Source organism: Chionomys nivalis, chromosome 7, assembly GCF_950005125.1.
Source record: "Chionomys nivalis chromosome 7, mChiNiv1.1, whole genome shotgun sequence".
Classification (NCBI taxonomy): Eukaryota; Metazoa; Chordata; class Mammalia; order Rodentia; family Cricetidae; genus Chionomys; species Chionomys nivalis.
The window spans coordinates 43,547,073-43,654,759 of NC_080092.1; the positions used below are offsets into that span (position 1 = coordinate 43,547,073).

At 41.3% G+C, this 107,687-nt stretch overlaps 1 protein-coding gene and 1 pseudogene across 1 annotated transcript; one reads left to right on the forward strand and one right to left on the reverse strand.

Moving 5' to 3' along the window:
- Positions 1–11,575: 11,575 nt before the first annotated feature.
- Ulk2 (unc-51 like autophagy activating kinase 2) lies at positions 11,576–88,932 on the reverse strand. The gene is made up of 27 exons (XM_057774347.1): positions 88,362–88,932; positions 87,174–87,266; positions 85,332–85,373; positions 75,952–75,984; positions 75,017–75,053; positions 71,255–71,428; positions 70,561–70,634; positions 67,855–67,956; positions 66,593–66,651; positions 65,090–65,172; positions 64,145–64,192; positions 62,332–62,420; positions 56,962–57,133; positions 48,150–48,210; positions 45,737–45,874; positions 42,095–42,240; positions 37,694–37,774; positions 35,085–35,371; positions 34,446–34,633; positions 33,326–33,429; positions 23,893–24,042; positions 23,156–23,364; positions 18,764–18,942; positions 17,857–17,975; positions 17,420–17,577; positions 15,808–15,943; positions 11,576–13,734 (listed from the first exon to the last, which is right to left on the reverse strand). Exons 1-27 carry the CDS (start codon positions 88,449–88,451, stop codon positions 13,676–13,678), a joined length of 3,111 nt encoding a protein of 1,036 aa, XP_057630330.1. The 5' UTR covers positions 88,452–88,932; the 3' UTR covers positions 11,576–13,675.
- LOC130878582 (NADH dehydrogenase [ubiquinone] 1 beta subcomplex subunit 8, mitochondrial-like) lies at positions 76,377–81,284 on the forward strand (annotated as a pseudogene).
- Positions 88,933–107,687: the final 18,755 nt, after the last annotated feature.

Consider the following 107,687-nt stretch of genomic DNA (forward strand, 5'->3'; position numbering starts at 1 on the left):
GGCACGATTGAGCATCCTTTGGATATATACCAAAAGTGGTAATATTGGGTCTAGAAAAAGGTTGTTTCCTAATTTTCTGAGAAATCGCCATACTGACATCCAAAGGGGTTGTACCAACTTGCATTCCCACCAGAAATGCAGAAGTGTTCCCTTTTCCCACAACCTCTCCAGCACAAGTTGTCATCAGTGTTTTTGATCTTGGCCATTCTTTCAGGTGTAAGATGGAATCTCAGAGTTGTTTTGATTTGCATTTCTCTGATGACTAAGGATGTTGAACATTTCCTTAAGTGTCTTTCAGTCATTTTAGATTCCTCTGTTGAGAGTTCTCTGTTTAGGTCTGTACTCCATTTTTTTTTTATTGGATTATGTGATCTTTTAGTGTCCAATTTCTTGAGTTCTTTGTATATTTTGGAGATCAGACCTCTCCTCTGTCTGATGTGGAGTTAGTGAAGATCTTTTCCCATTCTGTAGGCTGTCATTTTGTCTTGTTGACTGTGTCCTTTGCTTTACAGAAGCTTTTTAGTTTCAGGAGGTCCTATTTATCAGTGTCTGTGCTGCTGGAGTTATATTTAGGAAGTGGTTCCCTGTGCCAGTGTGTTCAAGTGTACTTCCCACTTTCTCTTCTATGAGGTTCAGTGTGGCTGGCTTTATGTTAAGGTCTTTGATCCATTTGGATTTGAGTTTTATGCATGGTGATAGATATGATCTATTTTCATTTTTCTACATGTTGATGTTGGGTCCAGGGGCGTCGCACAAAGATGAGAACACCACTAAGTCTAATAAACCAGAAGCAAACTTTATTCCAGAAACCAGATCCTAGGAAAACCGAAACAAACTTAAAAATAAAAAATAAAAAAACACCGCAGGGCACAGAAGCTTATCAGCTAGCTGAGACCACAGCCAGAGATGGTGTTTGTTAGTCTGTGGCAAAAGGCCTGTTTCTGAACCCACTTTTTATAGTAGGGTACCAAGCAGTAGCTCTGAACAAATGAATTTTTTAATATTTATTTATTTATTATGTATACAATATTCTGTTGTGTGTCTGCCTGCAGGCCAGAAGAGAGCATCAGATCTCATTTCAGATGGTTGTGAGCCACCATGTGGTTGCTGGGAATTGAACTCAGGACCTTTGGAAGAGCAGGCAATGCTCTTAACCACTGAACCATCTCTCCAGCCCCCTGAACAGATGAATTTTTACGATCTTGCCCTGACCTGTGGGTCAGTCAATGGAGACCCTCAAGAGGGGAGTGAGTTCTAGTAATACCAGAAGGCTAATAAATTAGAATTAACTGGTTCTTAGGCTGAGAACTTAGGAGTTAGCAGAAAGCTTTTTATACTATCTCAAGGTAAAACTCAGATACTGACTGTCTGATATTACTAGCAGTCCCTTTTCTGACTAATTGCTAAAGACATCTGTTCTCTTGCAATTACTGACTTTCGCTGTAATCTCCGCTGAAACATATTTCAGGACAGCTGCCTAGTCACCCGCTGACGTTGGAGCTCACTCTAGAGAGCTTGGGGTCCACTTTTCACACAGCCCTGCTGACCACATGGAGAGTCCGAGTTTGCAAACCTGTGTAAGAATAAAGGCTCTTGGCTTTTACATACAGGATTTGGTCTCCTAGTTGGTTTTGGGGAGACTCTGTGATCTGGGCATAACAGGAGCATTTTCCATGTTGGATTTTGGGATTGGGGGCTCAGTCTGTATTTAGACAATGATAGGATAAATAGCCCTACCCAAACCTCTCTAAGCCTCAAGAGAATAGATTCTTTGTCTCTTTTGCTAATCACTGCTTCACAGTACCCAGAAATGCCAGACACACATATTTTGCCAATATAAAAAAAACAAAGAAAATGGATAGCTTATTCTCAGCCAAACGTGAGTTACTATGACACAGGAACAGGGATTCATATTGCCCTCACTAACATGGATGTAGAAAGAGTTTCATGATGTTTTTATAGTTGCAGAACAAAGGAAAGTCATAAATCCAAGCATTTACCAGGCAAATTGTAATGGCGAGATCACCAGGTAAGCAGGTGACAGCTGAGAGGAGAGCTCTGTGCTCTTGTAGGGTCGCAGATGGCTGTCTGATGACATTCTTACCTTTCGGCTTGAGGAAGCAGAGTTTAGTGCATTCCAGAGGTTTTCCCTGGTAGTTACAAGGGTGTTGTGAAGGAGACTCAATAAAGCCCAAGATGATTTCCTTCTGGTTTTCCAGCATTCCAGCTCTCCACAGTCATGAAATTCTGATTGGTATTATTTGATTGGAAGCGTCACCTCAGACCCCTGGCACCCCTTGATACAAAATGTCTGGATTGTTTGCCTGGGGGCTTCACCCCAACTCCTGGCATAAGGTTCAAACTCCAACTCCAAGAAAGCCTGCCAAATGGTGAACCCTCCCCAGGGAGGGAAAAGAAAGCCCACCAAATAGTAACCCCCTCCAGGGAAGGTCAGGACTACTCCCACAGGCTATTTAAACTACCCCCCAGAGAATGTACACGTGGTCTCCGGGTTCCCCCCGCTGTCTCCCCTTTTTCTCTCCGGTAGCTGTTTCGGCTTTCCTCCCACCTCTCCATATTTTCCTGGGATCACCCAGGAGCACAGGCACCAATTAAACCTGGGTATCTCTTAATTCAGTCTGATTTGGTCTGCTTGGGATTATTTGCATCTACAGAGAGGTTTGTTGGCAAGAAAATACTTAACAGGTATCAACCTTGTAGACTCCTTAACATATCTGGGTCTTTCTCTGAGCACTTCAGTTCACAGAGCTAAAATGCCAAGTGCATGCCCTATTCTCCACGGAAAATTACAGACTTTATATTTGCACGACACAAGGCCCATATTCCTGGAAAGTAAAAGAAATTCAGCTCTCATAAACCAGTCCACGGGGCTGGAGAGATGGCTCAGAGGTTAAGAGCATTGCCTGCTCTTCCAAAGGTCCTGAGTTCAACCCAGCAACCACATGGTGGCTCACAACCATCTGTAATGGGGTCTGGTGCCCTCTTCTGGCCTGCAGGCATACACACAGATGGAATATTGGAAACATAATAAATAAATAAATAAATAAATAAATAAATAAATAAATAAATATTTTTTGTTGTTTTTTTTTTTAAAATAAACCAGTCCAAGCTGGTTCCTGCCCACCAGTGCTTCCAGGATCCCCAATGAGAGAAATCATTCCTCCTAGTTGCCCTCTGCACACACACAGCTAGACACCATCTTTGGTGTACCACTCCTCTTTCTACTTTTCCTCTTCAGAAGACTAGAAATCGTTGGTAGGCTGATGTCAAGTTTCTCAGCATCAGCTGGTGTGGACCAGAGCAGGCATCCATCCTAATGGGTTACCCCATAACAACAGCCCTAGCCACCAGCAAGCTGCACCTGTTGAGAGACCTTCAGTAACAGTCACCCAGTCAAACCAGGGGACACTGGAAAGCTAAGTATTATTCTTTGGATGAAGGAACCAAGTTTGGGAAACGATTGGGAATACTTCATTTCCCAGGAATGGGTAAAGAGCAAGAAAGGCTCAAGATGCGCTGGGCTGTACCTCATCAGTAGAGCACTTTGTCTGTGGTGAACACCTTTAGTCCCAGCACTTGGGAGGCAGAGGCAGGAGGATCTCTGTGAGTTCGAGACCAGCCTGGTCTACAAGAGCTAGTTCCAGGACAGGCTCCAAAGCTACAGAGAAACCCTGTCTCAGAAAAGAAAAGAAAAGAAAAGAAAAGAAAAGAAAAGAAAAGAAAAGGCCTTGACTTCTCTCAGAGAGAAGGGACAGCCAGACAGCTGGGATGGGAAAGATTCTCCTTTAAACATTGTTGAAATGCAAACACAGGATTATTTCTGTCATATGATAAAGCCTAGACCGTCACTTTCCTGAGCTTCCTTCGCTGAAAGCTGGTTACTAATGAAGGAGCTGTGTAGAATGGGGTTGACTTGCACTGAGGTGGTCAGGCAAGGGTCTAGGCAAGTAGCCTTCATCTTTGCTGTGACTGTCTTGCCCACCAGGGAGGAAAACAGGGCTTCTGATTTTCTCCAGTGGAGGCAGAAGGGGAGATGGTGGCAGGGGGAGAACCATCAGAGGCCCAGGCCAACTCACCAATCAAGGGAGTCACATTGGTTTTACTGTATGTGCATGAGTGTTTGCTTGCGTGCATTTATGTGTACCACATGCATAGCTGATGCTGTGGAGGTCAGAAGAAGGGGCTGGATTCCCTCAAACTGGAGTTACCGATGGTTATGACCCACCACCACATGGGTACTGAGCACCAAACCCTGGTCCTATGAAAGAGCATCAGGTACATTTAACTGCTCTCCAACCCCTTGTTTTATGAGTTTACACACACATGTATGCATAGATTACATTTATTTGTTTTTTGGGTGGGAGCCTCAATATGTATGCATGGGACACATGAATGCCGCAGCATGCAATGTGAAGGACCGAGGACAGCTTGTGAGAGTCTGCCCACACAGATTCACACTATGTCCCTAGGCTGGTCTCAAACTACAGTACTCCTGCCTCGGCTGCCTGGTATGAGAGCCAAAGTTACTTTGTAAGTTTTTATTCCTATGAACTTTGGCTCTATGAAACAAACAAACAAACAAACAAACGCCCCTAATCTGCAAGCCCCTTGCCCAAGGACAGACAGTTCCTGAAATGCTGGAGGCCGTTGTTTATGAGAGAAAACAAGTCACTGTTTTCACTCCCCTAAACAAGTTTGTTTGACCCATCTGCACCAGATGTGCTTGATCACATATGGGCGGGAAATATGTCAGGATGTACACTTGCCCCTGATTGGATGTAGGCAGGAGGTATGCAGGCAGGGAGTACTTCAGGATGTATGCTTGCCTCTGATTGGACCTTGTGGGAAATGTGGTGAATTACGGGTTTAGCTTCTTAAGCCCCTTCAAAACATGACTCGGGATCATTTTCTGGGAAATTGGAGATGGACCTGGTTAGAGACCATCAACCTATCTAACATTTAATCAAAGCTGGCTTCAAATTTGACTTTAAACTGTGGTAGTGGTCTTATTCTCAACCAATTGGATTAATACTGGGTATTCATTTTCAAAAAGCTAAACAAGAAAGAAAAATAATTAAATGATATTTGCCTTATCCCAGGTAGAGAGGTAGTAATCACACTTGGTGCTTCTGGAGTGATGGATTACTGGTTGTGCCACCACACCCACCTATCTTCCTCCCTCTCTGTTTAAAGAATCGTGTGTATGTCTGTATGAGCATGATATGTTTGTGTAGGTGCAGAGTCTCAAAGAGGGGGTCAGAACCTTTGTAACTGGAGTTACAGTTATGAGCCACTTGATGTCGGGGCTCAGCTACCCTTTAAAACTTTTGTGCTTGCAGTCCTGTGGATGGAAGTATCATGATGTGGTCATTGTTGCTCCACAGTGTGTGTGTTTGTGTGTGTGTGTACACATGCCTGGTGAAGATGGCCTTGTAAATCTAGGAGAGGGCTCTACCACTGAGCTACATCCCTAAGTGTAGGATAGGCTGAGTTCAGCAGAGATTGTAATCATGGATTGATGGCTCATGAGACTGGAGCCAAGTGTAAGGATGAGGATTCTGATAGGTTTGCAGAAGGTGCTGTGCTGCAACTGGGAGTCATATTCTGAGAGTGTCTGTTCTCGAGCTTTTCCAAGGATGGGGAGGGAGTGGATATTGGAGGAGGATCAGCTCCCACACATTGTTTAGAGTTTCCCAGACACAGCAAGGCTCTCCTTCAAACTGAGCCTTTGGACTTCTGGTCCATTCCCGTCACATACACAAATTTGTGACCACATCTGCAGAATAGCTAGCCCTCTGCTGTGCAGGTGGTTTCTCTCCTGAGTTTGCCCATAAATGACTCACTCAGCTTGCCATCCACTGTGGGATTTCTTACACAGTGAGAAAGCCCATGTTTCTGCTACCCTGAAACCTTCAAAAATATTCAGTAGCCTGACTATAACATTACATTTTGTGGGTAATTAATGCAACATTTCTGATTTTTTAAAAATATTTATGTATACAATGTTCTGTCTGCATGTATGCTTGCAGGCCAGAAGAGGGCGCCAGATCTCATTACAGGTGGTGGTGAGTAACCATGTAGTTGCTGGGAATTGAACTCAGGACCTCTGGAAGAACAGTCAGTGCTTTTAACTGCTGAGCCATCTCTCCAGCCTAACATTTCTGATTTTTGATTCTACAGCTTTTATAAAAGGTAAAGAATTAATTAAAAATTATGAGGTTTCAAAATAAGTGAATTTATATATAGTATTTACAGCCTGGGAATATAACTCAGGTTAGGCTGCTGGCTTAGCATGGGTAAGGCCCCCCAAATAAAACTCAGTGAGGCCGGAGGTGGAGAGATGGCTCAGTGGTTAAGAGGACTTTTTTTTTTTTTTTTTTTTTCGAGACAGGGTTTCTCTGTAGCTTTTTGGTTCCTGTCCTGGAACTAGCTCTTCTAGACCAGGCTGGCCTCAAACTCACAGAGATCCGCCTGCCTCTGCCTCCGGAGTGCTGGGATTAAAGGCGTGCGCCACCACCGCCCGGCTTTAAGAGGCCTTTTTAAACAGTCACAAATCTGAGCCTGAGCCTAGTGCCAAAAGCACTTTGCCAGAAATGTGGGCCTGAAGAGGGATTTCCATGTGGAGAAGCTGCTGGGGCCAATGCAGAGACTGAAAGGAGGCCTCCATTCAGGTCTGGGCTGCCTCAACAGCCAGTACTGTGGAAGACAATAAACATACACTAACTGGTCGGGATCGGCTGAGTTCAGCTGCACTAACAAATAAGTCCCAGTGTGTTGGTTCGCTGTGTACTAGTCAGCTTTCTGCTTCTGTGACAAGATAACCTAAAGGAAGAAGGATGTATTCTGGCTCATGGTTTCAGAGATTCCAGTCCATGGTCTCAGGGCTTGTGGTGAAGCAGTCATAACTAGAGTATGTGGTGGAACAAAGTTACTTACATCATGGTGGCTGGAAAGAAAGAAGGGCCGTACCTACATCCCAATGACCTAACTTCCTCCCACCTGTCCCCAACAGCACCATCAGCTAGGGGCCAAATTCAACACATGAGCCTTTGGGGGACACTTGTATCCAAATCATAACATACATCACTACCACCAACAAAAAACTTCATGCCACCTGTGTTTTATGGGTCGCTTCCCAGCCAAAGTCTGAGGATGGTTCTGTAAAGGGGAAAGGAGTCACACAGGCTAGGGCTGTGGGAAGTGAAGGCAGGAGGTTGCTGAAGACTTATAAACCTGCTAAATGTTACTGTACATTATTCCAGTAGATTTCAGGGACAATTAAGGTCAGCCGCCCCTGGTCCTGGTCTTCACCACCTCTCAGCCAGAAGGGGCCTCATTAACCAGCCAGTCAGAATGTGTTTGGCTGAGGGTTTCTGCACAGCCAATGAGTTGCCTCTGAAGATGTCTGTTTTGAGCTAGAGGCTGGGAGAGGAAATCAGAACCCCCAAAACTGGAGTTACAAGACTATTGTGAACCCAAGCCCTCTACAAGAGCAGTGAGTGCTCTTAATTGCTGAACTATCACTCTAACCTTAGTTCTCTATAAAAATTAGTGTGTGTGTGCATACACACACACACATTTTAAAAAATGATGTGAATCAGCCAGGCGGTGGTGATGCATGCCTTTAATCCCAGCACTGGGGGAAGGGGAGGGAGGCAGGTAAATCTCTGTGAGTTTGAGGCCAGCCTGGTCTACAATGCAAGTTTCAGGAGAGCCAGGGCTGTTACATAGAGAAACCCTGTCTCAAAAAACAACAATGAAAAATGCTGTAAATCAGTGTGTGTAAATGACATACGTGGGTGCACACACTTCTGTTTGCACATATAGGGGCCAAAAGAATGTTGGGTATCCTCTGTCTATTCCTCTGAAGCAGGGTTTCTCTATGAACCTGAGGCCTGCATTTTCCTGGCTGGGCTGGAAGCCAGCAAGCTCTAGTAATCCTATCTTTTCCCCCTTTTAGAGCCAGAGTTACAAGCTTATATAGGATGCCCACCTTGTTCTGTGGGTGCTGGGATCTGAACCCTGGCTCTCAGTAAGTGATCCTAACTGCTTGACCATCTCTCCAGCCCCAAGCAGTTCTCTATTTTGGTTGGTGTTATCTGGAGTTATAGGAGCTCTTCTTTACTGTAATGCACATGCGCTTCCTACAATGCACACTAACATTTCAGGTTATATTTACAGTATGACAGGGTCTGGCTGAATTTTGCATATGGATATCCATTATTCCCAATAATATTTGGGCAAACTAATTTTTTTCTGGTTCTTTAATGTGCAATGTGTTCTGTTTCGAAGAGTTTTGACTTGTCAAACTCAAATGGCCACAATGTTCATCTCTAGTTTTGTAAATTGGACTTTATCTTATTGATCTTAGATATCTACCCTTGAGCTAGCACCATTCTTTGGATTGTAAACTGTGGTTTTGAAATGTTGCGGGTCATCAGGGAACAAATGAAATAACAAATGTTAGATTGATACACACTTTTCATTAAAGGAGTCAAATGGCTTAAAGGACAACATAAAGAATGCCCAAAGCCAAGCCCTGGTGGGTAAGTTGTAGAAAGGTAGCTTTTTTTGTTTTTTGCAATAATGAGACCTCTCCAGCAGCTAACTGGACATAATGCATGTGGCTTCACTGAGCCCTAAATCTAGGCTTTGCTTCAAACAAATACAAAATCAAGTTATTTTTTACCCTGTCCTAAAACAAAACAAACTATCATAAAAGAGCTTCTGAGTAATCACAACACAGGTATCAGAATTCTCACCTGTGCCAGGTGGTGCTCAAATGACTGCAGTGCAATTTCAGTCACTCCTCCTTCAACCCTAGAGGGGTTAAACTCTTCCCATACTTGGCAAATTGAGAGATTTACGATAGATGCCCAAGGACACACAGCTGAACACAACAGAGCTAGTTTGTGACCAGGTGGACCCCTAAGTTAAGCTGCAGAGACCCTGGAGGAGATGCAGAATAGAGTTTTCAATAGATAATGTTTAAGTTAACATCTACCCATGGTGCGAGTACAGGACTGTTTTAGATGCAGCATACTGCATGGGGCAGGGCCTGGAAGGGGTGCTCACGTAGCTCATCTTGGAGAGGCTGGGCAACTTCACATAGCTCAACAGTCTCCAGGACAGCCCAGCCCACGGAACTCCTGGGAAATCTGCTAATACTTGTTCAGCAACAATGGTCTTCATAAAACTTTAAAATTGAACCAAGGAAAAGCAAAGCAAAGCCCACAGCTGGAGAGACAGTTGTGGTTAAATACTGCTCTTGCAGAGGACCCATCCAGGTTTGGTTCTCAGTACTCACATGGTGGCTCACAACAGCCCATACCTCCAGTTCCAGAGAATCATTACCCTCTTTTGGTCTCCAGGGGCATCAGACATACATGCAGTGTACATACATACATACATGCAGGTAAAACACTCATAGGGATAAACCTTAAGAACAACAAACAAGCCGGGCGATGGTGGCGCTCACCTTTAATCCCAGCACTTGGGAGGCAGAGGCAGGCAGATCTTTGTGAGTTCGAGACCAGCCTGGTCTACAGAGCTAGTTCCAGGACAGGCTCCAAAGCTACAGAAAAACCCTGTCTCGAAAAACCAAAAAAACCAACCAACAAACAAACAAACAAACAACAACAAACAAAACCAACCCACAAAACGCCTACAGACAATTCCACTTGCTACCCACACTATTCTCTTTCAGCACCATAGCAGCCTGGTCTCCTGTGCAGTTTGACCAAGTGCTGTATGGTCACCCTGGCAGCGAGGTCAGTCTTTTTTTTTTTTAATATTTATTTATTTGTTTATTATGTATACAGTATTCTTCTTGCAGGCCTCATTACAGGTGGTTGTGACCCACCATGTGGTTGCTGGGAATTGAACTCAGGACCTTTGGAAGAGCAGGCAATGCTCTTAACCGCTGAGCCATCTCTCCAGCCCAGAGGTCAGAGTCTTGTTGCTTTTTCCTCTTGATCCTTTGCCAGTTTGGTTTCATCTCTTGTACAAATGCTGTCATTTTAATCATGGATTATCATACATCTTCTATAGGCACTGCTTTATAAATTTATTTTTTATTTTTGAGATAGGTTCTCTCTACCATGTAGCTTTGGCTGTCTTGGAACTCATCCTGTAGACCAGCCTGGCCTCAAATGCACAGAGATCCACCTGCCTCTGCCTCCCCATTGCTGGGATTAAAGGTGGGCACCACACACCCGGCTGCACTGTATTTTTAGGGCCATCATTTTGGGTCCAATTTCCTGATTTATTTGACAAAAATGCTGCCTTGACCTTTTGATTCTTCACTCAAAGATAATGTTCTCACCAGGTCTTTGTAAAGCATGAAAGGGACTTGGGAAGGACTTAGTAGTCTGCACAGCTGCTGATTCAATGATTCAGAACCCACAAAGCTAAATGCCATCTAGAGCTGGGTCAGTATGAGAGACTGGACAGTAACGGCACCCTGCCAAGTTACTGTCCTACAGAAATACCAATTAGGATGGCTCACAAAGACTACAAGGAAGGGCAATTAAAAGTGAAATTTGTGCTCCTCCTCAGGGTTTTTTAATATTTGAGTCCACATGCTCATGCCTAATTTGCCCCAATTCAGGTTCCTCTTCCTTGTTCTTACAGATTGAGACAGGGCATCCATAATCACAGTACTTCCTGGTTCTTATGCTGGACTGTAGAACAGCATCTCTTGTGAGAACTGGGGGGAGGGGCACTATGTTATGGAAAATAAGTCATTCATTCATTCATTCATTGAATGTTCTCAAACAAAATAATGAAACTGGGTATCAGCAGTTTTAAGCACAATATCCCCAAGAAAGAGATGCTACTTCACAGGACCAGCTGGGTAGAGGAGGAAGCAGCAAAGGGATGAGTTGGAAGGAGGGATGCCATCCTGTCTGACCTGAAGTGCTTCAGGAAGTGGACACCAAGCACCTTCTCCATTCAGAGGGAGGTATAGGGACCTAGACATGTCAGATGCATCATTCTGAGGGACCTGTTCTATGCCCTCATCTCTTCTTCATTCAACTCAACTTTCTCCTTTTCATCCCTAGAGAGTGAAGTGTCAACTAACAAGAGCTTCTTCACAAGCTCCTATACCTCATTTGTGAGGCCAGCACTCTCTTCTAGCAGAAGAGCACATGGGGGCTGCAGGAAATCATTATGTCAAGAACAGGTCTTCAATAGATGACAGTTAAAGAAAATTCACATAGCAAGAAAGGCCAAGCCGGGCGGTGGTGGCGCACGCCTTTAATCCCAGCACTCGGGAGGCAGAGGCAGGCGGATCTCTGTGAGTTCGAGACCAGCCTGGTCTACAAGAGCTAGTTCCAGGACAGGCTCCAAAACCACAGAGAAACCCTGTCTCGAAAAACCAAAAAAAAAAAAAAAAAAAAAAGAAAGGCCAATCAGCAAGTTCCCTGATAATTCCTCTACGTATATCTGCATGGCAAATAATTCTCCAGGTTATGACTTGAATACTGGTGCTGACCCATGAATTTGTGAACTTGTCTATTTCCATTTTATGAAATACAGATATGAAATAAAATACAGAAACATAAAACATTTATTTATTATTGCTATAATCAAGGCAAAAATCTTTTTAAACAATTAGCCTTGATAACGGTAGTATAATCAAAACCATTACTCGTGAGTTTACAGTTTGTTCTCCACTGTGAGACTCTGCTGCTTTATACACAGCATCTACAAGACCTCTGACGTGAGTAGAGCTTGAGTTACAGTGCGTTTCAACATTTACAGTTCCTGACTTCACACCAACTTTACCCTCTCTCAATCTTTTTATATTGTGGTTTCAAAAAGTGGCATAAGAGGCCAACTAAATCTACTTACTTGGAAAATCAACTGAGATAACATGGTAATTAAGAGAACATGAAAGAATTCAGTGTAAAATCTAAAAAATTATCTCAAACAGTTATCACTAATATAAGGAGGGGGTATAGTCTGTTTTCAGGAGCCTGCATGACAGCCACCAAGAGTCTTAAATCCTGGAGCAGGACAAAGGCCATTAATGACCAAGTTTCCAACCTACTCACTAAAGAAGCATTTGGCTTGACAAGTCACTTAATATCAACCCAACTATAACCTAAAAACACTGTCAGTTTTATTTAACCTTAATATACATTTGTACAAGCAATTTAAAAAAGGCTATTACACAATGATTCAGTGAGTTTTACCTAGTTTGGAGAATAATGCATGCAGTTACAAATGAGAGGTAGAAACACTGTAGTAAAGACCTAAAAATACAAACATCTTATAAATAAATGTTCAAATTAACTTCTGGAATTTCACACAGATAAATAATGTAAAAATTACACTACTTTGTCCACCAAGTAAATGGAAACCACGCTGTCTCTGTTAAGTGCGATGCCCAAGAGCTTCTGCGCAGCTATCAGAGTACAGGTCATTATGTGAAGGGTTGAATGAAAGTGTTAAGACGGGTGAATGCTTTATTCAAGTATTCAAGCAGATAAGTAAAAGAAACCAAACAATATACAGCACAGGAACCGTTCTTGGAGAGATGTTAATTCACTGTGAAGCTATTTGGTGACCTGTCAGGACTAACACTGAAAAGTGCACATTAGTTTGGAGAGAGCTGCCCAGTTTTCTAAGGAAAACAAACCTCACTTCCTACTAATTTCATGTAGAAACGCCACATCACTAACAAGCCCTTATTCATCACTTTGATTTGGCCCTATTAAAATTCTCAAGAGTATCTCTTGATTCATGATAGCTTTCTAATACTGCCCAAATAAACTTAGCCTTTAATAAACCTACGGTCACAGGTATCAATGCACATTCTGCATGCACAACAAAAAAATGCAATAACCAGCAACTCAAAATACCACTGAGAAGATCTGTTGGTGAAGATTACAGGTGAGAAAAATGCAAAGGTTCACATGAATGCAAGTTTTGACCATTTAAAACTTCAATGGAGTATACACATGAATTCTGAAAAGAGCCTATGTATGTAATCAAGTAAAATATTCTAAACAAGTCCATTGTGCCTCAGTTAGTTTTAAATTGCAAAATTCAATACACAGTTATTTTAATAAATTAGTGCAATATGAAAGATTTTGGAAGATTAACTTATGTCCATATTAGATCAACTTGAAGATGTCACAATTCATCCAAGAGTCACCTTTTGCTTCTTCTTAAAACACTTCCTTCTGAGCTGTTTAAAGATGCATGCTCAGATTCAGACAAACTTACCCCAAATCTCAAACTGTCTGGATGAGCTGTAGACTCTTTGCTTGTATATGCCTTAACAAAGCATGGAATTTCATATATTACTCAGAGTCGAGTAAAGTGTCACTCACTTTCTTTCCTGTTTAATTATCCACAAGAATAATTGTACTTATGATTCTAGTTCTAAGGTACATTTATTTGCCAGGTTCAATGTGTGGATACTCTTTTGCTTCTGCTTCTATAAAGAAAAAGGAAAGGGGGAGTGACTTCTCCAATAAGGCAGGTTTTCTACAAACATGTAGTTTTATAATGTTTTTCCTTCTTAAGTTGCTGCTTGTTCTTTGGTAGTCACCACGGTTTCTTGGGTGGGTGACAGAACCAAACTATAATCCCAAACATGCCACCTCATGTTCCCATGCTGGTCCACAGACAAGTCTGCTGCTCATACAGCTCCAGAGCTACTGCAGAGTGCTGACAATCTTCTTTCAATACTACATTTATCTAGAAATAAAATTTAAAATTATATTAACAAAAAAAACTATTTGTGTTTTCTAACTAAGGGACAGAGGAACTAGGGGAATTACAGCTCTCCCACCATGTCCCGCTGCTCTGTCTTTGCCCCAGAGTTAACAGAATGAACACACTTTCTTTTCTCTGTTCAGCAACAATTCAGATAAGACCTGTAGTTTAATGCTTCAGGGGTAAAATTGGGACTAAGATACCGTTAAGAAAAGATTCAGATCTAACAACTCACTTGCTTTGAGGTGTAAGTGACATTGGGACTGCTGTCCTCTTTTATTAAACTGTGTATGACCACATACACAAGAACAGCTGCTCCTCATACACCAGATACTAGGGAAGTATGTATCATACTGGTACCCTGTCACTCTATGTTCTCTTAGTTTTATCAAATCTGTAGTACAGAGATCTTTATAACATTCTTTGGTCTCTAAGCCTAGAAATTTTAAAAGAGTTCTACTAAGTAATAAACATCTTCCTACATTCTTAAACAGGAACTTGAAAGCAATATAATGTAATGAAAAGATCTGAAGAATAAAAGTAATCTGTATTTTGTTTGTTTATTTATTTATTTTTGGTTTTTCAAGACAAGGTTTCTCTGTGTAGCTTTGGTGCCTGTCCTGGAACTTTTTTTTTTTTTTTTTTTTTAAATTTTCAAGACAGGGTTTCTCCGTAGCCTTTTGGTTCTGGTCCTGGAACTAGCTCTTGTAGAACAGGCTGGCCTCGAACTCACAGAGATCCGCCTGCCTCTGCCTCCCGAGTGCTGGGATTAAAGGTGTGCACCACCAATGCCTGGCATAATCTATATTTTATATGCAGCCTCTCTAATCCTTACAGCATAAGGTTAACACTCTTCTCAACTTTTTAGAGAAAAGATACTGAGACCACAAAAAGATTAATAATTTGTTTAAGGGGGGCTGGAGAGATGGCTCAGTGGTTAAGAGCATTGCCTGCTCTTCCAAAGGTCCTGAGTTCAATTCCCAGCAACCACATGGTGGCTCACAACCATCCGTAATGAGATCTGGTGCCCTCTTCTGGCCTGCAGGCATACACGCAGACCGGATATTGTATACATAACAAATAAATATTTAAAAAAAAAAAATAATTTGTTTAAGGTTTTAAAGTCAAGATTCAGCTCAAGAATGTGATCCCAAACTTACAACTTAGAGGACAAACTACAATTAGTTAAATTCAGTGTTCTTCTTTACCCACAAAGTCACGTTCTAAGACCCTCAATTTATGCCTGAGATTATAAATAGTATCAAATTCTATCTACAAGCATAGCACTATCAATACATTATACCTCGTAACCACTGTGACTAAATGACCAATAGGTATAGAGAACAAACACAGCAAGTATATACAGGATATACTGGACAAGGGGGTGCATGGGTCATGTCCCAGGTAGCCGAGGACAACTCAGAGAACAATGCAAAATGTGGATGAGGAAGAAGAAGAGAGGCAAGGGGAAACAATAGAAACAAATTTTGTTTGAAAAAACCCATAATGAAGGCTGGAAAGAAGGCTCAATAGTTAAGAGCACTTGCTGCTCTTCCAGAGGACTGGATTCAAGTCCCAGATCCACTAACCGCTCACAACTCTCTATAACTCCAGATTCAGGGGATCTGATACCTTTTCTTAAGCCTCCAAAGGCACCAGGCATGCATGTGGTACACTTACACATACATATAGGCAAACACCCAAGCACATGAAATAAAAAAAAATAATAAAATATTTAAATGCCATAATGATACTCAATTATTTAAAAACTAAACAAAAAGACTTAAAAACAAACAAACTAGGAACCAGGCAGTGGTGACAACACATTTAATACCAACACTTAGGAGACGAGTTCAAGGCCAGTTTGGTCTACAAAGCAAGTTCCACTACAGCCTGGGCTATACAGAGAAACCCTGTCTCAAAAAACACAAACAAACAAAAACATTTATGGCGTTTTATTTCTGAATTTTTTCATTGGATAGTTTTGAGCCCAGCTGTAGAAAGCTGGACTGGAGATGAGGGAGCACTACTGTGCACTACTGTACAGCGACTTACATTTATGCACATTTTCAACATCAGTAGGGTCCTGCAGGATCTTAGTTAGGCCTTCCAGAAGAAGGGCTGCCTTGTGGTATCGATATACAATGTCTTCAGTCTGCTGAAACATCTCATCCAGGGCTGCAGACTGAACCTGGAACCAGTAAACAAAATGAGAAGATTTGCAGCTCCAAAGTATATAAGTCCTTATGAACAGTGCAGCTTAAAAATATTAAAATCAATATATTTTGATGAAAGGAAGAAAGACTCTGTAATGTTATGGTTAAATCCAGAAAGGAAAGAAGCAATATAATTCCTAGCATAAAATTCTTAATGTAGTATAGTGTTATATACTACCTGCCATTCCACATTCCAATCAATAGTCTAGAGCAATAGGACATATTCTTGTCAGCTTACATTCCAAAGTTATTCAGCCGGGCAGTGGTGGCGCACGCCTTTAATCCCAGCACTTGGGAGGCAGAGGCAGGCGGATCTCTGTGAGTTCGAGACCAGCCTGGTCTACAAGAGCTAGTTCCAGGACAGGCTCCAAAACCACAGAGAAACCCTGTCTCGAAAAACCAAAAAAAAAAAAAGAAAAGAAAAACAAAAAAAACAAACAAACAAAACAACAACAACAAAGTTATTTCATAAAACTATTTTTTAGCTATTAAGGTAAATCTAAGGGTATAGCAATAGTACAACTGTAATTTCTCTAAATGGGAGAGATCTATTATGTTAAACAGGTAAAATAACATTAGTTCATAAATTTTCTTTTCTTTTTTTTTTTTTTTTTTTTGGTTTTTTGAGACAGGGTTTCTCTGTGGTTTTGGAGCCTGTCCTGGAACTAGCTCTTGTAGACCAGGCTGGTCTCGAACTCACAGAGATCCGCCTGCCTCTGCCTCCCAAGTGCTGGGATTAAAGGCGTGCGCCACCACCGCACTTTTTCTAAGTTTTACAGAGCCAGAATTTCTCAATTAGCAGAAAAATGCTAAACATTAATCCAAATTTTAGATAAAACTGTAAAAGGATGAGAACATGCCTATGTAAATGAAGTTTAAAAGAAAATACAGTAAAACTTATCAAGTGTAACAACTGAGATTATGGACTATAGTAATTTTATTAGATAAGTTACACTACACTTGGGAGGTAGAGGCAGGCAGATCTTTGTAAGTTCAAGGCCAGCCTGATCTACAAGAGCTAGTTCCAGGACAGGTTCCAAAGTTACAGAGAAACCCTGTCTTGCAAAAAGTTACACTATATTAAGTACTCAAATGTCAGTTAAATCTAATTACTTCACTAGGTAATCACAACACTTGGGACTTGAGAAAGTGTAGGATATAAACTCTTAAAGGGCAGATCATTGTAAACAGGTGTTTAATAGCCTTGAAAAGGTTACCATTGGCGGGCGGTGGTGGTGCACGCCTTTAATCCCACCTCTCGGGAGGCAGAGACAGGCGGATCTTTGTGAGTTCGAGACCAGCCTGGTCTACAGAGCTAGTTCCAGGACAGGCTCCGTAGCTACAGAGAAACCCTGTCTCGAAAAACCAAAAATAAATAAATAAAGAAAGAAAGAAAGAAAGAAAGAAAGAAAGAAAGAAAGAAAGAAAGAAAGAAAGAAAGGAAAGGTTACCATTTCCACAGCACAATTGTAGATGAGTTTCTCTGCAGTCACACTGTTGATTTCATCAATAAATCTCTGTTTATCAGAGAAGAAGCGATTCAGCTTTTCTGTAAGTTTCTTGCACATGGTGATGCAGAATTTATATCGTTCATTCAGATTTTTAACAACTGAAACAAAGTTGAAATTGGAATTTGTTTTAATATCCTTCCAGAAATAATAGTGACATGTACCTTTCCTGCTTTTGGAAAGAAAGTGACACTACGTGGCCACCAAAGGAAAAGACAAAGTCAGGTTCTCCGATCTTTCAGTATGAAAAGACAGATCAAGTACTTCTGACCTTTCTGTATCAAGTAAAGAATTAGAAACAAAAGATCAGCAGAGACTGACTTGGGACAAGGCACGACACAAAGGTCCTTGGATCCATAGACTATGGTCTGCTCCCTCACCTTGTTTCACAGCTGTGGATGGGCTCAGCTTCCCGGACTTGATCTGAGCTTTGGCGAGATGCAGGGAGGCTGCCAGCAGCTGTGCTGCTTTCATGTATAACACCAGCTGCTCCACCCGCCTGCACCGCAAGACAGGAGCAGAGAATTATCCTGGGAACTGACCACAAGATTCAGCATGCTAAATATCAGGCCACAGAGGACTTCATCCTCAACTCTCTCCCCTGCATGCCCCAGACAAGATTTTTCCCATGTATCCCTGGCAGGTGTCAAATTTATTAACCCTCCTGTCTCAGTATCCCAAGTGCTGCATGTGTGATACCTGGCCCCACCTTGACTCATTTAATTTTTTTAAAGACCTCTTATGAGGTTTCTTCCTTTTTTTAAAAAAAAAAAGATTTATTTTATTTATTATGTATACAATGCTCTGTCAGCATGTTTGCCTGAACGCCAGAAGAGGGCACCAGATTTCATTACAGACAGTTTTGAGCCACTATGTGGTTGCTGGGAATTGAACTCAGGATCTCTTGAAGAGCAGTCAATGCTCTTAACCTCTGAGTCATCTCTCCAGCTCCCGTCTTGACTTTTCAATATACATTTAACTCCTAAATGGAGAAGAATTAGTAAGGAGAAAGATATGTGAGCTTTGAATATTACAGGAACACTGAAACAAAAATCCGTATGACCTCCTTGGTCATCAGGTATCTTCAGTTGTAAATTTTCAGAGAAAGGTGATATCAAGGTCACATAATAAATTTTTGTAACATCTCAAACAATTAAACAACTTAGATTTCCTTTCAGCTTTTTAAAATGAGACATGATTTTTTATAATACATAACAATGCTTACATTTAAATACACGTTTATAAGAAGTGTAAATAAACTGGAAATGAATGACAGGAGGCACCTACCCCCAATCTTTGCTTAGCTGGCTGATCTGGTCCACTACTACACTCTCCTGAATCTGGTACAAGGACACAGCAGATGTGCACAGCTCAGAGTTCCCACCCCTCACTGCTGTTAGGTCCAGCACACATTCAGTAAACATTAGCATCACGTTCAGATGGCGTAAGGTGTCTGTGTGTTCTCGCTGCAAAGGCAAGGTGTTTTATAACATTTTACATTAAGGATTTAAATGTATTGTATATACAAGGTTTTCCCATACTTATGAACGTTGGAATGATCAAAGAAAACCAGTGTTTTTAAATTTTAGAGAGCTGTTAGAAAATAAATACAAATCAAACTAAATATTATATGCAGATATGTCTGCATTTATTATAGCATCCACATAAGTAGGCTACAAAGGTTGCTGTGCTTTATCCAGAAAAATAAAACCAAACTAAACCAAAACCTGAATAATTGAATCAATATGTGTAAAACAAAGACATGACAAAATAGGCATCAGGAGTATAACGGTAGGATATACTACTGTTATATGGTTACGAACACTGACTGCTCTTGCAGAGGACAGGGCTTCAATTTCTAGCACCCACATGGTGGCTCATAAACACTTGTAACCCCAAATCCAGGTGATCTGATACCCTCTCCTGACCACCATGACAACAGGCACACAAATGGTGCATAGATACAATGCAGGCAAAACGTCCAAATACTGTATATGTGGTGTGTGTATATACATACACTTTTTTTTTCTTTTGAGACAGGATTTCTCTGCTTAGCCTTGGCTCTCCTGGAACTTGCTCTGTAGACCAGGCTGGCCTTGAACTCACAGAGATTCACTTGATTTGCCTCCTGAGTGCTGGGATTAAAGGTGTGTGCCACCACTGCCCAAGGAAAATATTTTTTTTGTTTTTTTGTTTTTTAAGACAGAGTTTCTCTGTGTATTCCTGGCTGTCGTGGAACTCACTCTGTAAGATCAAGCTGCCCTCGAACTCATAGAGACCCAAATGTCTCTGACTCCTGAGTGCTGGGATTAAAGGAATGTACCACCACTGCCAGAGGAATATAAATTTTTAAAAATTTAAAAATTACAAAGATAGGTTTGGAGAGATGCTCAGCAGGTAGAAGCACTTGCCATGCAAGCTTGAAATTCTGAGTTAATCTCTAGAACCCATCTGTAATATCAGAACTGCTATAGTGAGATGGGAGGTGAAGAAGAGGAAATCATCCAGAAACCCACGGGCTAGCTATTGGAGCACACACTGCAACACAAACAGGGGAGATCTTGCTTCAGCAGAGTCCCAGAACCAACTCCCCAAAATTGTTCTCTGACCCCATTCGGCGTAAGTGTGGCACCTATGCTCTCATAAATTAAAATATTACAAGGACACTCTTAACACTAAATTAAACTTTTTTCCTTTTTCTTTTTTTCTCTTTTTCTGAGACAGGGTCTTGCTGTGTAAACAGGCTAGTCTATAATTCTACCCTTCGGCTTCGCCCTCTGAACAGCTGCAATTACAGCTGTTGCCAACAAGTGCTATATATTTTACAGTTCAGTGAGTTTTAAGTCTGGGGTGGTTTTTAGTTGAGAGTGATTCACAATAAAGCTCTGATTTTCAGATGAGAGCATGAGAGACATTCTAAAGGATGTCCTTTCAAGGCAATTTCAAAATTCAATTCTAAAATTTTCTTCTTTAATTATAAATGAATTAAAAAATTCCAAATAAGATTAAACATTTATTTAAATTGTATGTGTGTTAGTATTCGTGTCTTTCCTTTATCAGTCTCCACTTGTTCTCAAAAAATTATTTGTATTTATTTGTGTGTGTGTGTACGCATGTGAATGCATGTGTGTGTATGCATTGTATGGGCATACTTGTGCAGGAATATGATAGGTGATGATGTCAGGTGTCCTCCACCACTCCCTGTGTATTGTATTCTTTTGAGGTAGAGTCTTCCCCTGAACTTGGGGCTCCTATTTTTTCATCAGGGCTGGACACCAGCAAGCTTCAGTGATTTCTCTGTCCTTGACCCCTAAGAAACTGTGGAGTTACAGGTGGGTGGAGACACCTGGCTTGTTACCTGGGTGCTAGATTCCAAATTCTATTCCTCAAGAATGTGTAGTAAGCGTTCTAAATCACTGAGTGTTCTCCCCATCCCATACCTTATGTTTTGTGACAGTTTCCCCTTAAATGTGAAACTGTGATTCAGATAGACTGTCTGGCAATAAGCTTCTGTAATCCACTCCCTTCAGGGCTGTGGTTATAGCCATGCCATGTCTGTTATGATCTGCTGGCCTGGTTTGTCACCTGTGTGCACTGTCTCTTTAAGAGACAAGCCAGCCCACCCCAAACTGCCAAGGGAAGCAGATATCTGCCTCCTCCAGCCTGAAGGGGTAACTTCTGCACTCTCCCCCCCCCCCACTTTTCCTTTTTTCCCCCATAACCCACTAAATAAACTCTATACCCAAACTCTCTCTCCATGATGTTATCTGTCTCCCACCTTCCAAGGTGACCTGCCAAGGCCTCAGGGGACTGGCCATGGCCTTGGGTCACCTGCTACTCCTTGTGGGGCCGGCCTTCCCCTGTCCCCACTTATATCTTTTTTTTTTTTTTTTTTTTTTTTTTTTTTTTTTGGTTTTTTGAGACAGGGTTTCTCTGTGGTTTTGGAGCCTGTCCTGGAACTAGCTCTTGTAGACCAGGCTGGTCTTGAACTCACAGAGATCCGCCTGACTCTGCCTCCCGAGTGCTGGGATTAAAGGCGTGCGCCACCACCGCCCGGCCCCCCCACTTATATCTTAAAAAAAAAAGAAAAAAAAAACCCACAAACCCCCACTACTATATCTTGAAAAAAGAATAACAATGTCTGTCTTTTTTTTTTCTTTTTTGGATTTTTCTTTTTTTTTTTTTTTTTTTGGTTTTTTTTTTTTTTTTTGGTTTTTCGAGACAGGGTTTCTCTGTTGTTTTGGAGCCTGTCCTGGAACTAGCTCTGTAGACCAGGCTGGTCTTGAACTCACAGAGATCCGCCTGCCTCTGCCTCCCAAGTGCGGGGATTAAAGGCGTGCGCCACCATCACCCGGCTCTTTTTTGGATTTTTCGAGACAGGGTTTCTCTGTAGCTTTTTGGTTCCTGTCCTGGAACTAGCTCTTGTAGACGAGGCTGGCCTTGAACTCACAGAGATCCGCCTGCCTCTGCCTCCCAAGTGCTGGGATTAAAGGTGTGCGCCACCACCGCCCGGCCTGTCTGTCTTTTTTTTATGTGGGTTCTGGGACCCACTTTCAGGTTCCTGTACATGTGCAGTAAGCACTTTACTGAGTCACTTCCCCAGATCCCCAAGTTTTTCTCAAACAGAAGAACAAAGCACTAGAATTTCCAAATGTCTCTCAGTTTTGTGACAGCATATTAGACTATATTCACCAATACATAGAGTGTTGTCCTTAAGTTGGAGTGAGGAACTGAGAGGTACAACTCCAAAATCATAAAATGATCTCTGGTTCTAGATTTGTGCTCAGCTTAGGACAGATGGCATACACTGTGGTTTTTCCTGTAGAACCGGATCCCCAGAGGGAAAGTACTGATCTATGAGTGTAGCATCTAGTCTGCTTAAGCAGAAATATTTCTGTGTTAATGACTAACCTGGTAGTATGGCTTGTTACTACTATTATTGACATAGAGTTTTACTATGCAGCTCAGGTTGACCTCAAACTCAAAACACTTCTGCCTCAGCTTCTAAGAGCTAGAATTAGGGTATGTGCCACCATGTTGGCGTAATTATTATATAACTTTATAATTTAGTATTTTTATTAATTTTTTAAGAAGTTCATGCAATGTACTTTGACCATATTAACTACCTAATTCTCTCCCTAACTCCTCCCAGATATATTATGACCTCCTTACCTTCTAATCTTCAAGTCCACATTTTTTAATAACCCACCAAGTTCAATTTGTGCTGCCTATATACTTATGGGTGTGGGCCATCCACTGGTGCTACAGAGGCCACATCCTTAAAGGAAACTGCCTCTCCCTCTCGGAAGCCAAACTGTCCACAGGTTGGCATTTTAAATCTATGTTTAGATGCTTTTTACCTAATGAAGGAAAGAAAGTACTGAGGATAAAACATTACGTTTCTAGGGAAAATCTTTTAAGTTCCTACAGATAGAGTTGGGCATGGGTGGTTCACAACTGTAATCTCAGCAATGGTGACTTCAAGGTCAGCCTCCCCTACACAGTTTTGGGGCATCCAGGGCTATATAGTAAGGCCCTGTCTCAAGCAAACAAACAAAACAAAACAAAAAAGGTATTTTGAGATTTCAGAAATATTTGATATAATTTGTTCTTTCATCATTGTTAGAACACCATATCAGATCAACAATATATTCACACACCCTGCAATCTCTTCCCTACCTCCATCAGTGTCTCCTCTGGTAGTTCAGGGGCTTCAAAGGTGATGAGACCCTCTAGGCTGGGTGGTGAAGCACCATAAGGCACATATCTTAGGCTGGGAGCTGCCTCTGCTCCTGGTGGGGAAGAGCCCAAGCCCGGCCCAGGTGGGGAGCCCACACACACACGGCCACTTGCAGAGCACAAGGAGCCTCCTGAGCTGCTGGACCCCACTGCAAAAAAATAACACATGTAGCACATGTCCAAAGTAGTCAGAAGGGGCTTTCATACTAACTTCTCATTTACTGAACATAACCTATTCAAGTGACAAAGAAAATATTTAAAGAAAATCCCCAGGCTCCTCATTCTATTTGAATATATGAACATGGTCTCTTTATGTATATACATACATGTATGCCTACCCACCAGAAGAAGGCACCAGGTCTCAGAGATGGCTGTGAGTCACCATGTAGTTGCTGGGAATTGAATTCAGGACCTCTGGAAGAGCATCCAGTGCTCTTAACTTCTGAGCCCTCGCCAGTCTCCCATATAGTATATAGCATATAGTAAAGTATGGTATAGTATATATTAATTTTACTTTTCATGTTGCTTCATTTACTTCTGACATATAACTCTTTAAGGAGGGTAAACAGCTGCAATCACTTTACTGGAACAGAAATCAAAGCCTAGAGAAGTAAAGTGATTTGTCTGATTTCACACATCAGAACAGTCAAGAAATGCACTAGAACACTGCTCCTTACCTGAGGTGGTTCTTGTTCGAAGGACCATGTGAGTACAAGTAGGGGCTGTGGCACTGTGTGGAGGAGACCCCACAGTGAAGAGGACAGCTCTGGCACTTGCTGCTGTTCCTGCTGGCAATGCCAGCATAACACTACAGGCTCCTGCAGGAGCTAAAACAAAAAGTTGGTCAGATATTAGATTACATTCAGAGTATCCTATATGGAACTAAGGAAACTTATGCTTTTATATTAATTTTAATGTTTTTCTTTTTTTTTTTTTTTTTTTTTGGTTTTTCGAGACAGGGTTTCTCTGTGGTTTTGGAGCCTGTCCTGGAACTAGCTCTTGTAGACCAGGCTGGCCTCGAACTCACAGAGATCCGCCTGCTTCTGCCTCCCGAGTGCTGGGATTAAAGGCGTGCGCCACCACCGCCCGGCTTAATGTTTATTTTTATTATTTTAAATTATGTGTATGTGTGTGATGGAGAGTATATGCAAGTGGGTACAGGTATCCACTAAGGCTAAGCATCAGATCCCCTTGGAGTTGGAGTTACAGGCAGTTGTGAGTCGCCTAATTTGGATGCTTGGAGGCAAACTCATATCCAATGCAAGAGCAGTAAGTCCTTTAACTGATGAGCCACCTCTCCAGGCTTGTTTAATATTAATTCTAAAATTCTAACACTAATTCCAAAATGATCATTCAATATATATTTCCAGTAAGAATATTTTAAGGGTCATCAAACTGGGTCAGCATGAGAAATTGCCCTCAAAGCTGATGACCTGAATTTGACTCCTAAGATCCTGAAGGTAGAACAACTGCCTCTGGCAAGTTGTCCTCTGACTTCCACATGCATGCAATGACATGTGCATGCCTACATACATATATACACATGCAAAATTAAAAGCTTAATGTAATTAAAAAGAGTTGGGTGTGGTAGGTCACATTTATTTATTTGGTTTTTCAAGACAGGGTTTCTCTGTGTAGCCTTCTCTGGCCCGGAATTTACTCTGTAGAGCAAGCTGACCTCAAATTTGGAGATCCACCTGCCTCTGCTTCCTAAATGCTGGGATTAAAGGTGTGTGCCACCACCACCTAGCTGGTAGGTCATATTTTTAATTCCAGCACTTGGGAGGCAGAGGCAGACAGATCTCTAGGAGTTTGAAGAGCCTGGTCTACATTGTGAATTCCAGGCAGACAGGGCTACATAGTAAATTAAAAAAATCTGTAGCCCGGCAGTGGTGGTGCACACCTTTAATCCCAGCACTCGGAAGACAGAGGCAGGCAGATCTCTGAGTTTGAGGCCAGCCTGGTCTACAAGAGCTAGTTCCAGGACAGTCAGGACTATTACACAGAGAAACCCTGTCTCAAAAAAAATCTGTAAGAAAAGAAATTTAGAGTAATATCACTACCTCTTTGAATCTTCACACCAAAGCCTAGTATTCAAAGTTTTAGATAGTTACAAAATATCTAAACTACAAGTTAAATCTGTTATATCGTTAGAAGAATTAGACACTGAGAACTACAAATAAAAACACAAAGGGAAGGGGCTGTAGAAATGGTTTAGTAGTTGGGCGGTGGTGGTGCACACCTTTAATCCCAGCACTTAGGAGGCAGAGGCAGAGGCAGAGGCAGAGGCAGAGGCAGGCAGATCTCTGTGAGTTCAAGGACAGCCTGATCTATAAACGCTAGTTTCAGGACAGGCTCCAAAGCTACAGAGAAACCCTGTCTCGAAAAACAAACAAACAAAAAAATAAAACAAACAAAACAAAACAAAAACCAACTACAAAAAAGAAATGGCTCAGTGGTTAAGAGCACGGGCTGCTCTTCCAGAGGACATGGGTTCAGTTCCTAGTACCCAGCCAGGTGGTGGTGGCGCATGTCTTTAATCCCAGCATTTGGGAGGAAGAGGCAGAGATTAATTTCTGTGAGTTTGAGACTAGCCTGGTCTACAGAGTCAATTCCAGGACAGCCAGACTACAAAGAGAGACCATATCTTGAAAAACAAAACAAAAATCAGTTCCTAGCACCCACATGGCAGCTTACAAGCATCTGTAAATCCAGTTCTGAGGGATATGGCGCACTCACACAGACACACATGCACGCAAAACAACACAACTCAAATGGGAAACACCCAAGTTTAAACAAGGTGTGTCTATGCCTTTAGACTAGACATTCCGTTCTATCAGGGGGGGGGGGGTGTTGATAACAACAGGCACTAGTCAGGCTGGGGCTGGTGGGTTGATTTCGGATTAAATGAAGGGTAGCTGAAAAGTTCCCCCATCCACCAAAGCATGCAGAACCAGCAAGATTAGTTCAGAGCCTCTTCACAGCCAGACATTTAAAAATTATTATCTTTATGGGACCAAACAATAAAATATTTACATATAAATCATAAATATCAAAGAATAGATCTTAAACTGAGGGAATAGCTAGATAAGTACTGTCATTTTGCTTGCTTTCAAATGTCCATATATTTCTTTTTTGAAGTTATTTAAGTGTAGGTGTATTCTGCTCAAACTTATGTATGTGCATTGCACATGTGCGTGGTACTCAAAGAAACCTGAAGAGGTGCTGGATGCCCTGTTCCCAGAGTTATGAATAGTTTTGAGCCCCCAGGTAGGTACTGGGGACTGACCTGGGTTCCTGTATGAACAAGAAACACTCAACTACTGAGCCACCTCTCCAGCCCCTATAAATCATTAATTTTGAAAGACTAGGAAAGAGCTCAATGATATGTATATGTGTATATATGTGTGTATATATATAACATATATTAATATATTACCTGGTATGACAAGGCTGTAGGTTCAATTCCTAACACTACAATCTGGTCTACACAATAAGTTCCAGGCCAGTCGGAGCTACACAGTAAAACACTGTCCTGGTGGGGAAGCTGAACAATATGTTACTAGTCTCCCATTAATTTTAGTGCCAAGCGACACCTCTAACTGAAGATGCCTAAGAAATGAACGCCATTCAATGTCAGCCACTGCTTTATGTTGCCATCTTTCCTTATTCTGCATCTTAAGCTGCAAGGTTAACTATTTCTAAGAAAGTAACTAAAAAGACATGGCACACAGCTTACTAATCAGAAGCTTTCTGTCGTGATTTACAGAGCACAGAACATGCAATAACTTTAGATAATACCGGAGTGTGCATCATCTGACACAACCTCCTAATCCTGTTCCTTAACTAGAATTGGAACCATGCATCATCTGCAAGAAAATAACATGTTTATTACCGAGCCTGGCCTAGAAAAGCATGGCTTGGTTATGACTACAAGGGTGTTATAATGAAGAGGTGGTGAGACTTGGAAACTGACATCATTTCCTGATCACTGCACTCTGAATTTTTTCCTTCCCGATATGAACAGTAATTGTACTGAGTTTCCTAAGGTGTAGATTTAAAAAATATTTTATTCCATGACTGTGTGCCTAATTGTATACACGAACATATAGGAACTGCTGGAGGTCAGAAGGAGTTACTGGAAGTCCTGGAACTGGAGTTACTGACAGTTGTGAGGGTCCAGTGATGATGGTGTGCCAAAGGCCAGAGGCCTTGAACCAGACCAGTGACTCACTGCAATGAACATTTCTGGGCACTGCTGAATGACAAAAGGGTTTACTGCATGACACACCGCAGCTCCCAGTACCACTAGGAGGAATGAAGAGAAGTTGGAGAGGCAGGAAAGACAGGAGTGAGGTAGGTTTTTTGTTTGTTTGTATTATTTTAGTTAATTTGGGGGGATTTCTTGGGGCGCTGAAGGGGTGAGGTGGATATTGAGATTCTGGGAGGTGAGCAAGATTGGGGTACATGTGAAATTCCCAAAGACTCAATAAAGAATTGTGTTATTAAAAACTTTTTTATATAGAAAACTCTTCAGAAATGAATCAAAGAGTTGGGCTATTGCCTTATCTACATAAAAATAAAAAGAGTAAATCTTTGACCTGAGGTTATACTGATATACTTCTTATTGGAGAAATGGGTCAGTGGGTAGAGCACTTGCTATACTATTCTGAGTTTGGATCCTTAGAACTCACATGAAGCTGAGCATGCCTGTTATTCCAATGCTTCTACGGTGAGTGGGAGGTGGAATCACGAGAATCCCTGGAAACTCATGGCCTAGTTGGCCTAGCACAGTCAGCACTGAATGAGACTATCTCAAACATGGAGAAGGTGAAGAATGGCACTGAGGGTGTCCTGACTCAAACACACAGTGTTACATGTATGCCTCTACTTTTACACACAGATTGTTAAAAGCTTTTTCTTTCTTTGTTTGTTGGTTTTTTGAGATGGTTCCTGTGTAATTCGGCCTATCCTGGAATTACTTCTGTAGATCAAACTGGTCTTGAACTCAAGATATCTGCCTGCCTCTGCCTCCTTAGTGCTGGGATTAAAAGTGTGCACCACTACTCCCTGGCACAGATTTTTTTAAAAAAAAAAACAAGATAAAAGAAATATTCCTAAATAAATAAAAACTTAAAAGAGCTTGAGACTACCAGATTTGATATTCTGACAAGAAATACCAAGGAAAAGTTCTTCAAGTCTTAAGTAACTGGCCCCAGAAAGTAATCCATATAGGTGAGGGGGAAATAAAAGTCCATTAAATAAAGGTAAATATGTAATCATTAAAAAGTGTGATTACACCCTCCTTCTCCTTTCTCAAATGATTTGAAAAGTAACTTTGTAAAAATAACATGCATGGAGCTAGAGAGATGCCTCAGCAGTTAAGGGCATTTGCTGCTCTTGCAGAGAACCTGAGTTTGGTTTCCAAAACTCACATGGTGACTCACGACCATTTGTATCCCATGTGCAACATGCACAAACATGGTGCACATAAATACATGAAGGTAAAACATTCATATACACAAAACAAAATAAATCTAAAAGAAGAATAACATAATTCTGTTGTTGTAATTTATTTCCTAATAACATAATACAGATGAGAACAAAGCTGTATCTGAGTAAAAAAATAACATTAGATGGAAACTCAAATCCACAGAAGCAACTAAAAACAACCAAAAATGGTAAATAAGAAAATAATGTACTGAAATATTAATGTAAATTACCTTTTTACTAACTCAGCTTTTTTTTGGGGGGGGGCAGGTGGTGCTTCCTACGTGCTGAGGTTTTTTCTTTTTTTTTCCTTTTTTTAATTGATATTTATTAAGCTCTACATTTTTCTCTTCTCCTCTCCCCCCTTCAACCTTCACCCAAGTTCCCCATGCTCCCAATTTATTCAGATCTTGTCTTTTTTTTTTTTTTTTTTTGGTTTTTCGAGACAGGGTTTCTCTGTGGTTTTGGAGCCTGTCCTGGAACTAGCTCTGTAGACCAGGCTGGTCTCGAACTCACAGAGATCCGCCTGCCTCTGCCTCCCAAGTGCTGGGATTAAAGGCGTGCGCCACCACCGCCTGGCGAGATCTTGTCTTTTTATACTTCCCATGTTGATTATATCTATGTAAGTCTCTCTTAGCATCCGTATTGTTGTCTAAGTTCTCTGGGATTGTGGTTTGTAGGCTGGCTTTCTTTGCTTTATGCTTAAAAATCACCTATGAGTGAGTACATGTGATAATTGTCTTTCTGTGTCTGGGTTACCTCACTCAAAATAATGTTTTCTAGCTCCATTTTCCTGCAAAATTCAAGCTGTTTTTATTTTTTCTGCTGTGTAGTATTCCATTGTGTAAATATACCACTTTTTTATTATTATTATTATTCATTCTTCAGTCGAGGGGCATTTAGGTTGTTTCCAGGTTCTGGCTATGGCAAACAAAGTTGCTATGAACATGGTTGAGCATATGTCCTTGTGGCACAATTGAGCATCCTTTGGATATATACCCAAAAGTGGTATTACTGGGTCTTGAGGAAGGTTGTTCCCGAATTTTCTGAGAAATCGCCACACTGACATCCAAGGGTTGTACCAGCTTGCATTCCCACCAGCAGTGTAGAAGTGTTCCCTTTTCCCCACAACCTCTCCAGCATAAGTTGTCATCAGTGTTTTTGATCTTGGCCATTCTTACAGGTATAAGATGGAATCTCAGAGTTGTTTTGATTTGCATTTCTCTGATGACTAAGGATGTTGAACATTTCCTTAAGTGTCCTTCAGCCATTTTAGATTCCTCTGTTGAGAGTTCTCTGTTTAGGTCTGTACTCCATTTTTTTTTTTATTGGATTATGTGTTCCTTTGGTGTCCAATTTCTTGAGTTCTTTGTATATTTTGGAGATCAGACCTCTGTCTGATGTGGGGTTAGTGAAGATCTTTTTCTCATTCTGTAGGCTGTCGTTTTGTCTTGCTGACCGTGTCCTTTGCTTTACAGAAGCTTTTCCGTTTCAGGAGGTCCCGTTTATTGATTGTTTCTCTCAGTGTCTGTGCTGCTGGGGTTATATTTAGGAAATGGTTCCCTGTGCCAATGCATTCAAGTGTACTTCCCACTTTCTCTTCTATAAGGTTTAGTGTGGCTGGTTTTGAGGTCTTTGATCCATTTGGACTTGAGTTTTGTGCATGGTGATAGATATGGGTCTATTTTCATTCTTCTACATGTTGATATCCAGTTATGCCAGCACCACTTGTTAAATATGCTTTCTTTTTTCCATTTGATATTTTTTGCTTCTTTATTAAATATCAGGTGTTCGAAGATGTATGGATTGATATCCGGGTCTTCTATTCAGTTCCATTGGTCCTCCTGTCTGTTCTTATGCCAGTACCAGGCTGTTTTCAGTACTGTAGCTCTGTAGTAGAGTTTGAAGTCGGATTGTGATGCCTCCAGAAGTTCTTTTATTGCACAGGATTGTTTTGGCTATTCCTGGGTTTTTTGCTTTTCCAAATGAAGTTGAGTACTGTTCTGTCAAGGTCTTTGAAGAATTTTGCTTGGATTTTTATAATATTTAAAAATTATAATTTAAAATATTTTATTATTTCCAATTATGTGTATATCTGTCTGTGCACATGACAAGAGCCCCAGAAGGTCAGAAAATACCTTGAATCTGGAGTTATAGGTGGTTGTCAGGCCTCAAGGGGGTGCTGGGAACTAAACATCTTTAAGTCCAGTTCCAGAGGCTCTAACACATTCTTCTGGCCTCTACGGGCACCTGGCAAAGGTGGTACACATACATACACACAAGCAAACACTCATATTCATAAAAATAAAATCTAAAAAAAATCATATTTTCTTATATGTGTAGAGTAACAATGATAGCACTAAGAAGGAAATGGAAATTAGTGCTTAAGAAGAGTCATTTTTTGTTAATTTTTTCCATTTATTTTATATACCATCCACAGTTACCCTTCCTTCCTCTCTTCCTACTGCCTCCTCCTACCTCCTATCTATCCCCATCCACTCCTTCTATATTCAGAAAGGGGCAGGCCTCCCAGGGGAGTCAACATTTCATATTACATTGAGGCAGGACTATGCTCCATCCCCTGCATCAAGACTTGGTGAGGCCAGGCAGTGGTGGCGCATGCCTTTAATCCCAGCACTTGGGAGGCAGAGGCAGGTGGATCTCTGGGAGTTCGAGGCCAGCCTGGTCTACAAGAGCTAGTTCCGGGACAGGCACCAAAGCTACAGAGAAACCCTGTCTCGGAAAAAAAAAAAAGTGTATTTTTCTCGGGAGGCAGAGGCAGGTGGATCTCTGTGAGTTCGAGACCAGCCTGGTCTACAGAACTAGTTCCAGGACAGGCTCCAAAGCCACAGAGAAACCCTGTCTCAAAAAACCAAAAAATATCCCTGCATGGGGAATAGATTCCAAGAAGCCAGGGACAGATCCTGGTCCCACTGCTGGGGACCCCCACAAACAGACCAAGTTACACATTGTTATCCACATGCAGAAGGACTAGGTTGGTCCCATGTAGGCTCCCTAGCTGTTGGTACAGAGTCCATAAGCTCCTGATCATGATCTTGACCCCCCTCCTTGCTTGTACAATCCCCGAGAGGAGTAATATTTCTATACGTTACTAGAATCAAATTAGTGTAAATTTCAAGTTGATGGTGAAAATATATGGTAAGTCCTCAGGCAATCATTAAAAACTAAACAGTTAAAAACACCATTAAGGGAGTCAAAATGTGACATGAAACTAATCACAAGAAAGCAGCAGAGATGGAACAAGGCAGAGTGTAGCGGCGCACATGCAATCCCAGAACTCCAGAGGCAGAGGCCAGAGAATAACCACAAATTTGAGGCCACTCTGGCCTATCTAGTGAGTTGTAGGCCAGGCAGGTTGCATAGTGACAGTCTGTCTCAAAAAAAAAAATTCAATATCCAACTTTATACATCTACACAGGACATGTTCTAGTGCCAAAGACATTCTTAAAAGGAAAAAGACAACATAACAACTATTGTGAGATTCCACGGTCCTTCTCTTCAGAAACTGTATAGCAAGATCAGAATGAAGTGACATATTAACGCCTATGGTCTTTAGGAGTTGTTCTCTTCAGACTAGAGAACAAATCAAATGAGGTAATTTGTTGGCCCAGATATTTTTTAAATTTTTTTATGGTTTATTTAACTTTATGTGCATTGGTGTGAAGGTGTCAGATTCACTGGAACTGAATTTTCAGACAGTTGTGAGCTGCCATGTGGGTGCTGGGAATTGAACCAGAGTCCTTGGGAAGAACAGTCAGTGCTCTTAATCGCTGAGCCATCTCTCCAGCCCAGCCCAGATATTTTTTTAGGATGTAATAAAGACAATAGGGAGCTGGGCATGGTAGCTGGGCATGGTGGCACATGCCTTTAATTTTAGTACATTCAGGAGACAAAGGCCAAGTGGATCTCTGAGTTCTAGGCCAGCATCATCTATGTAGTGAATTTCAGGACAGCCAGGGCTATGAAAAGAGACCCTGTCTCAAAGAAACAAAACAAAACAAACCCAAACAAAAAAAACCTAGAGAAAACAAGATTATGATAGACTGCAAAATGTGGGTATATATAATATTTAGGGATGCCTAGAATACATTCCAGAAATTTTAATTGCAAACAACCTTGGGGTAAGGATATGAAATCTCGCTGGTGGTTTTTCTGTTTGTTTTTTATTTTCTTATTTTTGTATAAACAGTTCAGATAATCTCAAAAGGAGTGGTCAATATATATAAATTCTGGAACAACTCTGAAAGGTCCAGGGGCCTTAGTAACTGTATCTTTCTGGGATTCAGCTGCTATTTAAAGAAAACAAAAAAGTTTGGGAGTATTGTGTTTAGGCTAACTTCAGCCAGGACAATCCTACCAACAATAACATTTTGGTCACAAATCTTCCAATCATAGAGTATTGCTCATCAAGCTACTGGTAAGATTTGTTTGGATGGGTATTGAAAAGGCAAATAAGATGAAAGAATGACCTCTACACCTATATAAAAATATGTATTTGTGTTGTTTTAAACCATCAAGCTTGTGACACTTTGTTATAAAGTAATAAATTATGCATATGCTAACAAATTACCTGTTGACAAATTAAGAACATTTTCTTACCTATATCCATTGGTCGTTCTGTATTTAAACTATCCGTGCTGCCCTGGTGTCCACCTAATGGCACCTTTACTTGCTGGTCTGATAACTTCCCAGTACTGACAGATCTAAAAAGAACAGTGATGTGAATAATAGGAAAGCACCTTTTTTTTTTTTTAAATTTATTTATTTATTTATTATGTGTACAATATTCTGTCTGTGTGTATGCCTGCTGGCCAGAAGAGGGCACCAGACCTCATAACAGATGGTTGTGAGCCACCATGTGGTTGCTGGGATTTGAACTCAGGACCTTTGGAAGAGCAGACAGTGCTCTTAAACACTGAGCCATCTCTCCAGCCCAAGGAAAGCACCTTTTAAAAACTGATAAAGAATACTTTGGCCGGGCGGTGGTGACGCACGCCTTTAATCTCAGCACTTGGGAGGCAGAGGTAGGCGGATCTCTGTGAGTTCGAGGCCAGCCTGGTCTACAAAGGGAGTTCCAGGACAGGCTCCAAAGCTACAGAGAAACCCGAAAAACCAAAAAAAAAAAAAAAAAAAAAAAGAATACTTTGGCATATAGACTGACTTCTCTAACAAAAATAAAAGAAATGGTTTACTCAAGAAACTCAGGAAGAGCTCTGTACTGGGGTATCAACTTGATATAAACTAGAGTCATCAGACAGGAAGGAGCCCCATTTGAGGAAATGCTTCCATGAGATCCAGCTGTAGGAGATTTTCCCAATTAGTAATCAAAGGAGGTAGAGATCAGCATAGGGGCTTTCCCTATGCTGGTGGTCCTGGGTTCTATAAGAAAGCAGTCTGAGCAAGCCATGGGGAATAAGCCAGTAAGCAGCACCCTCTATGGCCTCTGCATCAGTTCCTGCCTCTAGGATTCTGCCCTGTTTGAGTTCCTGTCCTTTCTTGCCAACCCTAAGATGGCTCCCTTAGTTAGGATATATAATTCGCTGCAGTGATGGACAGTAATATGGAAGTGTAAGCCAAATAAACCCTTTTCTCCCCAACTAATTCCAAATGTATATGGTACATATTATTAATCACATGGCATAAAACACCTACTAATGTATCTAATTGCTTTTACAACAGAATACACTGATTTATGAATTAGTTTTCATTAGTCTCTTACCTGCCAAATACTGCCTTGCTCTGTAGCTCAGATCGTTGCCTCTCACTTCCTTGGACTAAGAGGCAATGGGTACATGCACGAGGGTCATTTCCATCTTTGGACTGGCTTTCAACAGGCCCATGACGAGTAACCAAGGCTAAGAGGTTAGAAGATGCTTGTGTTTTAGGGATTTTGAAAGGAGCTGTAGTCTAAAGAAACATATAAAAGCTAGTTAATATGATGTACAAAATGTTCAGAACCAACAGGATATATGGTATACTGGACATGAGTATAGATTTGGGACTTAGATGTGGATTCAAATACTGGCTTTATATTTATGAGTGATGTGTTATATGATATTTATAATATGGGTTGTTCCTTTAAGCTCTCTCTTTTTTTTTTTTTTTTTTTTTTGGTTTTTCGAGACAGGGTTTCTCTGTGGTTTTGGAGCCTGTCCTGGAACTAGCTCTGTAGACCAGGCTGGTCTCAAACTCACAGAGATCCGCCTGCCTCTGCCTCCCAAGTGCTGGGATTAAAGGCGTGCGCCACCACCGCCCGGCCCTCCTTTAAGCTCTTTAAGGACCAACTTCCTTTTCTGAAAGGAAAGCACTCATCCCAGTGACCATTCACTGCAATTATAACTAAGCTTAAGAAACACACCTTAGTAGGAGAACCAATGATTGTTGGTAAAGGAGTTTTAAAGAACCAGTCAGAACTCCGTGGAGAGGACCCCATGTGCTTGGTGGGAGAGGTTCCAAGGCTGCCAGGCCGACTAGGCTGAGGTGAGTAACTATACCCAGCTCCTGCATGCGATGGGCACACGGGGTCAGAGTGCTGTTTTCTGAGCTTCTGCTTGTTCTGATAGATATCAGTGAGGGTGGGGGCGCTCTGTAGTCTAGCACCCAGCAAGAGTGATTGTGGTGACTGGGTCTGTGGCACTGGAGAACCTATCAACAAAATGAAGGCAACATTAAAACCTGCAGAGAAGTGCACAGATAAAATACAGGAACTGAAAAAGGCAATTCACATGTGTCCAAGGACAGTGAGTGTCTCATGGAGTGCATGTGGAGGCCAGAGAACAACCTCAGGTGTGGGCCCTTGCCCTCCATGCTGATTGAGACATACACCTAGGAGACTAGGCATCCCTTTTCCACATAAATCATGTTGTTGTCCAGCAAAGATCACTAATACTTAAGTTCCACTAAGACACTCTCTGGAGTTTCTTGCAAACCAAATTATTACTAATAACATTAAGAGTATGCAAGTATCCCCAGTATCCAATCTGACACCAAACCAGGTTTGGTGGTACACATTTGCTGTCCCATAGTCAGGAGGCTAAAGTAGGAGGATCTCAAGCTTAAAGCCATCCTGGTACTATATAACAAGACCCTGTCTCAAACAAATAAAAAAAAACCAATTAAATAACAAAACCTCCAACAATTACAACAACATAAAAAATATCAATTGGAGGCTGAGCATGATGGTGCATGCTTTTAATCCTAGTACTCTGTGAGTTTGAGGTCAGCCTAGTCTACAGTGAGAATCAAGACAGCCTGCACTAAATAGAGAAACCCTGTTCTTTAAAAAAATAAAACAAAACAAAACAACAACAACAAAATAAACAGCCTGGTGGTGGTGGCGCACGCCTTTAATCCCAGTACTCGGGAGGCAGAGGCAGGCGGATCTCTGTGAGTTCGAGGCCAGCCTGGTCTACAAGAGCTAGTTCCAGGACAGGCTCCAAAGGTACAAAGAAACCCTGTCTCAAAATAAATAAATAAATAAATAAACAAACAAAAACAATTATAGTTTTGCTACTGACCATTCCTGCTTGCTCTCATTCCAAACCGGACATTTATTATTAAGAACATTACTCTACTTTAAAAAAATTATATATTTTATGTATGAGTGTTCTATCTGCAAATACACCTTCATGCCAGAAAAGGGCATCAGATACTAACTCAGAACCACTGGAGGAGCAGACGGTGCTCTAAACCAGAGACATCTCACCAGCCCCTCATTATTCTATTTTTTTATAAAAATAAGCTTAAATAAATAGAAAAGTAAAATTTGTAGTAAATGTCATAATCAGGGAAATTTATTTAAACTTTCCTTTAAAGAAAATTAAAAAATTAAATAAAATGAGTGAAAAATTTAATAATATGGGATTTCTTTAATTATTCAACCCATTACATGTTCACACAGTAAATGTGACTTATAAAAAGTGTGATTTACATGTACCTTTCTAGGAATATGCATTATCTAATACAACAATAGAAACACATACACATATATATATTTTTTTCATTGGGGTCAAACAGTAATTTATTTAGTTTGCTAAAAGGGATTACAGTTAGTAAGATCAGAAGAATATAGGAAAGGTCTCCTTCAGACTAAATATACTTTTGAAATGTTCTGTAGCCATTCGTTTATATGAGAATGTCCACAAAAAGAAGTCCTAGACAAAAAAATTGGCTTCAAATCCAACAGCTGTATTAGTTTTGTAGAAATTAGCATGTAATTGGCCTACTAACAGAAAACAATGAAGTTAAATGCTTATAACAATATTTAGAAAAGGAGTATATTGTAAGTAAAGACCCCAGAAATCTACATCTAAGGACTGATTGATCTTGTCAGGTATTGTGGGCTGTTTACACACTTACACACACACACACACACACACACACACACACACACATTTTTTTGGTTTTTCGAGACAGGGTTTCTCTGTAGCTTTGGAGCCTGTCCTGGAACTCCCTTTGTAGACCAGGCTGGCCTCGAACTCACAGAGATCCACCTGCCTCTGCCTCCCAAGTGCTGGGATTAAAGGCGTGCGCCACCACCGCCCGGCTTACACATATATTTTTTAAAGTTTCTTCTTCGCTCCTTCCTTTTTTTGAGACAGTCTTAATAGCCCATGCTGGCCTCTAACTTGCTATTTAACTGAGGATGTCCTTGAACTTCTAATAACACAGAGTTCTGGGATTACAGGCATGGCTTTATATGGTGCTGAGGACAGAACCTAAGGTTTTGTACATGCTAGGCAAATACTTCATCAACTGAGCTACATACCCAGCCCCTTAGTTTCTTAAGGTTAATTATAAAGAAATCTTATGGTCACAAGGAGATACTAGATATATGACATATTAGAAACATTAGACAAAAATTCTAAAAAACAGTATAGGATAAAGAATATTTCATAGCAATTCTGTTCTTTGAATAAGACTGGAAAGTATAACTCAAATTGACTCATAATAAATATATTTTCCTACCTGAGGAGTGTCTACTCCTGGCTTCATGGCCCTGAGGATGCCCACAACAGCACTGACTAAACTGTTCAGGAATGGTACCAACTAGAAATGAAACAAAGAAGAAGAATTTTCATTTTAAACAATAAAGGATAGAAATGGCAACACACACACCAACTGCTTAATCTGTAGCAGTTTACATAATTCTAACTGTAAAAGATTTAATATATCTAATCAGTGTTTAATATATCTAAAAGGTGTCAGGATGGGTAAGATTTAAAAGTATTACATAACCATAAAACAAATAAATGCCCCCAAAAGGTACGTCGTCGTAGCGTAAGTACCAGAATTTGGATAAATGTGGGGCTTGTGGAGTTGCAGGCTCCAGCTGCAGTCCTTACATATCACACTGGTGCTGAGGTCAGGTTCCTGACATTTAGGTCTGTTGAACAGGTCATCTCAGGGCTATTCTTGTAGTCTGGACAAAATTTTTTAGGCTTTGCTATAGTCTGAGACTCTTCTTTCCTGATTTTTTTTCCTCCTCTCCCAGGTGTCAAATCTGTACTTTGGTCTAAAGTATTCGCTGCTTCCTCTTGACCTTTCCCTTAGCCTTTACAGGTGGTTCTCCAAGCAATTTACTGGATATACAATACCTTCTCTTCATCTATCTTACTATGAACACAAACTGCCAGGAGCAAGAAGTTTCAGGGTGTTTACACAGACGTAAGACATGTCTACAACAGGAAAGGGCTCTGTCCAAGTAGTAAGGCAATGAGTGCTTTCAGATTTTTTTCCAGTTTATTTATTATGTATAAAGTGCTCTGTCTGCATGTATGCCTGTAGGCCAGAAGAGGGTGCCAGATCTCATTATAGATGGTTGTGAGCTACCATGTGGGGCTTGGAATTGAACTCAGGACCTCTGGAAGAGCAGCCAGTGCTCTTAACCTCTGAGCCATTTCTTTCAGCTTTAAAGATAAGATTTGGTGGCACAGGGACCACTTCCTAAATATAACCCCAGCAGCACAGACACTGAGAGAAACAATCAATAAATGGGACCTCCTGAAACGGAAAAGCTTCTGTAAAGCAAAGGACAGGGTCAACAAGACCAAACGGCAGCCTACAGAATGAGAAAAATATCTTCACTAACCCCACATCAGACAGAGGTCTGATCTCCAAAATATACAAAGAACTCAAGAAATTGGACACCAAAAGAACACATAATCTAATAAAAAATTGAGTACAGACCTAAACAGAGAACTCTCAACAGAGGAATCTAAAATGGCTGAAGGACACTTAAGGAAATGTTCAACATCCTTAGTCATCAGAGAAATGCAAATCAAAACAACTCTGAGAATCCATCTTACACCTGAAAAAGAATGGCCAAGATCAAAAACACTGATGACAACTTATGCTGGAGAGGTTGTGGGGAAAAGAGAACACTTCTGCATTGCTGGTGGGAATGCAAGCTGGTATAACCCCTTTGGATGTCAGTGTGGCGATTTCTCAGAAAATTCGGAAACAACCTTCCTCAAGACCCAGTAATACTACTTTTGGGTATATATCCAAAGGATGCTCAATCGTGCCACAAGGACATGTGCTCAACTATGTTCATAGCAGCTGTGTTTGTCATAGCCAGAACCTGGAATCAACCTAAATGCCCCTCGATTGAAGAATGGATAAGGAAAAGTGGTACATTTACATAACAGAGTACTACACAGCAGAAAAAAATAACATTTTGAATTTTGCAGGAAAATGGATGGAGCTAGAAAACATTATTTTGAGTGAGGTAACCCAGACACAGAAAGACAATTATCACATGTACTCACTCATAGGTGGTTTTTAAACATAAAGCAAAGAAAGCCAGCCTACAAACCACAATCCCAGAGAATTTAGACAACAATGCGGAAGCTAAGAGAGACTTACAGAGATATAATCAACATGGGAAGTAGAAAGTATAAAAAGACAAGATCTCCTGAGTAAATTGGGAGCATGGGGACCTTGGGTGAAGGTTGAAGGGGGAAGGGGAGAAGACAAAAATGTAGAGCTCAATAAATATCAGTAAAAAAATTAATAAATAATTTAAAAAATGGTAAGGTTTGGATCTGTCTCTGCAGACCACAGCATGTTCTAGTGGCACCTATAAGAGTGAAACGAGGCCAAGATTTGGTTTGATTTTTTTTTTTAACTAAAAACAGAATGGATGATGAGGCTCTTAAATTTTTTTGTTTTTTGTGGTGCATGAAAGTTAATTCTGGCTGTCTTCTATCACTCTTTTCTTTGTCTTTTGAGACATGGTCTCTTATTGAACCTGGGGCTCACTGGCTGGCCAACTTGCCCTGCCTTCCCCCAGGGCTGGGGTTACGGAAGCACACTGCTTTTACATGGATTCAGATTCAGACCTTCATGCTTACATGAAAAGCACTTTACTCACTGAACCATCTTCTCAGTCCCTAAACTTAAAAACAGGGTCAGTGAGTATCTGGATTCTGACTACAGATGACCACATACCATCCTGGTATTCTGAGCAGGAGATACTACAGACCTAGGTACTTTGGCCTTCCTTACATATTCTTTTTTTTTTTTTTTGGTTTTTCGAGACAGGGTTTCTCTGTGGCTTTGGAGCCTGTCCTGGAACTAGCTCTTGTAGACCAGGCTGGTCTCGAACTCACAGAGATCCGCCTGCCTCTGCCTCCCGAGTGCTGGGATTAAAGGCGTGTGCCACCATCGCCCGGCCCTTCCTTACATATTCTGACTTCAGAAATGTGTTTCTTTCTTTCTTTTTTGAGATAGGGTTTCACTGTAGTTTTAGAGCCTATCCTGGAACTAGCTCTTGTAGACCAGGCTAGCCTTGAACTCACAGAGATCCATCTGCCTCTGCCTCCTGAGTGCTGGGATTAAAGGTGTGCGCCACCATGCCCGGCCTCAGAAATGTGTTTCTTAATTTCACTTAAAATGTAGTTTATTTTTCTGTTTGTTGTAGTTTCTGGTATTTTCTTTGTTTTAGGCTTTCTTAAACAACTACCAAGGGAAAGTAGAAGGATCTGTAACAAAGCTGCTGACGTATTACCACCTGGGCCATAAAGCTTTTGGTCAATGTGATCCAGGACTGTTGTATTTTAACTAGTTTTCGCTCATTTGAGTGTTAAATCGGAAAACATCTGATATCTTTCTATCTGTTGCTTTTATTGGTTAATTAATAAAGAAACTGCTTGGCCTCTGATAGGGTAAAATTTAGATAGGCGGAGTAGACAGAACAGAATGCTGGGAGAAAGAAGCCGAGTCAGTGAGTGGCCATGATTCGCCCACCAGACACAGACACAGGTTAAGATCTCCCTGGTAAGCCACCAGATCGTGGTGCTACATAGATTATTAGAAATGGGTTAATCTAGATATGAGAGCTAGCCAGTAAGAGGCTAGAGCTAATGGGCCAAACAGTGTTTAAAAAAATACAGTTTCCGTGTAATTATTTCGGGGCATAAACTAGCCATGTGGGCGGCTGGGTGCTAGGGACGCAGCCCTGCCGCTCATATTACAACAATTTGCTGGGCGGTGGTGGCGCTCGCCTTTAATCCCAGCACTTGGGAGGCAGAGGCAGGCGGATCTCTGTGAGTTCGAGACCAGCCTGGTCTACAAGAGCTAGTTCCAGGACAGGCTCCAAAACCACAGAGAAACCCTGTCTCGGGAAAAAAAAAAAAAAAAAAACATATTACAACAATTTAATCCATGGCTTAGGCTAACCAGAAGATGAGGATATTTTTGAGATAAAAGATAAATTTATATTTCCAACTGTCATCATACCGATTATAGAGATTTTTTTCCTTTTCTCTGTGTGTCTCTCTTGATCACTCTTTCTCCTTATTCTTCCAGGCACAGTCTCTCAATCAGATCCAGTAGTTACCTGCTTGCTAGGGAGAAGCAGGGGGGAATTTCCTTCGTCTGCCTTATAAGTCTGATATTACAGGTAGGTCACCAAAACTACCCAGCATTTTTGTGGGTTCTGGAGGTCGGAACTCCAGTATGCAGGCTCACCTGACAAGCACTTTAACTGCTGAGCCATCCCCCAGGTTCCAATGCAGAGATTGTTTATTTATTTACTTGCTTATATTATTTATCTATTTATTTATTTTGATTTTTCAGGATAGAGTTTCACTGTATAGCCTTGGCTGTCCTGGGACTTCAAAGTCACAAAGATCCACCTGCCTCTGCCTCCTGAGTGCTGGAATTAAAGGTATGCATCACACGGTCTGGCCAATACAGAGATTTTTAAGATGAAGTCGGGAGTAGGATACAGTACAAAGGTTAGAGTATGTCCTATAATCAGCTTAAAAGCACTCTTATCATGACTCCATATTCCTTGAGAGTGTGCACTATCCAATTTATTACACGGAAAATCAGTTAAAGATGATTGCATTCAATTTTCCTCACCCAAAGGGGATGGCGAGTAAGGCCTGGAAGAGCCAGTCGAGAGTCTTCGTCCTCCTGTCTGCACTGTGTCTGCTGGTACAGGAGAGCAGGACCCGACCCGGAGGAAGCCCATGGGGCTGGTGTTAGACCTTCGTACCACTGCAGATCTGAAAAGAAAAAAGAGAATTATTTCCTATCTGATAGGACCCAGAACGGAACTTTATTTCTGACAACTTTCAACAGCACTCCATGTAGAATAGTTTTTAAACATATAACACATAATGGTTACAAGGAACAAAAATAAAAAATGTAAAATGAACCAGGTGTGATGGTACATGCCTTTAATTCTAAAACTTGGGAGGCTGAGGCATGTGTAATGAGTTCCATGACAGCCTGGTCTACATAGTGAGTTTCAGGACTACATGACAAGATCTGGTCTCCAGGGGAAAAAAAAAGTAATAGTAAAATGATAAAGTTTCCTCTCTATTCTTCCACCTAATCCTTCATGCTTCTCCACTATTCTTAGTTTCTGGTGTATCCTTCCAGAGTTCACTAATGCCCTGAATTCATAACATTACTATCAGCTTTTAACCACTGAGTAATACGTGACATATTAACCACTGTCAATCTGACTCAGGTCCAGTTTCTTTTATCTTCTGAAAAACTACTTAGTTTCCAGACAGCTTTTATTAACTTCTATAGATTGTTACTTATTATATATAAACAAATTTTTTAAATTAAAAAATAATGAACATAATATGTTTAACCTAAGATTACAAAAGTTAAATATATTTTCCAAGAAAGTATTTTAAAGGGAAGCATGGTATTTTACACTTCTGAAAAATCTCTAATACCCTGCTTAATAGAAGACATTTGGATTTTTATAATTGTTTCTGCAATCAAATTGTTATTCACTATTTTATTTTGGATGAAGTATATGAAGAAGACAAATTTACACAGGTATGTCCTAAAAAAGCAAAAATATTTTGGTAGCCTTTTCAAGATAACAGTGATATTCTTCTTTGATACTAAGCAAGCAGTGATATCTAAAGAGTTAGCCACAATGTGAAACTATCTATGAATATTGTGCTCTAACATTCAAGTTCATTCTTCTGAAAAGTATTGGCTCTTTGAATAAATTTGTGCACCATTTTTAACACAATTTGGACAACATTGTTTCACTGACTATGCAGATAACCCAAATATCGACATATTACACAACAAGGGCCACATTCGTACCAAAATGTCACTACTATGGAGCTGAAAAGATAGCTCAGTGGTTTAGTGCATTGTTTGCTCTTGCTGAGGACAGGAGTTCAAGTATAAGCACCCACATGGTAGCTCACAACCGTCTGTACTCCAGTTGTAGGGGACCCAACACCTTCACTCTTGCCTGACCTCCAAGGATATCTAGGCACATAAGTGGGGTACAAACATACTTGTAGGCATAACATTCACACGCATAAAAATAAACCTAAAAAAGGTTACCATCAATCATACAGAAATATCAGAGCAAAAACTAACAATACCTGTCAGCATTACAGTGGTGAGTATGTTTTCCAGAGGTCTGGTTTTGTTTGAAAACTCATTATTGTTTTTATCCTCATTGTTTTCTTCCAAGTAGAAAAACTTAGTTCATTTCTGACAAAATGGCTGCTCTACTCCCATACCATAGTTTGTCATTCTTTAAAATAAAGAGCGCTCAGTGAAAAGGGGGCTAGTTTAGCTGGCAGTCCAATCATGCAATGTTTAACCTAAGGCAAGTAAGTATCTAATATACTACAAATGTGCTTTATTAGCATACTGGGTAGCCTACCAACCCTAGGGTTGTGATTTTTCAAAGACTAGCTTTAGCTGAGTTGTTGAGGACATCCTTCATATGTGGTTGTAAGGATCACAAAGACTAACACTACACTCACAAGTCATTACCTTATTCATGTTAGGACATAAGCAGTTTTGTTCATTTTTGCTTTCTTCACCATTAATGCATACACCAACACACTTAGAAGAGCAAACTATATTCTAGGCTTATTATCAAGCAGTTTTTTGACTATGAGCTCTATGAAGAGATCTAAAGACAACACTCTTTGTTTTTGGAGACAGGGTTTCTTTGTGTAACAGCCCTAGCTGTTCTGAAACTCACTTTGTAGACCAGGCTGGCCTTGAACTCACAGAGATCTGACTGCCTCTGCCTCCTGATTGCTGGGATTAAGGGCCTGTACCATCACTGCCTGGATAAAAAAAAATCACACTTTTTTCATTTTATATTAAACTTGGAAACTTTGTTGTGTCAGACTTAGCTTCCTTACTAATTTGGAATAGAATGTGCATAGCTTTCTATTGTCATAGATGGACTACAATAAATCAGCATGGAAACACTGGTGGACACAGCTTATTTGTCACCTTTTGGTATTGTAACAATAAGCTATGTCATATACAAAGACTGTTTATGGAGAATATGTATCTGACTATGTACACATACATTAATAACAAGTTGCCAGAATTACAGTGTTATTTCCTCCTTCCATGCTAACCTGATTTCTCTGAGATTTAGACCTCTATAGGGTGCAATGATTTTCGTTTTGTCAGAATCCTGATTACATGCACACTTCTGCTGTGAGGAGTAGGAATTCTTCCATCATCTTTGTTTTCTAGAAATTTAGTGACATCTGTCACTATGGAACATTTTATTATTTTACGTGGAGTTAGTCTTTTTACTATTACCTTCGGGGGTGTGTGTGGTATCAGATGTAGAACAAGTACACAGACATAAAAAAACTGGCTGAGATTGAAGGTCTTCTTTCCTACTTATTCTCTCTTTTGAGACAGAGAGTTCACTGTACCCCAGAGTAGCTTCAGATTGTTAAGCTTCCTGCTTTGGTCTCTCATGTGATGGGATTACAGTCATGAGCCAACACACCAGAAATACTATTTATTAAACAAGTTCTTTCTTTTTTCTGGTTTTATTTTGAGATAGGGTATCACTGTGTAGCCCTGGCTGGCCTGGAGCCTACTATGGAGCCCAGGCTGGCCTTGAACTCAGAGTTCCATTTGCCTCTTTCTTTTTCCAGGGTTAAAAGGTGTGTGCCACCAAAACTGGCTGGTTTTTGTTGTTGTTGGTTTTGTGGGTTTTTAAAAATTTTTTTTAATTGATTTTATTGAGATCTACATTTTTCTCTGCTCCCCTCCCTGCCTCTCCCCTCCCCTTCAACCTTTCCCATGGTCCCATGCTCCCAACTTACTCAGGAGAGCTTGTCTTTTTCTACTTCCCATGTAGATTAGACCCATGTATGTCTCTCTCTTGGGGTCCTCATTGTTGTCTATGGTTTTGTGTTTTGAGACAAGAGCTCATATAGCTTGGGATGGCCTTGAAATTACTATAGTTAGGGCAGCTTTGAATTTCTGAACTTCTGCTTTCACCTCTCAAAGGCTAGGGTTACAGGAATGCACCATCTTGCCTGGTTTATACAGTGTTTGGGATTGAATGAAGGATTGAATTGTGAATGGTGGTGGGTAAACATTCTGTAACTGAGATACATTACCAGCCCAAGTTCTTTCTCAGTAATTATATTCTTAGCAAATACATGTGTGTAGTGTTTGAGTCTCAATAACAACAACAAAACCTATTAAAAAAAAATAAAAAGAAAAAAGACACTGGCTTACCTTGGAGAACCATGTGGATTTGTGCCAGAGCTGGCAGTGGATATAAGATTCTGCTCTATGCGCTGATAATTCCTTACTTGAGTAGGAACTGGAATTGGAGCTGTTTCACTGTGAGGTGACACAGTAGGTTGATACTGCCTGCCACCATAATTTAAGAAAGAAAGAGTAGTCAGACTAATTTTCTTTCAGTTGACCTATTAGCTATATTTAGAGAAAATTCTAGAAAGATAAGCGATCACTTTTAAATGTGAATAAGAAATATCCTGTTTTAAAAAACATATGTACCCAGAACTCACATCTGTCAAGAACACTCCTACACTCCTGACAGCCTGGTGGTGGTGGTGGTGCACGCCTTTAATCCCAGAACTCAGGAGGCCTGGTCAACAAGTTCCAGGACTGCCAGGGCTACCTACACAGAGAAACCCTGTCTTGGAAGAAAAAGAGTGGAGGGGGGAGAAAGAGGTAAACTCCCAGGAAATGGGGGAAATCAGCTGCAACACCTGTCACTGTACTGAGCACCAGGGCTAATCAGGCTGCATAACAAGAAGAATATACTCAACTTACTGCACTACAAGCTTTGACATAGTTAAGAATAGAATTTATGGATTTGTTATCATAATTGAAATTTGTTTTAATGGGTTTAGTGACACAGGCCTGTAATCCTAGACTAAACAAGATGTCTAGTTCAAGGTCTGCCTGGGTAAAGTAGAAACTGTCTTGAAATGAAACCCAGAAAACAAGCTAGGAATACAGCTCAGGGGCACAGAACTAACCTAGCATGTGCAAGGCTCCAGATTTAATCTCCAGCACTGCAAATATATACATAAACACAAAGTTGTGGGGACCCGAAAATGTGAGCCTATTTCCACGTTGACCAAAGGTCCGAGAGTTCAAACTTAACTCTAGTCCTTCAAAGTTATTATGTTACCTCGAATAAAGGTCCCACCTAGACTTAGAACAGAGAGTTCTGCTCTCTTAAGGTTGTTGTCAACAGGTGTGGTGAATAGCCAGACCTTGCATTTCAGGAATAGATGAAAGTCTGAGGATCCAACTAAGTTCCAGTTCCCTTAAGGAGGTAACTTTGGATTCCACACAGGGAGTGGTTTGCCTACAGAATGTTTTAGTGTGAGGGTGACTTGTTCTAGCAACACAATGTTTAACTATGAATGTAGCCCACAACCTTCAAATGGTATGTTCATTTCCTTATATAGTGTAAATGTAGTTTTTTGTCTTACCTTTTGGGTTCAGGGGTATTTTAAGCAGTTGGAAATTAAAGCAGGTGAATTTTCAGTAATCATTGGAATTCCCTCCTGATATAATCCTATATGTTTCTCTGTTTTATTATTTTCATTTGTGTCTTCATATTATTCTTATTTATTTATTTAGGATTTTTGAGACAGGGTTTCTCTGTAGTTTTTTGGTGCCTGTCCTGGAACTAACTCTTGTAAGACCAGGTCTGCCTCGAACTCACAAACATCCACCTGCCTCTGCCTCCCATAGTGCTGGGATTAAAGGCGTGAGCCACCACCACCTGAGCTGCGTCTTCATGTTTTTTATTATATTTCTAAATCCCCATGCCTCTATCCTGGCAAGAGGTATTTTTTGTCGAGGTTGGTTCCTGACATAAAGTAAAAGTATTATTTTTTTTCTTTTAAAAAAGAAATTGTAAGCTTTTCCTAGTAGTGCAAGCCCGTTCAAGAGACTAAGATAGGAGAACTGCAAATTCAAGGTCAGTTTGGGGCTTCTGTGAGTTCAAGGTCAGCCTAGGCAATTTAGCAAAATGCTATCTCAAAATAAGAAAAAAAGGTAATGGATTGTATACACAATTCCATAGGAATGCTTAGGTAGTGTGTCTGAGGTGCTAGGTTCAACCCCCATACTCAAAACAAATGAATAGAAAGAAAACCAAAAAAACCCAAAATAGTATGTATGCATGTTAAACACATAAATGTATAAATGTGTAAATTCTGAAACAAAAAGTAAATCAAGAACAAAATTTAATAAAGTCACAAAAATAACAAAATATGAAAAATATTTTTTTAAATGTGAACTTCTAGGGCTGGAGAGAGTGGTTAAGAGCACTGACTGCTCTTCCAGAGGTCCTGAGTTCAATTCCCAGCAACCACATGGTGACTCACAACCACCTATAATAAGATCTGGTGCCCTCTTCTGGCCTACAGGCAGGATACTGCCTAAATAAATAAAATCTTTTTTTTTTAAAAAAGTGAGCTTCTGATCACCCTGCCTCCATCTCCCAAGTGCTAGGATTACAATGGTGTACCATGCCATAGTACTTATTTACATGGTCCTGCAGTGGTACCTAGGGTTCTGTGCAAGCTAGAAAAGCATTCCACCAACTGAACACATTCCCCGGGCCCAAAATATAAAAACTCTTCTGTAAAATATATAATACCCTGCACACATGAAGAATTCATTTGAAGCACGTCTGGCAGCAGTCCCCATCGGCACATCATCTGAAGAGAAAGAAAGAGTCAATTCCGTTATATTACATGCTTTAAAGAATGGAAATCTCTTCCAACATGATGATTTAGAAATAATCTGAATACAACACGAACTTATCCATTTTTTTGTTGGATTTTTTTTTGGGGGGCTGTCATTTGTTTTAGCTTCTTGATGCATAGTCTCTCTACATCTGACTGTCCATGAACTCATTATGTAGACCCTCAATAAGTAAACCTACAACCTTCTTTGTTTATTTTGAAAATAGGGTCTCACTTTGTAGACCACGTTGGCCTCAATTTACCACTTCTGTTTCCCAAGTGCTTGAATGAAGGGAATGTGACATCACTGCTTGGCTTTCTGGTCTTGGTCTTCTTTATGGTTTTTGACAGATTCACCCCTCAAAGTTATAAGAACTAATTTCTCTTGATGAATGTGAACTGCAGGCCTGGGAAAGACAGTCCTGTCCGGGTGTTTCTAGGCTGTGGCTGGGCACCACCCAGCATAGCCCATGACCTTTTTTTGAACTAAAGTTCTGTAGTTGTGCTATGTTTATGTATTTCTTCACTATTCCTTTCCTAGGCTTGTGTAATTTTGTGTGTTTGTGTGTGGTGTAATATCTGTATGTTGTGTGTGTTGTGCCTATTTGTTGTTGAGATGTGTCTCACCATGTTGCCCAGACCAATCTGAAAGTCACAGACTCAAGGATCCTTCCCACATCATGATCTGTGCTGCCTTTCCTTCCAGTTGTATCTGGGATTCAGGTATGCATCACCATGCTGAACTTGCTTCTACAGTCTTGGCTTTTTGAGACAGATTCTCTTGATGGCTTAGTGACTTTTACCACACAGTTTTGCATAAACTATATACATTACATTATACCAGAACTGGTTATAAAACAAAGTGTGGCTCAACAGAATACTGGAGTGCCCATCCTCTTGTGTAACACCTCTGTGAGATTTTGAAAGCTTGTGAATAAGACATTGTTCTTTTGAATACAGCAGCAGATACCATAGGCTATCTTCATCTTCTCATCTATCTTTTATATACATCAGTTCCACACAGTTCAGAACTCAGGCCCTAACACTGCTATACTCCATCACAGCATCCTATGTCATTCCATGTGATATTGAATAACAGTTGACCAAATAAATATTTCTTAAATAAACCACGCTGATAACTTATACTCAAAAAGAAAGGAGAATTACAAAAATTCCTGTGAATGATCCTGATAAGAAACTGAGCACTGCATTTATTTGGCACATTTTGGGTCCAGCTCAGATGAATTTATAACCTAGACGTCAAAGAACTTCTAAAATATAGTGAAATAATGTCAGGTAGTGATAGGAGGTCTAGAGAAACTAAATGAAGGCAATGAACAAAGAGTAATGGAGCAAGACAGGTACCTACTTAAAGCCACAAACAGACCCTGTGAGTAAGGAAACTGGAAGAGGCAGGAATGTACACCCGAGCCTAGAAAGACAGCTCAGCAATTAAGAACATCTACTATTCTTCCAGAGGACACAACGTGGTTCCCACCCATACATCAGGAAGCTTACAACCGTTTGTTAAACTAGATCCAGGGGACCCGATACTCTGGGATGGCCTCCTCAGGCACTGCATTCATGTGCATAACCTTCTCCCACATACACAAATAATTAAAAACTAAAATCTAAACAAAAATATATATGTTTCATAAATATACTTTGTTTTTTGTTTGTTTTGTATTTTCGAGACAGGGTCTCTCCTTAGCTCTGGGGCCTGTCCTGAAACTAGCTCTTGTAGACCAGGTTGGCCTCGAACTCACAGATATCTGCCTGCCTCTGCCTCCCAAGTGCTGGGATTAAAGGCATGCGCCACCACCGCCTGGCAATATACTTTGTTTTTTGTTTTGAGTTTGAAACGATGTAATTATAAAACAAAATTAAATAAAAAAATAGTAATCCCTAGAATCCAAAAGTATATATCAACTTGGCAACTTAACCACAGAGTGGGAAGATATTTCAAATGACTTTAGGCCTGGGTAATTTGTATATCCCTAAAGACAAAAACCTCCAAAAGAGATCTCCAATAGCTTTTAGTAATTATATTTAAGTTCTATTTATATTATACTATTTATATTATAATATATATTATTTATATTATATCATATTATGATCCCATACTAGTACTTTGAAACCCCAAAGACAGAAGGAGACAAGTAAGAACCTGTACTTACACAGGCAAGGAGAAGAGAAAAGCTTACTACCAGAGAAATGTTCAAGTCAGGACTGGTTTTGGTGCCATATTCTTTTATTTACCATCCCCTTACCGACACACACATGCACATACACACACGCAGGAAGGTAGAAAAAACCTCTTGAAAATATGCCTCAAAAAAAGGGAAAAAGAACAAGAAAGAAACTGAGGGAGGAAGGGAGAAAGGGAGGAAGAGAAGAAAGTATATTAGAAAGATGATGGGTAAGATTAGGCTCTTTTTCATCTACTTGACCCAAGGAAATAGAATGGTAAATCTATTCTAAATTTATAAATCTATAAATCACTATACATCACAGAACCCTAAAAAGGCTTCAAATAACCAGCAATACCAGATACCTAAACCTTTCAAAGTGGGACTAAAGACAGATTATATAAAAGTCTGTTTTAAAAAAGACAGGCTGGCTCAGCTGGTAAGGACGCTTGCACCAAGCCTGAGGACCTGAGTTCAATCCCCAGGACCCACATAGAAGGAGAGAACTGAATTCTTCAAGTTGTCCTCCAATCGTTACAAATACATATACATATATAAATACAATAAAAAACTTAAAGCAGAGCGTGACGGCACACACTTTAATTCAGCACTTGGGAGGCTGAGGCAAACAGATCTCTGAGTTTGAGGCCAGTCCAGTCTACAAAGCTAGTTCTAGGACAGACAGAGCTACACAGAGAAACCCTGTCTGGGAAAAAAAAAGACAAAAATTAAAGTTAGAACATAGTAAACAATAGCATATTAGGTTTTTGATAAATGACCAGATTATAACTGTTTATGCTATGGAGAAAAAGATGTTACTGTGAGAATATGGTTATGTTTCATTATGATAACCATATTACTAGGTATTCTTACTATAAAAAAATATCCTATACCTTAAATATAACCACAGAATTTGTTTTAAAATATACAGAGGAAAAAGCAGATATAGAAGCCTTCTCCAATTTACTATAGGCAGCAATGCTCATCCACAACTAAGCTCAAGACTAGATATAAGTACTTGAGACAGAATCAAACTGGTCCCTGTACTACAGAATGCCACAGAGAATTAAAGGTAAGAGTACTACAGCTCAAATGACTGACAAAGTAAGTTATTAAGTGAAATTTTACACTAACTCTTGAAACTACAGGCATTCATTATACACTAAAATACTATCAGGATTATATTCTTTAGGCAGAAGACCATGTCAGAGTAGTCTTCCCCAAAGGAAACAGTCCAATGAAATGCTACAGCCATATATACCACCCAGTAGAGACAGTGAGGTAAGACACAACTTTCTTTTTTCTTCTCTTTCTCTCCTTTTTTCCCTTCCTTTCTTCCTTCCTTATGTGTGTGTTTTGTGTTTTTTAAATTTTTATACATATTTATGTATTTATTTATATAGTCTCATTATATAGCTCTGGTTGTCCTAGAACTCATTAGGTAGACCAGGCTGGCCTTGAACTCAAGAGATCTGACTGCCTTTGCCTCCCAAGTATTGGGATTAAAGGTGTGTATCACTATGCCTGGCTAAAACACAGTTTTCAAGCTTCCAGTGTGGGTACACCTTTAATCCCAGCACTTGGCAGATAGAAGCAGTCAGATCTCTGAGTTTGAGACCAGCCTGGTCTACAAAAGCAAATTCCAGGAGAGCCAGGGCTACACAGAGAAATTCTATCTTGAAAAACAAAACAAAACGAAATCTTAATTGGCTTTATTTTCTACTGTAGAATTAGTAAACGCTTTTGCTTTGTTCTATGAAACAGGGTAATTGTTCCATAGACTAAATAGTCGAGGCTGGTTTTAGAGTCAGAAAGGACTAGAGAAGGAAAAACAAAACAAGGAGCCATGGGTTAAGGACAAATCATATTCCTTGTAAGGTTTGGACAGAGTGACAGACCATAGGAAGTAATAACTAATTCCTTAGCATTGGGTTATTTCCTATAACTCTTTCTGTGAAAAGATTAAGGAAAGTGAGCTTAATTATGATGGCTGTCATCTCTGTAACTGTAATACTTGTGATTTCATGTGAAACTTCAGTGTAACGACTTCATTTTGATACCCTGAGCCCTAGTCCACAGGTTAGTTAGTGTAAAGCAATGACTTCCTATAAATTTATACTTTTCTGCTGAGTTCTTAATTTGCCAGATTTTCAATTATAGGAGCTCTTATTTTACACTGCAATATTTTGTTTCTTTACACTCATGACTAAGGGGATTTATGAAGTTGAAGAGGTGTCTCAATGGTTAAGAGCACTGGCCACTCTTGCAGAGGCCCGGGTTCTGTCTCTAGCTCTCACACAGCCACAGCCATTCATAACTCCAGCTCTAAGTGGTCTGGTTCCCTTCCCTTGCTCTTTAAAAATAAACCTTTAAAAATACAGAGAATTTTTTTTTTTTTTTTTTGGTTTTTTGAGACAGGATTTCTCTGTGGTTTTGGAGCCTGTCCTGGAACTAGCTCTTGTAGACCAGGCTGGTCTCAAACTCACAGAGATCCGCCTGCCTCTGCCTCCCAAGTGCTGGGATTAAAGAAATACAGAGAATTTAACTGGGGCTGGAGAGATGGCTCAACAGTTAAAGAGAGCCTTCCTAAGGACCCTAGTTTAGTTCCCAGCACCTGCATGGCAATCCACAACTGTCTGTAACTCTAGTACCAGGGGATCTGATGTTCTCATACAGACATATGTGCAGACAAAACATCAATTCATGAAATAAAAATAAATAAATCATTTAAAAAAATAATAGAGAATTTAAAGTGTTCAAAAGGAATTAAAGGTGTGTGCCACCACGACTAGCTCACATCAATTAAGACTTTTTAAACTAGGCCTGCTGCTAAGCCTGATGACTAAAAGGAGGAAGGAGATGACTCCTGAGGGTTGTCTTCTGACCTCCAGGCATGCAGGCACACACACTAAATAATAATTATCAGATTCTTTCATTTATTTGATCTATAAATAAATTGCAAAAGAATTTTTTAAAGAAAAGATTGTAAATTGGGGAGTACAAGAGAAATTAGAGGTACAGTCTCTTGACACAGATATAGCATGAATAATAAAAACCCAGAGACAGATGCTGGGGTTCAACCCAAAAACCAGAAAAGTAAAGCAGCCAAGTCACTAGAGAAGTATCTCTTCCATGGCTGGGTGACCACAGACTAAACTAAGCCTCTCCCTCCCCTCCCATCTTATATTTCCTCTAGTGCTGGGATGAAAGGTGAGAATCCCTAGTACTGGGATTAAAAGTGTGGGGCACCATCACTTGGATTTGTTTCTGCATTGATCTTGTGTAGCCCAGGGTAACCTTGAATTCACAGAGATCTGTCTGCTGCTTATCTCTGAAATCCTGGGATTAAAGGTGTGGGCCACCACTGCCTGACCTCTGGTGGTTTAGCTTTGCCCTTCTGATCTTTAGGCAAGCTTTATTTATTAAAACATTAGTATCACTATACACAGAGACAAATTCTGCACTCATATTTTATAAGGTACCCACTTCGAAGAAATTCTGGTATCTGTACACAGACATGTTGTCAGAATTCAGTCTGATAAGCCAATGGTATTGGGGTGACCTATAATACATCTTACTTGTGGTTTTGAGCCTAGTCTTTAATGGCTGAGCCATCTCTCCAGCCTGACCTTTAATGCATTTTAAATACTGAAATTTCAGAAATAACTTATTGTAAATCAGTAGAGAAATGGGCAAACTGAGCTTTAGTTGTCTTGTAAAACTGAAGCATTAAAATGAACTAGTCACATGACTACTCATGCATTCAGATGCATAACAAAAATAGAACAAAAAATATAGAAACAAACACTGTAGAACATTTATTTCAACAAAAGAGAGAGAGAGAGAGAGAGAGAGAGAGAGAGAGAGACCATGTTTTATATGGGTTCAGGTACAAAGGATCAAAACATCTACAGGAAGAATACATAACCTGAGGACTGAGAGGAACGAGACTTTAGATGTACTGGTAGTATTTGCCTATCTTTAGAAAAGTACTTCAAATAAATACAGCAAATCCTAACATGCAGAAGCAGCATGTTACAGTGGTGACTTGAGTTTCTGCTGTACTATTTTGTTTGAAATATTTCTTTTTTTTTTTTTTTTCCGAGACAGGGTTTATCTGTAGCTTTGGAGCCTGTCCTGGAATTAGCTCTTGTAGACCAGGCTAGCCTTGAATTCATAGAGATCTGCCCGCCTCAGCCTCCTGCTCTGGGATTAAAGGCATGAGCCACCACTGACTAGCTTGAAATATTTCTTTTAATAAAGAAAGCAAGTTACTGTACTACAGGATGATATTTAAAGGTAATCCTAGTTTTCACAGCATTGATTCTAAACTGCACACTTGCTGTGGTCCATGTTTTCCTCTCTTTGTTCACGCTGGGGATTATGATCTTGCAAACAAACAAGCAAGGACAATGCTGAGAAGAAGCACACAGTTACTAAGTGGGTGCTTAGTAACTTAAGCAACTACACAGACCTAATGCAGATCTCTTCTGCACACAGGAAGTACCAAATCTCGACTTCCCCTGATCCTAATCCCTGCACAACCACATCATGGGTCTCTACCTTGTCAACATTTCTGCCTAATTTCTCTTTTCTATGGGTTTTCTGGCACTCTTCACCATTCTAATCAGTCCTGGCTAAGTTTATTTAATCTGGACTCTCTGCTGAAGAGTCTTCTAAAGCTAAGTATGGTGGTACATACCCATTATAATCCCAAGACTCAAGAGGCAGACACAGGGAGATTGCAAGTCTGTTGTCAGCATGGGGAAAATCCTGTCTCTTAAACAAACAACTGACTTTTAGATTTTTTCCCCTCAAATTGATTCCTCCTTTACTTCATCTCTTTAAAGATACTTGCTCATCTGGGGACCTCTCCCTGGACACCTGCGAGCCCCTCTAGAGTCAAGTCTCTTGCCAACCCTAAGATGGCTCCCTTAGTTAGGATATATACTTCGCTGCTCCCGTATCCATCCTTCCTATATCCCAACCATCCCATTCCCCCAAGCTCCTCCCATCCTCCCCTTCTCATGTTTCTCACCCCATTTCCCCTTAGCCCCATGCCACCTCACCCACAAGTTTCCAGTTTTTTTTTTTTTTTTTTGGTTTATTTCGAGACAGGGTTTCTCTGTAGCTTTTTGGTTCCTGTCCTGGAACTAGCTCTTGTAGACCAGGCTGGCCTCGAACTCACAGAGATCCACCTGCCTCTGCCTCCCAAGTGCTGGGATTAAAGGCGTGCGCCACCACCGCCCGGCAAGTTTCCAGTTTTTGCCCGGCAATCTTGTCTACTTCCCCTATCCAGGCGGATGACTGTATGTTTTTCTCTGGGTTCACTTTCTTATTTAGCTTCTCTAGGATCACAAATTATATGCTCAATGTCCTTTATTTATGGCTAGAAACCAATTATGAGTGAGTACATCCCGGGAACCTGAAATGACCCTATCCTATACTGATGAATATCTTGCCTATCACCTTAGAACCTTCATCTGGTGATGGATCGAGATAGAGACAGAGACCCAATTTGGAGCAACGGTCTGAGCTCTTAAGGTCCAAATGAGGAGCAGAAGGAGGGAGAACATGAGCAAGGAAGTCAGGACCATAAGGGGTGTACCCACCCACTGTGACAGTGGAACTGATCTATTGGGAGCCCACCAAGGCCAGCTGGACTGGGACTGAATAAGCATGGGTTGAAACTGGACTCTCTGAACATGGCGGACAATGATGGCTGATGAGAAGCCAAGGACATTGGCACTAGGTTTCTTTTTTTTTTTTTTTTTTTGGTTTTTTTTTTGTTGTTGTTGTTTTTTTTTCGAGACAGGGTTTCTCTGTGGTTTTGGAGCCTGTCCTGGAACTAGCTCTTTGTAGACCAGGCTGGTCTCGAACTCACAGAGATCCGCCTGCCTCTGCCTCCCAAGTGCTGGGATTAAAGGCGTGCGCCACCACCGCCCGGCTTGGCACTAGGTTTCGATCCTAATACATGAACTGGCTTTGTGGGAGCTTAGCCTGTTTGGACGCTCACCTTCCTGGACCTAGATAGAAGTGGGAGGACCTTGGTCTTCCCGCAGGGCAGGGACTTTGGACTGCTCTTCAGTAACAAGAGGGAAGGGGAATGGAGTGGGGGAAGGAGAAGAGGAGTGGGGATAGGGGGAGGGGAGTGGGGGGAGGGGGCAATATGTGGGAGGAGGGGGAGGGAAATGGGAAACAGGGAGCAGGTAGAAATTTTAATTTAAAAAGAATAAAAATAAATAAAAAAAGATACTTGCTCATTCTGCTTGCTTCTCTCTCTCTGTTTGCATGTAAACATAATTTGAGATCATTTCTTTAAACATTTTCATTACCTTCAGAATTAAAAAATACTATCTTACAGAAAATCAATCACTAAGCATATTTTAGAAAAGTAGGTATATAATTCCGAGAATTCAAAACAACTAAATAAATGCTCATTTGTAAAGGTGCCCTACACAACAAGTTTAAATATAGAGGTTTAAATTTAGTAAATAAAAAAAATATAATGTGTACAAGTAGAAAAGATTCTCACATGAGTGGTCTGACGAGATGTTGTGTGGAACCAAAACAAAGTCATCCGTGTCACAAGAAGAGTTCTTGCTACTATTACTGGCAGAATCTTTGGACACCTGTAGATAGTTGGGAGGACCCAATGGTGGGGAGGATAAGTTTTCTTCCTGAATATGCTGCATATCTGGAAGGGACTAAAATTAACAACATAAAATTAAAACTGTCCTAATCATCAAATGCAAGTCAGAATAGCCTGAAGAGTACTGCTTTTGTAAAAATGGTAATAAACTTCCATCTAAGATTTCACACAAAAAAAAAAATCTTTTCAGAAATCTTTCTTTTAGAAAAGCAGTTTAAAATGTTTGCAGAAAGACTTCCAAAACATTATTCTAAAAATGATCCTTAAAAACACAGCATTTATCACATGTAAATATTAAACTTGCTTGGAGCTTTAGAGAAACTGACTTCTCGGTCACTGCAATTTCCCCAGTCCCAGATCATGGCCTTGCAAATCAGACACTATTTAACTATTTACTTAACAGCTACACATAAAATGTCTAGTGACTTTGGACATAAAAAGTTCTAGACATATTAAAGAAAACATTGTACACAGAAAAGTAAAAGACCATATTATGAAAAAGAACAGACATATAAACATGTGTAATGTCTGTTAGACTACAAGTTTACACTCAAAGAAAGATTTAGATAACCTAACATGGGTGTTTTCTTTTTATTTTCTATTTTATTTTTTTAAGGAGGAGGTGGATTGTCTGTGGGAGATAGGACAAGAAAGGAAGAGAAGTATATAATTACATTTAAATGACTTAGGCATAAGTCATATCTTTAGGCATTTGCCAAGTTTAAAGACTCTGGTGATAACTCTACTGAAATGCCTTGATTGTACAATGGTTCTAAATCAATTTTATAACTTGTGCTGAGTCTCTACGGTTCCTGTATTCAAAGAAGGAAAAAACAAACAGCAACAACAAAATTCTACATCATGTTCTTTAAACCCAAGCCTTAAATATCACTTCTGTTGAGACTTTGAATTAACAGTTGGAATGAAATGAGTCTGAAAGCACTTTACCACACGTTTGTATGTGTTTATGTGTGTACATCTGGGCATGTGTGAAGTTGTGTGTGCAAGTGCACATGTATCAAGAGATCAAAGGTCAAACTCTGATATTGTTCTCCAAAAGCCATTCATCAATGGTCCTGGAACTATATAGACCAGGTTGGCCTTGAGCATACAGAAATTTACCTGTCTCTGCTTCACAAGTGCTAGGATTAAAAAAAGCATGTACCATTGGCTCTGGCCCTGATCTTACTCTTTAAGAAAAAATTTACTTATTTTGATTTATGTGTATGTGCCACAGAGGCCAGAAGAGGGTGTCAGATCTTTTGGAGTTGGAGTTACAGGCAGTTTTAAGCTGCCTGGCGTGGGTGCTGGCAATCTAATTTAGGTCCTCTGGAGGAGGAGCAAGTACTCTGAACTCCAAACCATTTGTCCAGCTCTCTCACATTGTTTTTTTGAAACAAGGTCTCTTGCTGGGACCTGTGGCAAATCTCCCTAGCCCCGTGTCCTTATTTTGTGTGTCTCAATATGTAGTGAAAAATTCCCTCACCTCCCTTTTGAAGACTGCCTGAAAGCAATGAAGTGAAGGGAAGGTGAAGGACGGCCACTGCCAAGCACTGACTGTGACCCAGGCACTCTACGTGGCACAGCTCTGATTCTAGCTGTGCTCTGCACTTCATTTCACAACTACATAAACTAGAATATACAAGCTCAGAGGGTTAGGTCATTTCCCCAATATTACACAATTAAAAGTCAGTGAAACTGACTACCTAACTCTATAATTTTTTGCCAGTGACTTAGACTGAAACATTGGAATTTCTTTCTCTGCTATCCAAAAGCGCCTACATTCACATCCACCTGTCCTTTCTTATCCTGTTTGAAGTGATGCTTTTCTTGTATCCAGAGCTTACCTGTCTAGCCTGCTCTGTATTCCATTTTCTCTACCTTTTCATGGCACGGAGCAGATCGTGGCTTTTACATAAACATGCTTCATTTTTTCATCTCAAATCCCCACCTCCCTATGATTACTACTCACAGCGTAGCCCTGGCTGTCCTGGAACTCACTAAGTAGAACAGGCTGGCCTCACACTTGCAGAGATGTATCTGCCTCTCTCTCCATAGTACTGGGATTAAAGGTGTGTGCTACTGTGCCTGGATTTTTTTTTTCAAGACAGGGTTTCTCTGTGTTGCTTTGGAGTGCCTGGATTTTTTTAAAAAAATTATCTCAAGCCGGGCGATGGTGGCGCACGCCTTTAATCCCAGCACTCGGGAGGCAGAGGCAGGCGGATCTCTGTGAGTTCGAGACCAGCCTGGTCTACAGAGCTAGTTCCAGGACAGGCTCCAAAGCCACAGAGAAACCCTGTCTCGAAAAACCAAAAAAAAAAAAAATAAAAAAAAATAAAAAAAAATAAAAAAATTATCTCTTTACTTATTTTTTATTTTTGCAGGGGTAGAGACAAAACTAAGGGCCTCATACACAAACATTGGGCTGCTCCTCACTTTTTCCCCCTCCTCACTTTTAACAATTTTCCCTGAAATCATCAATCTTCACTTACTCAAATTCCTCACCCCACACATTCTGAACTTGGGAAATAAGAAAGGTAACTTGAGGGCAAAATCCTATCTGTGAAAAGTTGCATGGTGCAACAATACAAAACCGTTTTGAAAAACTTTAAAGAGAACAAGTGAACACAAGAGCCTCCTGGCCATCTTGTTCCAGGAGGGCCTTATAGGGAAATACTTTCCCAAGTTCAGCGAGTCAGACACTCAGAGGCCACTACAGCTCTGGTCCAAGGGGACAGGCTCCACTGAAGTTGGCACTACCCACATGGCACTGGTTTTTCAGGCATGACCATGCAAGAGTGAGTGGGTAAAGGAGGACTTGGCAAGGTTTAAGGAAACTGCTGAGGCCCAGGCAATATACAAAAGGGTCAGACTCCCTGTATGGAGCTCTTTAGTGGGCTGTGAATGAAGCCTTGAAGGTGAAGAGCTCTGATGGAGCCCAGATGATACTACCATGAACCCTAGATGCAGGAAATGAAGCTGTGGGGTTTGATATTTGTCCTGTCTGCTTCAGCCTTTGATATCTTCATGTTTCTCCTTTCTGAATAGGGAATGTCTACCCTGGTCATTATATGTTGGAAGCACCTAACTTTTTTTTTCATTTCACATGGGTTCACAATAAAGAATGCCTTGATCCTTACAAGACTCTGGACTTCAGAACAATGTTGGAATGTTAAGACGATGGAGACTTTTAAAGTTGGATAGAGTGCATTTTGAATTAAGAGATGACTAATTGTTTGAATGCAAAATGTCCCCCACTGGCTGATGTTTCAACACTTGGGCACTAGCTGATGGCACTGTTTTTGGAAGTTGCGGAACCTTTTAGAGATGGAGCCTAGTTGACAACGTAGGCCATAGGTGTGTTCTTCTAAGTTATAGTTTGGCCCAAGGTCCTCTCCGCTTCTTGATCCACACAACCTTGAGCCAGTTTTTTCCTGCTGCCACAGCCTTAGGCAGCTCTTGCCACTGTATCTTTCACATCATAATGAACTGTATACCTTTCAACTGTGGGCAAAAGTAAACCCTCCTTCTTCTTCCAAGGCACTTATCACAGCAGCAAGAAAAGTAACTAATATGTTACCCTAAGTATTCCAGAAAGATACAGGAAAAAGCATTCTTTCTTTCCTCTTAAACTGTCAAATTCAGCCAGGCGGGTAGTGCAGGCCTTTAATCCTAGCACTTGGGAGGCAGAGGCAAGCAAATCTCTGTGAGTTCGAGGCCAGCCTGGTCTACAAGAGTTAGTTTCCAGGACCAGCTCCAAAGCTATAGAGAAATCCTGTCTCAACATCCCCCCCAAAATAAACAAAAAAAAAAAGAAGAAAAATGGTCAAATTTACAGAAATGTAAGCCTTATGAACACATCACGTTTTTTTAAATTTGGTTTATATTTGTGGGGTTGTGAAAGAAAGAGTTTTTTGGTTTTTGTTTATTTTACCCTTTTCTACGTTACTTTTGGTATGTGTGTATGTGTGTACCTATGGGTGCTCTTGTCTGTCTGTGTGCATCTGGAGGCTAGAGTTGACTTTGGATTCCTTCCTCTCTCACCTTATTTTTTGAAACAAGTTCTCTTTGGTTAGTCTGGCTGTTCTGTGAGCCTGTGGGATCTACCTACTTTGAAACTGCACCATGCTGGGTTTATAGGTTTATGTGCCATCATGCCCAGACTGTACATGGATGTGGGAGATCTAAACTGAGGTCCTTATGCTTATGCAGCCAACACTCTGAGCACTGAACCATCTTTCTAGCCCATATCTGACGGTTTTAAAACTAAAACTCATCTTTCAGCAGTAAGCTTTGTTCTGCATCTATTCTGTCTGTGGTACCCGGTTTCTCATGAAAATACTAATAGCAGCTGTCGCCGACTGTAAATTTACTGGGTGAGGGTTTATGTTCGGTTATCCTTGAGGTAAACTGCATTCACTTCACATATGAAGAAACAAGCTCAGAGAGATTAAGGCACTCATCCCATTACCATGTCAATATGGGATACAGGAGCTTTCAAGCTTCCTTGTAAACTTTTACATTGTCTCAACTGGGTAATAACACAGTCGCCTTCTTTTATGGCTCCCCTATCTTTCTGCCAGAAGCCAAAAACTTCATGTCTACTTGGCTAATATGTAAAATACAACAGCTGACACAAGAGCTCCCTGGGCCTTCAGCTGTAAAAAGTCTCAAGATCATAAGGCTGCAACAGAGATCTGGAGATTAGCCTAACAATATGTAGAAAAGAACTAGGTAAAATAGAGAATAGAGCCGGAAGGACAAACAACCAGAAAGTCAGAAGTCTTCAGGGATAAGGAAGCTGCACTTAAACTGGAGAGGACACAGCCTTAAGGATTAGCTGGAAAACTTCAGGAGACTGTAGGGACTTGAGTGGCGGGGCTAGTAATCACTGTGAAATCAGTAACATCTAGTTCCAAGGTTATTTCCCCATTCATCAAATGCTATGGAATCTGAACATTTACAGTGTACAGTATTGTTTATTGCTTTTCCACCTCTAATGAGCATGCTTTGTTTGCATGTATCACTAAATTCCCACGTGGAACAACAAGGTGGTAGTTAATAATCACTGTTCAGAAAAAAAAGGCCTACAGACACATCATTTTTACTGATATTATGCAGTTAACAGAGCAGAGGGCCAATGGTGGGTCTACTTGATGTCCTTTCTTCTAGACTTCAGCTCCATAGCAAACATACTCACTAAGAGAACAAAAGCCCTAACTCTGAAATCATTTTTAATAAAACCCAACTTACTGGTGGAGAGGCAAAGCGACAAGATGGTGAGCTGCCGCAAGAGCTTCCAGGGATAGGGCCAGCATACACAGGCACTGGGACGGGGCAAGCTGGGGAAGAAGCACAGTCAAAAATCTGCATCTCTCTATAGTGGGTTGTAAGATCTGCCTAACAGTACAAGCTCTAAACCAACTACAATCTTATTTTAACCCAAAATTTGTATTCATCTATTCATTAATTGTTACAAGGATGGAACAAAAAATGCAACAAAATATTTAAGAAAGAAAAAAAGAGCCAGGTGTGATGGTATACACCTTTAATTCCAACACTCACGATATTTAGAGGCAGATCTCTGTGAGTTAAAGGTCAGCCTGGTCTATAGAGGAAGTTCCAGGACAGCCAGACTATTAAATAGAGAAACCCTATCTCAGGGGGGGAAAAAAAAAAGGAAAGGAAAAAGAAAAAAATGGCTGGGCAGATGGCTCAGCAGGAAAAGGTACTGGCAGCCAACCTGACCACTTGAGTTCGATCCCTGGAACCCATGGTATAAGGAGCCCAACCAAGTTGTTCTTTAACTTCCACATGTGTGCACATACACGAATACACAAACACACACACTAGGTAAATAAATGTAACAAGAGTTACATCAAATGCCTTACAACCATCTAAAACTCTTCTGGATTTCTTGGGCACCTGCACTCAAGTGTAATATCCACACACAGACATGAAGATATGCTTAAAAATAACAAAGATAAATGTTTTTAGATTTTAATTTAACAAAAATATAAAATTTGGACTAGAGTGATGACTTAGCAGGTGAATGTGCTTGCCACCACACCTGACAACCTGAGTTTGATCACCAGGACCCACATAGATAGAAGGAGAGAACTGATTCCTGCAAGTTGTTCTCTGTGTGTGTACACACACACACACACTCACATGCGCACACACCGTGAAAATAATTTTAAAAATTTCAAAAAAAATGCAGCAGTTACTAAATCTTTTCAGTTTGGATGTAGAAAGAAAAAAATGTTGTTGAACAAACACAATTATAGATTGTAGTGATATTTTATGTTTTAAATAAATAAAGCTTGCCTGAAGATCAGAGAGCAGAGCTAAGCAACTAGAGGCCAGGCAGTGGTGGCTCACACCTTTAATTCCAGGACTCAGGAGACAGAGGCAGATGATTCTGTTAGTTCAGTGCCACCCTGGGCTACACAAGATTGAATCTGTTTAAAAGAGAAACAAAGCTCACACAAAGGTGATTTCAGCACTCGGGATCCCACGCCATTAATTCCAGCACTAGGGAGGTGGAAGCAGGAGTGGGATGCCTGGGCAGAGAGAGGAATATAAGGCAGGAGGAGACAGGAGCTCAGTACAGTCTGAGGTTTGGTGGAGATAGATCTAAACAGTCTGAGGACAGGATTGTCCCTTCAGTATTAGCATTGGTAGAGGTGAGAAAGCTGACCACTCTGCTTCTCTGATCTTCAGCATTAATCCCTATGTCAGACTCTGGGTTTTTATTATTAATACCAATTACAATTTGGGCTACAGGTATATAGGCAATGCTCAAGGAATTTTTGAGAAACAATAAAAAATTATCCGGGTGGCGCACGCCTTTACCCAGCACTTGGGAGGCAGAGGCAGGCGGATCTCTGTGAGTTCGAGACCAGCCTGGTCTACAAAGAGCTAGTTCCAGGACAGGCTCCAAAACCACAGAGAAACCCTGTCTCGAAAAACCAAAAAAATAAATAAATAAAAAATTAATTTTGTGTTGTAAAATACTAAATCTTTTCTTTCAGCTTGCATACTCTAAGTAAAAATGGGTACTTACATTTTTTAACTGGAACTTGCTCAAGAAAAGGATGGTTGAAAAATGCTTCTGTAATGAAACATGAGAACACAACCTTTAGAAGAGACATTGGCTAGGGCTGGAGAGACGTCTCAGCCATTAAATGCTAAGACTCACAACTAAATGATATTGACAACTAGATAAATAAACCAATGAGACCACAAAAGGCAGAGAAACAGAAACATATCAGAGCAAAGAAATGATATGGAATAACTTAAACCCATATGGATATCAGAAGTAGTAGATAGCGCACGCCTTTAATCCCAGCACTCGGGAGGCAGAGGCAGGCGGATCTCTGAGTTCGAGACCATCCTGGTCTACAAGAACTAGTTCCAGGACAGGCTCCAAAGCTACAGAGAAACCCTGTCTCGAAAAACCAAAAAAAAAAAAAAGAAGAAGAAGAAGAAGTAGTAGATATTTATGTTAAAATTAAGACTCTAGTTAGGTGGTGGTGGCACATGTCTTTAATCCCAGCACTCTGGGAGGCAGAGGCCCGTAGACCTCTGTGAGTTCAAGGCCAACCTGATCTACCAAGTGAATTCCAGGACAGCCAGAGCTGTGGACTACCTTATTTAAAATTTTAGTTCCTCATTCTGTGTCTCTTCCTTTGTTCTATTTTTGCACAGTAGCTGGCACCTTCTAGCACAACTACAATTACAGTTTACAGCTCACCTCTCTTTCCTCCTCAGACTATTAACTACTTGAAGACACAGTTTTCTTTACTACTCTATCCCACATCCCTGGAACATGATGAGCACTTGAGGAGTCTTCATTAAAACAATGAAAGGAAAAAAGACAACCAAAAGCAAAATGACTTTTATTTTTCTAAAATAACTAAGTACCCATTTTTACTTAGAGTATGCAATCTATACAATTCTCAGAAAATATAAAATTAGAAAATACACAAAGCTTGAAGCTATTACTTACCAAAATCCATTCTATCCTTTTGATTTCTCTGAAGCAAACCCAAAAGGAGATTAGCCAAGTAAGGTGATGTTTCTCTGGGAATACTGAAGTAAAACACAATGTAAGTGGTGAGTTTCTATGTACTTAACTACATTACTTTTGCCTTCATCCTGGTAAATGAAAATGTATATACACTTTCACAAATATTACATCTCTAACAAGAAGACTCGACGAAGCTTCATAGCTTGAAAGTGAGAAAAAAGGCACTATACTAACTTTTAATAATTATCAGCAATTAATGTGATAAACACTGTTATTTACAAGAATCTTCTAGAACAGAGAGCCTGACTTTTAACACAACTTACAACAGTTGCTATGGGAGTCTCTAAAGAAAAAAAAAAAACCTCCTCCAGTTCTGTCTAGAAAAGGGCAAAGTTTAATCAAATACAATTGACAGGGAATCCAATTTCCAAAAGCCAGTATTTTTTTTGTTTTGTTTTGTTTTGGTTTTTTTTGGTTTTTCGAGACAGGGTTTCTCTGTGGCTTTGGAGCCTGTCCTGGAACTAGCTCTGTAGACCAGGCTGGTCTGGAACTCACAGAGATCCGCCTGCCTCTGCCTCCCAAGTGCTGGGATTAAAGGCGTGCGCCACCACCACCCGGCCCAAAAGCCAGTATTAAAATAGCAAAGCAGCTGAGAAAAATGAGGAACAGAACAGAAACACACACACACACACACACACACACACACGCATGCCACGGGATACAAACTAGTAAAAGCTATTAGGGCAAATAAAAATGAGCCAACTTCATTAATGAAAAGACTAATATAAGTTAAAATAGCTAATTGGTCTTCTTCCCTTTATGGAAAAGGCACTCTGTTTACACTGCTGCATCATACAGGAAAGACTATTCAGAGAACCAATCTTAAAAAAGAAAGAAAATACAACTCAAAATGTAATTTATCTCACACTGCATGTACACACACACACAAAAACACAAACACACAAGCTCTCAAGCACGTGTAAAGAACTCCCACAAAGAGCATTTGGAAAAATACATAATAACTCTTATTATTGCTACAGAATGTCCAGCACCTAGGTAGGAATTTGCTTTTTGCTTTATGAACCTGTGTCTACATGCCTCTATACAAGTAACACATAGAAGCTCTGTGATGGCTTTCTTAAATTTGCATTTTAAAAAACAAAAAACAAATGACACAGTACTGCCTATGTATTTGTGGTGTGTTAGAAACTTTCTAATTTCCTATTATAACATTACTACAAATTGAAAATGACTCATCAACAGAAATTCACAAAATATTAAGTTTAAATAAATAACACTGCATTCATGAATAATAAACCCAGACTAGACAGGAATGATGGTTATCCCCTCATAAAGGTAAAGTAGGAAGATCATGGGTTTAAGGCTAAATGGGCTACAGAGAAAGACTACTACTTAAGTACGTAAATAAATTGTTTTAAAAAATAAAACCCAAGAAAATTTGAATAAATTTTAATCACATACCTAGGCATTAAGCTCCTGTTTTTCTCATAAAACATCCTTAGGTCTTGAGGACTATTAGCCTATTTAAGAACAGAAAAAGTTAACTTTCTAAATAGAGGGGAGCAAAACTTCCAAACCTGTTCCTACTGCAAAATGTTATTGATACTGACCACGAATGGATTGTTGGGCACAAAAGACTTAAAAACCATCTGAGATAATATGCAAATTCTGAGTATCTTGGTACAATATATTCAGACCCTCCAAGGAGCCTGAACAGAGAAGAGTTGTTACTCTGGAGGTTACACAGCCAGTAAGTACATTACTGCTGTGTAAAGCCTAGGTGTGTTTTACTGTATGACTTTCAAGGGACTCAAGAAAAAAAAATAGAAAACCAAAAAACAAAAACAAGTATATTGCCGATACTCTCTCTCCCTAACAGTAGCACTCTTACAGGAAGAGTGGCTAGATCAGTGAAACTTCCTCTACCTAGGAACCACACTGGGAATGCAAAGCAAGTAACTTGACTGAGTTACTGGTTTCTTTTTATACAATGCTGAGTAAAGGATTTCACTCTTTATACCATGCTAGGTAAAGAATTTTCAGGTTAAAAAATTAATAAAACAGCTAGGCAGTGGTGGCAGCACATGTACGCCTCTAATCCCAGTACTCGGGAGGCAGAGGCAGATGGATCTCTGTGAGTTCGAGGCCAGCCTGGTCTATAGACGAGTTCCAGGACAGGCTCTAAAGCTACAGAGAAACCCTGTCTCGAAAAAAAAAATAATAAAACTAAAAAATTATAACATTATAATATGAACTCAAGAGATGCCAGCATATCCTCTGAAGGTCAGGCTCTTAATAAGAAAAGGAGATGAAGAAGAAACAAAAATTCAGTAATTATCCCCCTCTCATCCACAAAGTGCCATGAGATGTAGGAGATAAGCTTTCTATGACCCATCAGAACAGTGCCCACCTCATCTGGATTCCCTGACCCCGAAACCAGGCTAACAAGAAGAGGTTTGGTTACCATTCATCTTAGGGCTAGCTAGCCCTGACTCTATGCTACTAGCCGAGAAAACTTCATGGCAGCCCAACTACAAAGGGCAAGCAGGTAGAAAGGAAGAGCATACACCCTGGCTCCCACAGCATTACCTGTAACAAAATCAAATCAAATCACAGAAGAGCCTAAAGCCTACTGATTTCAAAGTAGTCCTTATTTTATAAATCAAAGGTAACTACAAATTAAAAGATACTAGAACCTAGAACATAAGAAAAAGTGAGGCTACCTGAAAAGGTGGTTTTCCAACTAGGCATTGATAGATCACTGTTCCTATGCTCCATAAATCTGCCTTAGCATCATAATGTTGAGACATAATAACCTCAGGAGCCTGTTCACAAAAATTCAAGAGACATGAACTATGTTAGTTACAGTCTTAATGTGCATACATTGATTCACTGATAATAATTTGATCATATTACAAAATAAAAATGTTAACATATTGTAATATTGCCCTGATAGAATGATACTTAGAATTACAATACAATGCTGCATGACAAAAGAAACAAGTATGTCTCTATAATATAATGGATACCAAGAATGAGCATTATAGTAATAAAGAAAATATATACTGACGGGTGGTAGTGGTGCATGCTTTTAATCCCAGCACTCAGGAGGCAGATCTCTGAGTCTGAGGCCAGTCTGGTCTATAGAGCAAGCTTCAGGCCAACCAAAGTTACATAGAGAGACCCTGTCTCAAAATAAAACCTACCCCCCATCCAAAAATAAAAAATCAAGTAAACAAAAATTAAAGAGGTCAACTATACTTAGTGTGAAACTATTTTCCATACATAACACTTGTTCCAGTATTTCATTTTTTTCATTTTATATTTGTAGATGTTTTGCCTGCATGTGTCTGTGTCACATGTGTGCAGTGTCCTCAGAGGCCAGAAAAGGGAATCATTCCCCTGCAACTGAAGTTGTAAGTGGTTGGAACCACTGAAAGGGTGCTAGGAATTGAACCTAGTGCTCTGCAAGAAAAATGAGCGCTCTTAATTGTTGCATGTTCTTTCTGTTCCCCTAGTAAATGTCTCAATTCAGTCTTTTCCCTCTTTCTCATGGTTCAGATGATTGATCCCAGGGCCTCACTAAGCTATATTCCCCAGAGAGTCAACGTTCTTGAATAATCAGCCAAAATACTCTTCCAGGTTAAAATTTCTTTTTTTCTTCTTTTTCTTTTTTGAAGCATAGTCTTGCTATACATAGCACAGGTTGCTCTTAACTCTTGATCTCCCTACCTCCACTTCCTAAATGCTGGGATTAGAGGCATATTATGCCAAGTCCTGCCCTGACCTAACTTCATACTTAAGAATTTTTAGAATGCTATTAAAAGTCTAGATGTTATTATATATAAGCAATATATTTAAATATTTAAAAAATAAATCCTATTTAAATAAAACTAGACTTTTTTGCTTGTTTTTTGAGAGAGGATTTCTGTGTACCTCTGGCTGTCCTGGAACTCACTGTGTAGACCAGGCTGACCTTGAACTCACAGAGCTTCCTGAGGGCTGTAATTCAAGGTGCTACCGCTGTCCAGCTTTCTGTAAGTATTCTTAATTATTACACATTAAGTATACTATGACAGTATTATATAAATTTTTATTTTCAATTGACTCTAACAGTTGTGGTTTTGATGGAGGTGGGTCTTGTATTAATCTGTTGCTTTCATTGGTTAATTAATAAAGAAACTGCCTAGGCCCATTTGATAGGCCAACCCTTAGGTGGGTGGAGTAAACAGAACAGAATGCTGGGAGAAAGAAGCCAAGTCAATGAGTTGCCATGATTCTCCCACTCCAGACAGACGCAGGTTAAGATCTTTCCTGGTAAGCCAGCTCGTGGAACTACACAGAATATTAGAAATGGGTTAGATCAATATGTAAGAGCTAGCCAATAAGAGGCTGGAGCTAAGGGCCAGGCAGTGTTTAAAAGAATACAGTTTCCGTGTAATTATTTCGGGGCATAAGCTAGCCATGTGGGTGGCTGGGTGCCGGGGACGCAAGCCCACCGCTCTTATTACAACACAGTGCCCGGGACGCAAGCCCGCCGCTCCATATTACAACATGGTTTGAATGACAAATGTCCTTACAGGTCATGTATTTGAGCCCCTGACCCCCAAGAACATGGTGCTGTTTGTGGAGGTTATGGAACTTTTATGATGCAGAACCTTGCTGAAGGAAGTATAGCTATGAGGGATTATAGCTTCACCCCACTTCCTGTTTTCCCTAACTTTCTGGCTTCCTGCTTGTAAACATGTGATCAGCCATCCCTCTGCTCCAGCTGTCTACTACCATGTTTGTCTTGCCATTGTGGACCCTATCCCTCTGGAATCATAGTCAAAATAAAATAAATTCTTCCTTCACAAGCTGCTTTTGCTCATGGTGTTCTATCACAGCAACAACAGAATAGCCAGTATTTAGGGATTTCTATCATAATTGATCTTTAATAAAAACAGGGCCAGGCATGGCAGCACACACCTCTAATCCCAGCACTTAGGGGACAAACAGGTGTATTTCTGTAGATTTGAGGGCAACCTGGTCTACAAAGTGAGTTCTAGGCCAAAACAGGAGGATGGAGAGATGGCGAGATAGCTCAGCAGTTAAAAGCACTAGCAGATCTTCAAAGTATCCAGGTTCAATTCCCAACAACCACATAGCTTACAATTGTGGCAACTCCAGTTCTAGAGCATCTGATACCATCTTTTGGCCTCCTCAGGCACTGCACTCATGTGGTGCACAGACATAGGTACTGGAAAACATTCGTCCACATAAAAAAATGCAATTTAAAAAGACTCAAAAAACTAAAAACAAATGTAGAACAACTTTTAAATTCACAAAGCTAAAGCAAGGTGTCTGTGTGATCGAATTACTGCTAACATAATTAACAGCAACAATATAAATCATTGTTCAGATCACATACAGAAGTTCTTCTCACTCACCATGTACATTGGGGATCCACACAGTGTTGCTGCCATTGTGTTACTATGTAGATAACGTGCAAAACCAAAATCAGCTGTTTCACAAAATTAAAAAAAATTAAAAGAACAAATGACACTTTGCTCACACTTTACAAATATATAATTTTGTAAGACAAACAAGAAACAAAAGAACTGTGAAAAATAAAGTGTTTCTTGAAAGTCTGTACACCAAAGGAAAACAAGTAGCTATCTCAATTTAAAGAAGTTAAAAATAGCAACAGTCAACCTAAGTCACTACTTTACTAGCTATTTAACCAAGGATCCTTGATCCTCACAAGTGAAGATGCTACTTATAATAAATTATTAACAAAGCTCTTATCAAACATCAATGCCACAGTTAGAATTTGAACTCTCTCAAGCACTAAAAGCCCCAGCAAAGACTGAGTGCGGCCTTCTAGACATCTGTGCCATGTTAGGGACCCACTGTCTGTAAGTATACTATAGCAGCTCCCCTCCTGGAGAAGCAGGCTTAGCATCTGGCCCTTGTTAGAGTTAGAAAAAAGATTCATGTATCTAAACAGATCTCAATAAACCCTGTAACAATTTCAAAATAGCATCAATAAAATTTATCATTCTAACAAATCTGAACTAAAATGATCTAAAAATACTGTCTGAAAAAAATGTCCTTTCCACAAAGCAATATATGGATGTTTACCTATTTTGATACGAATACCACTGACATTCGACTTCCTCCGATTGGCATAAGACAACAAGATATTCTGAGGTTTGAGGTCCCTGTGGATGACACCTTTGCTGTGCAGGATGCGCATGGCTGCTGCAATCTGGTGAAGAAACACTCGGATGGTGTCTTCACTGAGAGTTCCTTTCGCTGGTGGAAAAGGAGTCACATAAATATTTAAACACACAAAATCAAATGTCTTTTCATTCCACTAAGAGAATTCATCTGTTAAGGAGGTATGAAATAAATAAGAAACTGGGATTCATATGTATTCCTTTTGTTAATTCAACAACCAAAATCTATGACGAGGTAACAGATTTCTCAAAAAAATGGTACCTGATCTGTTAAAGAGAACTGATTTGCGATTTTGTTTTTGATGTCTTTTTTCTTTCCCATTTTTACTAATCAAGGTTCCTATAGCACAGTTCTGAACATAAGAGGCGCTCAACAAATGCAATGTCCTTTATAGATAAAAAATAAGTTCCCTTTTATATGGGTCATACCTAGGAAAAATGTTCAAGTTTAGTACCAAGCAGCACATGGGCACAAACTAAAGACAATGAAATCCTTATGTGGAACCTGTTGTCAGGGAGCTAGCTCTGTGTAGCATTGTCTCTGCTCTTATCTCTCAAAGACGGTGTCCTCCTGCCCCACACAGGATAGGTGAAGAGACCTTTAAGCAGTTTCCACTCCTGTAATAATTATTCAGTAACTTTCACAGCATTTGGAGAGGCTATAGCCTAACAGCGTGGTATAGGGTGTAAGGCTTTTATAATACCAGTTCTTGCCGGGCAATGGTGGCGCACGCCTTTAATCCCAGCACTCGGGAGGCAGAGGTAGGCGGATCTCTGTGAGTTCGAGGCCAGCCTGGTCTACAGAGCTAGTTCCAGGACAGGCTCCAAAGCCACAGAGAAACCCTGTCTCGAAAAAACAAACAAAAAAAAAAACAAAAAAACAAAAAAAAAACAGTTCTTGCCCCATGTGTGATTCTAGAAGACAACCCCTCTTCTTTATAAGTTTGATGAGACTGACTTCATAAAGTAGTTGTGATAATACAAAACAACATACTTAGTATTGGAAACTTCAAAAAAGCCTAGCATATAATGTACACATAAATATAGTTAGGTATAAAAATATAAATTTTCTAAAGTAATGAATCTAAAATGTCTCACAAGTACAATCTCCTGAATCTACATGAAAGATTTAAATCCTTCAAGATGGGCTGGAGAGATGACTCACAATTAAGAATACCAAGTTTAGTTCTTAGCACCCACATCTTGTGACTAAAAACTACCTCTCACTCCAGTTTCAGGAGCATCCAGTGAGCTCTTCTGGCCCCCACAGGCAACTGCACATATGTGACATACATTCATACAAACACACACATACACATTAAATCTCTAAATCCTTTGTGAGAATATTTCTGTCCATACAATTCTTAGAATAGCATTTTCAAATGTGTAAAAGGTAAAAATAACATTGACATCTGTAGTAAGTGAAACCCTATAGTTTTAAAATTACTTTAATAATATGCCAACTGACACTTTATGGTTTAAAAATACTTTAATAACTTGTTCATCATTGATCCTTAAGATCATTGAAAAAAGTCTGAGCCAGGCAGTGGTGACGCACACCTTTAATCCCAGCACTTGGGAGGTAGAGGCAGGCAGGTCTCTGTGAGTTGGATGCCAGCCTGGTCTACAAGAGCTAGTTCCAGGACCGCTAAGACTGTTACACAGAGAAACTTTGTCTCGAAAAACCAAAACCAACCAACCAAACAAAAACCACCAAGATATATTTTTCTTACTGTATGTTAGTGGGTGAGTCAAATCAATGTCTATATTAGCAGTACTCAACCTTCCTAATGCTGTGACCCTCTCATATGCTGTGGTGACTCCCCAACCATAAAATTATTTTGTTATTTTGTAACTGCAATTTTGCTGTTATGAATTGTAATATAAATACCTGATATGCAGGATATCTGATATGGGACACACACACATACAAACATACACACACACACATAAGTTACACACATTTGAGGTTCAGAATTTCAAGTATCATTTAGTACTAAAATCTACCACAAAATGATTTCAGTATTTTTAATTCCTTATTATTGGCTTTTTAAATTATAAGAAATGTCCATATAAATATATCCTTTGACTATGAGCTTTTAAATTTAATTATTATGTGTATAAGTATTTTGCTTGCATGTATGTATGTGCACCACATGCAAGCCTGGTGCTAAGAAAGATCATAAGAAGGCATCAGATCCCCTAGAACTACAGTTAGTGATTGTTGTGAGCCACCATATGGATGCTGGGAACTGAACCCAGGTCTTAACCACTAAGTCATCTCTCCTGCCCCACTGACTATGATTTTAATTTTTCAAATGTTTGTATTAGCATATATTATTATTATTACTATTTTTTGGATTTTCGAGACAGGGTTTCTCCGTAGCTTTTTTGGTTCCTGTCCTGGAACTAGCTCTTGTAGACCAGGCTGGCGTCAAACTCACAGAGATCTGCCTGCCTCTGCCTCCCGAGTGCTGGGATTAAAGGCGTGCGCCACCACCACCCGGCTCATATATTAAAATTTTAAGTAATATTTATTTATTCTTTTAGTGGGCAGGAAGCACACATATGGAGGTCAGCAGACAACTTAAGAGGGTATGTTCTTTCCTTTCACCATTTGGAACCCTGAGTACTGAACTCAGGCTGTCAAGCTTGGCAGCAAGTAGCTTCACCCACAGGGCCATGTCTCTGGCCTCTTATTAACATATATTAATTATACCTAATAATGATGTTTTGTATATGTACATACATATAGATCATACAACCCTCATTACCTTCCCACTTCTCTTCTCCCACTCACTCCTCCTTCAACTTTCATGGTTTTTAAAAAAATGCTTTTTGGCTGGGCAGTGGTGGCGCACGCCTTTAATCCCAGCACTTGGGAAGCAGAGACAAGCGGATCTCTGTGAGTTCGAGGCCAGCCTGGTCTACAAGAGCTAGTTCCAGGACAGGAACCAAAAAGCTACGGAGAAACCCTGTCTCGAAAAAATAAAAAAAAAAATGCTTTTTGTTTTTGTATTTTTTGAGACAGGGTTTCTCTGTGTAGACTTGGTTGTCCTGGAGCTCACTCTGTAGACCAGGCTGACCTCAAACTCAAAGAGATCTGCCTGTCTCGGCCTCTGCCTCCCAAGTGCTGGAATTAAAGACGTGTAATACCACTGCCCAGATAACTAATCTATTTTTAAAGAAATAAAAGAAATTAATGGGTCAGTGATGGCAAACCAGCTGTACCTTTTGAAAAAAAAATATCTATTTGGTTTCTTCCATCCTGGGGAAAGCCCCTTTTCTAATCTCCTTCCTCACTGTCAGAGAGAAAAAGTTCAATATGTGTGTAAGTTTAGAAAACCAACAAAACGACTACCAGTTAACAAGCACACAAATATTTATTGAGTATTTCTACACAAGTTTGGGACAAGATTCAGAAAAACCTCATAGAATGAAACAGACTGCTCTTTATTGAGTATTGACAGATAAACATAAATTTACCTTACAGGATTAGTGAGATGGTTCAGCGGGAAAAGAAAAATGTTTATGATGACAACCTGACTTCCATTTTGAGACCCACTTTCTTTCTCTCTCCCTCTCTCTCTGTCTCTCTCTGTCTCTCTGTCTATCTCTCTCTCTCACACACACACATACACAGTAAATGCAGTAATAAAATTACCTTGCAAATAATCTGCCAGGTCTCCACCATTGCAATACTGAAGTGTAAAAGAAAAAGTAATCAATGTCAAAAGAAACTGCTGTTGTGATTAAAATAAACTATTTTATATCATGACAAGGCAATGTACTTCTTTAATCCCAGCACCTGGAAGGCAGAGGTAGGCAGATCTCTGTGAGTTCAAGGACAGCCTGAACTATAAGGTAAATTCTATGCCAGCTAAGATACATAGTGTGAGACCTGTCTCAAAGAAAAACAAAAACATTTTAGGTTTAGAAAGAAAAAAAAAAGAGGGTGTTTGAAGAGACCCAGCAGGGAAGGGTGCCAAGTGTGACCTGAGTAGAATCTCTCATGATGGATGGAGAACAGAGAAAGCCAATGCCTCCAATTCCTTTGATCTCCAAGCCAGTGTCCACCCTCACCCTGACAGATGCACACGATAAATATGTTGATTTAAAAAAAAATTTTTTTTGGTTTCTTGAGACAGGGTTTCTCTGTAGCTTTGAAGCCTGTTCTGGAACTAGCTCTTGTAAACCAGGCTGGCCTCAAACTCACAGAGATCCACCTGCCTCTGCCTCCTGAGTGCTGGGATTAAAGGCGTGTGCCACCACCACCCGGCAAGAACTCTTGCCTTATAGACTAGGCTAGCCTCTGACTCACCTATCTCTGCCTCTGGTGGAATTATATGCAAGTGACACCATGCCCAGCCAATAAAATGCAATTTAATTTAAAAAATTTAAATGAGGACATTTATTCAAAATTAATTTAATCATTCTGTTTATTTTAATTTAAAAATAATTTGGAAAATAAAATCTAATTTTAAAGTATTTTAATTATCTAATTAAAACAATTAAATTTTACATTCTTTATGAAGCAGAATCTAAATCATTCAATCAACTTTATTAATACTTACTTGTCAATACTGGTAGAATACCTACCTCCATCACCAGAAAGACAGAGTTGGGTAATTCCTAGAAAATAAACACAAATATCACAAAAAAACACCAAGTTTAAAAATGGTAAGTTAATAAAAATATATTTATTCATTATTGAACTAATAAAATAAACTCACAAAATTCATCAGAAAGTGAAATTAAAATTCCCAGGCAAGAGGAATCTTTTTTTTTTTTTATTTCATTGCACTGCTAAGGATGGACCCAGGGTTGGGCCACCCTAGAGAAAAACCTCTATGTTATGCCTCGAGTTCTAAACTTCTCAACACAATGTTTTAAACAGCCATTCTGCACAGCCAAATTAAATTTTGATGCATTACAGTAGGTATCAAAACATTCCATTCTGCTTAGGGTGCTGAAGGTTAAATCAGCTTCAGGGTATAAATAATGACAAGCAGTAAAATGAAAACATGCTGACCAGGCACAGTCAACAGGCACATGGAAGAGCACTACAACTCAAGGCTTCATCAACACAGCAAAACCCTGTCTCCAACAGCACCGTGATGTATTCACCACTTGTGAGAAGAAAGGCTTCATTTGGTCCTTACGGAAGTACTGATTTCTGAAACACATCAACTAGGACAAGCAATTTTTGGTGTCTCATTACATTACACAAAGATACGTTTAAAGATTTAAGCAAATTGCCAGGCGGCAGTGGTGCACACCTTTAATCCCAGCACTTAGGAAGCAGAGGCAGGCAGATCTCTGTGAGTTCAAGGCCAGCCTGGTCTACAAGAGCTAGTTCTAGGACAGGCTCCAAAGCACAGAGAAACAAATTTAACACTTATGTAGCTTAAAGTATGTTGGGTTAGTCATTCAGAGACTAAATAGATGGCACTCATTTTGAACTGGTCCTACAGCTTAAAATAAACAGTACTTGACAGGCAACAATTAATCTCAACAAGGTCCAAAATTCAAAGACAAGGTGGTCTATGGGCATCACAGAAAAGAAGTAACCCGTTCTGGTCAGAAAACGGTTTCCTACTGTCCTCATATCTATAACAAAGAATTAGAGAAATTAACTATAAGAATCTGAAAAAACTTTTCCTTTTTTTTTTTTTGGATTTTTCAAGACAGGGTTTCTCCGTAGCTTTTTGGTTCCTGTCCTGGAACTAGCTCTTGTAGACCAGGCTGGTCTCGAACTCACAGAGATCTGCCTGCCTCTGCTTCCCGAGTGCTGAGATTAAAGGTGTGCGCCACCACCGCCCGGCAAGAATCTGAAAAAACTTAAAGCCATTCTATAAAATAACTTTTACTTCTGAATTTAATAATGTGAACTTTGACCTGGAGGTCTTTCTCACTCACAAAACACTTGCCCAGTATGCATACACGAGCCCCACGTTCAGGCTCCAGCACCACATAATAAAATAGGTCCCTCCCTCAATTTGGATGTCTATTTATAGGACCTTTTTCATTCCCTTTTACAGTAACTTGTCATTAAATTTAAGTTTCAGTTTATCCAGATCAGAAATAAAAGCTGGTGCTTCAGGTCAGGAAGTCAAGCAGCTCTTCCCCCAGACATAACCATTAGCCCTAGGCATGAGTACCACAGTGGGCTGCCACACAGCTGTTCTGCCACCATTACCAAGGGGCTGCCCACTCCAACGCTAGACCTAAATGTGAAGTTACCGCTACAAAAAAGTCGTGACGTAGGATGAGTTGCTTCCCTTATTTCTTAAGAGAATTAGATAAAAAGAATAGAAGCCATGCAGTGGTGGTACATACCTTTTGGGAGACAGAGGCAGGTGGATCTCTGAGAATTTGAGACCAGCCTGATGAACAGAGTGAGTTCCAGCACAGACAGAGCTGTTAGAGAAACCCTGTCTTGAAAAAAAAAATGAGTGCTTTCTTCCTTTCCAGAGGACGTGAGTTTGTTTCTCAGCACTTATGCCAAGCAGGTCACAATCACCTGTGACTATAACTCCAGGGGATCCTATGACCTGTTCTGGCCTCCTAAGACACTTGCATGCACATGTGTACACACACACACACACACACACAAGTAATGCCAATAAAATTTTTAAAAGACTTCTTACAAACAACAAAAAGATAACCCAGTGGATAAACAAGCAAGAAACTTTCATGGAAATTCTAAAAAGATATTTAAATGGTTAATAAACATACAAATCACATTCAAACAAGAGACAACAGGAAAATACTAACTAAAATCATAATTAGAAGTTAGGCAAAGATGTGCACCCCTGTAATCCTAGTACTTGGGAGGCAGAGGTAGAAGATCAGAAGTTCAAGGTCATCCTGAGCTACACAGTAAGTCTAAGACCAGTCTGGACTATTTAAGACCGTCTCAAAAAAATAAAATTAAAAAATCCTAACCCAACTCAATTACCAGAATAACTAAATTGCCAAATCTTAGCAAGGTGGAGCAAGAGGAACCTTCATACACTGTTGGTAGAAGTGTGAAGCGATTCACTGGCAGTGTCTACTGAAGGATCTATATTTACCCTACCAACCAGGCATTTTATAGAATGTCTCTACAAGGCCTATTTCAATGAAAGGAGAAACCACAAGAACAGGTCAGTCTCACAAACATCCACCTGCCTCTGCCTCCCGAGTGCTGGGATTAAAGGCGTGTGCCACCACCGTCCGGCGGTCAGGCGTTCTTAAACTCCTTGAGATCTACCTGCCTCTGCCTCTAGTGTTGGGATTAAAGATGTGCACCACCACATCTGACTCTGCTACATTTTTAAATTCATTCTTCAATCTTCAGGTAACTTCTATGAGATATCTCACAGAAAAGAAGAATAATGTCATATAGTCCTTAGTGTCATTTCCCTTGTGATTAACTGGCACTGGACAACCTCAGGGTACCCTATAGGGTACAGTCATGCCCAGAATAGTGACAAGGGTAATAGTGCTAACTTGGACAAGATCCTAAATGAGTTTGCCGTAAAAACAACATTCTAATTTAAGTTTTCTTACATTCAGGGCTTATCATGTTTGGTCATTTCTGGCTGTTATAACAACCAGAAATTATAGTCTGGGTGGCTTAGTAATAGAAATTTACTTTGTGTTATAAGTATTGTTTCAAACTATGAATGCCAATCACCTTCTTTTGCATTTAACTGGCATATACTTTATATACACTAACATTAAATAGTCTTATTCAGCCTTACAGTTCAATTAATTATGACAAATGTGTCCCCTTCAGATCAAGACATGTAACATTCCCATCTCCCATAAAACCCCCTAACATCTCTTTGCCATCACCTCCTACCAACAAGTACTGTCCTGATTTTTCTCATTCCTATCACCCTGCCTGCTGCTTCTTCAATGTCACATAACCAGATTTTTTTAAAGAATAAAGATCATACCACCGGGCTCCTTCTAACCTCTCGAGCACCATCAGCTCTCGTTTCTGTATTCTGCTTAGGAAAGCCTTCTCCTTGGCCACCAAGCTCAACAGCTCAATAACTCTTCCCTTTTGTGACTCTCACAAGGGAAATCCTTGGGACACTTGCTTGCTGCTCGCTCACCAATTCCTGGCCTAGCCTTCCCACCCACCTATCAAATAATTTCTTCAGGGAGCCTTCCCCTAGCCCCACCCTGGCTCCTCTATTGTTTCCTCCAAAGCTCTGCAGCAGCTCTGCACACAGCCTTGCATGCTTAAAATTACAACTATTTGCTTGATGTCATCGTCCACACAAAAACCATAAACAAGAACCACTTCTCTGCTCACCACTGCTTTCCTTAACTGCCTCAAGAAAATACTAATTACAAAGCAATTAACAACAAACACACCAGAGGCAGCAATGAGAAAGTCAGAAAAGAAATAACAAAGGGCAGCCAGGCAGCGGTAGCACAGGGCTTTGATCCCAGCACTTGGGAAGCAGGTGGATCTCTGTGAGTTTGAGACCAGTCTGGTCTACAAAGGGAATTCCAGAACAGCTAAGAGCTGTTACACTGAGAAACCCCATCTCAAAATCCCAAAAGAACAAAAGAAAGAAAAAGAAAGGAGGGAGGGAGAGAAGGAAGGAAGGGAGAGGCAGAGGGAGAACGAACAATCACCAAATATAACATTTACTAATGATTTATGAAAAAAAAATTAAACTTCAGGAGTTTTTCTCATATGAGATTTGACAAGTATGGGGGCTCCTATTGCTTGAAATAAACTGACATAGCCTTTTCAGAGTCAACATGATAAAAATTTTTAACAACTAATTTCACTTCAAGAAAGATAGGAAGCAGCAGGGCGGTGGTGGTGCACGCCTTTAATCACAGCACTCAGGTGGCAGAGGCAGGCAGATCTCTGTGAGTTCGAGTCCAACCTGGTCTACAAGAGCTAGTTCCAGGCCAGGCTCCAAAGCTGCAGAGAAACCCTGTCTCAAAAACCAAACCAAACCAAAATAAAGAAAGCTAGGAACCCTATCAGACATGGTAATCAATGCACACCTTTAGTCCAGCACTAGGGGGGCAGAGGCAAGGTGGGTCTCTAGGACTTCATGACAAATCTGGTCTACATAGTGAGTTCCAGGCTAACCAGAGCTACATAGTGAGAGAAAAAAAAAAAAAAAAAAAAAAAAAAAAAAAAGTGAGCTGGGGAGTGGCTCAGTTGTTAAAGTACCTTTCAAGTACTAGAACCTGAATCCGAGCTCCTGAACCCACACAGCACAGACGTGTAATCCCAAGTGCAAAGAGAAAGCAACAACAGGCAGGGTTTGCTACCTAGGGAATGAGCCTTGCCTATCTCATGAGAGCTTGGTGAGAGTTCTCGTCTCCAAACAGGGAGGACAACACTTAACAAACACACACTGTATTTCTGTACAAAAACTGTTAATAAATTTCTCACAGTTAAAAGTATAAAAAAAATGACAGAAGATGAGGATGGTTGTGGGCAGGATGAGCCCTGGGAGTCCAATGACTGCAAAAGATAACAGGCAGCATGGTGCCACTGGGGGCACGGGCAGCCTTCCACACGACCAAGGCATGCTGCTGGTCCCCGAAGAATGGGCTGCAGCCGCCAAGAAGTATAATATGTACAAATGGAGCATGGTGACTACTGGAAGCTCCCTGACCGGCTGCTCACAGTATGAGAGATATCCACAGAATGAATGGGACCACCCGGACGTGAGGTTGAACTAGGGTGAACTGATGCACTGGAACCTAGACATGTTTATCAAGAATTATGGGAAGTCATGTGCAAATAGCTCTTTGGCTTCATGGCCTTAATGTTTTTCATGTTCTAGGTTGGGGCGACGCCCCCTCCTGTAGAACCAAAGCAGCCTTACAATAATCTGTACCTGGAACAAGGCGGTGATCCTACTACCGAACCTGAGCTGATGGTTCAATATGACATCTGAGGCGGCTTCTAACTAGGACCCCCTCATTCCTAGAGGTTTAACCCTAATGAAATCACTAGTAAAACAGTACTATGAAAACACAACAACAACAAAAGCATAAAAACTAAAGATTAACATGTGTTATTTATAAAAAAAAAAATCTTTTTTTTTTCTTTGAAACAGGGTCTCTCTGTGTATCTTTCTCACTCTATAGACCAGGCTGGCCTTGAACTCACAGAGATGCACCAACTAACTTGAGTACTGGTATTAAAGGCATGTGCTACCACTGCCAGTCTATAAAAATTCTAAAAACAAAAAAAAAACCTAAACAATATTTACACCTGAGAATTTTTCTAATTTGTTATTCTAACAATGTCTGATGGTTCTAACATAACTGGAGGGAAAATGTGTTTTCATGTTTCCTTTATGTGTCATCTAAACTATAACAATGTCAAAAGTTCTTGAGGACCTGGGGTAGATCATACACACAGCATGGGCAAGCCTACTATGTTTGAACACCAGGACAACAAGGAATAAGAAAAAGATGGGGTGCAAGGAATTGAATGAAGCAAGGAAATTATGCAATTTATGAAAGCAAATATAGTCGGTCATGGTGGCACTTGGGAGGCAGAGGCAGGTGGATCTCTGTGAGTTTGAAGCCAGCCTGGTCTACAAGAGCTAGTTCCAGGACAGCCAGGGCCACACAGAGAAGCCCTGTCTCGGGGGGCAGGGGAAGCATATACAGGCCAATGAGATGGCTCAGTGAGTAAAGTAAACCGAGATCCACATGGCAGAAGTGAACCAACTCCTCAAAGTTTGACTTACAACCCCCCACCATAACACCTCATCCACCACATACAAATAAATAAAAATGTAAAAAAACTTTTTAAACAGAAACAGCACACACACAAAATTTACTTAGCTCTCCAAAACTGGTCAATAAAAGTGACATTTCTGTTTATATAAAGTCTTATACTAGTCTCTAAACATACTAGTCCCCTTTATGAACAAACAGAATCAAAGAAGCAAATCTAAACTATTAGATTGTTTACTTGGTAGCCAAAGACTATTCTTAAGTTTATTTTATATCTTAGTTCTAGGAGTACAAAGTGGGTGATTAAACATTTTCATCCAGACATTTTGAATTCAAAGATTAAGAACTTGGATTTTGTTTACATTATTTCTAATGATAGCTCATTCCACAATCAAAACTGGTACTAAAAAATGCTTTTCATTCTGAGAGAAAAGGCATTATAAGTGAAACTACTCTGAAAGCAAAACCTGCTCTGCTATTCCCAGGGTTTTCTAACCCTTCTAAGAATGGTAAACTAGAAGTCAGTATCATTTAACAATTTTTGTACTAGGCACCAAGCTGCACCGCCCAGTACCCTCTATCCACAGAGAGGACAAGCTACACAAACAGCTGCGAGGAGAATGGACATTTCAGCTAGGGGTGGGGGGAATTTAGCTTTGACTTGACAATCTTTTGGTCTTTCTATATTGCTTTGAATTTCACAAATGAAGGAGTGAATTATATCTACGCAAGCTGATACTCATATTTTCTGTACATTGGAGTTTATATTGCAGACTTTTTTGGAGAGCAATCATACTGTATAATTAAAATTTGTAACATTGTTCATGGTATTTGAGCTGGACATTCCAAACCCCAAAGTCAAAGATACTTTCAGAATGGATATATTACTGTTGCTTCTGTAAAAGTTAAAAACTTAGAGCCAGGCGGTGGTGGCGCACGCCTTTAATCCCAGCACTTGGGAGGCAGAGGCAGGCGGATCTCTGTGAGTTCGAGACCAGCCTGGTCTACAAGAGCTAGTTCCAGGACAGGCTCCAAAACCACAGAGAAACCCTGTCTCGAAAAACCAAAAAAAAAAAAAAAAAAAAAAAAAAAAGAAGTTAAAAACTTAAACATCTTATGAGTTTAGTTAAATATCTTGTGATATGATGTGACTAGATAAGCATGTATAACAGCTCATTCTGTATCATCCCACACCAAAGTCAAGAACTTTGTCCATCACTTTATTTCTAGACTGAGAAAATGCCTGGTATATGGCAACCACTCAAAAAGTTTGCAAAATAAATCATCTGAATAATTTTTTTTAAAAATTAATGAAGAAAAGTTGTTAACTAGAAATAAAATAAAGTCCCCTAACCATCCATTTACTTTACTGGAATTCAACTGTCCAGATAAAGCAAAAGAGTAAGAAGAAAGGCAAACTTTAAATACCGGTCTTCCCCAGAGTAAAGATTTTAAGAAAATGCTATTCTGTCCCTTTAAAGATGCTCTCACACTGAACATACTAGCCACACATGACTCTAGTATATAAACCATGACTTTTAAAAAACTGTTGCTGGGCGGTGGTGGCGCACGCCTTTAATCCCAGCACTCAGGAGGCAGAGGCAGGCGGATCTCTGGGAGTTCGAGACCAGCCTGGTCTACAAGAGCTAGTTCCAGGACAGGCTCCAAAGCTACGGAGAAACCCTGTCTCAAAAAACCAAAAAAAAATAATAATAATAAGAAAAATAAAAAACTGTCATATACCCTCTAATGCAAGCCAACTACTTCATCAGAAAACTACTTTTCTCCAAAGATTTCTAAGAATGATTCTGACTAAAAAGTTTGATTTAGATGACTTTAGACTCTGTCTCTAAAAAGCAAAGAGAATCCAGATATCAGCTCTAAATAAAACACAGTTCTAGCATATGCCATGCTGAAACACACTCACACACACACACACACACATGGTAAACATGCACAGCATTCTTAGTTTTATTTCCTACTACTATGACTTATAAATTCTGTTTTCACAAGAAAAAGGTTTTTACCTAACTTAAGTAGACCACAACAGTCTTTACATTTACTAAAGAAATGCTCAGAGTCATTGGTGGTAGCTAACCCCAGCACTTGGGAGGCAGAGGCAGACGCAGTTGGGTCTCTGTGAGTTCAAGATCAGCCTTGTCTACAAAGTAAGTTCCAGGACAGCCAAGACTACACAGAGAAACCTTGTTTTGTAAAACCAAGCTCACAAATGCTAGATTTGCTATAAACCACAAATTACCCTAAAGCAATACTACTCCACAGAGTATTTATATTTATTCATGCAACACATTATTTATTTTAACCTAGGGTTCTATGTTATTTTTAAAAGATTCTTGGAGCTGGTGAGCTAGTTCTGATGCTAACAGTACTGACCACCATACCTGAAGATATAACTTCAGTTTCTTGTACACCACACCATGAATTCACCCACACACATACATAATACACATATATAGACACACAAAACAAATACAATTTTAAAAACGTAAATGTTGCAGAGTATTTGCACACTGTGTGAAAATGTATTGCTGTTCCTGGTAAAATAAAAAATCTAGATGGCCAATAGCTAGACAGGAGGTATCAGCAGGACTTCCAAAGAGAAAACTCTGGGAAGAAGAAAGGCAGAGTCGCCAGTCAGACAAGGAGAGGAAAGAAAAGGTGCAAGATAGAAAAGAGGTAATGCCACATGGCAGAATATAAGTTAATATAAATGGGCTAATTTCAGTTTTAAGAGCTAACTAAGACTAGCCTAAGCTAAGATCAAACTTTCATAATTAATAATAAGTCTCCAGGTCATTATTTGCAGGCTGGCGGTCCAAAGATAGTCCAACAAGGAAGTCTGCTATACTTATATTCATTTTATGTGTATGGGTGTTTGGCCTGTATGCATGCCTGTTTGTCATGTCTTTGCCTAGTGGCCAGGTTGCATACAGAGAGGCAGGAAGAAAACTCTGGATCCCTTGAGACTGGAATTACAGACAGTTGTAAGCCTCCATGTAGGTGCTGAGAATCAACCTGTGTCCTCAGGAAAGCAGACAGTGCTCTTAACCACTGAGCCGTCTCTTTACCCCACATAAATCCAATTTTAAAAATAAAAAAATTTACTGTAATCTGATTGTATGTTTTTTCAAAACAAATTAAGTAAATCTTAAATTTCCAATAAAATTCACTTAAATTCACATGAAATATATTTTTTTTTAATTTTAAGTTAAAAAATATCCAAAATAAAGTACCTGAACATCATAGAGTGCTACGATATTTTCATGCTGAAGTTCCTGGTAAGAAAATAAAAATTTAAAAATAAAGAATTTAAAATATTATTACATAGTCTGATAACCTTAATATATTTCTAGTATACAAATACAACTCATTTCTATATACACCTATACTATTTGTAGCACATGATACCTTTATTAACAGCTTAGAACAAGTCAACCCATTACAGAATAAAAATATGTGTATCTGATCAGACTTTACTTGAGAACTAAATTTTGTTTTTACCACCAGTTCTTTTTTTAATGATGTGTCTTATTTATCTATTTACCTGTACATGTATAGGAGTTCTTGCCTGTTTGTATGTCTATGCACCGTGTGGTGCAGAGGCCAGAGGTGTCAGTGTCCCTGGAATTAGAGTTATGTACAGCTGCGAACTGCCAAGTGGGTGGCAAGAACTAAACCAAGATCGTCTGAGAAGCAATATGTCTGCAGCCCATCATGTTCATTTCTTGGACTTCCAATAAGTGTTGTTTTCCAAACAAACGCCACAATTAGTATGGTGGCAGACTGCCTACTAGCCTTCAATTTTTAACGTTTCAAATAGTAATAAAGACATAAATTCCAAAGTGCTTTTAAAAAATACTATCTGCCTGAAATATAATTCATCACTCAGAGAACTTTTCTTTGGGAATCATAACTTCTGCATCGTTTCTCCCATCCCATGAACTGTAATTCTTATCAAAAATTCTCTGCAGGATGCTTTTGAGGAAAGCAGATGCTAGAGGAAGTTTCCACGATCAAATTAGTCTGGAAACACTGTGGTGAGGATATCAAAACTAGCAGAAAATGAGCCAAATGTTTGTACAGACAGTCACTAAACAAAGTTCACCAAATCTATTTGACTATGGACTCTTTTGTTCCTTTTCCCCTGAAAGTGCCTCACTTTGATAATGCTACAGGCTGTGAGCAAATCTAAAAATTAACTTCCTTCTGGAGCTGGCTCGGTGCTTAAGGGCACTGGCTTCTCTTACAGAGGACCTGAGTTCAATTTTCAGACCAAACATGGTAGCTCACAACTTCCTATAACTCCACTTCAGGAGATTCAACAAACCTCTTCTAGCCTTCCTGGGCACCAGACACTTACACAGTGCATTTACATACCTGCATGCAGGTAAAAATACTTATACACATAAGGCAATAAAATTAACAAACCTGAAATAATAATGAATATTAAAAATAACTTTCTTCTATTTATAAAGGGTGGTGAACACACCAAGTTCTCCTGTTTCTCCCTAACACTTAAGGGTACAACAGAAGACAACGAGATAGCAATTGTACCTGTGTGGCATTCAAACAATAACTAGAAGAAATCCTAAGAAGTTAAAATCACTTTTTACAGAATCCCTCTGTTTGGCCAAGAGTTACAAATATCTATTCTTAAAAATAGCTTCAAAGGGGGCTGCAAAAAGACCCAATGGCTGAGTGCACTGGATTCCAAAAGCCTCCACTGGCCCACTGCATTCATGTGTATGTTCGCACATGTAAACAAAAACAAACTTTTCCTAGCCACCAGGAGGCAGAAGTTGGCATATCTCTGTGAGTTTGGGACCAGCCTGGGCTACCCAGTTAGTTCCAAGTCAACCAAGCCTATGTAGTAAGACCCTGCCTCAAAATAAATAAATAAACACATATTTGAAAAATAGCTTCAGACTATTCAATATTTCAAAAACAAAACTGAGCATGCAAAAATGAGCAGCAACTAAAAATTACCAAACTTTTACCCAACTTTAAATGTTCATGTTCATTTAACTCGGGGTAACTTTTAACCTAGTATGTAACTGTAGTATAAAATAGCATACCTTTAAGATTTTTATTTCCTTTCCAAGCAGAATTTGTGATTTTGACAAGTTCTTTTTATTAATACTTTTAATAGCTACCTCCCAATCAGTTTTCTGAAAAGGAAAAACAGTGTTATGCCTGAAAATTATAATACAGAAATGATTCAAAAACAATAAAAACGTGTTAAGTGTAAATATATTTTTAGCAAATCAATGTACATACAGTACTAAGGAAACATGATAAAGATCACAAGTCTCAAACAAAAAAATGGTTTGATAAATGACACAATACCAAGGCAATGTCCTACAACATAGTAAAAGTAGTAAAAACAATATAGCATTAGTTGAAAAAAGTTTACAACTATATGGCATTATGGAGAAATGTGTATATAAACTTGGGAAGTGATAGGGTTCAACGAAAAGTAGCTTGGCTGGATTACACTTTTTTGTTTGTTCTGTTTTTCTTGAATTTTAAGTTATTTCATAATGAATGAGAAACAGACAGTACGTTTTAACAGGCCCTTTGACAGCAATCAAAACAACCAAGGCCTTTTGCAAAAAATTATTTCCACTCCCTATGTGCCGTTCTCAAATTCTTTAGATTCTAAAACCTCGTGTGACCCTACTTGCGAAACAGCGGCTAGAAAAAAAAATGTCTGAGGCTTGAACTTGCATCCACGTTGTATTATTAGATTAGAGTCAAACTATCTTTCCCACTTGGAGTTCGTCTAACTCAAGAAGGGGAGACAGGGCACCCCGGACACGGAGGAAAGCGATACCATCCTAGTCGGAGAAAGTCTCAGGCTAACGGGAAACTCGCCCGTTTTCCGCTGGGCGTGCAATTATCCACCTTAAAGGTGACAAGCTACGGAAAGCCCGGGGCGGGGGAGAGGGGACAAAGGTCCACCAAGCATGAACCCGGACAAGTACATTGCACCATGCAAGCACTGGGGTCTTAGTCGCCTCGGGACCACTGGCTTCTCTTCCTGGGCGTACTCCGGTTACCCAGCACACTGACAGGGAAGCACAGCAGTGGCCCGCCGCCGGTCGGTAGGTGGAGCTCAGCCTAGCGGCTCCGGCCTCCAAAACAAACCCTGAGACAGTGACAGCAAGCACAAAGGCAGGCCGGCTCGGGGCGCCCAGCCCAGCGGCCGGGACCAGGGCGCCGGCTCCCCGGCCTTCCCCAGACAGCGGGCGAGCGGCGCTCACCTGGCGGTGCCGCCCCCGGAAGACCACAGCGAAGGCCCCGTGTCCCACGAGGTCCCGCTTGCTGTACTCGAAGTCGCCCACCACCTCCATGGCCGCGCCCCCGGGACATAGAGCGCTTGGGTGAGCAGCGTGGCGGAGAGCCGGGATCAGCACCGCGGGCCCGAGGGCCCGGAGCGCGCCCAGGGGCGGCGGGACGGGGGCAGCCACGGCCCCGGGCCCGGACTGACGCTCATGCCGAGAGACCCGAGCGGAAACGGGGCAGGCCGCCGCGCGGAGCTGGGGTCAGCGAGACCTGGGCCCGACCGCTCCTCATGGCCCGGGCCGCCGTCGGCCGCGGGGCTCTGGCCAAGCCGGCCTGGGCGCTGCCGGGCAGAGGGCACCGCCGCCGTCACTGGGCGTCCCCGGAGCTACCCGCGCGCCTGGCAGCGGTGCAGGGCAGGGGCCGCGCCATCCCCGCAGGTGCGACCGCCTCGGCTCGGTGCGTCCGCGGCGCTGCTGTGTGGCGGCCGCCGCCCTGGAACCCGCACAGCCGCGGTGGCAGCGCCTGCCTGCTTCGCGGGAGCGCCTAACGCACGCGCGCGCGCCGGCCGCTCCGCGCCGACTACCGGCCCAGGCCGACGTCAGCGCGTTTTGTAGGACGACGCGCCCCAGGCCTGCTCCCTCCGCCGAGAAAAGGAGTGCGCGCTCCGGGACGCGGCGCCAGGCACCGGGGCGAGTCCACAGTCGTTGAAGCTGAAGAGAGTTGCCGAGGGGGTGAGGCCACGGCTGGTTAGTTACCGGCGGCTGCGGACTCGGCGCCGGCGCCTGGGCTGGCTGGAGCCTGCCCCGCCCTGACCCGAAGCCGCCCTCTAAGGGGCGGATCTTGAACTCCGGCCCAGGGGAGTCGCTGCTGCGCTGAAGACACCAAGGGTCTGTCTAGTGCAGACAAAAAACTCCAAGGACACGCCTTTCCAATCCAGAGGACACGCTGCCAGACTTCCCACTGAAGGGAGAGAGTCTGACAGGGATCTGCGCCTTTTGCAAAAGGGAAGGGGGCTAGACTTCTGTGGGAGGTTCAGAACCTCCTTTGAGAGATTGTCTGGTTATCCAATATTGTGTGCCTTTTTAATTGTTTGTTTGTTTGTTTGTTTTTGTTGTTATTCGAAACAGGGTTTCTCTGTAGCTTTGGAGCCTGTCCTGGAACTAGCTCTTGTAGACCAGGCTGGCCTTGAACTCACAGAGATCCGCCTGCCTCTGCCTCCTGAGTGCTGGGATTAAAGGTGTGTGCCACCATTGCCCGGCAATAAAGAGAACCTTTCTAAAGAGAACCATCTACCAGTTTTCCTCAGCCTTTGATGATTGTTCAGGTGACAAATAATTGTCAACTTTGCTCTAGAAAGTATCTTACAAAATCATGGTAATAATATGGGTGACCCTGTAGCTTAGTTTTTGGGGATGCTGTTGTCCAGTTATCTCAGTTTCATCACCTGTCCCTGAAACCCATCTCTCTTTTTAACAGATTTTACTTTTATGTGTAATGGTATTTTACCTGCATGTATGTCTGTGCCCTACAGAGTAGCCAGTGCTTTTTTTTTTTTTTTTTTTTTTTTTTTTTTTTTTGGTTTTTCAAGACAGGGTTTCTCTGTGGTTTTGGAGCCTGTCCTGGAACTAGCTCTGTAGACCAGGCTGGTCTCAAACTCACAGAGATCTATCTGCCTCTGCCTCCCGAGTGCGGGGATTAAAGGCGTGCGCCACCACCGCCCGTCTAGCCAGTGCTCTTAACCACTATGCCATCTCTCCAGCCCCCCTGAAACTCATCTTGACAACCATGTAGAGACCTTAAAAGCCTCCCACTTTGAGACAGCTCAAGGATCTGAAAGCAATGTCTCTTAGTCAATTTTCTGTTCCTAAGGACATAATACCACAGACTCAGTAGGTCCATTTTCCATTGTCAGAACAAAATGCCCCAGGCTGGGCACTTTATGAAGTAATGAGATTTACTTAGGTCACAACTTTGGAGGCTGAAACTCCAAACAGCAAAGCGCCAGCTCTGACAAGGGGCTAGTGGAGAAAGGCTTCTCAGGGGACTATGGGACAGAGAGAGATCACACCGCCAAGAAGCCAGAGTGTGGGAAGAGGCCGGGGCGTGGCTCTTTTATAACAACCCTGGAAAGAAATGGTGTCCAGGAGACCTGCATTAATCCCTTTCATGGGCACTGCCCGTGATGATCTCTCGATTCAACTCCTTCTGACCACACACTGAAGACCAAACATCCAGCGCAAGAAACTTTGAGGGACACAAAGCATCCAAACCAAAGCAATAAATTATAAAGGTTTATTTCGGCTTGTAGTTCTTGTCCACAGTGGAGGGGCTGTATCTGGTGATGGCGCTCTTGCTGGCAGAGTCATGAAGTGGTGCAACCACAAGGCACCCTCAAATGAGATCCGGGGACGACTGAGGGGACCTTTTCTCTCTCCGTGTTGAGGATCGAACCAAGGATCTCCCACATGCTAAGTGAAGTGTTCCCACACTGAGTTATGTATTTACTGTGATTTTGCTCACCTACGTGAAGGTCAGAGGATAACTTGCAGGAGTCAGTTTTCTCTCTCCACCATGCAGGACCCAGACACGGAACTCACGTGGACAGACTTGGTGACACGGAAAGCAGCCGTCTCATGGGCCCTCCCTAACTGCTTTTATAGCAGATTCTCTCTGAAAGCAACATATTAGTCTGATAATCTCTGAGTGGATTTGTCTGTTCATGAGGACAGTCCTATAGTCACCTCTCACAGACCCTGGTCCTGGTCCCAAATCTCCTGTTTGAGAAGGAACGAACTATACTCAGGCCGTGGCACCTTTCTTCCTCCAACCATCAAAGTGTGGGCCTTTGGAGTCCTGTTTCCCTGACTTCTATCCTTAAAGGAAAAAAAAAAAAGAAAGAAAAAAAAAACTGACCCAGGTGGTTGTGTTCAACGCAAAAATTAGCCTTCAGAAGCTGAGGGCAAATTAAACAACTCTACACTTGCACTTAAAAAAAAATGGAGTGGATTCCTTACCTCACTGAAAGACTTTGCAGTTTATCTCTAAATGTGAGCACTTCAGAAGATGTAGGTTTAACATAATGGCACTCAGTGAATGGGAGATGTTTGGTTCTGAGAGGCTGTGGGACCTTGTGCAAGCTCCTCAACTTCCCAATCTATGGTTTCCTCATCTATAGTTTGGGGATAAGGACAGCCACTATTTGCCTGGGCTATTTGGAAGATTAAATAACAGGAGCGGGAGAGACCACTCAGCAGTTAAGAGACTCTAAGACTCTTGTAAGAGGATCCAAGTTCAGTTCCCAGCACCCACACCAGGGGACTCGCAGCTGCCTGTGTCTTCAGTTCCAGGGGATCAGATGTTCTTTTTTAGCCTTTGCAGGCACACACACACACACACACACACACTCACACACACACACACACACACAGAGAAAGAGAGACAGAGAGAGAGAGAGAGAGAGAGAGAGAGAGAGAGAGAGAGAGAGAGAGAGAAGAGGGAAAGAATAAATATTAAGGAAATAAAGTATAACTGTTTTGGAATATTATCTAGTACATACAAAGTCTTATTTAAAGATTGTTTAAAAATAAAGTATCAAAGCCACCTTTATGCAGCATCTCCCCAACAGAGACCGGGGACCTCAGGATTTCCTCCTTTTTCCAACCACTCCCCAGGTGGTTTTCAAGTGAAAGCCCAAATGTTTTAGCTTCGTAGCTAGACCCACCATGGGCAGTTTACTAACCTGGAGAGGTCGCTATCTATAGACTCTGGAGACAATGAGTGTAAGGTATCCGAGGGCAGGGAAGCAATGGGGGAGTGTGATCGTTTTGCTGGTCAACCTGACAGGATAGGCATCACTTAGGAGACAAGCCTCTAGGCACATGGGTGAAGGAACTTTTAGGTTAGATTAGCTGAGTATGGTGATTAGGTTCATTGAAGGGAGGCGACTACTCTCAAGTGGGCAGCACTTTTTCCTGGATTGCACTAAAAGGAGGAAGGCAGCAGGGCACAAGCGTTCGTCACTCTCTGCTTCCCGACTGAAGATGCCACATGAGAAAGGCTTTACGTAGCTCCCAGTTCTAGGCTACAGTCTGTCATGGCAGGGAAGCTGCGGCAGAGGAGCCTGGGGAAGCTATCCAGTCACACTTTGCATCCACGTTAGAAAGCAGAAAGCTCGAATGCATGCGGCCATCTCAATTTCTCCTTTTAATCAGTGCAGGCCCCCAAGCCCGGGAATGATTCTGTCCATTTTCAGTCTTCCCACATCAACGGCTCAAAGGCGTGCTCCCGAAGCACAACTCCCAGGTGATCCCAGATTATGCCAAGTCGACAGCTAACACCACGGCAGATTGCTTTTGTCAGAGTATTTTACCACAGCAATAGGAAAGTCACCAATCCAGGGTGGAGATGACACAGCTAGCGTGGGGCTGGCAGCAGCTCCCACAGAGTGTGATGGCACAGAGAACCCGCCCTGTACCCAGAACAGCCAGCTTCAGTGCAGTGTCCTGAGTTGTTTCCTTTGGCCTCTGTACTCTCCAGGAACAGCAGAGAGCCTTCCTGCTGCTCACCTCCCTGTCCAGATGAGGCCACATTGGCTTGGCCGCACGCACTGTGTACACACGCCTTTTATCTTTGCTTTCATCTGGGATACAAATCACAACTCATGAAAGTCCTTAGCAAAGATCGTCTAAATTCCCAGCGTTGGCCAGTTATCACTGTGACAAAGACCCAGCAACCAACTTCAAAGGGCAGAGGTTTATGTTTGACTCCTGGTTTTCAAGGTTCTACTTGGTGGGCAACTGGCTGGCTCTCTTGTTTCTCAATGAGGCAGAGCATTCTGGTGGAAGGGTGTGGAAGCAAACAAGGAAAGGAAAGGAAAGACCAGGGACAGTCCTCACAAATGTGTGTCCAGTGAGCTCCTTGGTCTAAACATTGAGTTCCCATAACCTTAGTAATACCTTCAAGCTATAAATCCATCAACAGACCAAGCAATTGGTTAGGTTGGAGCTCTTATTACTCAACTGACTCTCAATGATCAGATCCAGCTGGAAACCAATCCATCAACACAGGAGAATTAAGATGTCTGTGCATGATGTCATTGAAGATACATTCCCACATTAGGACATTTCGAAAGTGTCAACAAGTCACTTCTGGGTTCTTATTGTGAAACTTCATCACGCCTGTATCCACAGGCCAAACATATGCAGCTTGCACGTACTGTAGTGATCTTTTATGTTTTTACAGGAGTGATAAGGCTGGGTGGAAAGAGGAATATAAGGCAGAAGGAGACAGGAGCTCAGGGAAGTCTGAGGCTTGGTGAAGACAGATGGAGTCTGGAGATGCAGTCTGAGGACAGGATCGCCCCTTCGGTCTGAGCAATGGTAGAGGTAAAGGAACTCTCTAGTGTTTGGCCTCTCTGCTTCTCTATCTTCAGCATAAACCCCTATATCTGACTCTGGGTTTTTATTATTACGACCAATTAAAATTCATGCTACAACATATAGTTTGACCTTGAGGTTCATGATTTTAAAAAGTGGGTGGGGCTTAAAGCAGGAAAAATTTTGTTAAGGAGATGTTTAATTAGGACTATGTAGGTAGCAACTAACAAAGGCTGGATGTGAAGAAGTTAAAAGAAGGCAGCCTAGGAGCTAAGAGACGGCTTAGAAGGAAAGGTGCTTACTGCCAAGTCTGATAACCAGAATTCAATGCCCTAAACCTGCAAGGTGGAAGGAAAGGACTCATCTAACTCCTATGGATGCCCTTTGACCTCCATGTGAATATGGAGGCATGGGTGCGCTCCCACACATACACACTCTCTCACACAAAATAATGGGAACTTTTTGCTCACCCATTTTTGTTTCTCTCCCCCCCCCACAAAATGCTGGTATAATCCCAGCACTTGGGAGGTGGAGGCAAGAGGATCAGGAAAAGAATCCAAGGCCATCTTGGCCTACGTGACCCTCTTGTGTCCATCCTCCAGTTGCTGGAATTACAGGTGAATGCCACTATGCCCAGCATAAACAAATCTTATAAAATGATATTAGTAATCAACTTCAGTCTAGGAAAGTACAGATACAATGTTGACATTGTGTTGTAGGGAGGGGGCCTACTTGTTCGTCCTGGCTGCCTGGCTAGCTTAGCCCCAAAATAACCAGGCAGAAATTGTATTCACTAAAACACTGTTTGGCTCATTAGCTCTAGTTTCTTATTGGCTAATTCTTACATTTTAATTTAACCCATTTCTATTAATCTATATATTGCCACGTGGCAGTGGCTTACCGGGAAAGATCTAACCAGTGTCCATCTCAGGCAGAGGATCCATGGCTTCTCCCTAACTCTGCTTTCTTCCTCCCAACATTCAGTTCTGTTTTCCCCGCCTACCTAAGTGCTGTCCTATCAAAAGGCCAAGGCAGTTTCTTTATTCATTAACCATTGAAAGCAACACATAAACAGAAAGACCTCCTACACCAACATTGTATCTGTAGGGTGTGACTTGTCTGCTTGGTATGCATGGCACCCTAGAGCAAATCCCCAATGAAGCCAGGCATGGGAGCACATGATTTTAGACCCAGCACTCAAGAGGTAGAGACAGGTGGATCTCTGTGAATTAGAGGCCAGCCTGGTCTACACAGTAAGTTTCAGGACAGTCAGGACTACATAGAGAGAGCCTATCTTAAAAAGCAAACAACAACAACAAAAACCCTAAAAACGTAACATATAAATAAAACAATAATTTGAGTATTTCATTTCTCAATACAAGTGACTTACTTTTACCATTGCCATATTTGTTAGCTCAAAAAATATCTGTTTCACAAGACAGGCAACGTTTTCATAAGGGTTTAAATAAAGAATATTTGAGCTGGGCCAATATTTGGCGCATGCCTTTAATCCCAGCACTCAGGAAGCAAAGGCAGGTGAATCCCTGTGAGTTTGAGGCCAGCCTGGTCTACAAGTGCTAGTTCCAGGACAGCTAGGACTGTTACACAGGGAAACCCTGTCTTGAAAAACAAAACAAACCAAAAAAATAAAAAAAAAGAATATTTGCAAACAAACATCATTGAGATAGAGATATTTTTTCAATTTTTTAAAATCAAGACACATTTAAAAGAACATATTTCCCAAATAAACTACTTGAAATATCAAAAATTCTAAACAATAAGTATTTTAGTGATACATAAAAGAAAATGGGAGCTGATGGGTTTGCAAATCCCAGAGTGAGAGATTGCTCACTTAAGACCTCTGCTGTACAGAAAACCCCACATGAAGCATCTTCAATATGTCTGTCTGGGAGGGGAAAACCTTCCACCAAAGACTTGGGGGGTTTATATTAAATTAAGGTCATTGAACAGGACAGGAAATGACAAGAAACCCCAAACCCAACTGTTAAAGACAGACGGTTCCAGCTCACTCACTTGGGTTTCTCTGAAGGTCAGAGGATTGCTGACAATAACGTGTATGGGTGGTGTCATTCAACTGTTTAGTTTTTCCCCTTCCTCTCAATTGTATTTTTACTGTTGAAAATAGTTTCTTTGTAATGTTATATTCAAAAGGGCACTCAAAACTGGCACTGTGCACATCTGGTCCTTTGAATTTCAGTGTTGAGTATTAATTATCTTCTCTTCTTACTGAGCTGCTGTTTGGTGGTCAGACCACAGTCTCCTCCATATTTCGCTCTCCTTTGAAAAATTCCAACAGAGAGGCTACTATTTTCAAAATTGTACATTTCCAGGTTCATAGTGAGCAGGAAGGTCCCCTGGTGTGTTCGCAGGGACCTTCTGACTGGCCCTGGAGTTCTAGTACAACTGCTTCACTCCTTGGCTATAATTTTCAGTGGGAGATGGAAGATGCAATAGAAACAAACCCTGGAAAAAATGAATGTTCCCCAAACTGAAGCTGCTTTTAAAGCCTGAATGCCTGAACCCAAAGAGTTTGACATCCAACATGATGCCAGCGATGGCTAAGACAAATGACTAACTCCAAAGATAGCTTCACTGAAAATGTTTTATTTTCTATATTTTTGCTAGCTTTTTGAGAATTTAGTACACTATGTTTTGATCACATTAGCCCTCCCTCCCCCAGCTCATCCAGATCTACCCTTCTTCACCTCCCTTCACACCGAATCGGCAGCTGTCAGTCACCAGTTGTTCCTCTGCTAGAAGTAGAAATGTGTGTCCAGTGTCCCTCTTCATGTTGGGATTTGGACTTGCTTGGGGATGTGGAGGTCTTGCGCATGCTGTCACAGCTTCATGTGTGCAGCTGCCCTGCTGTGCAGAACACACTGTTCCTTATAGTCACCCACCCTCTCTGGCTTTTCTGCAATGGTCCCTGAGTCTCTGGGTGGAGGGTGTGATGTACATGTTCCATTCTGGGCGGAGCGTTTCAAAGTCTCTTATTCTCTTTATCTAAGCCAATTGTGGGTTCTGTGTTCATCATCATCTACTGCACACAGAGCTTCTCTGATGAGGGCTTTGCGATGTTCTAGCCTAAAGTGGAGGTCCAGAGGGCAAGGAAGCATTTAAAAGTTAAGTCTTGTCAAAGGGCTGGCTTTGACAGTTAAGAACACTGCTGCTCTTGCAGGAGGCCTGAGTTTGGTACCAAGCACCTACATCAGGCAGCTAACAGCTCCAGCTCCTGGGGATCTGACATCCTCTTCTGGACTTTTGAGGCACTATACTCACATGCACATTCCCACACACAGACACAGATATGTAACCCTGTCAGAAGATGCCAACAAAGTTCTATCTTTATCAGTTTAAAAATTTATAAGCTGGGTGGTGATGGCACACGTCTTTAATCTCAGCACTCGGGAGCAGAGGCAAGTCAATCTCTGCGAGCTCGAGGACAACCATGCTACCTAGAGAAACTCTGGCTTGAAAAGCAAAACAAAATTGTTATTCATGTAGAAGTATCTACAAAAACAACACTATCTTTTAATTTTATTTGGCTTGGGATATGGGTTTAGGGACATTGTACCAGTTTCATTAAAATAAATACTGTTTGTAGAGAGAAAAGAGAAAGAAAAATAGAGACATTTCAATTTTTAAAAAAATTGAGCATGCTATTTAGTTTAAAAAGGATAAAGCATTTTTAGTAGTAATTAATTTGTTAGAATTTAAAAAAAAGACATACGCCATCAAAATATGTAAAAAATCTTTGTTTAGGCCTAGTGGCACAATCCAGTGATACCAGGAGGGTCAGAAGACCTGCCTGAGAGATCGAGTAAAACCTTGTCTTAAAATAAAAAAATAGAGAGGGGCTCAGTGGTTAAGAACACTTCTTGCTCTTACGGGGGAAGCAGAGTTTGGTTCCTGGCTCACAATCATTTCTAACTCTAGTTTCAGGGATCTGGGGTCTTTTTTTGGACCTCTGTGGCATCAGGCATACATGTGCATACATGTAAATAACAGGCAGGGAAAACACTGATAAATATGATAAATAACTCTTAAGGAGGGCAGGTGTAGGGGCACTTGTTTAGTGTGCACAACACCCTAGCACAGATATCTAGATTTCTCTTATAAAACAAAGATCTACTGAAATGATCAAACAGCATCCAAGGTTCAGTTCTCTGAAAGTAGACATTGAGGGCTTACCACCACTGGATGATGGTAGAAACGGAAATGAACTGAGGTAAGATGTATGACAAGCTTGACCAAAGGAGAACCTCCCAAGCAGAAAGTTCTGAAGCAAAAAACTGGGAGCCTGCTGGGCACAGTGGTGCACACCTTCAATCCCAGCATTGGAAGGCAGAGACAGGCCAAACTACAGAGTTCCAGGATAGTCAGAGCTACACGGAGAAACCCCGTCTTGAAAAACAAAACAAAAATAAACAAGTCACTTGTTGTTCAGCACTGAGCCCATATCTGTAATGAGTCTTCTTCTGTGCTTCTAGCCAGCTCCCAAATAATGACATGGAGACTTCTTAGTACGAAAGCTTGGCTTATAGATTAGGTTTTCCTCACTAGCTCTTATAACTTGAATTAACCCATATTTTTATTAATCTACATTCTACCACGTGGCTTTTACTTCTTTCCCATTCTGTGTCCGACTCATTTCTGTGCCTCCGTGACCTCTTCTTAGATCCATCTTCTACTTCCTCTCTCTCTGCCTGGAAATCTCACCTATATCTCCTGCCTAGGTACTGGCCATTCAGCTCTTTGTTAAACCAATAACAGCACTATATCTTCACACAGTGTACAAATATTCCACAATACATCTCCTAATAGATGGGTGTAGCTGCTGCCTGATGTTGAGGTCCTGAAGAAGCTGATAGCTGTGGCCCAATGATGTAGCAGCTCCTTGCTCTAAGGGAGTCTATATAGCACATCTCTGAGGCTATTATGCCAATTAGAAAACTTCTAGGGCAGGCTGTAATTTTCCACCATTACCATGCCATATCTATTATTTCACATTAAATATTTATTGGTTGTCTTTTTTTTTTTTTTTAAAGACAGGGTTTCTCTGTACAGCAGCCGTGGCTATTGTGTGACATTTTACTCTTTTGCTTTTTTGAGGGGTCCACCAACTAGCTCCCAAATAAACCACACATGGAGGTGAGGCTTATTCTTAGTTATGAATGCCCGGCCTTAGCTTGGCTTGTTTCTTGCCTGCTTTTCTTTTTTCTTTTTTTTTTTTTTAAGATTTTTATTTATTATGTATATAGTTTTCTTCCTTCATGTATCCTGCAGTACAGAAGAGGGCACCAGATCTTATTACAGATGGTTGTGAGCCACCATGTGGTTGCTGGGAATTGAACTCAGGACCTCTGGAAGAGCAGCCAGTACTCTATTCCTCTGAGCCATCTCTCCAGCCACCTTGCCTGCTTTTCTTAAACTTACATTAACCTGTTTACCTTTTGCCTCTGGGCTTTTATCTTTCGCTATTTTGTACACCTTTCTTCTTTCTCCGTGGCTTGCTGTGTGGCTGGCTGCCTGACCCCTGAGGTCCTCCTCTCCTTGTTCTCTTGTTGGTCTTCTTTCCCTCATTCTCGGTTACACTCTCTGCCTGTCAGCCCCGCCTATCCTTGCTCCTGCCTCACTATTGGCTGTTCAGCTCTTTATTAGGCCATCAGGCGGTTTAGACAGGCAAAGAATCACAGCTTCACAGAGTTAAACAAATACAGCGTAAACAAAAGTCACACACCTGAAAACAATATTTCCCAACACTGTTCTGGAACTCACGCTATAGATCAGGCTGACCTTGAACTCAGAGACAAACCTGCTTCTGCTTCCTAAGTGCTGGGATTAAAGGTGAGCGTCACCACCTGGCCTTTTTTTTTTTTTTTTTTTTTTTTTGAGAAAGGATTTTTAAAGTAGTCCTGGCTGTTCTGTAGAGGAAGCTGGTCTCAGACTCACAAAGATTCATCTGCTTCTGCCTAGGACATACTCAAATACACAACAAACCTGTGAAGTGGAGCTTGGTATGGTGGTATATACTTGCAATATACTTGCAATCCCAGTATTGGGGAGGCTGGGGCAGGAGGATTATAAGGTCCAGGTTACCCAGAGCTACACAGCAAGACACTGTCTCAATAACCCAAAAATATGTTATTTTAATCATAATTTTATTTTTTAAAACAGGGTTTCTCTGTGTACCACCCCTGGCTGTTCTAAAACTGGATTTGTAGACCAGGCAGGCTGGCCTCAAACTCAGAGATGCACCTGCCTCTGCTTCCTGAAAGCTGGGATTAAAGATGTGAGCCTCTACTGCCTGGCAAAACCATAAAATTAAGGTGGCTAAAAAAGCTTACGGATTTTGAGGAATCCTGGAGGCCTCAAGATGGTACCAGGGGTGGTGTGAAGTCAAATATATTTTCATAGCAGTATAGACAAATAAACTGCCTTTTTATTGTGCTAATATCTGAAATGAAAGCATTAAAGAAGTGGTTTGTGAGACTCCTGGCTCCTTGGGAGAAACCTGGTGAACTGAACTCAGTGGTCACCATTGTATAATTTGCAAGCAAGCCAGGAGAAAACACCAGCGTCCGTTTTCCCTGCTTCCTTAGTGCAGCAGCAACTACTACTGAGTTGAGGAAAATCCCAGCCCTCAAGCACATGTTTTTGTTTGTTTTGTTTATGTGCATTGGTGTTTCGCCTGCATTCATATCTATGTAAGGGTGTCGGATCACCTGGAATTGGAATTGCAAACAGCTGTGAGCTACCTTGTAGAACTGAACCCAGATCCTCTGGAAGAGCAGCCAGTACCGAGCCATCTCTCCAGTCCCTAAGTACAAGTATATTAGCATCATATTGATAAAAGGGCAGTTCACATACAGCACTTCTGCATGCCAAAGCATTGCCATGTCTTGGCTGTCACTTGCCCACCTCTTTCATAGGACAGCATTTCTAATGGCAAGGACAGCTGTCACTCAGACCTGTTGTACATTGTACATTTCATTTTATACTCCTGTAGGTTCACAGAGTGAGTTCAAGGTCACCCAGGAAGCAAACTAACAAAAACCTGTACTGTGTCTTCTTGTAGAGTAGGCACTGTTCTCGTGAGGACAGATGACACACGTAGGGAGTCAGAAACTTGATGGAGAAGCTGTTTTTATCATAAACTCACATAAAAATAGATGTCTATAAAGTTTTTGGGTTTTTTTTCTTTTTGGTTTTTTGAGACAGGGTTTCTCGGTAACTTTGTAGCCTGTCCTGGAACTCGCTCTGTAGACCAGGCTGGCCTCAAACTCACAGAGATCTGCCAGCCTCTGCCTCCTGGGTGCTGGGATTAAAGGCGTGCGCCACCACCGCCCGGCAATGTCTAAAGCTTTTTCAAGTCGGGGCCAACAGAAACGACTCAGAAGCTAAGTGTACTTGCTTCTGTCCCCAAGGACTCAACGGCTTGTAGCCCCAGTTCCATAGGATTCAACATCTGCTTTCAGCCTCCACAGGAGCCTGTATACACATAACAAAAATATAAATAAAAATATTTACATTTTTTAAATTAAAATTTTAAATTTTATGTGTGTGGGTGTTTTGTCTCCATGTGTGTTGTGTGTATGTACTTCACATGTATGCCTGGTGCCTGCAGAGGCAGGTGAATCTCTGTGATATTTTTTAGGCCAGCTTGGTCTACATACTAAGGTCTAGGCTAGCTAAGGTACTTAGGGAGACCCCATCTATCTCAACCATAGCAAAACAAACAAACAAACAAACAAACACAACCATAAACTGCAGCCAGAGTTCCCAGCCTAGGCCTCCTTCCTCGCCTACCGTTTGCTGCTGTGTGACTCTGGATGAGTTAAACTTGTGCTTGGTTTCCTTATGAAAAACAGTGGTTACGCCCACCGCCAGAGCATGGTCAAACTCCCAGTAGCCTGCCCCTTCAAACTGAGCCCTTCCCCTCCCACACCTCCACCAGAAGCCATCAATTGTGGAGAGCCAACTTCAGCATCCTTGCCACACATTTTCTCTTCGACGGCCTCCTGTTTAGGCTGCTATTTGGGGCGGAGGTTGGTGGATAGTAAAGGTTGTCACAGAATCCTTCCGTGTCCCTCTTTTTCAACTATGTATCTGCACTCATCCATACCATACAAATACAATCGATACCATCCTTGCTCTTCACTGTCGTTGGGAACAGGGGTCATGGGCTTCACACAATCTCAGCACAGACCACGAACATGGTCCCTGGCTGCAGAAGGACCACGGACCTAGACAAGGTCCTCGGAGGCAGCACAGACCACACACATCCATATGGACCCTGGAGATAAAACCCAGCTTTTACACGGGTCTAGTGGAGTGATAATCCAACGTATCAGACACAGTGTGGAAGTAGCAATCCATTTTAGAAAACAATTTATGGAAGGGAATTAAAAGCCATAAAAATGGTCAGGCGGGGGTGGCACTCAGGAGGCATAGGCAGGCGAATCTCTGTGAGTTCAAGGCCAGCCTGGTCTACAGAACTAGTTCCAGGACAGGCTGTTGTGGTGGTTGCTTTTCAGCAGTTTTTGTGGTTTTATTTAAACATGCATTAAAACATGCATGCAAGCTATGGTAGCCCGACATTGGGGTTGGTGGCTCTGGTGGCATTGGGGTCGGTGACTCTGGTGGCATTGGGGTTGGTGGTTCTGGGGGCATTGGGGTCGGTGACTCTGGTGGCATTGGGGTTGGAGGCTCTGGTGGCATTGGGGTTGGTGACTCTGGTGGCATTGGGGTTGGTGGCTCTGGTGGCATTGGGGTTGGTGACTCTGGTGGCATTGGGGTTGGTGGCTCTGGTGGCCAGCTATGTTGCTCTTTCTACCATGTTCCTTAAAGGAAATGTTGTGAGCAGTCTCAGCACAGTAAGATTTGCTGGACATCAGAAGTCCTTTCAGCTCCTTGACATTGTGAACCAGCAACTTCCTGACACCGCTAGGCAGATGTGCTTGGTTTTCTTGCTGTTCCCATAACCAATGCTGGACATTAGGATCTGGCCCTTGTTTCTTCTTTTTTTTTTTTTTTTTTTGGTTTTTCGAGACAGGGTTTCTCTGTGGTTTTGGAGCCTGTCCTGGAACTAGCTCTTGTAGACCAGGCTGGTCTCGAACTCACAGAGATCCGCCTGCCTCTGCCTCCCACGTGCTGGGATTAAAGGCGTGCGCCACCACCGCCCGGCTCCCTTGTTTCTTCTGTACACTGCTCTCGACACCTCTGGGTTTTAGCCAGTTTTGCTTAATTTTGACATATCCGTCTGACTGGTGCTGGGTGAACTTCTTGGTCCTGTTTTTGTGGACCTTGAACTTCACCAGAGGCAGGAGGGCAGCCATAATGATGCAAAAGAGATGGCAGCCACCTCACAGGTAGTGCTGAGGAAGAAGAAAAGAAAGTATTTAACATGGTGGTGAGCATGACAGCGTGCAGGCAGTCAGGGTGTTGGAGCAGTAGCTGAGATCTCCTTCCTACTCCACAAGCAGTAGACAGGGACAGACCAGGCATAGTGTGGGCTTTCAAAACCCTCCACGACCAGAGTGACACACCTTCTCCAAGGAGGCCACACCCCCTAATCTTTCCCAGTACATCAACTGATGACTGAGCCTCCAGGGATCATTGTCACACAGCGACCATGTGTATCTGGGTGTGCCCTACATGTGGACCAGTGTCCTCAGAGGCCAGAAGAGGGTGTTGGATCCCTTGTCCCAGGTGGTTGTGAGTCTTCTGGCATGGGTCCCCTGGAAGAGGAAATGCTCGCGCCTGCTGAGCCCTCTTGCCCGCTCTTGTGTTTTTCTATCTCTATGGCCCAGAGTTGCATAAAAATGCCATGGTCCAAAAGAAGTCGCAAGTGGAATGTTTAATAAATTGTGATATAAACTACTGTTTTATATATTTATTTTGTATTCTGTAACCTTACTGAAATAATTTACCAGTTCTAATAGTGTTCTGTTCTTATTTTTGGTTTTGGGAAGGGGGAACCGAGGGAGCCCTGCCTGTGTAAAGAACAGATAAAGCCTTGAGTGGATGTGCATTGTAGTCATAGGCACCACATGTCAAAGGACCCAATGCCTCAGTTCCACGGAAATAGACGAACTTCTGTCTGCCCCACCAGCCCAGGGAGTTTCAGTGTAGTGGTATTTTGTTTGTGTTTTAACAAATAAAGCTTGCCTGAAGATCAGCTGGCAGAGCTAAACCACTAGAGTCGAGGTGGTGGTGACTCACACCTTTAATCCCAGCACTAGGGAGGTGGAGACAGGAAGGGGTATGACTGGGTGGAGAGAGGACTATAAGGTGTGAGGAGACAGGAGCTCAAATGCAGTCTGAGGAAGCAGCCTGAGGACAGGATTGCCCCTTTGGTCTGAGCACTGGTAGAGGTAAAAGGTCTCTCTAGTGGTTGGCCACTCTGCTTCTCTGATTCTTCAGCTTTCACTCCTGATAACTGACTTCAGCTTATTCTTTTTATTTTATTTTATTTTACTTTTTTTATTTTTCGAGACAGGGTTTCTCTGTAGCTTTTGGTTCCTGTCCTGGAACTAGCTCTTGTAGACCAGGCTGGTCTCGAACTCACAGAGATCCACCTGCCTCTGCCTCCCGAGTGCTGGGATTAAAGGTGTGCGCCACCACCGCCTGGCCTTCAGTTTATTCTTATTAAGAACAATTAGAAGCCAGGTGGTGGTGGCGCACGCCTTTAATCCCAACACTCGGGAGTCAGAAGCAGGCGGATCTCTGTGAGTTCGAGGCCAGCCTGGTCTACAAGAGCTAGTTCCAGGAGAGGCTCTGAAAGCTACAGAGAGCCAGCCAGGCGGTGGTGGCGCAGGCCTTTAATCCCAGGACTCCGGAGGCAGAGGTAAGCGGATCTTTGTGAGTTTGAGGCCAGCCTGGTCTGAATTTGCATGGGGGGTGCATGGGGGGAGAAGGGGGGAGTCCTAATAATACGTTTTCTTTTTAAACGATGATGCTCGCCTGGCAGGGATGGCGCACGCCTTTAATCCCAGCACTTGGGAGGCAGAGGCAGGCAGATCTCTGTGAGTTGGAGGCCAGCCTGGTCTATAGAGAGAGTTCCAGGACAGTCAAGGCTATACAGAAAAACAAACGAACGAACAAAAAAGGATGATGCTGGTCTGGTGGGGCACGCCTGTCTCTCCAGAACTTGGGGCTAAAGCAAAATAAGTCTGAGGCCAGCATGCACTGAGAGAAACGTGTCTCAAGCACCCACATCCACGAAGTGAGGCCCTTTATTTCAAGGTACTTTATTTCAAGGAAATGCTGTTGAATAATAATATCTTCTTTTTTGTTTTGTACTTTCTCCTCTCTCTCTCTCTCTCTCTCTCTCTCTCTCTCTCTCTCTCTCTCTCTCTCTCTCTCTCACTCACTCTGTGTGTGTGTGTGTGTGTGTGTGTGTGTGTGTGTAGGCATGGTCTCACTATATAGTCTTGGCTCTGGCCTGAAACTTGACCTGTAGACCAGGTTGACCTTGAACCTCTACCTTCCAAGTTCTGGGATCAAAGGTACTTGTCACCAAGCCGGCCACAATCTTATTTTCTTATCCCACAAGCATCTCTTTCTAGTGCAGACCCACTGGCTGGCTAATCGGGATTTACTTACAGCTGTGTAACTGTCAAACGGACAAGCCCATTTCCTTTTTCGCCACTGTGGTAAGAACTGCTGATCCAGCCAACCCAGGAGGAAGTGAGTGCTCTGTCTTCACCACCACAGGGGGCAAAGCAATCTCTTCGGCCTCTTGGGGACCTGGTCACATCCTTTCCAGAGTCTGTCACACAGATGTCCTCAGTTCTTTAGGAAGAAACAGGGTGTGGCCAGCCTTAAACCAAAGAAATGGCAACAAGCACTGAACCAAGTGGGTCATCTCACTTAAGTGGGAGGGGCTAGAGCGGAGTCCCATGTCAGAACACGGGCCTAGCTTGTGCAAAGCCCTGGATTTCATTCTAAGCACCAAAGACAAAGAGATAGAGAAAGGAACCAACTTGAACCCTACAACACGTGTAGAGGGGCACTGGGAGAGGAGGGTGGCTCTGTCTTCTCTGGCAAGAGCAGGTCACAGCAGGACAGAGGCTGTGACACACAGATATGCTCCAGAGGGTCAATTTATTGATTCATGCGTGAACATTCAACTGTTGAAAAGATAAGCCGGGCGGTGGTGGTGCACGCCTTTAATCCCAGCACTTAGGAGGCAGAGGCAGGCGGATCTCTGTGAGTTCGAGACCAGCCTGGACAGGCTCCAAAGCCACAGGGAAACCCTGTCTCAAAAAACCAAAAAAAAAAAAAAAAAAGAAAAGAAAGAAAAGATAAACCAGAAGAGGCTTTTGACAAACTCAGTTATCTATTCACTGGAGCTGGGGGCGGGGAGGGGAGGGGGGGTTATTTAACTGGTCTTTGTCACAGTCCATAGACTATGGAGTTCAGATTTCTAGGTGTACTAGCAGGTTCATGGAGCACAACCAATGTAGCACTGCGTGTGTGTGTGTGTGTGTGTGTGTTGGATTCAGAAGATGAGAAGACTGCCTGGGCAGGGCAGGAACAAGGATCCGCTGACCCTTTCCAGTGCTGGAGACTGGACCTAAAGCACTTAGCTCGCCAGTGCTCTACTACTGATCGACCGTCCAGCTTTGTGTATTTTCTGCTGTTCTGCTTTGAACCTATGACTGCTTTTGAAAAGCCCCCCTCCCCGTAACCTAGATTATATTGTTGCTTAAAACAAGAAAACACCCTTCCAAGCCTTCTCCTTGCACCCAGGAGAGAAATCAAAGCTGTGACCCCACAGTATCTGGCCCAGTTTCTCTGTGATGTCTCCAATCACTTTCCCTCTGGTCCACTTGGCTCCAACCCTAAGTAGGATCCTGTCTGGAGGCCTTTGCACCATTCCTTGACCCGAGATGTCCTCTGTTTGGAGAGAGCACACTGTCACGTCTCCCAAGGTCCACCTTGATGCACGTCACCTTTTCAGTGTAAGGCTAGCCCTGGTCACCTGCTCTAAAATCATATCCCCCTTCTATATTTTCCATCTCCAGCCCCAGATTCAGCTTTGTCCTTGGTACCCTAAACTAGCGTACATCCATTTATTTCATTCTATAAACTAGCTTACATCCATTTATTTCATTCTATCATTTCTTGACCTCTGGGTTAAGATCAAATGTAGCATCTATTGTAACCCTTCTCTTGTTTAAGGTCTGCTACCTTCAATAGAGAAACTTACCAGTTTTGTTCTGTCCTCAATACTGTCAGGCCTGCTGGCACACATCTGTAACTTCAGCACTCGGGAGGCTAAACTGGGACAACTAGGGCTTTGGGGTGCCAATTTGGGCTACATAGTGATTTGTCTCCTTTCAGCAAAAAACAAGAATGAAGTAAAATCCTACTTAATCAGGTGAGCATGGCTAAATGCTTGTAACAGATGAGCACAGACCCTCAGCCCAACGGAACAGAGGAAGCAAAGCTTCCAGAGTAGACAGCAATCAGACAAATAAATGGCTTCTGCTGGCTGGGGCATCACCTGTGTCCCAGCAAACACAATCTTGGACTGTGCTTTCCAGGCTGGTCTCATCCCACTCTTAGAAGGTGTAAAATTCTTGAGAAGTTATGGTTCCTTCGGGATAGTCCTTATTTTTATTCTCTAGCCTATTTCTGACTGCTCACTCTTGCTTAACACATGTTCAATTGAAGGGCTTGCTGACTTGGAGCAAGTCTTTCTCTACACATCTTTTTAAATTTTAAAAATACATTTCTTGCTATTTATGTTTGTGTGTCTCTGTGTGTTATTCTGAGGCCTCACACAGGACAGAGCTATCTACAAATTCAATATATAGCTGAGGCTTGAACTTCTGATCCTCTTGCTCCAACTCTCAAGTGCTGGGATAACAGGTATTCCACACCAGACTCATTTCTTTT

Bases quoted from the DNA above. Each gene is read 5' to 3' on its own strand.
- Ulk2 (XM_057774347.1), bottom strand. From the start codon at position 88,451: ATGGAGGTGGTGGGCGACTTCGAGTACAGCAAGCGGGACCTCGTGGGA. The intron at 85,374-87,173 runs GTATGCTATTTT...TTTTCTTACCAG, and splicing joins AGGAAATAAAAATCTTAAAG to GAACTTCAGCATGAAAATAT. The intron at 17,976-18,763 runs GTAGGTGCCTCC...CTTGCGGTGCAG, and splicing joins CAGCTAAGCAAAGATTGGGG to GCGGGTGGAGCAGCTGGTGT.